The sequence below is a fragment of the Tachyglossus aculeatus genome, chromosome X4, assembly GCF_015852505.1.
Source record: "Tachyglossus aculeatus isolate mTacAcu1 chromosome X4, mTacAcu1.pri, whole genome shotgun sequence".
In the NCBI taxonomy this organism is placed as follows: Eukaryota; Metazoa; Chordata; class Mammalia; order Monotremata; family Tachyglossidae; genus Tachyglossus; species Tachyglossus aculeatus.
The window spans coordinates 18,996,237-19,140,415 of NC_052098.1; the positions used below are offsets into that span (position 1 = coordinate 18,996,237).

The window sequence follows — 144,179 nt, forward strand, 5'->3', positions numbered from 1 at the left end:
TGTGAGCACCATGTGGGACAGGGACTGTGTCCAACCTGATCTGCTTGAATCTACCCCAGTGCTGACTACAGTGCCTAGCACATAGTAAGCACTTAACAAATACCATAAAAACCCCCCAAACCGCTGGATTTCCTTCCAAAGTCCAGCTTCAAAATAGGAGCTAAGAAGAAAAGGGGCAGTGATGGGGAATGTAGACTTCATATTGGGAGACTGGGGTGGTTCTCACCCCTGCTCTCATACACCCAAAGTGATATCCCAGAACCAGAAGTAGTTTTTACCACTGCTCTGACTGCCAACTAAGCTGGGGGAAACAATTATCTCAGGTTCTTTTCCCAGCAGGCTATATGGCCATCTCTATTTCAACTGCTTCATTTCTGTGAAATAAAAACCGGGGGACGCACCCAAGATGCATGCCAGGGGAGCAGCCTGGCTAGCCATCTGGCCATGTCCCCGCTGAGCAAGTTAAACTGACCACAGAGCTCCGTTCAGAGGCGGCGGCCCAGCAGCCTTGCAAGTTGCATCAGAGAACAGAGCCTCCCATGGCTCTGTGCACAGCAGTTTGCCCAACAAGAACGTGTCCTTTTTGTATTTGGCTCCCCAGAGGCCATCAGAAATGCAGTTTGCAGCAAAGCAGCTAAGGGAAAAGAAATGAGCTAACTGGATTCCTCCAGGGCTGGAACTCCTCTTTTTTCCGATGAAGCCATCTGCTTATGACCACTCCAGTTTTTGATGACTCTAGCAGGAATGAGCAGTGGGTAGTAAAATTGAAATCAACTTCACTTCATTTTAGTAACCCTGATACAAAATCAAGCTGGAGGGAGAGGGTTGAAATTACTGGCTAAAGCAGATGTTTGGATTACGGTATTCTGATTTCAATTTTCCACATTCTACCTGTTGCTCATTACCACTGGGCCTCGCTGCAGTCAAAGCTATGGGGAACGGTAAAGCTCCCAGATGTGTGGGGCTTCATTCATTCATTCATTCATTCATTCGTATTTATTGAGCGCTTACTCTGTGCCAAGCACTGGTCCAAGCGCTTGGGAAAGTACGCTATAACAATAAACAGACACATTCCCTGCCCACAACGAGCTGAGATCTACAAACACAGAGGGCGCATGCAGTTTAATCAACTCTCAGGCTCTTCCTCAACATAAGGAAGGCAGAGGAAATGCCACAGGATTTCACGGATGCTTCCATTACCGCCATCTTCAAGAAGGAAGTGGGGAGAAAGAGGTGACTGCAGAAAGTATCGTGGCTTCACCTAGTGGGCAAAGAGCCCTCTTGGACCGATTATTTAAGAACATATTAACCAGTTTCAGAATTGCAAAGCCGCAACAGGCCACAATGGGGCACAATACACCCAGAAGAAAGACATCGATGACCATCAAGACTTTTTCCAAAGGATGTGTTGCTTTCAGTAGACCTGGCCTCTCTGGTGACTACTGAAAAAGTCTGACTGCCCTAAAAAGTTTATCTAGATCTCAGATCTATTCCAGACTGTTATGTCTGGCCAAGTCCAAATTGTAGCAGCTCTATCAGTTCCTTGCCCCAAGACCAGTGGATAATAACAATAATAATAATAATTGTATTTGTTAAGCACTTACTATGGGCCAGCCACTTTTCTAAGCACTGGGGTAGATGCAAGGTAATCAGGTTGGACACAGTCCCTGTCCCGCATGGGGCTCACAGTCTTAATCCCCATTTTACAGATGAGGTAACTGAGACCCAGAGAAGTTAAGTGACTTCCTTAAGGTCTAAATAGCAGACAAGAGGCAAAGCCAAGATTAAAGGAGGGTTGTGTTCGGAATCTGATCCTAACTTTCTTTTATGGTCAATCCATCAATCAATGGTATTTATTGAGTGCTTACTATGTGCAGAGCACTGTTGTAAGCACTTGGGAGAGTACAATTCAAGAGAATTAGCAGATGCGTTCCCTGTCCATAATGAGTTTACAGTCTAGAGGGGGAGACAGACTTTAGTATGAATATTTGTTAAGCACTCACTATATGTCAGGCACTGTTGTAAGCACTGAGGTAGGTTCAAATTTATCAGGTTCGACACAGTCCCTGTCCCACAGAAGGTTCACAATCTAAGTAATAGTTCTATCTGTTCTATCAATCAAGCATAGTCTAATGAAAAGCAGGGTGGCTAGTGGATTCTAATGGTAGATTAGTGAGTTCTAATCCCCGTTCTGTCTGTTGCCTGCTGTGTGAACTTGGGCAAATCACTTAACTTCTCTGGGCCTTGGTTGTCTTATCTGTAAAATTCAATATCTGTTTTAATAATGATGGTATTTGCTAAGTGCTTACTATGTGCCAAGCACTGTTCTAAGTGCTGGGGGGGGGGGATACAAGGTGATCAGGTTGTCCCACGTGGGGCTCACAGTCTTAATCCCCATTTACAGATGAGGTAACTGAGGCACAGAGAAGTTAAATGACTTGCCCAAATTCACACAGCTGACAAGTGGCGGAGCCGGGACTAGAACCATGACCTCTGACTCCTAAACCCAGGCTCTTTTCACTGAGCCACTTGCACATTAATACAAGCACATATCCTATCCCACCTTAATTACTGTATCAGCCTCCTTGCTGACCTCCCTGACTCTTGTCTCTCCCCACTCCAGTCTATACTCCACTCTGCTGCCCTGATCATTTTCCTTCAAAAACATTCAGACCGTGTTTCCCCACTCCTCAAGAAACTCCAGTGGTTGCCCATTTACTTCTGCATCAAACAAAAACTCCTCACCAATGGCTTTAAATCACTCAATCACATTGTCCCCTCCTACCTCACCTCGTTACTCTTCTAATACACCCTAGCCCACACTGTTCCTCTAATGCTTACCTTCTCTCTGTACCTCAGTCTTGTCTATCTCACCATCAACCTCTCACCCACATCCTATCTCTGGCCTGGATTGCCCTCACTCCTCATATGAGACAGACAATTGCTCTCCCTAACTTCAAAGCCTTATTGAAGGCACATCTCCTCCAAGAAGCCTTCCCTGATTAAGCCTTCCTTTCCTCTTTTGCCACTCCCTTCTGCATTGCCTTGACTTGCTCCTTCAATGAAGCAGCTCCCTCCCAGCCCCACAGCACATACATAAATATCTGCCCACCCCCATGGACTGTGAGCCCCATGTGGGATAGTTACTGAGTCAGATTTGATTATATTGTTATCTACCCCAGCCCTGAGCACAGTGCTTGACACACAGTAAGCACTTAACAAATACCACTATTATCATTATTATAATTGTCATTATTATTCTTGGAGAAGCAACAGGAAGTCTGAAAGCTGGCATCAAAATATGATTCTAATCCTCTGGAAAACATTTAACTCAACAGGCTGAGAGAATCATCTAGAATCTTTGGGGTGCCCTTACATACTCAAAATCAGCTACCAAACTATAAACCACCTCAACTGATTTCAAACAACATGCAAAATAACCCATTTTCAATTTAGTCACAATGTTTTTTACACTTCTTTACAACCTCTTGTAAAGTTGGAAAATCCATGTTTAATGTGAATTTCATCGATAAAATACAGTGATTCTGATGCAAAAGTGGTAACTGGATTATTCTTCTGTGCTCTGAAATCTATTTATCTAAGTTGGACACCGGTGATGCAAACAAAACTTTCTAAAAGGTTTATGGCTTTCTTCCAATATGCTTCTATTCTAGCTAGATAAGCAATAGGTAACTTTTCCAGGAAATCTATTTTTACTCGGTAATGGGGACACTACAGAAATACCCAGTAGGGAATCATGAAAACCACAGACTGTCTATTTAGTCCAAGATCCGATTCAAGCATCTGACAACTATTTTTAAGGCCGTCAGCAGTGTGGGAAGCAGCATGGCCTGGTGGAAAGAGCATGGGCCCAGGAGTCAGAGGACCTGGGTTCTGATCCTGGCTCTGCCATGTACCTGCTGTGTGACCTTGGGCAAATCACTTCACTTCCCTGTGCTTCAGGTAGCCTGTCTATAAACTGGGGATTGAGACTGTGAGCCCTATGTGGGACAAGGATTCTGTACAACCTGATTACCTTGCATCTACCCAGCACTTAATACAGTCCCTGGCACATAGTAGGCACTTAGCAGATACCATTAAAAAAATACATTACAAATCTCTCCCTGCCCATTCTTCCCCCTCCCTCTCCTGTTCCAGGCCATTGTTTTGTTCCCCATTCCTAGCAACTCACACTTAACTCCTTTCCCCAGTTTCCTTGGCCCCCTCACACTCCCATACTCCAGTATCTGTCCCTCCTGCTTCCGACCACGGTAGTAAGAGCTGCTGCTTCTGCCGCCGCCCCTCTCTTCTTCCTGCTCGTAGCCCCGCCTCACCACCTAGCTCAGAGGGTCAGGGATGGAGGAATGGGTGGCGGCAGAAAGGTGCTTGCTTGCAATGGGGCCATTCTGTCCCTTCCCATGCTGTAGCATACATCTGGGGGATGGCAGTGGAGAGAAATGGAGAGAAATTGCATGGCATAGTGGATAGAGCATGGACCTAAGAGTCAGAAGACCTGGGTTCTAATCCCTGCTCTGCCACATGTTTGCTGTGTGACCTTGGGCAAGTCACTTCACTGGGCCTCAGTTCCCTCATCTGGAAAATGGGCATTAAGACCATAAGCTCCATGTGGGACAGGGACTGTATCCAACCTGATTAACTTGTATCTACTCCTGCTCTTAGAACAGTGCTTGGCACATGGTAAGCACTTATCAAGTACCATTATTATTATTATTATTATCATTTAAATGTGGAGAGACTGGCGGCAGCGTGAGAGGGACCACACACTCTCCCTCTCCCCCTCCATCCTCCCAATCCCACCTGGATCTCCCCCTGCCCTAGGGCTTTGGTCAATGTGGGGAGCAGTACTATAAGTGGGAAGAGGAATGTCAGCTACTCAGGTCATGTTAGCAGCTGCTGGCCTCACCGTGATTAGTTTAGAAAAGAAAAACTAATACTGGGGTGAGCAGAGGAGGCTGGTAAGTCAGGGTTGGGAGGTGGGCAAATTCAGGGTGCTGCAGGGGGGAGGGGGAAAGTAGCTGTGAACAAGGGAGGGAACGAGAGAGGTGGGGAAAAGACAGAATGGTGGTTTATTATTATAACCATCAAGTCATTTCTGATTCATAGCGACTCCATGGATATACCTTCTCCTGAACGTCCTGTCCTCTGCCATAATCCACAACCTTTCTAATGGTTTTTCCGTTATCGTTGTAAAGGTCTCTATCCATCTAGCTCTGGTCTGCCTCCTCCACATTCTCCTTGGACTTTTCCTAGCATTAGTGTCTTCTCCAGAGAATTAGTCCTCCTGAATATGTGTCCAAAATATGCTAATGTAATCCAAGTAATTTGGCCTTCCAAAGACCACTTTGGTTTAATTTGCTCCAAAATCCATTTGTTTTTTGGAAAGTCCGTGGTGATTTACCTGCAGTAATTAGATGTGATGTTGGGCATGGGGCTTACCTATATGCCGCTTAGTACAGTGAGTTGCATTGAGTGGCTGCTAAATAAATATTACATCCGGGATAAATCAGTAAATAGTGCAGGGTGTACATCTGAGTTGCATATATTGTAGAGCAGTCATATTCTACAGTACACCTATAATGTCAAAATATGGCCAGACAATAGGGATATCATACTGAAACAACCAAAATATTATAGTAGGAAGACAGCCTAAGATAATAATAATAATAATGGTGGCATTTGTTAAGTGCTTACTATGTGCAAAGCACTGTTCTAAGAGATCACTCTACTTGCGAATCTTTTTATGCTTGTCTACCCTATTAGATTGTAAGCTCCCCATGGTCAGGGGAACATGTCACTTCTCTGTTTTAAACTTCCCAAGCGCAAGCACTGCACCCAGAGGGTGACTCAATGAATATGGTTGCTGCTAAGATTTCAATCACCCTCACTTCAATTAGCTAAATAGCTCATCTGGATAAGAAGGGGAAGTAAGACTCTCCTCTCCAGTGGCTTTAAAACACTCAACCACCTTGCCCCCTCCTACCTCAGCTCGCTAATCTCTACTACAGCCCAGCCTGCAGACTTCACCCCTCTAATGCTAACCTTCTCACTGTACTTTGATCTCATCTGTCTCGCCTCCAACCCCTCACCCACATCCTGCCTCTGGCCTGAACGCCCTCCCTCCTCAAATCTGACGGACAGTTACTCTCCCCCTTCTTCAAAGCCTTATTTAAGTCACATCTCTTCCAAGAGGCCTTCCCTGACTAAACCATCCTTTTCTCTTCTCCCTCTCCCTTCTGTATCGGCCTGACTTGCTCCCTTTATTCATCCCCCCCTCCCAAAGCATTTATGTACATATCTGTAATTTACTTATTTAATATCCGTCTATCCCTCTGGACTGTAAGCTCGCTGTGGGCAGGGAATGTGTCTTTATTGTTACATTGTACTCATTCAAGCAATTAGTACAGTGCTCTGTACATAGTAAGCACCTGCTAAATACGATTGAATGAATGAATGAATGACTCCCAGGTGGGTAAATGACTTTAGGGACAAGTAATAGGATTTAGTGAGTGTCCACTGGGAGCAATGCACCGCATTAAATGCTCTGGAAGTAAAAAAAACAACAACGAAGTTATCTATTACCTGCCCACAAGGAGCCTACACACTAACAGGGCAGATGGACATAAAAATCTTGACCAAAAGTGTAAAGGGATTCAAGGGCTGAGGAGGGATATGATGTAAGTATGGAATCGCTAGAGATGGTGATGGGTTTTATGACTTGATGTGCTGGAATTAATTGTGGAAGGCTAGGTGGGATTTCAGGAGGGCTTGGAATAATATACGGAGAGCTGCAGCCTGTTGGATTTAGGGGTAAAGGGAGTTCCAAGTCAGGGGAAGAGGGTGAGTTAAGGGGTTGGAGCCACAGTTAGAAGGTTAGCTTAGGAGGAATGAAGGGAGTGAGTCAGGGAGTAGTAAAAGACAGCAGATCCATAAGGTGTTGTGAGTTGGAGCAGAGTTTTGAAGCTGATTGCAGAGTTTTGCTTGATATGGAGGGGGACGAGGAGCCAATGGAGAGTTTTGAAGAATGGAGAGGTGTGTGTAGAAAGAAGTTTCAAGATGATCTGTGTAAAAGTATCCAGTAGATTGGAGGGGAGAGAGGCCAGAGGCAGGGAGCCCAGTGAGGGGTCCCTCTTGCACTTGGATTTGCACTCTTTATTCACCCCTCAGCACTTGTGGACATAACCATAATTTATTTATTTCTATCAATGTCTGTCTTCCCCTCTAAACTGCTTTTGTAGGCAGGGAATGTGCCTACTGACTCTGTCATATTCTAGTCTCCCAAGTGCTTAGTACAGTGCTCTGAACAAGGTAAGTATTCAATAAATATGATTGATTGATTGATTGAGGGGTCTGTTACAACAATCTAGTCAGTATAGGAGCTGCTTGGTTGTAATCCCCTTGAGGTAGGGATTGTGTCTCCTTACGCTACTCTCTCATGCGCTTAGTGCAGTGCTCCGCACACAGTTAAGCACTGAATAAGTACTATTACTACTGCTATTGATCAACGATCACAGCTCATACCAAGGCAGTAGCTGTTTGGATGGAAAAGAAAGAGGAATCCGGGACAGGTTATATAGGAAGAACACACAGGACGATGAAGTACATTGAATGTGAGAGCTGAAGGATGGCGAAGAGTCAAGGATGACACTGCGCTTGCCTGCTTCTGTGATTGTAGTAACGGCTGAGATAGGAAAGGGAGAAGGAGCATAGGAGGAAGATGGCTCCACCACTTGTTTGCTGTGTGATCTTAGGCAAGTCACTTCACTTCTCTGTGCTTCAGTTACCTCATCTCTATGGGGATTAAGACTGTAAGCCCCATGTGGGATGTGACTGTGTCCAGCCTGACTGGCTTGTATCTACCCCAGTGCTTAGTTCAGTGCCTGGCACCTAGTAAATTATTAACACCAATTTTTTAAAAAAGATGAGTAATTTAGTTTTGACATGCTAAGGCTGAGGTGTGAGTGAGACATCCAAGTGGAGATGTACTGCAGGCAAGAGAAGATGTGGGATTGCAGGTGAGATGCAGGTGCAGGGAAGTTGAGGCTAGAGGGAGAGATTTGGAAGTTGTTTGCATAGAGATGGTAGCTGAAGTCTTGTGAGCAGATGAGTGTTTGGAGAGAGTAAGTGTAAACCGAGAGGATTCGGGGATCCAGAGTTGGAGCATTCCAGGGCACCCACAGTTAAGGGATGAGAGATGGAAAATGAGTCAGCAAATGAAAACAAAGAGTGCTAAGACAGATAGGAGGAGAACCAGGCTACTACTGCGTCAGCACGACCAAGGGCTGAATGTGTTTCAGAGGGAGAGGTCAATTCAATCATATTTATTGAGCACTTACTGTGTGCAGAGCACCGTACTAAGCGCTTAAGAAGTACAAGTCAGCAACATATGGGGATGGTCCCTACCCAAGTTGAGGGAGGTAGGAAGGGGAAAGATTGGGGGAATCAAAAGAAAGTTGAGGGAAGAAGGAAGGGGAAAGAAAAGGAAGTTGAGGGAGGAAGGAAGGGGGAAAATTGAGGGAAAGGAAAGAAAGTTGAGGGAGGAAGGAAGGGGAAAGATTGAGGGAAAAAACGTTGAGGGAGGAAAGGCGGGAAAGAAAAGAAAGCTGAGGGAGGAAGAACAGGAAAGAACAGTCAATGGTGTTAAAGGGAGCCAAGAGGTCAAGGAGAAGAACTGAGTAGGGCCCATTGGATTTGGGCTTGGAGGAGATCATCGGTGACTTTAAACCACAGCCTCAGTGGAGTAAGGGGGTCAAAACCTGATCATACTGCATCAAGAAGAGTTGGTGGGTGGTGGGTGTAAACGATCCATCCCAGAAGTTCGGCTAGGAATGGCAACAGGGAGATGGGGAATTGAGAGGGCTTTTTTTTTCTAGTATGAGGGAGACTTGGATATGTCTAAAGGCAGAAGGGAAGGAGCCAGCAGAGTGTGAAAGGTTGAGGGAGAGGAGAGAAGTATAGGCGAATGCTTTTAGGAGATGACGGGGATAAGGTCAGAGGCCCAGATAGAATAGACGGATTGAGAAAATAGGCGGGAGATCTCTTGAGAAATCGCAGAGAAGCAGAAAAAAGACCAAGAGTGGGTAGGAGAGCAGTGAGAAGGTGTTGGGGAAACTCTGGAAAGTTCAGATGCTGGATTTTAGTGAGTAGTGGATAAGACCTAGGACGGGAGGTTTATATGGGAGAGTAACTCTGAAATAGTGAGCATAACCCATTCTTGCTGAGGAAGTTAAGACAAAAACAGCCCAAGATCTACATTTCGGAAGAGGAAACTATGATAAAATACAAACCCAGGCTAAGAGCAAATTGAAAGAGAAAAAAATGCCACCAAGAAGCCTAGAGACTGTTTAAAAACAATAGCAGGAGCCCAGTAAAATGAAAGCTGTAGAGCAAGTAGAAACTTTTGATGAAGATATGGCAAAGCGAAGGTCACCAAACAAAAACTATATATTTTTATAGCTAACCTGACTGAAAATAGGGAGGCCCATCCATGTGTCAGGTCAGGGGCAAAAGGAAATTAGATGTGCCAAAAAGGGGAGAGCCCCTTGCAAGGTATGAAAGAGCAAATAGATTTTTCTAATGTACTAAAGGTAGGAAGCTGCCTGGGATATCTATCATGGGGGCTACTTAATGACTGTGATATTAAAGGTGGTATGCAGGGGTAGCGCGGTCTAAGTGGAAAAGAGCATGGGCCTCGGAGAGGACCAAGGTTCTAAGCCTGGCTCTGCCTCTTGCCTGCAGTATGACCCTGAGCAAGTCCCTTAACTTCCCTGAGCTTGTTTCCTCGCCTGGAAAATGGGGATTCAGTAACTTTTCTCCCTCCCACTTGGACTGCGAGCCTCACATGAGACAGTGACTGTGTCTGACCTGATTATCTGGAATCTACTCTAGTGCTTAGTACAGTGCTTGACACTTGGTAAGTGTTTAACAAATACCAACAATTATTATCAGGTGCACTCTGAGATGCAAAGCAGATAGCCGAGAGGCTTAGTTCATTCTTCAGTTAGTTTTTCAGAGCTGGTAGGTTCAGATGTATAGGATCAACTTGTAGTAAACACACAGGATGTTTGAGGCCAAACTGAAAGACTGAAAGCACACAAAAAAAGACCGGAATGGGTGACACTGCGTCCAGAGTTCTGAAAGAACTTGGAAAGGGCGTTGAAGAACCTCTAACAAGTATGTAACCGAATGGTACCATCTCCCCTCTTTAAGGTGAATCTGGGAATTAGAGGCTGGTGAGTTACTTCTATACCCAACTTGTGCAATCTATTTTTAGGATCAATGAGCACTTGAACAACACAACTTCTTCAAACTGCCAATTTGACATTTTGAGTGTGAGGTCAAACTTGTGGGGTGGGTTTCAAGAAAAAGGAAACCAAAGCACAAGGGGCTGGGAAAGTAGGCATGCTTACACACACACTTTCTTAAATTCTAAATAGTGGCTTATATTAAATTGTAAATGCCTTGAATGCTGGGGCTGTTTCTCTTCTGCACTCTCCCAACATCCATCCGCAATGGATGGAGTCTCTTTGTCGGAAACAATGGGTGGGCCTCAGGCTTCCGGATGAAGAATCTGCATTAGAGAAACTGGCTATAGCAATAATGGCTTGTGCAGCACCACACACGACCTCTCGCCCCTGCCCGAGATGCTCTCACTGAGGCAAGGAGTGTAATGAACGAATACCCGGACAAGGGTACAGCATACTGTGGAGCACATGTGCAGTCTTCACCTACCCTAGCCAGCTACCGGCACAGGGGCTCGGTAAATCTCACTAACTGAGGTAGACACCCGTACTCCCACTTTAGGCCGGGAAGAAAATTTGTCAGCTGCTTGGAACCACAGCTGAGCAGGTCCTGGAGTTCCCGTTCCCCCTCCCAATGGCCATGGGATCAGGGTCCCCATTTCTTTCTGAGGCCAGCAACAGAGGGGAACTGCAGTCTGGAGCCCTGCAGTAGCTCCAGCTTGCGGCGGGCCCCTTATTGCGAGGGACAGCCCCCTTTGTCCCCTTGGAGTTGATGCCCCACCCCGGGAAAGGCAGTATGAAAGGGGAAATCATGCCTCTCAATATACTGCCACTTCCTGGGATGGAGAAGTGTAACTAGTGGGGCTTCTCAGGGATCGGTGCTAGAATCGGGTCAATATTTTCATAAATGACTGGAAGGTAAGAACGTGCAGTGAAATCTTCAATTTTGCAGACGAAACTAAGGGCTACCGAGGGGCAAAATGTAAGGCTGTCGGTGATAATCTACAAAAAGAATGCAAAGTAATGTGGGAGATGAGCCTCAATGTGAGCAAGTGTAAGCTCGTGTAGGGAAAACAAAATTCATAAATCTCTCTGACATGGTCAGTTATCAATCATAACTCAGAACATAGATCCTGAAGACAGGGCCCTCAAATCCCTCAGCCCAATTTTAGAGGCTGCCAAAAAGGCCAACAAAATTCTGGGCATCATCAGAAAGGGTAGTGAAAAACACATCATTTTTTCACCAAATAAAACCATGTTATGGCCATATCTGGAATGCTGTGAGAATTCAGGTTTTCGACATTTTGGACAGGACATAGTGTTAGTAGGTGCAGGTCTGAGAAGGACAAGGTCTAAGGAGGTCAGGGGATAGAGCAGCTTCTGTACAAAGAGAAGTTGAAAAAGATTAGGACCTCTTAGTTCAGAAAATCAAGATTGTTAGGGTGAATTGTTGAAATGTGGTTCACCAAATCGCTAAATGTTAGGACAAGGCTGAAGCTGTGTGACTTGACACAATCAAAAGGAAACACTTCCTCTCAACGTGTAGATGGTGAATATGAAATTTGCTACCAGAGCAAGTTTGCTGGCAGCCATCAAAAGGTTCAAGGAGGGTCAATAGGGGTTTATTAGAAAGAGAAGTCAGGGACATCAGAAGATGTCAGAAGGCAAGGAAGATTTGAATCGAATCACAGATGGCAGGTTCATGATGGGTTATACTGGAAAGATCAGTAAGGGATGTTAAGGGCTGCCCTGAAAGGAGTGCAATCACCACACCATTCTTCCAAATATCCTCAAGCACCTCTGTCAATGATGCACATTGGGTCAGGCGGACTCAATCCGGCGTTTCTCAGATGTTCATTAGGCCTATATTTTTACTTCAAACAGCCAAGATATATCCAGTTTCATCAGAATGTGTGTTTGGGTTGGAATTTTGCTGTGGAATCAGGAAACATTTGTCTGACAACATGAAACCTTTTGGATATATGGTGCTGGGGTGTCAGAACAAATGGGTCGAAAGTATGCATTCTCGTGTGCAGTCAGACACCGTGAGTGGTACTGAGCACATTTTCCTCAACATGGGGTTGTTGGGGGGGAGAGGGAGAGGAGGGATCAGGGGAGGATCTGTTATATGGGAATTAGATGTTCTTGGCCTTACGTGATAGTGGATTTCCCCATTAGATGAAAGGGCAAGTTACCGTGATGCCTGCCTGGGATGGGAAATTGGGCGTCCGTAAAGCATCCGGTCACCACTTTCAGAGGCAGGGAAAGAGTCTGATTCTGCCCGAGCCTAAGGGATCCCTTGGCCTTTCCCGGAATTCCTTTCAAGAGAAATTCAAAATGTCCAGTTGTAAATGTAAACATAAATAGTCTAACAACATTTACTATATTAACCAAGTTTTTAATACAAACCATTTAGAGGAATATCCAATATAAACATGTTTTTATAACTTCCCTACCCTCCCAAGGTTCAACACTACACATCGAAAAAGTTGGATGACAATACACTACCTACCCTGCTTCTTTCCCCTTCCACAGAAACCCTAAGGATACATCCAAAAAGAACGGTGCAAAGCACAGAGGGGGCCGAGAGGTCACTCAGTCCGCCCTCCCTTGGCTCGGGATGCTCGGCTGGGGATGCGCTTAATGCAGGCTGAGTCATCAGGGGGCTGGGTGGACCTTTCCCCTGCCTCCCGCTGCGAGAGCAATGAGGGGTGGACTGAGTTCACAGACCTCAGATCGCCTGTTCCGCGAAAGAAAGGCTCTCTGGCTCTGGGCACCATCATCTTTGTTTTCACCCAAATGCAACAGAAACGTCCCAAATCTGTGGGGTGGGAAACGAAGGGAGGTTCTCCAGTCACTCTAGTGTGCTGCAACCCAGAGCCCAGGAGCTCATGCCGGACACCAGAGTGGAATCTATTGGATTTTTTTTAAAAGTTCTCCAGAGAGCACGCGGTCTCTCAGTACCGAATTCCATTTACGTTCAGTTTTTCTACAGCATCTGCTTGCGCTGCACAGTTTGGGGAGAACACTGTTAGGGAATTACAGAACATTCTTTCTACACAGAGCATGGAAGGAGCATGGTGGGGAATCGAACCAAAACGAATCCGCAGACATAGGACAAGTATTATGAAATTTGTGAAGCATAATCTTGCACCGTGGAATAACTCAAGACTCAATTTTCTGAAGCTTAGTCCACATTAAGACTCCAATTGTCACAGATTTTCTTCCTCTGACTCCCGGGTTCTGCCAACCTCTGGTGGTATTTGCCTTCCATAACTCCCCAGGTACACATCTTTAAAACATTAATAATAAAAAAAGCAATACAGCAACTTGGTTTATTACATGCAGATCCATCTGCATTGTTGCTAAACAGTACACTGGTCCAAAATTACTAAAATACTTAAAAAACTATACATTATGTAAACAAAACATAAATAAAACAGCATAATTCTTTGTACATATAGTTTAGTACAGATTGTTAGAGATTCAGAAATATGTACAATTTTACACCATGGACTGCATCGTCACAATGCATAAATATTTTTTTACAGAAACAAAAATAAGATTTCACAAATGAAAAGACACATTCTACTGGTATTGTAGACACGGTACAATAGTCCAAATTTAGGAGGAAACAAGTTAATGAAAATGTGCAAAAGGCTAGATTAAGCTAAACTAGTCAAACTTGAACTTCTTGTATCGTTAACAGATTGGTCATTCTTGACCGCTATCACACAAACAACTCTTGGAAACATACCTTTATCTGTAAATGAAAGTGAATTATTTTCCTCTTCCCAAGGATACAAAATCCAGCTTCAATGTAATGAGAAGATGAAGGGGGAAAAAAGAAAAAAAAACCCTACGGCTTTCAGTGGTATGATAAAACTGAAAATCCATTTTGGGACTCAAAACAATGCCCAGTATTGAAGACTATTTCTTTCAGTCTCAACTCAAGAGGCAGCTTTATCAGGCTTTTGTAAGCCCGATGACTGAAAAGCAGGGAAGACAGTGGCAGGATTTGGGCTAGTGGATATTATAATTTCAGAACAGGGTGAAGAATTGGGAGGGACCTGAGGTGAATTTATGGCATTCAAAATGGCTCCCTCTGGGCTAACCAACAATTTTTTGGCTGGCATATCTAAATTAAGTACTGGAGTACTACTCGGCTGAGGGTCACCATCAGGGGTGGCTGCTGCCAAAGGAGCTTTAGTTACGAGTGGAGGTGGGGGTGGCCTTATCGCTGAAGATTGCGTCATCACTGGTACCCGGGTTAGGGCAGACGCTTCAGCCGCAGAGGGTTGGGTACAGGCATTTCCAGGAGAATTCACAATTTTTGTAGCGCTCTGTGGGGGCTGATTTTCAGGCTCCTGACTTAATGCATTGCTTGGGATCAGGGCCACCTTCTGAGCAGGATTCTCAAAAGATGCCGCTGGAAACACCGGGCCACTGCTAAAAATGAAAGGATTAGTAGTTATTAGGAGGACATGGCTGCCTACTCCCAGACCCTGGGGCGGGACCACAAAGTGGCTTCCGTTAATCATAATCTGAGTCCCAGGTGCCAGAGGTGTATTGGTGTTAATAACTATCTTCTGCTGAATGCAAGAGTCATTCAACTGACCCCCTACCAGACTGGTTATGCCTGTAGGCCCTGGAGAAGTCTGAAGGGCAGAGGCAACTGGAATACAACTGTAACTGTGTGCTGGTTTTACTAAGTTGAGAGGCATGTGCTGGCTTGGCAGAGGAGCGAAGTTGGCAAAATGAAACGTTTTCCCGGCATTCAGTGAAGCAGACGGGACCAGAGTCGGCGGATAATTCACGTTCGCGTTTGCTGGCACTGGAGCTGACACCCCTGGTGTCTGAAACTGAACCAAAGTCTGTGGCAGCCTCTTCGAAAGGGCTAAAGAATGCGCAGCCCCTGGAACTGCTGCCAGAGGCGAGACGGTGTTGATGATCTTCGGGGAGACAGCGGCAGGTGCGGGCAAGGCAACCGTCACTGGGATCTGCAGAGCCGATGGCAAACACTGAGGAGACACGGTGGGCTGGGAAGTCGAAATCAGCACGGATGACGCCAGATGCCCTGTTTTCACAGTTGAGATAGCCATGGAGTTTCCGAGAGCGGGTGTACACAGGCTATTGGCTAAAACTGACACGATTCTTGAAGAGGTATCATTTCCACCAACCAAAACAGTGGGGCGTGCTCCAGAGGTACAATTTGAGGCTACTGAAATAGAGCTTAGGGACGTACTGGCCGTCGTTACTACAAACATGTTGGCCGCTCTCGTGGAAGGAACCGGTTCACTGAGGGATGGAAGGGTCTGACTGACGAGACTGGAATTCACTGAAACTGAGCTGCCGCTCGTCGACAAAGGCAAAACGAAGCCTTTGCTGTTTTGTTCTTCCGATCCCGCCAGAGATGCATTCTGTACGAGGCTGATCGACGGTACATTCTGTACACTGCCTGGAGTATTTACAATGGCTTGACCTATGTTCAGCCCAATTTTGACATCTTTTATCTGAGACACTGTGGGTGACGGATTGATTTTGATGGGGTTTGCTACGGTAGGAATCAGGACGATCTGAGGTTGCTCGGTGTTTTTGACATATGCGTTGCTTAGGGAGGGAGGGAGGGTTTGCTTTAAGGACTCCGCAATTAGGGTTGAGGTGGAAGTGCCGCTGGGAATTGGAGCGTTAATGAAAACTAGTTTCGGGGCAACGCCTGTGGATACTGGAGTCGGCACCACATTAACTGCTTTGCTGCAGGAGGAAATAATCGACGGAGCTGTGACCAACACAAGTTTAGGGGCGGCAGGGCCGCCGGCCAGTTCCCCGTTTGTGGGGAGAGTTATTTCGGGGCGTGTGACGGGAGACTTCTTGGGGTGAAAGTCAACTTGCGGCTGCGCTAGTGGCGAACGGATACGGTTTGGGTTGGGTTTTCCCGAATTTCCTGTCGAAACGCCAATGACACTAACCGGACTGCTCGATGTCAACGGTACCGATGAGCCGGTTGAAACGGAGGATGGAGAAGACGAAGTTACCTGTACGGTTTTATCCATCACCTGCCCCGGGTTACCGCTGAAGGTGGACTGAGCTGATGCAGGTTTGAGGTCCTTCCCCGCTGGCTGCTTGACGCCAGCAGGGATGGCTGGAATGGAAACAGAAGAGGATGATGGAACAGCCCCAGAAATAGACCCCTGGCCAAAAGGAGGGAGGTAAGATGTCGTCGCTGCTCCTGAAACTGCTGAAAGTGGTGTGGATTTGGGCACCAGAATTGTCTGAAGCTGAGGGGCGTACGTGAAAACTGAACTTGGGGTGAAGCTGTTGGGAGAAATCTGATCTGGATTGGTCTGTACTTTCACAACGCCTGTGTTCCCACCTCGTGTCCTGACAAGGATGGACTGCGAATCTCTTATGCAAACCGTTTTAAGTTCTTGTTTGGCTTCAGGCGAGTCAATTGCTTGCTCTGGGGCTAGACTGTTGACCAAACTCTTAGGATTTGGAGAGCGACTTAGTGTTACAGGCGGAGCGGTCACGGAAATGGTGGGGGAAGCAACGGGCCGAGGGAATGTGACTGGTGAAAGGGTATTTTGGACTTTTCCAGGCTCGCTTTGGCTAGGTTTAACTGCTGATGCGAAAAAATGACTGGTTGAAGTTTCGGAGGGCAGGGGCTGGGGTCTAGAACTATTCACATTTGTTACTGGCATAAAATTACTGTTGAAAATCATACTAGGTAGTTGTGTAGAAATATCTGCAGGAGGGTTAACCAGACCTGGTGCTAAAGAAGAGCTTACATCTGCTGTCGGTGGGCAAGAGGAACGCTGTTTCTCCTTAACCTTCTCTGGGAAAGACTGGATTTCTTTCAAAACAGCTTTTCCTTCCTTGTGCTCAATGAGAAAATTTTTGGGCAAAATAAGAATTTGCTTCATGACTTTTTCACCAGTTGTAGGATCAGTCACAGATTGCCTCTGAATCGTCACAGAATTGTTTTGAAGATCTACCGGCCCACATGGACCACAGGGAATTTTGCAAACCATTTGTAAAGGCCCGTTTGAATTGGTGTGGCAGGTCACTTCTGAGTTTATTGGGCCGGATTCTAAAGGCAAAATAACTGGCTTTTCCAAGGAAATCACATTCCTGTTTTCGGAAGGTGGCAGCTGATTTGTTAAGGTCACTTTGTTCCCAATATTCTTGGCAAGCAAGGCCTGAATAGGTTTGGTCCCTTTCAGGAAACTGGAACCGGACATTGTAGATTCCACTGGGGCAACCATTTCTGGAGACGCCGGTTTGGTTTGTTTGGACTCTCTCAGAGAACAGTCAGTGTCCACCCCGCTTTCTAAACTCAAAACTGTAGCCTCACTTGTGCTTAATTTGGCTTTCTTCCTTGGTGAAAGCTCCTTTGTGCTATTATCCAGATAACTGTTTTGCTTGTACTGACGTTTAAGTGTTTTAGGCAGTGTCTTCTGTACATCTTTAGAAGAAAACTCTTTCTTTAATAGCCTGCTTTTGCCTATGGAAAAATCTATTTCTGACCGTTTCAGAGCATCTGAAAAATGTAAAAACAAGTGAATTATACTTATTACATGCCCACCACTGAAGATGCTGTTAAAAAAACCCACATTTAATAATAACATGTAAAAAATAGTAGCATAACAATTCTACACCAAGACGTTGGGTCGACAGTACCTGAATAAGGTGCCTGGAAAAAGTCAAAATAACTGTGCCCAACTTATGTCAACTACATGGTAAATAAAACATTCGTCTCATCAAATACGTCAACAGAAAATCGGCCTCCCAAACTCACCAAATAAAATATAATTGGGGGAGGGGTGTAAATCTTATGTATTATTAAGTTAACTTATGCCTATGGCCCTGTGGTTTCAAAAGTAAGAGTAAGATACAGTCCTTGCTTTCCAGAAGCTAAAAGGAGATAATACCAACATGAATACATATAAGGCATAGGACACACTTAAACATTTATAAATAAAAATATGCAGAAACGTGACATAAGGGTAAAAATAAAAGTTAAATATTTTATGTATTTGACATCTGTGGTGCTTTGGGGGGTATAGCACTGGGATTGACAACTTGGAGTGAATTTAGATGAGGATCTTTGGGCGGGAGGGGTGTTCAGGGGTGAGAAGCAGCATGGCTCAGTGGAAAGAGCATGGGCTTTGGAGTCAGAGGTCATGGGTTCAAATCCCAGCTCCACCAATTGCCAGCTGTGTGACTTTGGGCAAGTCACTTAACTTCTCTGTGCCTCAGTTACCTCATCTGTAAAATGGGGATTAAGACTGTGAGCCCCCGTGGGACAACCTGATCACCTTGTAACCTCCCCAGCACCTAGAACAGTGCTTTGCACATGGTAAGTGCGTAATAAATGCTATTATTATTATTATTATTATTATTATTATTATTATTATTATTCAGGGTCTGTAGTTTCATGGGGTGTCCCATAAGGTGTCCCCTTAAGCAAGAGGGGCTCAAAAAGCTCTCCCCAGAGTTTGGTGTGGGAAAGCAAATCTGCCGGTCTTGGGAGCTTATAAGGCCTCAACCAGTACCGGAGACCATAGAGCTGGGCTTGGGAGCCTACCAAAGCCTAACGGAATCTCTGGCCCAATACTGGAGTGGGATAGGGTAGGATCTATGTGAGTGGGGCCACAGTGGAATAGAATGGGAACGGGAACAAAGACAAGGAAAAGTGGAAAGGGGAAATGAGCAACAGGAGAGAAGGGAAGGACAAATGTGAAAGGGGGGAAAAAAAGTGGGGGGAATGGAAGAGGGGACTGTCCCTCTACTAGTCCCACCATCTCTGCCTTCTACCACTGCTGGGCTCAGCCAAATGGCTGTGGCTATTATGCCCAGCCTGGGCATCATTCCCCTCTAGACTGTAGACTGCAGGGAATGTGTCTATCAACTCTGTTATACTGTACTCTCTCAAGCACTTAGTACAGTGCTCTGAAAATGGGAAGCGCTCAATAAATACTACGGTTGATTGACTGATTGGGAAAAAATTGCTGCTTCTTGGGTGGCAAGGCCAGAGCCTGGTGGCCCTGCCTCTTCGAGCTGGGACCAGACCTCAAGAACCATATGGTAATTCTGCCATAGCGAGTTATACATCTACCTTGCCTCAGACCACCTCCCAGGACGCCTGGCTGGAGGTGAACTGAACTTCTGGCTTGGTCAACAAGGGGGCAAAAAGGGGGCTCTACTTCTGCCTCCCATCTGACTCCAATGGTTAGGCTGGGCTAGGCTACATCTGTTCACCCTGCTCAAAAAGCTGATGGGGCAAAGCTAATAGTTTTACCCATATAATACCAATCACATGAGGGCCGGGGGAGGGGGGGTGGGGTGGTCCCCTTTGTCCCCTCAGAGTCACTACACCTGTTGTGCACAAGTTGGTCTTTTTAATTAGGAGAATATAGGATCGTCACTTCAATTTCACTCTTCTAGAAACCTTTCCTACTGAAGAGGATTTCATAAGGACCTCAAAAAAGGGGTGGGGAAGTATTTGGGGTGTTCGGAGATCAAGAGTATTTCAAGAGTAGGGTGCAGCCTAAAGGAATGGGAGTGGAGAATTTGCTTTCTTCACCTCTTCAATAAGCACCACAGAAACTTGAGTTTCCTGGAATCGATTCTTTCCTAAGGATAAATATTTACCAAAAAGTTTGTCAAAAGTATGACCAGCTGCTGGGTTCTATCTGATTCTCACTAGCTAGGTAGCCAGCAGTAGGGAATCAGGAGAGACACACAGCCAAGGCCTCCCCTTGCCCCAGCTCTGCCTGAAGCCTGATTCCTGGTAAGCTTGTTGTGGGCAGGGAACACATCTACCAACTCTTTTATACAGTACTCTTCCAAATGTTTAGTATAGTGCTCTGCACACAGTAAATGCTCAGTAGATACAACTGACTGACTGATTAAGATGCTGCTGCTGGTGGGAGTGACTGATCTCCAGGGTTCTGGAAGGGAGCACAAGAGGGCACACTGCAGGCAGCCTTCTTGCACTGGACAGCAGCACTCTTAGGCATCAATAACAGCAGCAGTATAGACACCTCCTGTCTGGAGCAGGAGCAGTGAGGCAGGTAGTCAACAGAGGTGAAGGCAGAGTGGGCTTGGTCTTCTCTCCTGCTGATGCCTGTCCGTGTGTGCAAGGGGGAAGCGGGGGGGGGGGGGGGGGGGGGGGCAGAGAGAGAGAGAGAGAGAGAGAGACAGAGAGAGAAATAGGTAGACAAGAGAGAGAGAGAATCGCTTTCTGGGTGACGAGTTTTTTATTCTAACACTCTCTGTCTCTCTCTCCATCACCCTCTCTCCCTTTGTCACTGTTTCCCCCTTTACCTTTCCTGCATTTTTCTCCCCCTCATCTTGAGCCACACTGTTCCTGTCCCCACAGAAGCTATGCCCGCTAACACTGTATCTGCCAGAAATGAATAATCACTATTCACCAATTTCGTTTCCTTTTACATTATTTAATAATAATTTATTAGGTTGGTATTTTCTTTTACAAATAATAATTTGCATCTTTTATAAAGGGCAGCCCACGTACGAATGTACTACCGTTATAATTGGCCCACCCACAGGAAAGAGTTTGTCATGCTCGACTGACAGTCCATGTCACTGTGACTACAGCAATGAGACCGACATTTTAAAGCCTGCTTCAAACCTTACTTTAAGCATCATTATTCTGAAAATAATGCACAGAGAAAATAAAATAAATTACAGGAGGACAGTAATCAATGTTCAAAACGTGCAAGAGCCATTTCCATCATATCCTCTGGAAGAAAGAATGTGCATTGTGGGCTAGCTTCTAAATAAACTGTAAATTTTCCTTTGAAGACTATGGGTCCAACCTGTGGCTTAGAAGTAAAAAAAAAAAAAAAAAGCAGCTCTACAAGTGGGGCAGACACAGCTCCCTAGATGCTGTGAGGTGTTCCTTGAATCCGATGGCAGGACCACTTATGCTCCACCATCCATCAAGCCAGTGACCACTTATGCTCCCCAAGCTGGCTCCCTGGGAGGTAAAAGAAGGGGTCCCATTCCTTCTGCAGTAACACAAACCACTTGTTTGCTCTGCCTTGCCTTTTTTTCAGGTCAGAATGGCTCAGAGAGTAAGAATGGACAAATCCCCAGTGCCCTCCAGCTCTGTGGAGTAGGATTACAGATGAGCTTTCATAACTCCAAGTAAAAGAAAAAAGCCTCCTTGAACCATAGCAAGAGGCACCTAGCCACACGGTGAGCTTTCTCACATAAGCGGCCTGTTATTATTACTACTATTATTATTATTATTACGGTGCTTGTTAAGCGCTTACTATGTGTCAAGCACTGTTCTAAGCGCTGGGATAGATACCAGTTAATCAGGATGGACACAGTCCTGGTCCCATATGGAGCTTGCAGCCTGGCCAGTTTTCAATAGGAGCCAATTTTGTTTGTCCTCATGTCTTTCCAGCTGCGGAGATGAAGAAGCCATTATTTTCTCCCCCACCACTTTGGGGCTGGACTCAAGCCTTGATCGTCCCAGTCACTGACGAGCCCTCAGAGCTCCCAAGGAGGGTTGAAAACACCTAAGAATTTTCAGCACAACTGAAAAGGCCCCAAATTGGGTCTTTTGGAACTTTAACTTTCTGAAGTTATCTTGACTGTTTCAAACCAAGTTCTACTTTCTCTCTGCCTCTCTTTCATACCCCACACTCAAAATGGAAAGGTGGCACCCATGGATGTCACCAAATTTCCCCAAATTCTTCCTTTTTTTTCTTTATAAAAGGTACAACTTTTTAAGCACTTACTCTGTGTCAACCACTTTACCAAGCACTTGCCAAATTACCCCATCCTCTTATACAAGTCCTAAATGAGCTCAAATTTGCCTCTCTTCCTCCAAAGGGTGAATCAGAATGAGCTTGATGCCTACCTGAACCACGACGCTCAGTCTCAAAAATATCCAGATGTTCTATATATTCTATAGGTTTTTTGACTTCTACCCTGGCAGACTCTTTTACGGAATCTACTTCAGCTCTTTCCCTAGCCCACGATTCTCGGGAAAATATATCATGGTCTGGCTGTTTTATGAATTCATCATAGTCCTTCTTCAGTCGACTCCTGAAATGGAAAGCCAAAATTATATTTTGTATATGTTTCAAGCTCATGATAAAATAATTTCAACATAGGGAACGTGTCTACCAACTCTGTTGTGCTGTACTCTCCCAAGCGCTTAGTACAGTGCTCTGCACATAGTAAGTGCTCAATAGATACTACTGATGATGATGATACCCAACCCTTTAATATTATAACTGATAATGCATTAATTAATCCCAAAGGTCTCTAGACTGTAAGCTTGTGGGCAGAGAATGTGTCTACCAACTCAGTTGTATTGTACTCTCCCAAGTGCCTAGTACAGTGCTCTGCACATAAGAAGCACTCAATAAATACCACTGATAGATTGACTTCCCACTATCTGGTCAGTTTAGCAGATGACAACTCAACTCTTCTGAGAATAAGAGTTTCCTCCCTGCCATTTTGGCACTTGAAGAATTAAGTCAAGTGTTTCTGGGATGTGCTGCTCTACCCAACCATCTACTGGGTCTTTCTTCCTCCTTCCTTCATACTATTTCAAGGTGATAAGTGAGAGTTGGGTGGGTTCTGGATTGGTTTCTAGGTGAATCTCAACTTTTGTCAGCCATATTTTTCAAATCACTTTTTAATACTGTCAAAACAAAACACAGATTATCTTTATTCTTTGCAGTACCTTTACAACATAAACAAGTTAATCGACCAATCAATGGAGTTTATGGAGTTAGGATTTAAAACCAAAAAATACAAGCAACTCTATCACTACTATCCGCGTTTTCTGTTGTTACTATATTTTGTGACGCATTGGAAAACGCTTTACACTGACAAGCGCAAGGCCAGTTTGTCGAGGTGGCGACCTGCCTGTTTTCTGATTTCACTAAAGGAGGTCCTAGAGAAAATAAATTGCAGCCCAAGAGATTTAGATGACACTCTACAAACACCTGCTTGACTATGAGGATTCAGAGATACTGGAACTGGATCTCATGGATTATTTGAGGATTTTTTTTTCCTTAGAGAATTGTATGATCCTCATGAAAATGTGAAAACATTTCTCTAGGAGGTTTCGTGGAACAGGTTAGGTGAAAACCAATGGCCCTTTGGGGCCTAAATTTAAAAACAAAAGTAATCAGTTTTAAAAGATTGATAAACTTGACGTTACCTGTTTCTTTGAAAAGCCTTCACTAGCTTTGGTTCCCATGGCAGCAATTCATTTAGAAGGCGCATCAATGTACTGTGTAGTTCCTTTACAGCTTGCCTCCGATGATTCCATTTTCCCTGTAAATGAACATGAGATTTTTTTTTAGGACACTGTACCTGCAGCAAATGAATACATTAATTCACTAAAATGCCATCCAGCTCTTCTATGGGTGGATTAAAAGAAAAGCAAACAATCTTTTGAAAATCTGGTAAAATGATTTTTTTTTACAGTATTTGTTAAGGGCTTACTATGTGCCAGCCAGTGCACTAAAGTGCTGGGGTAGATACAAGATAATCGGGCTGGACACAGTCCCTGTCTCACATAGGGCTCATATTCTTAATTGCCATTTTACAGATGAGGTAACTGAGGCCCAGGGAAGTTAAGTGACTAGCCCAAGGTTACACAGCAGACAAATGGTGGAGCTGGAATTAGAATCCAGGTCCTCTAACTCTAAGGCCTGTGCCCTTGCCACTAGCCCACACTGCTTTTCAACCTGGTAAGATTGCTTCCAGAAACTGCATCACATACCTTGACATTTTAAATCACACTTATGTGTAGGCAAGATAGCTTCACTCTGACTTTTATCCCTGCACCTTTCCCAAGAAGTCTGAATAGAAAATTGGTTGAAATTTCTAGTTTACTGTTAGGCCAACAGTTAGGACTTGGGGCAAACATACTCTCATTTCAAAATTTTTCAAAGCAATATTTTTTTTAGTTAAAGTAAAAAGTATTTTATCCTTTTCAACTCCAAGCTTGATTTTCCCAGATTTTAATAGATGTATGAATTAAGGGTTACTAGGTTATGAGTAGACAAAGATATTATTTTAAACTCTGGATAATTTACATGTATACAGAACACATTTTCCCCATGCATTTTCACAGAAGTGAAGCTACACCCTTATAAATATTGGAGAAAAAGGACGAAATTATAGAAATTCACAGTTGACTTGTATAATACGAGGAAACATATACTATGCAAAATTAGTAAAGAACAGTTGGAAAACCAAAGAATCTTTAAGTTACTATGCATAGTCATATTAAAATAAATACCCACTAAAGAAGTGTGCACCCACTCAATTCTCAAAAATTGCACATTACCCACCATTGCTACTTCTTCCAAAACAAAAACACACAAAACTATGTTACTACCAATTAAGATGAATATTAAAATGCTTAGAAGAGAGAAATCTCCTTCACCATACCTGTTGAGTATGTCAGGTTGCACATATACATAACATTAAAGCAGGGATATTTTAGATATGTGGAATATAAATATCACCAAGCAAAATTATGATCAATTTTCTTGCCTGTATTTGAAAAATCTCAACTATCTGCCAAATAAATTTAGTTTCCTATATTTAATACCTTTCTAGCATTGAATATTCTAATTTAAATAAAGAAAAAATTTATTTTTGTGTTTTTAAATAATCAAAACGAAGAGCCCTGAACCACTTCCGAGAAGCAGCGTGGCCTAGTCGAAAGAGCAGGGGGCCTCCAAGTCAGAAGGAGCTGGGTTCTAATCCCAGCTCTGCCACATGTCTGCTGTGTGACCTAGGGCAAGTCACTTAACTTCTCTGTGCCTCGGTCACCTCATCTGTAAAATGGGGAATAAGACTGTGAGCCCCATATGGTACAGGGATTGTGTCCAACCCAATTTGCTTGTACCCTCCCTAGCACTTAGTACAGTGCCTGGCACATAGTAAGCACTTAACAAATACCATAATTATTATTATTATTCTGGCTCTCACCACCCCAAAAGTTGGGGGTGGGAGCAGTCTGAGAATAATGAGAGAAAGGGGGGGTGGAGAGGGGATGAGTAGAGAGGGAGAGAGAGGACAGGGGAGAGAGAGGAGAGAGGAAGATGAAGAGGGAGAGGGAGAGAGTACATGCGTACACATATATGGGCATGGCAGCTAAGCTACAGAAACCTTGCTCTTATCCCCAGAAGGTCACAAAGACTGCAGAGGGTCTGGGAAAGCACTAGAGAGAAGACATATGGTCCATTCAATCATGTGTCTTTCTATGTTCACTACAGAACAAAAGCACAATACCACTTAAAAAGAGGTTCAAGATGGCTTTTTTCCACATAACATAGTAATCCATCCATGCTCACAAAAATACACACGTACAGTATTCAGCTGGTCTCAACGGAAGCGGTAAGTTAAACAATGGAAGTAATACTAATACCCAATCAATCAGTGGTACTTATGGAGAGTTTACTATATGCAGAGGACTTGTAAGCACTTGGGAGAGTACAGTACAACAAAACTAGCTGACACAGTCCCCTAAAATTCATTGCCATTTTATCTTCTTAAATCCTTCCAGTTTGCTTATCTTGTGAAATGTTTTTGTCATCTGACTTTTTTTTGCATGTGCTCTGATTCTTTTCTGTTATTCCCTACTTTCCTGAATGGTCTTTGCGTAAACCTACTTGAGGTTATTCAGAGACAACCATTTTGAACATTTATTAGTAATAAATACCACTACAATATGGAACACTCACATCACTCCCCTTGCCTTCATCATCAATGGCTAAGCAAATTCATCAAAAACTTGATTAGGGCCCAAGTTTAAGAGGTTCACAATCCACAGTAGGCTAAAATTGCAACAATTTCCCTAGAAATTACTCTCTCAAGAAACGATATTCAATAAGATGGCTGGTGTTTTCCTGATTTGAGTCCAGCATGGGTGGGGAGTAACAGCCTACTTTTATTGGGTACGCTCATCAAGCCTTGAATTATGATGCATGCTAGAAGCTAACGAAAGCAAAAGCTTCAAAGGCTAGGGATATTTTCCGTCTCTAAGATGTATATGTTATGTAGGACAACAACAAAGAGCAGCCATCGCATTTCTTCTAGTTTTAGGAGAAATAATAAGTTTTCAAGATTCCATTTCCTACGGAAATTTAAGGATAATGGTTGAAATTGCAAGAGCAATTCTTTAAAGTGGGTCAGATTTTCAGCAACAGAAAGTAGCATGGGATTTGCTTTTCTCCAAGCTTTTCTGCAATACTGAAACAAGGGGAGACAATAAAATGTTAACTTTACCCTAAAATTCCCAGATTTCTGTTTAGTTGTCACTAGTGATAGGCTTAAATATGATTTAAAATTCCAAACCAAAAAAGCAGAGAAACAAAGAAGCAAGGTTTCCGTTCTTCCAACAGAACTGGAGGATACAAATGGGAGGAAAAGAATGACTGCAACAAAGTGTGAAATGTCCTTATACTTTTAATCTATCTGGGTCAACAAAAATTTCACCCTAACTAAAGGGGATGGATTGTACTAAGGCTTTTGATGGAACAATGATCTGAAATTGTGTTTTAAGTAAAACAGTGAAAAAATCTATTTTATAAGCTTTACATGCTTAAATGTACGCCACAGCAATTTTCCACTAACGGTGGAGGTGAAGGAGCAGTTTCCTGAAAAACTGCCCCAGTGTTGTTTTCTTGGATGGAAGAGTAAAAATTCACCGAGTCTGCCTCGAAAGATGGCAAACTTGTGACTTCCAAACAATTTCACCACAGAAAAGTGAATGAACCAAGAATGTCGAGACAGGCAGCATTCATCAGAGCACCAGAGGCATCCAAAACAATCTAAATTGGAAGCTTACCTACTATTCCTTTCTTATTCAATGTCCATAGCAGCTGCAGATTGCCAGCTCCCTCTCCATGTGAAGCCCCAGCCTGCACTATACTGGAGGCGTTACAATCACCACGGGAGCCCACTGTAGAATGGAGCTTGGTCTACAGTGATAAGGTAAATCCTTTTTTAAGAAAAAAACAATATTATGCAGTTTCATAAGTTGGTTTTTTCCGATTTTATACCCTATAGGATATAGATTACAAAAATACTAAAATAAACTTACAAAACCACACAATATTGTAAAAGTGAAAGACGTGTATAGAGGTAAACGCTCGGTTCTGCCTAAACGTGCACTTTCACTACGTGTTTCGGCTAGAACCCGACGGCAGAAAAGAGGGCCGGGGTGGGGGTGTTCTTCCGACAACGTGTGTCTGTTTGGCTACAGTACGATGCGATGTCGGAAGAAATGGTTGTGCGCATGCACGTGGCATCGGACTCGGGGTGAGTTTTCCTTAACGTGGGGCTCTGCAAGAATGCAGTCCCCACGTTATAAGAGAACTGGGGATATTTGGGAGCGGAATGGCAGGGGAGAAGGGAAACTTACCTCAACACTAAAGGACAGCTCCCTTCTGCTGCAGAATTCTGAGATGGGTACGACAGCACCAGCATAATGCATGCTGGACTGTCACAAGGAGAGGGAGCTGGCAATCTACAGAGGCTAGGGACATTGGACACCTAAAAGAAAGAAAGATGAAAATAAGTAAGTTGGTGGGTCAGGAGGGATTCAATAACTCTTACCACACTGCTCTTTGGGTGTATTCTGACATTTGAAAGGCTTTCTATTTGGGTCAAACTGAGTTGCGGGGGAGAACTGGCCTGATCCGGCCTAACACATCTAACACTGAGCAGATTTGCTTGCTCACAGCTCCAAACGAGCAAAGGAGCTGCTCAGAGCCAGTTAGGAACAGGGTGGATGGAGACACAAGATAGAGGAGTCTGTATTCCTCAAACCCTCCCTTCTCACCCCTCACACGCTCAGGCCAAAATTTCCGGGTAACGATTTCAGAGCCAGTATGGTCCTGGAGAAAGATGTCACATTTAATACCCTGAGTGAACTGAATGGCCTACATTTTAGCTCCTGAGGCTATTTGTGGAGAAAACAGATATCAATAGTCCTAAGAAGTTTGAGTGAAAATTAATAATGGTATAAATCTTTCAAACACTTGTTGAGCTGCTTTTCAAGTAACTGAGTCCTTTTTAGATGCATAATTGCAGATTCTTCTGCCTAACATGGAAAGAAGAGAGGAAAAACTGGAAAGTACAGTCCTTCCTTTGAAGTTTGACTTTTTTAGTGGGAGTGGAGTAAAAAAGAAACACAATCCAAGTTTAATTTTTGACGACTTTCGAAAGAAGTATGAAAAGGTTTTGCCACCAGGAAAACTAGCAATATGTGAATAGCTGTGACACATACCACACTGTGCAAAACACCTACATCAAAACTACCTGTGTATTTTGGGAGCATATAGGAGATCAACCGCAACTCCAGCTACTCCCTCGATTGCTACGAATGACTCAAAGGCAAGCGAATGAAAAGTAATTGTTGATTCTCCCATAATGCAGTCATTGAGCCCCTGAAGAACCTTACATTATGGGAAAATTGCATTGCCTTGACTGACGCCAGGCACCTGCACACAAGTTTTTCTTACACCACACTTACTTACACCGTGGACTGTGCTGTATTCGGGCAGACACATCTTGTGGAAAGAACATTCCCGAATTCTTCAATAGCCTTCCATCCAACTGTGCAATGAAAATGCATGTTCTAGGAGAACTGACTGTATGACTTCTCACGTTCTTTTCGGTCTTCAGGACATCTCTAATTGGATGCCCTGCCTCTTTTTTCCCCTCAAACATTCTCTCCGAACTCTCTGATCAGGGTCAGCACCACCACAGCCCTCCTGTTCTTCAATGTTAGCAATCCTGGGATCATCTTGACATCTCTTTCACTCACTAACTTATGTCCAGTCTGTTCACAATAACAATCTGTTCACAATAATCTGTTCATAATAATCATCTATTCAATCCATCGATTCTTCTGTAGCAGCATTCCATAAGTCCACTCTTACAGTCAGAGTAGATCTCAGTCGTGGGCCAGGTTTAGCCAGAGGGTCCCCCGATACCCAATCTGAATGCCAGTCAACTGGCAGATTTTGCTTCCTCTTTCTACTGCTACCTCCTTGTGTACCACTGCCAGATCACGCAGTAGAGGAATGGGAGATTAAGGGGACTCTGCCCACTTATTTTTTGTTTTTTGTCGGGGTGGGAGGGTTGATTTTGTCCTGCTCAGCTGAGCTCAGGAAGATAAAATCAAAACAAAGTATGCTGTGCTTGCTTTCACCGATGTCACCCTGGAGGAATCATGTTGCGCACACAGCCAGGGCCACAATGACCACGTAAAGGGTCTTCACCCCCCTTTTAATACATAAGCCCTGTGCTCGGGCAAATCTTTCAAAATCTGGGGGTTTGGGAAGGGCTGTTCTGACCCTGACAAATCTCTGCCTGGGTAGGGCTTGTTCAAAAGGCATTATTAGCATGGTTAAGTGGAAAGAGCACAGGCTTTGGAGTTAGAGGTCATGGGTTCGAATCCCGGCTCCACCAATTGTCAGCTGTGTGACTTTGGGCAAGTCACTTCATTTTTCTGGGCCTCAGTTACCTCATCTGTAAAATGGGGATTAAGACTGTGAGCCCCTCGTGGGACAACATGATCACCTTGTAACCTCCCCAGTGCTTAGAACAGTGCTTTGCACATAGTAAGTACTTAATAAATGCCATTATTATTGTTATCATTATTATTAAAAATTAGCCACGGTTTCTTCAAAGCCCTTCTAAAAATGAATCTCTTTCCTCCAAAAGGCACTCCCCAATTAAGTCTCCCCACCTTTCCAGTCATACCTTTCCCCCAGCCCTCTTATAACTTGGAATGAAGTTTCATGCCCCATTGTAGTCACACTCCACCTTGCAGTTTTCCTTAGGTCATAGTGGCCTTTTTGCTTCTGTTTTCTACCTCTTCATCTATCCATTTATTGCTGGGACAGTATACTGCCTTTGTAGCAGAATTCTGTGGCTTCTTTCGGTTCCATGCTGCCAATTAAAATCTTTGGTCATGTGTAAGGTGAAGGCTGGTAAATGACTTCCATTTTCTTCAGATTTATTGCCAGTGCAGAGAGCCATGACTCAATCATTTATGTCTTTTTTTAAAAAAAAATGGTATGTGTTAAGCGCTCATTCTGGGCCAGGCACCGTACTAAGCCCCGGGGTCGACAGAATCTAATCAGGTTGGACACAGTCCCGGTCAATCAATCAATCAATCAATCATAATTATTGAGCACTTACTGTGTGCAGAGCACTGTACGAAGCGCTTGGGAAGTACAAGTTGGCAACATATAGAGACAGTCCCTACCCAACAGTGGGCTCACAGTCTAGAAGGGGGAGACAGAGAACAAAACCAAACATATTAACAAAATAAAATAAATAGAATAGATATGTACAAGTAAAATAAATAAATAAATAAATAGAGTAATAAATATGTACAAACATATACACATATATACAGGTGCTGTGGGGAAGGGAAGGAGGTAAGACGGGGGGGATGGAAAAGGGGACGAGGGGGAGAGGAAGGAGGGGGCTCAGTCTGGGAAGGCCTCCTGGAGGAGGTGAGCTCTCAGTAGGGTCTTGAAGGGAGGAAGAGAGCTAGCTTGGCGGATGTTGGGAGGGAGGGCATTCCAGGCCAGGGGGATGACGTGGGCCGGGGGTCGACGGCGGGACAGGCGAGAACGAGGCACGGTGAGAAGATTAGCGGCAGAGGAGCGGAGGGCGCGGGCTGGGCTGTAGAAGGAGAGAAGGGAGGTGAGGTAGGAGGGGGCGAGGTGATGGACAGCCTTGAAGTCCAGGGTGAGGAGTTTCTGCCTGATGCGCAGATTGATTGGTAGCCACTGGAGATTTTTGAGGAGGGGAGTAACATGCCCAGAGCGTTTCTGGACAAAGACAATCCGGGCAGCAGCATGAAGTATGGATTGAAGTGGGTCCCACAGGAAGCTCACGGTCTTAATCCCCATTTTACAGATGACGTAACTGAGGCCCAGAGAAGTTAAGTGACTTGCCCAAGGTCACACAGCAGACAATCTGCAGAGCCGGGATTAGAACTCGGGTCCTTCTGACTCCCAGGCCCATGCTTGTGTCTTGTGTTCGTGCCTCTAGATCCCAAATCCTGAACTACTTATTCAAAAACTTTTGATGATGCTCATATTCTGTTGAAAGAGGCTCCTAGTTGATCAGAAGCATATTATAACTCCAGCTTGCAGCTGTTTCATTGCACCCTCTAACGCGGCAGCCTAACATAGGTCAGATATGACCAGATCTACCATACAGTCCTGTTTCGCTCTGACAGTCCTTCAATTCTAACTTGACCACACATCATCATAGAGTAGCTCGTGAGCCCTGGTGAACTCCTCAGGACACCTGAGCTTGCTTAGCAGTTTGCAGAGCCCTGGTCTGTTAAATGTGTCAAATTCTTTTGTAAAGTCCAAAACTACAGTTTAAAAGTTTAGGTGTTGCTCTCTGTGCTTTCTAATCTGTCACATTGTGAAGATTCTATCAGCTGTGCCTGAGTTCTTCTGAGTCCATGCTGCGATTCAGGTAGCATACAAGTGACTATGCCCTTCAGTAATTTCTTCTAAAGGCCCGTGGCTATGGCCTAGGCCCAATCTCCTCCCAGTTTCCTCAAAATAAGGGTTTGGCTTTAATTCCTAGCAGGTCCAGATTACCCCAAGCCACCATGAGTGGTCATGACCTTAACCACATTTAGGTGACTTATTTTACGAAGGCAATTTCACAGACAGATTACTGCCATAGGGTGATTGTGTAGCTCCTGTGAGTTCATCTCCCATCAGTCAGTGGGCAATCACTGGAGAATAGTATTGTTAGACCCATTTGTAAACAAAGCCAAATCAACTGGAAAAAGAGAAAGGTAGCTACAGAACCAGAAGCCCACAAAACAATTACAAGGAGTTCTCAGGTATAATGGTGGGTTTGTGACGGAGAACCTCGTGTTATAGGAAAATCATGTCACAGTGACCATTGATTCAACGGGAATTAATGGGGTTAGAGCCTAGATGGTTCAAAAGCATCACCGTGACTGACTTTTTAAATTAGAAATTCCTATATTATTGTTATGTCTTCCACCAGCTGAATGTCTTAAACCACTGCCACTCTCTGTTGCTTCACTGTATTAAATACAAAACACAAAGTACTGCATGGTGCATTATGAGAAGGCTGAGAAGTGCAGCAGCATCTGACCTGGACTGATTCATTCACTGGTATTTATACTGTGTGAAGAGCACTCTATTAAGTGTTTGGCAGGGTATAAAATAATAGAGTTAAATGTGATCCCTGCCCTCAAGGGGCTTACAGTCTAGTGATAGGAAAGTTAGGTGGAGCAGAGGACACGGAAGGAAATGAATTAAACACTTTTCAGCCTGGAAGAAGATGAGCACTCATGAGAAGTCTGAATTAAAATTAGTTGTTACTGAACTACCAACACCTATGCTATTATTATTACTATTAACAGCTCTACATAATGAATATTCCCGTCTACAGTGACAAAACAAGAAACAGAAAAGGCTTATGGAATGTGGAGCAAATGGCAAGACGACTGCACCAACTGAGATCACAGGAGGGAAAGAAAAGGCATCGAAGAGAGGAGAAAGGCCCTCTCCACCCCAGTGCCCCCACACCCTATACTAAGTCCTAGCACATGCCGCCCAAGTTTCCCCTGGTGTAATCACAGGGACTCAAATTAGAAGCTAAAAGATAGAGCTACACCTGGGGCCCAAACCGGGCTATGGTTCCTGTGGAGAGGATGCCTCAAAAGATTCAAGTGGGCTACATCAGATGCGGGGCCAGAAGAAATGGTATATGCTTAAAGCTGCCTACCTATGAGACCCACAAAATCACAGCTTTGCCCCATAAATGGGTACCGGTAGTCCTCGACTTAGAGACGGACTGCACTTACAACAATTCTAAATGTACACCCCGTGTCTGCTTGACAATACATCCGTTTCAACTTTACAACGCTTGCCTCCTTTGTGGCAGCAGCTCCTGGGGTGGGGGTGATGAGGACAGAAGCCACGGGGAAATAGAGGAACGATTTTAAAAGCGGTTATGAGGGAATGGGGTGGTTTCAAGGGGTCAGGGGTGGTTACCTGATCGCCAGGCAGAGTCACCAGAGACGGTCGACATGTCCATTTTACTTCCGATGAAGTAAAAGTCGGCTACCCTATCGTGGAACCTTTCTGACTCAATATAAATATATTAATGTAGCTATAATACTCCTCTATAAACTAATTCAATAAATAATTACCAGTCATTTGGGTAAAAATAGGGTTTGCATTGTTCCTATGAGAAAACTGGCTCCAACTTACAACATTTCTAATAACTAATGATAATAATTGTGATATTTCTTAAGCGCTTACAATGCGTCAGGCACCGTACCATGCGCTGGGGTAGATACAAGCAAATTGGGTTAGACGCAGTCCCTGTCCCACATGGGGCTCACAGTCTTAATCCCCATTTTCCAGTTGAGATAACTGAGGATCAGAGAAGTTAAGCAACTTGCCCAAGGTCACACAGTAGACCAGTGAGGGAGCCAGGATTAGAACCCAGGCCTGTGCTCTATCCACTAGATACTTAGTATGCAATTTTCAGGAACCAACTGCGTGGTAAGTCCAAGGACAGTCTGCATTCCCAGGATGTGCAGGAACAACTACCTTGATTTTGAAATCCTCTTGCTGAGAAAACAAATATTGAATCGATGCAAAATGGTAAAAGAGACTCACTGTGGCATGGGTTCCTCCTACTGATAGGCACACTAACCCAAAACGCACCTATGGCCGAAAGCAACCTCTCTTCCAAGTCTAAGACCCCTGAGAACTGGTGTCCTCGATCCCGAGACCTGGCTCCTACTCTCCTCCTCCCCATCCACCACCAATAAGGATATTCAGCACTTAGAACAGTGCTTTGCACATAGTAAGTGCTTAATAAATGCCATTATTATTATTATTATTATTACCTTACTACCCAGAGAATGAGAACTTGCCCACCACTGCTGATGCTCCATAGGCGTGCAAGTCTACAGGAGCCCTCCTTATCACTGGGCAAGCCGCTGGGGGCCATTAGGGACAGGAGCAGCCTAGAGAATTCCAGGGAACTCTAAGAGAGCAAGTGGATGAGATAAAGACAGTTGAGATGGAGAGACAGATCGAGAGGGAAGAGAGGGGAAAAAGTAGGGAGATGGTATGCACAGAGAGAAGTTGTGAAAAGAAAAGGGCAAGAAGAAGATGGTCGGAAAAGAGGGACATTCAGAGAGGCCGAGAGGGGGGTGGGGATGAATCAGGCACATGAGGGAAGGGGTAGAAAAAGGGAGCTACACCGTAAGTAAATGGCAAGAACTGGAGAGGAGAGGGCCCCAGAAGGGGACAAAGGACCCAGGAATGGGGAAGGAAAAAGAGGAATCAACAGTATTTATTGAATGCCCCTGTGCAGAGCACCTGTATTCAGAGCTTGGGGAAAGAAAATAAATACGCTCAAGGAACCTACAATCTAAAGGCGAAGACAGATGACAATTTATTCACAAATAAGAGCAGTGGGCAAGAGAACAAAGCTACAACTAGAATAAAAGGAGTATGGAAAGATTAGATGAGTAAAATGAAAAACAAGTAGTGTAAGTAATTCAAATCACAGAAAAGTGCCAGGGATTGCTTGGACAAGAACTGGGGAGGTGGCTGCTAATCAGGAATGCTTCCTGGAAGAGGTGAGTTTTCAGGAGGGTTTTGAAGATGGGAAAGAATGTGGTCTGGCCAATTTGATGGGGAAGGGGTTCCAGGCAGGGGGAGGGCATTAGTGTCCGACTGGATGTGGGAGAGCAAAGACAAGGTCATCTTGGGAGAAGTGAAGAGTGCAAGCTGGGGTATAGCAGGAAAAAAGAGCAGATATACAAGAGAGAGTGCTGGTGCAGAGCCTTGAAACCACTGGTCAGGAAACTTCCATCTTATGTGGAGGGTAATAAAAAGCCATTAGAGGATTTTTCAAGTGGTGTTGGTTATTCCAAACAATATTTGAGAAAGATGATCTGGGCCAAAGAGCCAAGAGGGGAGAGGGTAGTAGAAGGAAGTCCAGGGAGGAGGCTGATAGTTACCTACTTGAGAGAAGGTGAGAGCTTGTAACAGGGTGGAGGGCTGGAGAGGAAGCTAGCAGACCTGGGAAATATTGCAGAGGACCAACCAGCAGGATTTAGAGATGGACTGAATGTGAGAGTTAAAAGATAGGGAGTCAAAGATGACACCAAGATTGGAATATCTTAGAACAGTAGGAAGGTGTTGACTGGGATGGGAAAGTTAGGAGGAGTGGATTTAGGAGTGAAAATGAAGCCTTTGGTTTAGCAAGTAGAGTTGGAGTTGGTAGCGGAACTGTCTTGGAGAGAGAAAAATCAAATAACTAAGGAAAGGGTTCAAAGGAAAAGGGAAAAGAGGAGAGGCAGCCTGAGGAATCAGGAGGGATAGTGAACATATCATCATCAATCGTATTTATTGAGCGCTTACTGTGTGCAGAGCACTGTACTAAGCACTTGGGAAGTACAAGTTGGCAACATATAGAGACAGTCCCTACCCAACAGTGGGCTCACAGTCTAAAAGAACATATGGACAGCTACTGAGAGACAAATAAGTACAGAGAAAGGTAAGTGAGGAGGAAGAGCCAAACAGACCAACAAGGAAGCTGAGGAACATAAAGAAAAAGGAGGGAGAGTATTAGGGGTAAAGGAAAAGGTGGGAGAATATTAGGGGGAAAGGAAAAGAAAAGAAAAGGAAAATGAAAAGGGGGGTGGGAGGAAGCATATACAGCGTCTAAGCCAGGCAGAGATGGGTTATTTCAGATAGCTAGTGCTAAGTATCAAGAGTACACATACATGCCAGGGTCACTAAACTTCCCATTAATAATTTTAACCTTTCTTTAGCCAGATATCTCAATGGATAAAAATATATTAGAGAGAACTATGGTAAAAATTAATTATGGATTTTTCACACTCACAGTGAAAACTTGGAAAAAATGTTAGTAATGCAGATGTTTCTCATCACAATTTAGTGAGAAACAAACTTATTAGTGTGTTATAGCAAACTCCAAAACTTAAACGGAACAAACCAGAAAACAAAAGTATGCCATTAACACGAGGTCAGTATTTAAAATAAAAACTTAAATACAGAATATAAAAAAAGGTTTCCAGCTATTTTCTATGATTAGCTTTCACCCAATCACGTATGACCAAGATATAACTGTGTATTATTAAAAAGAGTGCAGAAGGTAGCAAGCACATTTTACTGGAAATATGATTAACATAAATTTCCAATAACACTTACCGTTTTTTTTCTATGGTTTTCCAGATCTTTGAGTTCACTCTCGATTTTCGTGATTAATTCCCTGAGTTCATCAAGATTAGTGCAAATAAGCTAAAAAAACAAACAAACCACAATTTCAAAACATATAATACTTAAAACCAAAACTGAGTTAAATGTACACTACATTTTATGTGTTTTCTTTGTAGGAACATATGACCAAGAGAAAACAAACAAACCTGCAGAGTTTACAAAAAGGTTCTTATTTGCCAAAGTTCAGGAACTTTGGGCATTTAATTGGCAGTGATATTCTGCTATGGTACATCTGAAATTCTAATATAGCATCCCATCTGTCAAGAGTGCTTGAGACACTCAAGAGTGTCTCTCGCTCCGTCCCTTCTCCCCTCCTTAACTTCCATCTTCAACTGCTCACCCTCCACTGGTTCCTTCCCCGCTGCCTTCAAACATGCCCATGTCTCTCCCATCCTAAAAAAACCCTCTCTTGACCCCACCTCACCTTCTAGTTATCGCCCCATCTCCCTCCTACCATTCCTTTCCAAACTCCTTGAACGAGTCGTCTACACGCGCTGCCTCGAATTCCTCAACACCAACTCTCTCCTCGACCCCCTCCAGTCTGGCTTCCGTCCCCTACATTCCACGGAAACTGCCCTCTCAAAGGTCACCAATGACCTCCTGCTTGCCAAATCCAACGGCTCATACTCTATCCTAATCCTCCTCGACCTCTCAGCTGCCTTCGACACTGAGGACCACCCCCTTCTCCTCAACACGCTACCCAACCTTGGCTTCACAGACTCCGTCCTCTCCTGGTTCTCCTCTTATCTCTCCGGCCGTTCATTCTCTCTTTTGCGGGCTCCTCCTCCCCCTCCCATCCCCTTACTGTGGGGTTCCTCAAGGTTCAGTTCTTGGTCCCCTTCTGTTCTCGATCTACACTCACTCCCTTGGTTACCTCATTCGCTCCCACGGCTTCAACTATCGTCTCTACGCTGATGACACCCAAATCTACATCTCTGCCCCTGCTCTCTCCCCCTCCCTCCAAGCTCACATCTCCTCCTGCCTTCAGGACATCTCCATCTGGATGTCTGCCCGCCACCTAAAACTCAACATGTCCAAGACTGAACTCCTTGTCTTCCCTCCCAAACCCTGCCCTCTCCCTGACTTTCCCATCACTGTTGATGGCACTACCATCCTTCCTGTCCCACAAGCCCGCAACCTTGGTGTCATCCTCGACTCCGCTCTCTCGTTCACCCCTCACAACCAAGCCGTCACCAAAACCTGCCGGTCTCAGCTCTGCAACATTGCCAAGATCTGCCCTTTCCTCTCCATCCAAACCGCTACCCTGCTCATTCAAGCTCTCATCCTATCCCGTCTGGACTACTGTATCAGCCTCCTCTCCGATCTCCCATCCTCTTGTCTCTCCCCACTTAAATCCATACTTCACGCCGCTGCCCGGATTGTCTTTGTCCAGAAACGCTCTGGGCATGTTACTACCCTCCTCAAAAATCTCCAGTGGCTACCAATCAACCTACGCATCAGGCAGAAACTCCTCACTCTCGGCTTCAAGGCTCTCCATCACCTCACCCCCTCCTACCTCACCTCCCTTCTCTCCTTCTACAGCCCAGCCTGCACCCTCCGCTCCTCTGCTGCTAATCTCCTCACCGTGCCTCGTTCTCGCCTGTCCCGCCGTCAACCCCTGGCCTACGTCACCCCCCTGGCCTGGAATGCCCTCCCTCCCCACATCCGCCAAGCTAGCTCTCTTCCTTCCTTCAAGGCCCTACTGAGAGCTCACCTCCTCCAGGAGGCCTTCCCAGACTGAGCTCCCTCCTTCCTCTCCCCCTCCTCACCCTCTCCATCCCCCCGGCCTTACCTCCTTCCCTACCCCACAGCACCTGTATATATTTATATGTTTGTATGTATTTATTACTCTATTTATTTTACTTGTACATATGTATTCTATTTATTTTATTTTGTTAATATGTTTGGTTTTGTTCTCTGTCTCCCCCTTCTAGACTGCGAGCCCACTGTTGGGTAGGGACCATCTCTATGTGTTGCCAACTTGTACTTCCCAAGCGCTTAGTACAGTGCTCTGCACACAGTAAGTGCTCAATAAATATGATTGATTGATTGATTGATTGATTGACTGATTGAGTGTACTTGGTAATCTAGGAATTTTCTAAACAAGCCAACTCAACACAGAATGACAGAAAGCTGGAAGTGTGTTTTAGTTTTTAATGGATCACTGAACTAGCTTCAAAAAACATCACATCAAACAGCAGTTTACCTCACGAACCAAAGTGTAGGGAAACATCACTGCCCCAGGACTCTATTTAGCCTTTGTTTGGGTTTGCTAAGAGAATGATGTGTAAATATCTACTACTTAGTCTCAAGAACGGCAGGGAATACAGGTATAAAGTGTTTGGCAGACATTCGGATAATTAAATCACTCAAGTACTCATATAAACTATACTCTGAACAAAAATAATCTACACAAATTGTGATTTTCTTATGATTTCCTTTTAGAGTGATTCATTAGATTTTCATATATGGATTTGCATAATGTAAGTCTGCAAGAAACTGAAACGAGTCATTTCAATTAGTCTATGGTACCTTCCATTACAAAAGCTATAACTTACTAAATAAGAGCTAAGTTTTTAAATCCACTGAAGTGTCAGCAAGAGGAGAGGCAAAAATGATTGGGAAAGGCAGCATTACCTAGTAAAAAGGGCAGGGGATTGGGAGTCAGGAAACCCCAGTTTTAAACTTAACTTTGCTCCCAGCCTACTGGGCGACCTCGGGCAAATCACAACTTCCCTGTGCCTCAGTGCCTCATCTGTAAAATGGGGATAAAATATCTATTCCTCCTTTTAGACTGTGAGCCCATCTGGGACAGGGACTGTGTTGTATCTACTTCAACATTTAGCACACTTCCTGGCATGAATAAATATTTAATATCATTATCACCATCAGGAATTACACAACATGTGAAGTTCGCTCCGCATGAGTTTGTCAAGGTAATTCAAATAAGTTTTTTTATCATATTCTGAAAAAGTTATGCCCATTTTCAAAATATTATGCTATGATTAATGAGAGATGGAAGATTTAAAATGACACAGGACAATAAAATGTAGTGGCAAAGTTTTGGAGAGATGAAGCTATTGTACAGTCTTGTTGCAATACCCAACATTTATGATGAAGTAGAATTTAAAATCCAGACCACTGCACGGGTCTTTGATTCAATTATTTATAACCTCTTCCCACAATGCAATTTCCACTACAAAATGAAGTTAGAGTCACTTCCTTATTTATGAAAACCAATGATTACCTGCCAAAAGGGAATTTTTTGGTAAAAAGGTTTGAATGTGAAATATAGGAACTATGCTTTTAAAAAAAAATTGGAAAAAGGAAAATCTGTTCAGGGCATGCTGTGGAGTATCCTTTACCTACCCATACGGTGAGTACACCATCCTCTAAAATACTACCATATTTCAATAGCTGCCTCCACTTGCATAATTCCTCCTGCCCAATTTTGGAGGAAATAAGATTATCTTTTGCACCACACAATTGTAAGCAGTAATAATGGTATGCACCGGAATAGTAAGAGAAGGTTCAGAATGAGATAATGGCAGAGATTGACTAGCAGTCAGTTAGGGAGAGGGAGCTCAGGGGAGGAGAGTTAATTCAATACTCCCTCTGCATGCAATACTTGGGATACAGCAATAGAAATAAGAAACTCAGTCTCAAGTTCCCTCATCAATCAACCATAATTTATTAAGCTCTTACTTTGCGTAAAACACTGTACTGAGAGCTTGGAAGAGTACATTACAACAGAGTTGGCTGACATGTTCCTTGCCCACAACAAGCTTACAGTCTAGAGGAGGAAACAAACATGAAGATATGTATATTATAATAATGCTAATAATGATAACTGTGTTATTTGTTAAGTGCTTACTATGTACCAGGTATTGTACTAAGCACTGGGGTGAGTTGGGGTGGGGGGGGAAACACAAGTAAATCAGGTTAGACACAGTCCCTATCCCACATCAGGCTCACAGTCTTGATCTGTAAGATGGAGATCTCCATCTTACAGATGAGGTAACCGAGGCACAAAGAAGTGACTTGCGTAAGCTCACAGAGCAGACAAATGGCAGAGCCGGGACTAGAACCCATGACCTTCCAACACCCAGGCCCTTTGCTCTATTCACGAGACCAAAGTGCTGTGGAGCTGAGGGTGGGATGAATAAAGGGTATTAATCCAAATTCAAGGATGATACAGAAGGGAGAGGGAATAGGGGAAATGAGGGCTTAGTTGGGGAAAGCCTCTGGGAGGAGATGTGATTTTAACAAAGCTTTGACGGTGGGGAGAATGGTGGTTGGTGGGGAGAATGGTGGTCTGTCAGATATGAAAGGGAAGGAGTTCCAGGCCAGAGGCAGGACATGGGCGAGGGGTTGGTGGCAAGATGAAAGAGGGTGAAGCATGTGAGCAGGTGGACATCAGAAGCGCAAAGTAAGTGTGTTGGGTTGTAGTAGGAAAGCAGTAAGATGAGGTAAGAGGGGGCAAGGTGATTGAGTGCTTTAAAGATGCCAGTAAGGAGTTTCTGTTTGAGGTGGAGGTGGATGGGCAACCTCTGGAGGTTCTTGAGGAGTGGAGAAATGTGGACTGAATATTTTTTTTAAAGTGATTTGGGCAGCAGAATTAAGTATGCTGTTATCTTTCTCCTCCCCCATTTTTTCTTCTTTTTTCTCTGGCTCCCCTTATTGCAAGATTTAATTAGCAGACCCCATGAAATAGACCCACCCCTGTTTAAAAATGGGGTCACTGACTCTAAATGGTGTTGATTTTAAAAGTACATTGTGTATAGTTATCCAATTTTCATACTGCATAACCCAATTTACGGTGTTGGGGTAAAAATATAACAGTCCACAAAACACCACAAGATGATTTTGTTCCTTACTATAGTAGTGTACTATGTGTGTCAATAAAATAACCTACAAGAATCTCCACTCAAGTTATACTATGTTTACATAATACTGATACATAACCCATCCAAGCAAGAAACACGTAATTTTGAAATGATGTTTTCAGTTTAGTTTCTGATGACTTTGGATTGGCAAACACCCTTAACGGAGAACTAAATTACATGAGATCAAAACTATTATTTTAATGCCTGTCTCCCTCCCTCCCTCTAGTGTGTAAACTCCTTGTGGGCAGCGAACATGTCTACCAAAAAATATTAATAATACCAGTGGCATTTGTAAAGTTCAGACTATGTGCTGAACACAGTCCCTATTCCACAGGGCATTCAAAGTATAAGTTGGGGGGAACTGGTATTTCCACAGGGCATTCAAAGTATAAGTTGGAGGGAACTGATATTAAATCCCCAATTTACAGATGCTGAAACAGGCCTAGAGAAGTTAAGTGATTTGCCCAGGGTCACAGTGGCAGAGCTGGAATTACAACCCAGCCCCGACCAGTGCTCTTTCCATCAGGCCATGCTGCTATACTCTCCCAAGAGCTTAGTACCGTTTTCTACACACAGAAAGTGCTCAATAAAAAGCACTGATGGGTTGAAGATAAATGGGCCAGATTTACCAATGTCTGAATATTCTACTAACAATACCCTTAAAGTTAGATTTCCCACAGGTGAATGACCAATTAAACAAATGAATGAAAATGTAAAAATTATTTTGTAATGGAGCTAAAAGCAGAGCAGTGATTCAACTTACATACTGCTAAGTGTCCAAAATAGATGACTCAAACGGCAAAACTGCATCTCCTCTCTTTAGGAAAATCACATGGTCTGCATATGAGGCCAAGAACTTCTAAATTTTAACCTCAGATATGACTGACTTGTAGTAAACTTAATGTGACAAAGCTTTCTCATATTTCTGTTTCCCCATCTGTTAAAGAGAGAAATACAATTCACCTCCCAGATGTGTATGGATTCATGAATGAATGTTGGCTCTTCTTAGAGAGTTGTAGAAATAGTAAATATTAAGATACCATGTCAGCTGGCTATTGATCTCCTTCCAAGTTGGGAGAAACCACACCTCATACAAAAGCAGGCATGCAATGCACGACAGTTTGGGGTAACTGGTAATAAAGTAGACATGTGCTCTTTAATACTGTTCAAGTGAATTTACAAATCACTTATCTTGCAGTTGGATTTTAAACATTTAGACATAGTGCTACCCATTATCTCTTATGGTTCCTCTATCCTAAGGAAGAATTCTTGTAATTTATTTTAAATTAACTGAGAAACAGCATGGCCTAGTGGAAAGATCACTGGGGGCGCTGAGTAGATCATCAGGTTGGACACTGTGCCTGTCCCACATTGAGCTCATGGCCTAAGTAGGCTACTGGATCCCCATTTTACAGATGAGGAAACTGGGGCACTGAGGAGTTAAGCAACTTTTCTAAGGTGATACAGAAAGCAAGAGAAGCAGTGTGTCCTAGTGGAAAAGACCAAGGGCCTAGGAGTCAGAGAACCAGGGTTCTAATCATGGCTCTGCCATTTGTCTGCTATGTGTGTGGGCAAATCAGCTACCTTCTCTGTGCCTCATTTACCTTATCTGTAAAACAGGGATTAAGACTGGGAGCCCCATGTGGGACAGGGACTATGCCCAAACCAATTGGCCTGCATCTACCCTACTGCTTAGTACAGTGTCTGGCACTTGGTAAGTGCTTAACAAATTCCATAAAATAATAAACTCCAAGAAAAATATATTGAATAATGGGTAATAAAAGCAAATGTAAATGGATACTATTCATTTGGATGAGAAAACAATTGTGCACTTTAGATCCTGTTATAAACGTTTTCGAGTCATTATAAAAAATGCAGTCAAATAGCTTTAAATCGTTTTTACTGAAATGCAAAAATATATTTGACTACTTTCCACTGTTCTAACAATCAACAGCATTTATTGACCATAAACCTCCAGAGACTTGCAAATTGTTAAATTGTAATTGGATCTAGAACCAAGTTTCCACAATGATCAAATTAGGATGGGTCAATATATACTAACTCGAAGGGTTGCCTCACTTTTCAAATTTGTAAAGGAATGAGGCATCCATCATGAAAGCAGCGTAAAACAGCTAAGTAATTCACCTGCCAGCAGATAATATTCATTCATTCATTCAATCGTATTGATTGAGCGCTTACTGTGTGCAGAGCACTGTACTAAGTGCTTGGGAAGTACAAGTTGGCAACATATAGAGATGGTCCCTACCCAACAGCGGGCTCACAGTCTAGAAGGGGGAGACAGACAACAAAACAAAACATATTAACAAAATAAAATAAATAGAATAGTAAATATGTACAAGTAAAATAAATAGAGTAATAAATCTGTACAAACATATATACAGGTGCTGTGGGGAGGGGAAGGAGGTAGGGTGGGGGGATGGGGAGGGGGAGAGGAATGGGGGGGCTCAGTCTGGGAAGGCCTCCTGGAGGAGGTAAGCTCTCAGTAGGGCTTTGAAGGGAGGAAGGGAGCTAGCTTGGCAGTTGTGCGGAGGGAGGGCACATAGAACTTGGTATCTGGTCCAGGAGTGAAAGAAATGGGGACAGAGGGCTCTAAATGTTAAATTTGCACAATTTTAGTCTGAGTTGGTCCAATGACTGAATAATAGCCCCACGAAACAAAGTTCTCTACACAGCCTCCATCAAGGATTCTCACCACAACAAACTGGGGAACTCCACTTATCAATTAGATGGTCTTGGGTGCTTCCTGTGTGCACAGCACTTTATTAAGCGCTTAGGGAAATGTAATCATTTTACTATAGACCTGGAGGTATACCCATTGTTTATGTTATGCACCATATCAATCATTTATTGAGCACTTACTGAGTGCAGAGGACTGTACTGTTTGGGAGAGTATAATGATAATGGTGTTGTGACTCAGTGGAAAAAACACGGGCTTTGGAGTCAGAGGTCATGGGTTCAAAACCCAGCTCTGCCACTTGTCAGCTGTGTGACTTTGGGCAAGTCATTTAACTTCCCTGTGCCTCAGTTACCTCATCTGCAAAATGGGGATTAAGACTGTGAGCCCCCCGTGGGACAACCTGATCACTCTGTAACCTCCCCAGCACTTAGAACAGTGCTTTGCACATAGTAAGTGCTTAATAAATGCCATTATCATTATTATTACTTGTTAAGAGCTTACTATGTGCCAGGCAATATAACAGAGTTGGTAGACACAGTCTCTGCCCACAATGACCTTACAGTCTAGAGGGGGAGACCATATTTACCGGATGCCTTTCTAAGCTTTTAAATCTTTTATGTTGGAAAAAAAAAAAACATACATCAACTGATTTGGGAGGCAAAATGAAAACAAGGACTGGGAATTCACAAACTTTTTCTAAAAACCGACTTTATATCTGAAATGAGAATGACGGCTTATAAAATATCCTTCAATATTCATAGTAAAATGAATAAATGCACTTAATTTATAAATTGTTTTTAGGTCCTAGAGCTAAAGATTTTGACTTTAGCACGGTTTACACTACAGAAGTAGTGTTGTGATACTTGTTAAGCATTTACCATGTGCCAAGCACAGTTCTAAGCATTGGCATAGATATACATTAATCAGGTTGGACACAGTCCCTGTTCCACATAGGGCTCACGCTCTTATCCCCATTTTACAGGTGCGGTAACTGAGGCACAGAGAAGTGAAGTGACTTGCCCAAGGATCCCACAGCAGACAAGTGGTGGAGCCGGGATTAGAACCCAGGTCCTTCTGACTCCCAGGCTCTATCCACTAAGCCATGCTGCTTCTTCAAAGGAACAGTTGGTTTCCCGTGACTAATAATGTGACATACCTAACTGGAGTAGCAGGGGGAATATTAAGCTACCCCGCTGTGGAAGCATGGAGAGCACCTTCCTCTCCCCCTCCCCATCCCCTCCGCCTTACCTCCTTCCCCTCCCCACAGCACCTGTATATATGTATATGTTTGTACGTATTTATTACTCTTTTATTTGTACATATTTATTCTATTTATTTTATTTTGTTAATATGTTTTGTTTTGTTGTCTGTCTCCCACTTCTAGACTGTAAGCCTGCTGTTGGGTAGGGACCATCTCTATAGGTTTCCAACTTGTACTTCCCAAGCACTTAGTACAGTGCTCTGCATACAGTAAGCGCTCAATAAATATGATTGAATGAATGAATGAATGAATAATATATATATGACATATTATATAGGCTATAATGTAGCATATATAGTATATATAGGATAGTATTTATGAAGAGCTCCAACACAATACTTTTACAAATGACTCAATGAGAAAAATGAGAAAAAATCCTGAAGATTAAACACGTAACTTACAAATACTGACACTGCTTACCAGAAGCAAGCAATCTCTTTCAAGGAGCATAATAGTAGTAGTAGTAGTAGTAGTAGTAGTAGTAGTACTAGTAGTAGTAGTAGTAGTATTTCTTAAGTGCTTGCCTTGTGCCAAGCACTGTACTTGGGGTAGATACAGGATAATCAGGTTGGAACCATTCTGACCCCACATGGGGTTCACAGTCTAAGTAGGAGGGAGAACAGGTATTGCATCCCCATTTTACAGATGAGCAAACTGAGAAGTTAAACGGCTTGCCCGAGGTCACATGGCAGCAAGTGGTGGAGCCAGGATTAGAATCCAGGTCCTCTGACTCCCAGGCCGGTACTCTATCCCACTGGACCATGCTGCTTGCTGCTCTCTGTGATTAACTGATTATTATGATTACTTTGAAAGAGAGCAAATAAGGTCTGTACTCCATTTCTCCATCTCAGAATTATGACCACTGCTATTAATAATGAGTCAACTCAGCGCTTCCATATCACCGGTGTCAAATTAGCTACCCTCTTGGTCCAAACTTAAAAACAGATTTTTTTGGAGTATTTAATCTTCAGGATATCAAAATGTGAGAGGCAGCCGTAGAGAGAGTCCTGGTTTTTAAAAGGCATCATTTAAACCACTAAACCTAAAGATATGATCAATGAAGGTGTGGGCAAAATGCAGTCTGCAGGTGTCAATGGCCTTTATTTATGGCCATGGTGATACAATGATGCTTTCATCAACATCTCAGGTTTTACCCCTTTACTTTTTATTTTATTTTTTATTTTATCAATATTTGCTAACCCCTATGGATTTCCTGCAGAGATAGTGGGTAGTGTGTATAAGGACAAGCAGTGGTTTGGGGGAGTCCTATTGTGATAAGTAAATAATTAACAAGCTCCCTACATGGCAGGGGGGAGGGGAGTATAAGCAAGAAACTTGTGCTATATTCCTTTCCAGCTCATCATGAGATTTGCACTAGGAAACTCAAATACTAGACACTGACTTCTAATATTAGTAGAAGCATTACCAAAAACAGATTTTCCATACAGGAACAGATCACTACTACAAAGCAATTAGATATCTGTACTGAATTCATCGAGTGAGCAGGAATATGATTTTTCCAAACTAAAAAAAAATGCTTTAAAAGGGATCCTATCTAAAGTAGCACGCAATACCTTTTCATTCTCGATGTCAGAATTCATAGAATCAAAATGGTAGACTAAAATGCATGGGAGTAAACCTACAAATCCAAATTTTAAATTAAAGGAAAGGCTGGGAGACTGCTATAATTGGCTTTTACTTTGTATTCTCAGTCTAAGGTTCACCTACAGATAAGAGTCACCTATTTTAGTCAGAAACTTGTGAAAAATCGATGGCTTTAATAGCACAGGGAAAATATGCCACCTTATTAGGCACGCCAACTTTTACTAGACTGAATACTCTGCATAACTGATTTTTCTATTTCCATTAGATTTATTCATATAACATAATTTATAACACAAAGACCATAATACGAGATCCTTGCTAACCAACAGATAAAATGGCAATTAGTAAATAACCAAAGACTTTAAGTATTATGAGCTTACAGATGTGCAAGGGTTTTTATCTGAATGGGGAAAATGGGTACACGTAACTGATGACCCACGCTGTTTCAGTAAAAGTTAGCATGCCTTATTTCCAGGATCTTAGCCAACTTATTCCTGAAATGCAAACCCCCCAAAAATTAGATTGCAAAATTTTGAGCTGATTTAGGATGCTTACCTGAAACTCCGGTACAGTAGGTGACTTCCTGACAGCTTTCCTTTTCTTTATGATTGCATTTTTAGATATGGATTTTTTCCCTTGCAAGATTAAAAGAGGATAAACTTCACAATACTGTTTATGATACTTCATTAATAAAACCAAATTGCATTCAGCGTTGAAAGATACATTTTAACATATGGTTGCTGGTGAGTCACATGAACATGATGAATCAAAGCAGAATCGGTCAAAGCAAACACTGAATGCAATGACCTGTGCAAAGCTGGCATATTTGATAATGTTATCCTCCTAATAATAATAGTAATAATAATAATTATGGTATTTATTAAGTGCTTACTATGTGCCAAACACTGTTCTAAGCACTGGGGTACATACAGGATAATCAAGTTGTTCCATGTTGGGCTCACACTTTTAATCCCCATTTTGCAGATGAGGTAACTGAGGCACAGAGAAGCCAAGTGACTTGCCCAAGGTCACACAGCAGACAAGTGACAGAGCTGGGATTAGAACCCATGTCCTCTGACTCCCAAGCCCGTGCTCTTGCCACTGAGCCACACTGCTTCTCTATATCAAAAGCAACTCTGTTCCCAACTAAATGGTGTGTAATTATCAAATTTTTCTACAGCAACATTTGGAAAAAAGCTTCATACTTTCACTGCTAATGATGGAAACATAAAACTGAGGAACATAAAGGAATAGTAACACTTACCTGTAGTACTGGTTTCTTTGATGAATATTTCCCATTTTCTCAAAGTTCGATACCTTGCTAGGAATCCCTGTTACTTACCTACCTTAGAACCCAATGTTAGTCTAGTCACATTGATCTACCTCAGCTAGGGTTCTGACTTTGGGATCAGTCAATGCCTGGTGCTCTAGAAACAGGTAAACATCTTCCTTCTTTCAAAACACAGCTAGTCAATTTGCAATGTGTGTGCATAAGAAAAAAGTCCACATTAATACTGAGGAACATCAATATGGTTCTTAAAAAATACTACACATTGTAGCTTCTTAAATCTATCTGCTACCATATCTCAAAAGAAAATACCCTGTTCTCATTGATGAAGAACGGCACTGTCATTTTTATATCCAACTGGGATGTCTTCTGATTTCAGATTTATAATACAGGTTAAAATGAAAATCAGCAAGAAGCCTTTATTTCACTCCAGCTATTTTTAAATTCACAAAATCAGCTTCTCATATTTTCCCTCTTGTATGAGAAAAACACAAGTCTTTATAATGCCTTCACTGAGTAGCACGGAGCCTAAAAATCTGGAGCTCTTAATTTTTTCTCCTTCGGATATGATCTTTTGGAGAAAAGGCAGCCAAACCAAACATATCATTTCACCTGCAGAAAGGCCACCAATCTATAACATCAGGCTCACACCACCCATATTATGTTTTAAGTTTCACCTAAGCATGCTGCATTATTAGCCCACCTGGCCTAATCAGATATTTCCTTAAAATTACGTTCCCAAAGTGCACTGTTTTTCTTTCCACTAAACTTAATTTGCTGCTGTGCAAGCTGACTGTCATCTAAACAGAAGGAGCAGGAGGAGCTGTGTGGCCTAGTGGAAAGAGCTCAGGCCTAGGAGTCAAGAGGACCTGGGATCCTTAATCCCGGCTCTGCCACTGACCTACTGTGTACCCTGGGCAAGTCACTGGGCCTCAGTTTCCCCATCTATATAAAGGGGAGAAGATACCTGCCCCTCCTCCCTCATAGATTATGGGAAAGGAACTGATTCCAAACTAATTATCCTATATTGACAACCATGCTTAGGACATAGTAAGCATTTAATAAATGCCATTACTATGAGCAAATCCTGAAGTTAAAAAAATGGTTCTCAGCGAAAACAGGGAACGTGTCTACTAACTCTGTCATACTGTACTCTCCCAAGCACTTAATACAGTGCTCTGCACGCAGTGAGTGCTCAATAAATACAAGTGATTGATTAATTGAAAAAATAGTTCAAAGGGACATAACTGCTGTTTCTGGACTAAGATCTCCACTGGCCAATGGGAGGGCAGGCTTCCTCACTGCCTAAACCCTCCTAGGTTTGGGGGAGGCTTCAGCTGGGCACATCCCTGCCTCTATTAGCTGAATCAGCAGCAAAATGACTGCAAATGCTAATGAGGATGGGGGAGAGAGGGTGCTGAGATAAAATGGATAACTGGGATAAACATCACTCAAACCTCATTAAACCTCCTTTCATTTCATAATGCCAACTTTGTCTATTTTAGCAGCGCTCACAAAGAAACAGGCTTGAGTTTCACCTCCTGTTTTTGCCCCTGCCCAATTTAGTGCTAAAAAGCAGTACAGTGACCAGAGGGAAAGTGGAAGCAATGGAAATCCTGGATCAACAAAAAGGGATGTCAGGCCCTAAATAATCGGGGGTGCGCATTCTTTGTAAATTGCATCATCCAATCACATTTTGGTCAGAGATGCTTTTACAGTGCTCTGCTTATCACTAATAGATATCTCTTTTTTTCAAATTCTAAACTATGCTTGAACCCCTCTAGGACATATTTAAGCAAATGGCATGGATACATTTGCTTTTTGATTTACAGATCTTACGGATAATATGACTGCTTTCAACGTGAACAGGACCAAAAATTGTGCACACTCTGTACAGAGGTTTCCACAAGACCCACCCAAAAAGAAACTTTTTGAAATACCCTACACTGAAACTCCCACTAAACATGGGAAGCTTACCGGATTTGTGCTTCTTGTGCTTTGCTTTCTTTTTGATGATAAATAACTTATTGTGGATCTCAGGTTTGTAAGACTTGAATACGAGAGAATGAAAACCTTCGCGTTTTCTCTTCATGGTTTCACTCAAGACATCTTTCAATTTCCTTTTCTTCTTTTTCTTCTTTGCCCGCATTTTCGTAAGTTGGAGCTTTTGATTGTTCCGGAGTGAATGATCTACGGTGATGTCCCTCGTAAACTGGTGGCAGTTCAGGTCCGGATTGTCACTGTGGCTTCCATTCACATGTAGCTGGCAAATTCTAACGGCATTCTCCTTCAATGGACTGGGTGCAGATTTTCCTCCAGAAGCCTCACCCTCTTTTGCCCTGTTTTCTAAGGCTTCCATTTCAGCAAGGTTGAGAGGCTCCCCAAAGCCAATAACTTCGCATTGACTAACTGGCTTCCCAAACTTTCCTCTAGAGCCCACAGCTTTCGATTCACAGGCACAGTGAGTTTGGATTTCCCACTCGGTTTGGGCTGCTTCTTCCCTGGTGATGCTCGGAGTAGCCAAGTAGGTCTTGGCCAGGCTGCAAACCGAGTCAAGGCGGATTTCCTGCTCTTTCTTGGGGGTGGAGGCCAACTCTCCTTTACTTGCAGACCTAACTTCTCCATTGCTCTTGCTCACATACTCTGACTTCAATTTCTCCGGTTTCACCCGAGACACCCTTTGTATTTTAATAAGCGGGATGGGATATTCGGGGGCTTGAAAGGGTTTCTGTTTGTAAATTCGTACATCGGCCCCACAGAACTGTGGAAAATGGACATAAGCATTTTCCAGGTAATCGTAGCCGAGAATCACTTCTCTGCATTCATGGATGGGCTGTCCCAGCACAGCATCCTGAACTTCTTTTTGGGTCTCATACACAAAATCGCACAGGCCCTTCAGCAGCCACACTCTTTGGTAAAAGGGGAGTTGGTGAAATGGTTTCTCTTCCAGCGGGCTAACTTCTCCGATGACTTTAAAGAACTGAGGACACAGGCCGAGTTTCTCGGCACAGCTGTCGGGGCTCTCCGTCTGCCTGACGACGGCATACCACTGCTGTACCTTCTGCCTGAGGGCCGCTTCCCACATCTTGTAAGGCAGGGTGGGTCTTCTGTGTAAGGTGGCCCGGCGGTGAGGAGGGCTCAACAGAGACGTCATTATTTTAGACAAGAAAGCATTACACTGAGGCATCAGGAGGCAGCGCTCCAATTCATAAAAGACTATTTCGGGCAGGTTGAGGATCTGTTGGGCTAAACAAAGGAAGTGGCCAATAGCTGGAATTTCCCACAAATGCTCCATGGAGGTGGGTGCTGCTTGAGCTAAAAGCTTTCTTTCCCATTCTTCGATTTCCCTTTGACTGGCTTCTTCTGCTTCTTTCCTTTCTTGCTCCCGTAATCTAGTGGAAGACAGATTAAGAGCAATGGATTTTATTGACAAAGTTTCTTTAAATGAACGATCCCAAACAAAATTCTGTCATTAAGAAATAACGATAACAATCGTGGCCTTGGTTAAGCCTTTTCGATGTGCCAAGCAATAGGGTAGAAAGGAAGCAATCAGGTCGCACACAGTCCCTGTCCCACGTGGGACTTACAGTCGAAGGGAGAGGGAGAACCGGGGGAACGGTCTAAGGGGGAGGCAGTGGGGGCTAGCGGATGGGCCGCAGCCCTGGAAGTCTGGCGTCCCGGGTTCTACTCTCCACTCTGCCATCTGTCTAGTGCGTGGCCTTGGGCAAGTCACTGAACCTCCTCGTGTCTCATTTTCACCATCTGTAAAATGGGGATAATAATACCTAACCGGGGTGTTGTGAGGGATAAATTAAAGAAAGCATGAGAAGCAGGGTGGCCTAGTGGAAAGAAAATGGGCCTGGGAGTCACAGGAGCTGGGTTCTAATCCTGGCTCCGCCTCTTATTTGCTGTGTGAACTTGGGCAAGTCACTTAACTTCTTTGTGCCTCAGTTCCCTCAAATGCACAATGGGGTTTCAATACCTGCTCTCCCTCTTACTTAGACTGTCAGCCCCATGTGGGTCCTGATTAACTTGTATCTACCCCAGCACTTAGGACAGTACTTATTTATGGTACTTGTTAAGCACGTACTATGTGCCAAGCACTGTTCTAAATACTGGGGTAGACACAAGTTAAGTTGGATACAGTCCCTGTTCCACATGGGGTTCTCAGTCTTAATCCCCATTGCAGATGAGGTAGCTGTGGCACAGAGAAGTGACTTGCCCAAGGCCACACAGCAGGCAAGTGGCAGAGCTGGGATTAGTACCCAGGTCCTTCTGATTCCCAGGCCCATGCTCTATCAACTAGGCCACGCTGCTTGACACAATAAGTGCTTAACAAATGTGTCAGTTATTATTATTACCATTATTATATCATTAACAGGTACTACTGCATCTCCATTTTCCAGATGAGGAAAGTGAGGCACATAAAATTTAAATGACTTGCCCAAGGTCACCCAGCAGGCAACAGCCGAGCCAGGATTAGAATAATACTAATGCTACTAATAATTATTATGGTATTTGTTAAGCACTTACTCTGCATCAAACTCTGCTCTAAGCTCTGGGGTAGATACAAGTTAAGCAGGTAGGACAATCCCTGTCACACATGGGGCTCACAGTCTAAGCAGAAGGGAGAATAGGCATTGAATTCCCATTTTAGAGTTGAGGGAATTGAGACACTTGCCCAAGATAACAGAGCAGGCAACTGGCAGTGCCAGGTTTAGAACCCTAGTCTACTGACTCCTAGCCTGGGCCCTTTCTGGTAGACCCTACTGTTTTCTGACACACAACTACTTCAATGACCACTATAGAAAAACTAGAGTTAATTGCTATCTCTCTTCAATTCCCAAGGCATTAACAACTTTCCCCTAAACTTCCACTGTATGCTCACTGGTGCAATTTAACACTATTACTACTACTACTACTGACCTATTATTAACACAGTAACAGTAATAAATAAAGGTTTTTCAATTAGTTCCTTTACCCAGCTCTCTGAAACAGGTCAGAATTTTTTTGGTTAGATATTTGCTACATGGATAAGCACACCAGCTGGGCTAAACATGGTGGCTTCTGAAACTCTGGATTCAAATTTTGGCTCTATTGTACAGCCCTGGACAACAGTAAAGGACTTTACAAAGATCAAGTATCACATGGATAAAGAAAGTATTAATAAGAGCACTTGATATTCACCCCATGCTCAGTACATATATACATATTCTTAATATATTTTAATGCCCGTCTCCCCATCTAGACTATAAACTCCTGGTGGGAACGTGTCACCCAACTTACTCTCCCAAGCACTTGAAAAACTGCTCTGCACACAATAAGGGCTCAATAGGGTTTTTTTTTTTTTCCTTTTTAGTGGTATTTGTCAAGCACTTACTATGGGCCAGGCACTGAACTATTCACTGGAGTAGATACAACCTGATCAGGCTGGACACAGTCCATGTCCCACATAGGGTTCCCAGTCTTAAATCCCCATTTTATAGATACTGAGGCACAGAGAAATGATTTGTTGCCCAAGGTCACACAGCAGACAAGTGGAGGAGCCAGGATTCAAATCCAGGTCCTCCGTCCCCCAGACCCAGACTCTTTCCACTAGGCCTCCCTGCTTCTCTGTCCCTGTCTGTGAACTGGTGCCGTCCTTACCAAACCTCACCCGGGGGGGGGGGGGGGGGGGGGGTGTCAGTCAATATTCTGTACATTGGAAGTAAGAGTGAAGGTTGCCCATAGCATCAAACTGCATCAAGCAATGAGGTTATTACCCACTTCCCTTTCTGTGTTTCCTTCCACTAGACGGACCCAAAAAGGTCCGCCCTCTGTTTCTGGCTTCCTGGGTGCACAGAATATATGTTGAACTTCTTCTACCCTGCTCCTTTCCCTACCCCTGAGCGCCCCTTCCAAATTCCGAGCAATCGGGACGCTGTGTGCCAAGAATAGGCGACCAGAAAAATACTCATTGCTTACAGACCGGCCGGGTGTGGAATTGATGGCATGGTGCCAGATGAGGCCGCACAGTGTGATGAAGGGTGGTTCACAGAGATGGGATTGGGAAGAACCTCATCCCTTGTCCATGCAGCAGCTGACAGGGGGGTGCGGGGATGTTTTTGTGGTCAGATACCTGCTGACACTGGGCCCTTAAATCGTCTCAGAGATAGAATCGCACGAGGCTGCTCTGCCCGCTGCCTCTATGTGGCCTGTTCTGATGCACCTGCTGTTTCCCAGCTCTGGTCTGTCTAGTTGCACGACAGACAACTGGGTATTCTTTTTGTTATTGCTGTTGTTCTTTGCGGGCTGATTTTTGAAAAAAAAAATATCGGTTTTCCCTTGGCTTTGTTGCAGCATAGCAGTGTGGCTTAATGGAAAGAGCACAGGCCTGGGAGATAGGAGACCAGGGTTCTAATCCCAACTCTTCCACTTACCCGCTGTGTGACCTGAGGTGAATCACTTAACTTCTCTTTGCCTCAGTTGCCTCAACTGTAAACATTAGGATTCAATACCTGTTCTCCCCCGAACTTACATGGTTGAACCCCATTTCGGATGGGGACTGAGTCTGACCTGATTAACTTGTATCTACCCCAGTGCTTAGAAGTGTTTGACACAAGACAGGAAACACTATCTGCCTGTCATTTGACCAAGTCATTTAACTTCTCTGGGCCTCAGTTTCCTTATCTGCAAAATGGGGATTCAATATACGTTCTCTGTGTACCCTCCCAAGCCCTTAGTATGGTGACCTGCACAAACTAAGTGCTCAATGAATATCGTTGATTGATTTAAGTCCCTCATGGATGGTTTCTGATCTGATTATCCTGCATCTACACTAGCGCTTAGTAAAGTGCTTGGCACATAGTAAGTGCTTAAATACCACAATTATGTCTAAATAAGTATTTTAGATCTAGAAATGCACCCACAAACAATATTCCTGCCAGTAGCAAACCAATGATAAACCTGTAGGTAAAAACAAGAAAAACACATCTAATATTTAAAACAAACCCTTAAGAGATTTCCATGTGCAACAAAAACTGAAACAGCTCTGCTGTCTTCAGTTTACTAGACTTAGAATTTTGGTAGAAATAAAAGGATTTTGAACTCCAACACATAGTAAGTGCTTAAGAAATATAATACTACTACTACTAATTCAGCATTTTAGTACTTCTTACATTAAGGATCTGGATATAAGAGCAAAATTCCTTATAATTAATTGATGAAAAAACCTTAATGCAGAAATACAAACTAGCTTATGGTCTGAAGCCAGAAAATAATCAGGTAGCAGGATTCAAAGGGATGTAATAAACTCTGCCTGTTATACTGCTTTATTCTTAGGTTGTTCATGGGAATCTGTACCTTCAGTTGAAGTCTGAATATATTTAGATTCAGAATACACAAGTGTTTCCTTGGTCTTGCATAATGGAATCCAAGGAGACAATGCGCGTGTCTAGAATGCAGCAGCATTTTCAATTTTATCCCACAAACACTGCTAAAACAAACTTCATTTAAAATCAAAATTAAGTCAACCATAATCATTAATTACACAAAATGCTAATATCCCTGGGAAATACTCTGCACGTCTTCTATGGAAATTAGAAAATACTTTGTTTTTGCATTGAACTGCCAAAATTATCAGTTAATATAAAAGAACTATCATTCCTCCTATGTTTATGAAGAATTTCAAGTTTGAAAGAGTGATTAAACCCTTCAAACTCAATTTATGACTGTAAAAATAGCAATAAGATATGGGCTATTTACTGTTTGAGTCACGCAAGCAGCTCCTGCTAATGTTAACAAAAATTCCTCAGATTATACCAATACCAATTTCCATGTTAGAATTATAATTTAGAAACTTTGAGAACATCCTGAACTTTCTTTTCCATATCAGGTCCCTCCTTTCCGGTTATGAAACTGAGGAACCCGAATGTTTTGGACCTTTGCATTCTTTTCTTTCTAAGTAATTTTGGATATGGTCATTTTCAAGTTCATCTTCCAAGAAAAAGAATACATTTTGGTGTGAAAGTATTTGAAAGACTTTGGTTCAAAAGTGAACTTTCAAGCAGGACTAGCATTACAATGTAGAAGTTACACATCTGTTTCCTAAAGGAGGTCTGAAAAATTGAATATATAACTACAGCAGCATGACTTAGCACGAGCCTGGGAGTAAGAAGGACCTGGGTTCTAATCCAGACTCCACCATTTGTTTGCTGTGTGGCCTTGGGCAAATCATTTGTCTCATCTCTACCTTGGTTCCCTCATCTGTAAAATGGGAATAAAGACTATGAGCCCCATGTGGGACATGGTCTGTGTCCAACTGGATTACCTGTATCTGCCCCAGCACTTAGTACAGTGCCTGACAAATAGTAAGCACTTAACAAATGCCATTAAAAAAAGAATAATGTATTTTTTTCTGTTTCTTTTTACCTTTTCTCTTCTTTGGCTCTCAGTTGTTCTTCATGTCTCAGAATTTGAACGATTATAGACTCAAAAGCTCCACTCGTCAGACCCGTCAAACCACGAGACATCGAACGACGTCTTGTTGAAGTAAACGGTGTGCCTCTTTCATCCTCCAAACCATAACAGCCTTTGGATGTAACTGCTATGGATGTCTTTTCTCTCAAGTGCCTTTGGAAAGAAAATCTTGTCAGTTCATCCAAAAGGCATTTTAGTGAATGGCAATATCCCACGTTAATGCAATTTCAACTCTTATCCATGGACCAGAGTCTCATCTTCCTCATGGGAAATTTTCTATTTTCACCAAATCTGGTCACAATGTACGAGGATTTAAGGCCATACTTCTAATTTTTAAAAAAATTATGCACTCACTTGTTAAAGAACACATTAACGTCAGGCATTCTGTAAACAAATATTCATAAAAATTGTATGTCCTACACCATTGGCATAGAACTATAAAACAACTCTCATAAAACTCAAATCCCTCACTCCCCAATCCCTCCAGCAGGACTTTGCTATTCACACCTCCACTCCCAGCTCCATAGCACTCTTCCCCTTGCCATAACTTCAACTGATGCCTGTCTTCCCAACTAGACCAGCAGCTCCTTGGGAGCAGGCACTGTGTCTACTGACTGCTATATCGTGCTTTCCCAAGCGCTTAGAAGAGTGTTCCGTAACAAGTAGGCACTCAAAGGTCACTGGTCGATAGAAGGTAGATGCAACTTAGCTCCATAAGGATGTGAAATTCAGAATTTTAGTACACACATAGAAACCATCTGTTGATCAATCAATCAATGGTACTTATTGAGTACTTACTATGTGCAGAACACTGTTCTAAGCGCTTGGGCTAGTACAATACAGCAGAATTAGCAGACGTGCTCCCTGCCCATAATGAGTTTACAGTCTAGAGATGATCTTACGGTCTCAACTACAAAGCCAATCAACGGTATTTATTGAGAACCTAACCTGTGCAGAGCACTGTACTAGGCACTTGGGAGAGTACAAGAGAGGTAGAAACACAATCTCTGCCCACATGGAGCTTACAGTCTAGCGGAGGCATACCGCCATCAAATCCTAAATCAGTTCCCTCGGTAAACTTAAGTTCCCAACTTAAGTTCCAGCCAGGTTTACCATCCTACTGTTCCTTGCTCTGTGATCTCCCTCTCCTGCCCCTAGCCTTTGCCCAGATTGTTCCAAATACACAGAACTGTTTCCTCCTGCAAACCTAAGCACATACCTCTGTGCTTTAAAATCAATGTTCTAAGACTCATACACTCCAGTGATCTTCTCCTGATTTTGTTTACCTATTTTTCACACCCCTCTGGACTGAAAGCTCCTTGTGGGCCACCAACACTATTGCACTATACTCTCTTCCAAGTGCTTGGCATAGTGCTCTGGTGACCACTTAATAAATACAACTGATTAATTGACTGCTGGCACAAGTCAAGAACGTACTTTCTCACTAATATTCTTGCACTGGAGTTACCTGACCTTATGATGATTATACATTTGTCTCATCTCCCCCCTCTCAGGGTAAAGTCCTCAAGGGAGAGGGATGGGTCCAAATATTAATATGTACAGGCACTAATCAAACCTATGGAGAATCAATAAATACTTGTTATATGACTGATTACCAATAACGGCCCTCTCAAAGGTCACCAATGACCTCCTGCTTGCCAAATCCAATGGCTCATACTCTATCCTAATCCTCCTCGACCTCTCAGCTGCCTTCGACACTGTGGACCACCTCCTTCTCCTCAACACGCTATCCAACCTTGGCTTCACAGACTCCGTCCTCTCCTGGTTCTCCTCTTATCTCTCCGGTCGTTCATTCTCAGTCTCTTTTGTGGGCTCCTCCTCCCCCTCCCATCCCCTTACTGTGGGGGTTCCTCAAGGTTCAGTGCTTGGTCCCCTTCTGTTCTCGATCTACACTCACTCCCTTGGTGACCTCATTCACTCCCATGGCTTCAACTATCATCTCTACACTGATGACACCCAAATCTACATCTCTGCCCCTGCCCTCTCCCCGTCCCTCCAGGCTCACATCTCCTCCTGCCTTCAGGACATCTCCATCTGGATGTCTGCCTGCCACCTAAAACTCAACATGTCCAAGACAACTCCTTGTCTTCCCTCCCAAACCCTGCCCCCTCCCTGACTTTCCCATCTCTGTTGACGGCACTACCATCCTTCCCGTCTCACAAGCCCGCAAACTTGGTGTCATCCTCGACTCCACTCTCTCGTTCACCCCTCATATCCAAGCCGTCACCAAAACCTGCCGGTCTCAGCTCTGCAACACTGCCAAGATCCGCCATTTCCTCTCCATCCAAACCGCTACCCTGCTCGTTCAAGCTCTCATCCTATCCCGTCTGGACTACTGTATCAGCCTCCTCTCCGATCTCCCATCTTCTTGTCTCTCCCCACTTCAATCCATACTTCACACCGCTGCCCAGATTGTCTTTGTCCAGAAATGCTCTGGGCATGTTACTCCCCTCCTCAAAAATCTCCAGTGGCTACCAATCAACCTACGCATCAGGCAGAAACTCCTCACCCTCAGCTTCAAGGCTGTCCATCACCTCGCCCCCTCCTACCTCACCTCCCTTCTCTCCTTCTACACCCCAGCCCGCACCCTCCACTCCTCTGCCGCTAATCTTACCGTGCCTCGTTCTCGCCTGTCCCGCCATCGACCCCCGGCCCACGTCATCCCCCTGGCCTGGAATGCCCTCCCTCTGCACATCCGCCAAGCTAGCTCTCTTCCTCCCTTCAAGGTCCTACTGAGAGCTCACCTCCTCCAGGAGGCCTTCCCAGACTGAGTCCCCTCCTTCCTCTCCCCCTCCTCCCCCTCTCCATCGCCCCCACCTTACCTCCTTCCTTTCCCCACAGCACCTGCATATATGTTTGTGCATATTTATTACTCTATTTATTTTACTTGTACATATCTATTCTTTTTATTTTATTTTGTTAATATGTTTTGTTTTGTTCTCTGTCTCCCCCTTCTAGACTGTGAGCCCACTGTTGGGTAGGGATCGTCTCTATATGTTGCCTACTTGTATCTCCCAAGCGCTTACTACAGTGCTCTGCACACAGTATGCGCTCAATAAATATGATTGATTGATTGACCTTCCTTTGCACACATTAAGCACATAATAAATAGGATTACTAGTACTGCTGCACTGGCAGTCTAGGATAAAGGAGCAGCATGGCTCAGTGGAAAGAGCACGGGCTTTGGAGGTTTTGGTCATGGGTTCGAATTCCGACTCCAGCACGTCTGCTGTGTGACCTTGGGCAAGTCACTTAACTTCTCTGAGCCTCAGTTACCTCATCTGTAAAATGGGGATTAAGACTGTGAGCCCCACGTGGGACAACTTGATCACCTTGTAACACCCACTCCAGCGCTTAGAACAGTGCTCTGCACATAGTAAGCACTTAACAAATGCTATTATTATTATTATTATAAAAACAGCTTCACATGTTCACTAGACTCCTTATTAAACAATTAAGAACTAAATATGATTTTACTCAGGGGGTCAACAAATGCACTAATCTATTTGTCAGTGACAAGGAAAAAACCAAGATGAAAAAGTAAGAAATCCTATGTGTAATGCTCCAATGTAAGATCACTATGGGCAGGGAACATGTCTGCTAATTCAGTTTTATTGTACTCTCCCAAGCACTTAGTACGGTGCTCTGCACGTAATAAGCATTCGATAAATACGCTTGGTTGACTGATTTCCTCTGGGATAGTGACAAGAGTTTGATAACAAAGGGGCATCTAGCGTCCTACAAAATGAAGCTCTACATGATGTGGTATGACTGGAAGTTTTTAACCTACCCCAGAAGGTGTATCCACTTCTCCAAACAGTTTCATCAGCTTCCCCTGGAAGCCATACTCAAATTCAGATGGCAATATTGGCTCACTGACAATGAGTTATTGAAACAAAGGCAGCTCACTGGCAAAGAGGTAAAGCTCACTGCCAGATAACATTGCTAGACTATAAGCTCATCATTGACAGGGAATGTGTCTGCTAATTCTTTTGTACAGTACTCTCCCAAGCACTTAGTACAGTGCTCTGCTCATAGTAAGCCCTCAATAAATACCACGGATTGATTAGTTAGCCAAGCTTATTGCCACATAACATTGCTAAGCAAAATACATGAGAAGAATGAACAAGAGCCAGAGATATATAAAGGTTCCACGACTGGATGGAGCATTTTTCGCTATGTCACATTATGTAAAGTAATTGTGGGCAGGAAACAGGTCTACCAGCTCTGTTATATTGTACTCTCCACATGGTAACCTCACAATAAATACCACTGATTGAATGATTCAGGCACAATCCTTCAGAATGATATAGCGAATGGCAGTCTTAAATGTCTGCGGAGCAACCTGTCTCACAGTTTGTATTCCTAGGTCACCCGATCGGGTGAGTAAGGGGACGAGCCAGAGACGAGGGAGGCTGGACTTTCCGTGAAGCTGGGGAAGAAGGAACCTGGTTATGATTGTGGGAGCGTGTGCAGTTTCCTCTGAAACCGAAGCATGTGTGGGTGAACCTGGAGCTGACCCCGGCTTCGTGGAGGGGCCCAGTCCGGACCGCCACAGCCAGGGATCGCCTGTCTGGTCACGGAGAGAAGCTTCTTCTGCCACTGCTGCTCTCGGGGCTGTAGGAGGGAAGAGGAGGGAGCCAGAAAGCTGCCATTAGTGTTGCCCTAAATAAGAAATAAATCCCCCGGCACTGGGGCTCCCAGATCTGTGGCTATGACTGGCAGGGGCGGGCAGTGCCGGGGATTCCTTTTATTTAAAAATAAAAAAATAAATCCTCTGGTGTTGGGGCTGTCCAGTCTGTGGATAGGATTGGCCAGGACAGGCATTCCCATGGGGCATGGGCATTCTTTTTATTTAAAAATAAATGAAAAATAAATCCCCTGGGACTGGTGAGCCTGTCTTCCACCCGTCTCCCCCGCCTACCTCCTCTCTGTCTCCCTACATGGCTCTGCCCCCCGAGATATCAGGGTGGCTGCGGGCATGGAGGAGCGGTAGCCCCGGCTCCAAACCCCTGCTGTGGCAAGGGCAGTGCTGGGGCCAGGAAAGGAGACCCATTTTGATTTATCAGAAACATTCTCTCCGTCTCTCGGAGGTGGTTTTAATAAAGTTTCAGATCCTGTCGGCAGGAATAAGAACAGGCCACTCATGTCAGCAGGAACCAATCAGAGGACGCAGCTCATAATCATGCCATAAATGAACCCTTTCAACCGAAGGAAGGAAGATCCGGTAGAGGTACCCAGGACGGCCATAATCCGATCGATTGTGAAGCAGAGTGGCCTAGGGGAAAGAGCACGGGCCTGGGCGTTAGAGGACCCGGGGTTTTAATCCCGGCTCTGCCACTTGCCTGCTATGTGACCTTGGGTAAGCCGCTTCACTTATCTGCACCTCAGTTTCCTGACCTGTAAAATGGGGATTAAAACCAACTTCCTCTATTTAGACTATGTGCCCCAAGTGGGACAGGGACTGTGTCCAAACTGAATATCTTGTATCTACCCCAGTGCTTAGAACACTACTTGGCACATAGTAAGCACTTCCTGTACTCAAGGGGCTTCCAACAAGAGAGGCAGATACTAAAATTACAGGTAGAGGGAAGCAATGGAGTAAAATGACATGTATAAATGTGGCATGGTGAGGGGAGTAGAGTGGAAGAGGAGTTTGGCTATAGAGGGGAGTTTACTGAGTGCCTCAAAGCCTAGCCTGGAGTTTCTGCTTGACAGGGAAAGGAATGTGCAAACCGTTGGAGCCGTTGGAGGTTTTTGAGGAGTGGGGAGACGTGCACAGTTTGTTGTGGGCGGGGAACTGGTATTCTCCCAAGCGCTTAGTACAGTACCCTGCATACAGTAAGCACTCAATAAATACCACTGATTGATGTGCAGAACAAAATGATCTGGGCAGAAGAGTGCTGTATGGACTGGAGATGGGAGAGATTGGAGGGAAGGAGGTCTAATAAGGAAGCTGATGCAGTAGACGAGTCAGGATTTGGCAAAGTGCTTTGACCAGCATGGTGGCATTTTGAATGGGGAGGCAGTGGGAAGACGGGTGTGAGTGTTCTGGAGATGGTGACGGACTGAATTGGTATCTGGCACTATTTTTCCATTCTTGCTTCACAAATATGGAAGAAAAAATAGTATCACATTGGATAGGATTATATAAATTTGGAAACATTATATTCAGATGGCATCTTGCTTGCTCAATAAATAAATCTTTGAAAATATCTATATCAACTTACAATCTTCTCATAATAAAAGCTTAAAAAGCTGCCAAAATAAAATTGCATCAGTTACTGGAAGTACAAAAAACACATTAGAAAGTGTCTCTAACTGAAGACCTTGGAGACCATTTTGAAACTTTCAAGGCATAATTTATTTAAGTCGGCAAACTGCAGCTAAAGTAATGATGCAATACTCCAAAGAGTAATTCTCAAGACTGTCACATGTCACAACTAATTACTGAAAAGGAAAATATTTCAATCTGACGATTTCCATTTCTTGAGTAAGTGTTTCAGGTTTGAAAAGGGATTTAAAAACATCTATCCTCTCAAAATTAGGTTTGGCAAGTGCCAAACTCTCCTTGGCTGGCCTGTTAATTCTGTTGCACCATACTCTACCAAGAGTTAGTACAGCACTCCGCATATAGTAAGCTCTCGATAATACCACTGATCATATGAACCAACCAGGAATGCATAACTAAACCCTATGCCACACTTCAGTCACTCCTTAGACCACCCAACGGTGGTGCCAGGGGCGCCCAGCAGTTTGGGTGGGCAAGGGGGCTGTGTCTGATCCATCAGAGGCTACCTGGGATCCAGCAAAGATCCTATTTACTTTTATTAAAGCTCCAGGAAGCCCTTGGGGATTGTGGCTTCTCATTTTGGACCACCTCACCTGCAGCCCAGGCCAGAACCCGGGGCTTGCTGCAACTCAAGAGACTTTGTAGAAAAAAGGGAGGGCTGTAGTAGCCTGTGGAGAGCTACTGCCTAATGCCCCAGGCCTGAGCCCTGATCCCCACTGACTGACCAACTGACTGGGCAGCAATTGGCCTCAGGGCTGACAAAGATGGCAATGGGAGTGACACTGAAATCCCTCCCTCATCCCTGCCTAGCAACCTCAGAGCCCCTTGAGAGAAGGCAGAGGACCAAACCCCTCTGAAAGAAACAATTCTCCCAACTCTGGTCCCCACCATGCCAAACCACACCACACCACACCACTCTTTCCTTGGGAATGTGGCTTCCGGAGACAGACTCCCCTCACCATTTCCCTTTTGCCCCTTATCTCCCTTGCTCTCTCCCCGAGGTTCTGGCACTGGCCAGGGTCTTTTCATACCCCGATGAGGTTCCGGGGTTGGGCACGGTGGGACTTTCCCACCCTGCCAGCAGGTTTCAGGGCCACTGTGGCTTAGGCACAGGGAGTGGAGGGTGGTGACCCCGGCCTCGGAAGGAGCCCTGCAGTTCGACAGACCGGCCCCACGGGCTGAGACTGAGGGCGGGGGCTCCTGACCCTGGACACTAGCTTTGGTCCTGGATCATTTGCCAGGCTGTCTGGCTTGGGTGAGAGACATACTGGCTCACCTCCGCTAGGATTCAGAACTGGGGAATGAGAGGAACCTCATGTCCATTCTCAGAAGGAACAGGAGGACCCCCAACTGAGTTTTGGGGCTCCACTTCCAGCACCTTCCAAGTTCCAAGAGGCAGGTTGGACTAGTTATCACTTCTCACCCTGTCCCCCAAATTTGGGGGGAGGAGGGAGAAGAGGGTTAGAATGACACATTTCATCTTCACAGCAACCCTGTGACAGAGATGAATGTAAGTATTATCCCCATTTTCTAGATGAGGAAACTGAGGCCCAGAAAGGTTAAATGGCAGAGCTGGAACCAGAAGCCAGGTCTCTCGACTCTGTCCGATGCTCTTTCCATTGGATCACACAGTCTCGTTTCCTGAGTCCTATTTCCGGCACACTGCATTCGCATGGGGCTGTTCGCTATTTTCCTTTTACAGGCTATTGTTCAAACATTCATATCCAAAGCTCAACTAGTCAGTTTGACCCCTAATTCTCTGCCAAAATAATGTCCAGACAGGGTTTTCTTTGGTATGGACAAACACTACCATAATAGTATATATTTCCTATACACTGATCCATTCTGCTATCACTCGGTTGAATCTGGCTCAGAAACCCCCATCTCTTCCAGAACTACTCCCTCCCCCTTCACCGCCGACAGTCCACCACTCTTCCCACCTTCAAAACCCTCTTAAAACCACAACTCCACCAAGAGGCCTTCCCTCACTAACCCCCTTTGTTTCCCCTATCCGTCCTCCCCTCTGGGTCAACTGCGCACTTGGCTGCGTAAGCATCAAGCACTTCGATACTCACCCCAGCCTCACAATACTTATGCAGATATTCTTATTACTCTCCCATTTCCCTGTCCCTAATCTATTTTAATATCTGTCTCCCCTGTAGACTGTAAACTTTGTCGTACTGTACTTTCCCAAGCACTTAGTACAGTAGTCGGCACAAAGTAAGCACTCAATAAATACTACTGATTGATTGTCTAAGAAGAATGGGCTTGTTGTGCAAGTGACTTATAAGTTAAGTTTCTTTAACTCCCCAACTGTCCATATCTTCATTCAACAAATGGTAAAGTGACTATATTCACCCTTTATCTTCTTCCCAGTAACAACTTAGTATAGGTCGTGTGATTCTGCCTGATAACTAAAAATATGACCCTGCACTTGGACATGTGTAAGCTATAAACCTGCTATTTGTCTCATCTTTTTATTTTTGGTGTGTCAGCTGACCACGTACAGACTCAGTATTAGGTTGGCGCAATGCTTCTCCAAAGTTAGTATCAAAATGAATTTAGTTTAAGTCTAGTCAGCCCTAACATATATAAACAGGACAAGCGTGGGAATAGTGAACCTAGAAATAGAAGTACAGATGTGATTTAAGAGACAGAAAAGAGACAGCAATGTCAAAACACATTTGGAAAAGAAAACCAAAATGAGAGCGGATTTTAAAAACACCCTCGAAAACATGAGACAGAGGAAAAGGAAACACAGACTGGGTTCCTGCTGCTACAGACTGTTGAAAAGTACAGGTTCTGGAAAATGCTGGTTGATCTTGGACCCCCATTAAAAAAAATGGTGATTGCCAATCTAGACAAGGGAGAGAAGCAAAAAGTCTGTGGGAAGTCTCAGACCCTTGAGGTTCAGAAGTCTGGTCAAATAAAGCCCTATACTATAAATAGGCTTTTACCTTCAATCTTCCTGTTTCCACTGAGGTCCAGCCAGAGCCCCAGTTACTACCTGAAGAAATGAGAAGGAAGAGGAGGGGGCAACAAAGAATAGTCCCCTCTCCCCTGCCCACCCAAACACACACACACACACACACACACACAAAGGTGAAACAAACAAAAAAAAAGAAGTAAATGCAAGGATGGTTCCCCGCATTCTCTTCACTCCTCTCCTATCCAGACTCAGCATGCTCTTGGGCTGCACTTAGCAAGGTGGGGCAGACAAGATTACTGGTGTTTCCTAACAAACTCACTAGAGAGGGAGCCTGACAATGCAAACCTAATCTTAAAATCTACTGACATTTTCATTATTATTTATTACATTTGTTAAGTGCTCACTTGGTGTAAGGTACTGTTCTTAGCTAGGGAAAGGTACAAGGATCATTTTTGGACTCTGAGAATTTAGAAGTAGCAAGGTCCAACTATATTATGCAAACTGCTTCTTTCCATGAAAGGACTTGAGTAGGTGGGTTCCTTATTTCTATTCCCTTCATCAATCAGTCAGTGGTGTCTATTGAGCACTTACTGTAGTACTAAGCATTTGGGAGAGTACAATCTAACAGAGTTGGTAGACAAGTTCACTGCCCACAAGGAGCTTATGGTCTAGAGGGGGAGATGTGCAAACACTTGAGAGAATGGAAAAGTGGCTGAGAAGCAGAGTTGCCTAATGGATAGAGCATTGGCCTGGGAGTCAGAAGGACCTGGGTTCTAATCCTGGCCCTGCCACTCATCTGTTGTGTGACTTTGGGCAAGTCACTGAACTTCTCTGGGCCTCAGTTACCTCACCTGTAAAATGGGGATTAAGACTGTGAGCCTCACATGGGACAGGGACTGTGTCCAACCTAATTAGCTTCTATTCCAGCATTTAGTACAATGCTTGACACACAGTAGGTACTTAACAAAAACCATTATTATTGTTATGAATTATTTTTGGAAGGGAAAAATGCCAACAGAATAGGGTGGCCATCTCCCTGGAGTCCGTTCCCTGCCTCACCAGGGAATAATGCACAAGCATCACTGACAACCCTGGACACTGGGGTCATTAGCCTTGTGGCTGAAGCATCAGTGGTTTAGGATTCTCTTCTTTGAAGTGTTTTTTACTGGGCTAGTTCTTAGCCTCTGGAGATGCAGAAGGCGGCAAGAGAAGTGGAATGGGGATAAAGTTTGAAGGCCCTACTGAGAGCTCACCTCCTCCAGGAGGCCTTCCCAGACTGAGCCCCCTCCTTCCTCTCCCCCTCCTCCCCCTCTCCATCCCCCCGCCTTACCTCCTTCCCTTCCCCACAGCACCTGTATGTATGTATATATGCTTGTACGTATTAATTACTCTTATTTATTTATTTTACTTGTACATATCTATTCTATTTATTTTATTTTGTTAATATGTTTTGTTTTGTTCTCTGTCTCCCCCTTCTAGACTGTGAGCCCACTGTTGGGTAGAGACCATCTCTATATGTTGCCAACTTGTACTTCCCAAGTGCTTAGTACAGTGCTCTGCACACAATAAGCGCTCAATAAATACTATTGATGGAAAAAAGTCACCTCCTGCGGTTGGAGGAAGCAGAAGTAGAATGCAGGGGGAGGGGGTGTCTGATGGCAGTGGCAGAGAAGTCCCCCAAAAGCTCAAGAAACGAGGAAACATCAAGGGCCAAATTGGGGCAGAAAAAAAATGAAACTTATGGGGAAAATTTTGAAATGAGCACCTGTGCCAGTTCCATGGGGCGGATATTATAGAAGAGACTAAATGAAATTCTGACACTCTGAATGAGATGAAAGGGAAGGGGGAGAAGCAGAAGGAGAAGCAGAATGGCCTAGCAGATAGAGCACGGGCCTAGGAAGCAGGAGGACCTGGGTTCTGATCCCGGCTCCACCACCATTTGTCTGCTATGTGACCTTGGGCAAGTCACTTCACTGCTCTGGGCCTCAGTTACTTCATCTGTAAAATAGGGATTAAGACTGTGGGCCCCACATGGGACAGGAACTGTATCCAGCCTTATCAGCCTGTATCTACCCCAGTGCTTAGTGCAGTGCCTGCCACATAGTAAGTGCTTAAATACCATTAAAAATAAAGAAAGGAGGGGGGAGCAGGAGATAGAAAGACTGTGATATGGCTGGAGACAAACAATAAACTAGGAGTTAAAAGGGGGAGACAGTGATAAGTCATGCCTGAGGAAAAGCTGCAAATCAATCTATCAATGGTTTTTGATGAGCACTTACTGGATGCAGAGCACTGTACTAAGCACTTGGGAGATGTGATCCCTGCCCACAAGAAGCTTACAGTCTACAGGGGGAAGGCAAGCATTAAAGTAGATTAGGGATAGGGGAAAGAATACAGCATAAGAATATTTATATAAAGCGATAAACATAAGAACAATTTTTATTCAAATATCAAGCGGCAAAAGACTGCTGGTGAGCTTGGGCCAAGGAACTGGAGAACCCAGAATTGGCGGGGATGGGGTGCCATATCAAGGCAAGAGTCATTAAACAGTGCTTTGCACATAGTAAGCACTTAATAAATGCCATTATTATAATTAATGGTTTTAATTTCCATTAAAAATCGCTCTGGGGAGTAATATTTTCTGGGAGAGCCATAATGAAGTGTGGAGAGGCAGATCCAAGGCAAAGATGGTGATGAAGTGAAGAGGGCAAAAGAAATCAGGAAAAGTAAGGGAGTGTTGTCCACTTTAAAAGTTTTTCATTTAGCTGTTTGTAGGAACTATTTTTAATGGAAAAGTTTAGTAGTACCAAATGAAGAAAAATTTACCTCACCTGTATATCTCCCTCCTGAGGATTACCAGGCCACCTAAACACTTAGGTACTCACACCCACCAGTACTGCATGTGTACACATATTTATACTTTAGTGTTTCTTCCTACATGCAATTTATTTTCATGTCTGTCTCCCTGGCTAGACTGTAAACTCGACTAGGGCAGGAAACATGTCTTCTGACCCTCCTGTACTCTCCCAAGCGCTTCCTACAGTGCCCGGCACAGAGTAAGTGCTCAATAAATTTGCTGCTTGATGGATTCTCATTTGACTTCCTAAAGACGTGAGCAGTGTGGGGAGCTAAGTCCAAAAAGAGGGAGCAGCCGGCAGGAGCAGGTGAGAATAGAAGCCAGCCCTTGCTACCACTGGCGCCTGCTTTCAGTTGCAATAGTCAAAACACCACAGTGGCAGGCAGAGGCTCGTTTCTAATCTAACCGACTCCAGCTGCAGCTGCTCTGTTCTGCCACAAGGAACTTCAGTTCAGCTCCAATAAATATTTATCTGGGTATCTGGCTGTGTGTGTCTGTGTATGATGTCGAGTGAATGATAATTATGGTTTTTGTTAAGCGCTTATTATGGGTCAAGCACTGTTCTAAGCACTGGGTTAGATACAAGATAATCAGGTTGGACACAGTCCCTGTCCAACATGGGGCTCACAATCTCAAGCCCCATTTTACAGATGAGATAACTGAGGCCCGGAGAAGGGAAGTGACTTGCCCAAGGTCACAGAGCAGACAAGCGGCACAGCCGGGATTAGAACCCACGACCTTCTGACTCCCAGGTCTGTGCTCTATCCACTAGGCACACTGTTTTTTAGCGACGATCATATATTTTAGTCATCAGTACTAGGCCACGCTGCTTCTCAGTGGATCGCTGATGTGAGGGAAATTATAGCAAGGGCTGGATGAATCATTTCAGTACCTGGCACACTGGTAAAATACCCTCTAGACTGTAATCTCACTGTGGACAGGGAATGTGTCTACCAACTCTGTTATATTCTACTCTCCCAAGCGCTCAGTACAGTGCTCTGCACACAGTATGCACTCAACTGATTCAACTATAATCAGATTTAGTACCACTGCACACTGAACAGCCAATTCTGCTGGGGGAAAGCAGGATTTCAGTCATCAGCTAAATCCTGAGCTAGACCATTTTATTTTTAATAGGATTTAAGCACTTACTACGTGCCAGGCACTGTACTAAGTGCTAGGGTAGAAACAAGATAATTGGGTTGAGCACAGTTCCTGTCCCACATAGAGCTCCCAGTCTTAAACCCCATTTTACTGATGAGGTAACTGAGGCACAGAGAAGTGAAGTAACGTGCCCAAGGCCACATAGCAGACAAGTGGAAAAGCCAGGATTAGAACCCAGATCCTCTGACCCCCAGGCCCATGCTCTATCCACTAGACAAACTGCTTTTCAGCGAATACCATATATTTTAGTCATCACTGCTGAATTTCCCAAAGTCTGCAAAATGAGGTTTTGTAACAGCCTATGAAGAGATCAGTCAAGTTTTTTCTCTCCCATCATTGTGTTCAAACTCTGCTTTCTTTGTTCCGCAGGGTTAGGGTTAGGATATGAATGTTTTTCTTGCCAGGTGCTGCCTGTTTAGAGTGGCGTTAGCCTGTTTTGCTTGGAGCCATCTCAGGAATGAGATCAGAAATAAGAGGGACAAAAAGAGAGACAAAGAGTGCAGTTAGTCTTATATATGTTTTGGTCTTTTTCTAAATAGGTTTAACAGGATGGAAGGCAATTCCTGAAGTCTGGGAAGTTTAATTTTATCAAGAGACTACTGGAATTCAGGAGCAATTTAGAAGCAACTGAGAAGCAGCTTGGCCTAGTGGAAAGAGCCTGGACTAAAACTGTTTAGCTCAGGGTTTACTTGATGAGGGGTTCCAATCCTGATTTTGCCACTCGTCTGCTGTGTGACCTCAGGTAAATCACTTCCCTTCTCTGTGCCTCAGTTACCTCATCTGTAAAATGGGGGTTAAGAATATAAGCCCCATGTGGGACATGGACCGTGTCCAACCTGATTAACTTGAATCTACCCCAGCACTTGGTACAGTGTCTGGTAAATAGTAAGCACTTAACAAATGTCATTAAAAAGAGGAGGGAAAGAGGAGGTTCTGAAACACAGTGCCGAGAGTACAGAGATTGGAGATACTGAGGTGCCACACTGAGTATTTAGAGAAGCTATATAAACTATAGGCTGTCTTAATTTTGGTAAAGGGAGATCCTAATTAGCTATCCAAAGTTATAGGAGCCAAAGTGATTGCATTTTTTGAAAATCCTTTCTGGCTTCTGGAAAACAGGAGAGCCTGAAAATGCAAAGCAGAATCTGGCTTCTGATGCTTCAGTGATAACAAGGGTGCAAAGTAACTATGAATCCAAAGACCAAGCTATCTCTTCACAGTTCCCCTAAAATGGAATTGATTTATAAGGCTTACAAATATTCTCCCTGACTCTACCTTCCCTCAAATAAAAAAACAGACAGCTACTATCCTGTCCCAATCCACCTTCTGGCAGATGTTACATTCTAACAATATATCAACATCCTTAATTAAATTCACATTTGTTATTCCATGCAAGGCTAGAATTTGATAAAAAGCCTCCTGAAATTACAGTCAATTCCCTGGCAGGTCTGATTGGTTTAATGTCTTATCTCACCTCTATCTGAGAGTTAGGTGGAGGTGTGAGTTTAGGAGGAAAGATGAGACACGTTGGGGCATGTTGAGTGTAAGGTGCCAGCTGGACATCAAAGTGGTGATGTCCGGGAGGCGACAGGAATTGTGGAATTGTTGGGGGGATGAGAAGGGGTTGATTTACCCAAGTTCACACATAACAGGCCAGGCAGAGATGGGATTAGAACCCAGGTCTTCCCAATTCCCAGTTCCATGCGCTTCTTTCCACTAAGATATGCTGTCTCCTACTTCCACTAGAAGTCTACATTTTTCCCCCTCCATCAGCAACCTGGTATTCTTTTCTCATGCTCTAGATTCTCTGTTATCTTACATGATTCTGATCCATCATTCAATCTTACCTTCCATTTGTTCGGTACACTTATTAAAGTTGGTATTTTCAAATCGAACAAAGAGATGTATGATGACAATATCCTAGTGTAATAGTCTTATGTACAAGGAACACACAGAGTGTTTCAGCAATGTCGTCACATTTTTTCTTCGAAAAAGAACGCTGCAGCAAGTAGATGGCAAATAGAAAACGGAGGCACAAAAAAGTTCAGCGACTTTCCCTGAGAGTCAGAGCTAGAAAGTGATAGAGCCACAGAGAAGAGAACTCCAGCCCTTCGGCATCACTACAAAACCAAGGAAAAGAAAGTTTCATTTATTAGGACGATGCATGCTGAAACCTAAGAAAATGTGTATATCACTATGATTAGATTTATTGTAAAAACAATCAACGGTATTTACTGAGCACTTACATTGGGCACGGCCCTGTACTAAGAGCTTGAGAGAATACAACAGAGTTAGTGTACACTAACCCCTGTTCACAAGGAGGTTACAAAGTGATCATTCAACAGAATTTTGCATTGCTTACAGCTTTCTCCTCTACAAACTGGGCAGGGTGTCACTAGTCCTAATATATGGATCACAGATATTAGCTACTTGCGTGTAAAACCTCAGATTTTTGTTCACTGAGTGAAGGATTCTCTGCCAACTAACCTTCTAGAACTATACAGGGTGTCCAAAATGAAAACAGCACATGGAAAAGTTTACTAAAAATTACCCAAAACTATCACTACTTCTTGCATGCATTGGGACTGCAGACTATCAAAAACTGGAGGTGATGGGATGTAATAATAATAATAATAATAATAATAATAATAATAATAATGGTATTTGTTGAGGGCTTACTATGTGCCATATACTGTTCTAAACACTGGGGTACATACAAAGTAATCAGCTTGGACACAGTCCCTGTCCCATGTGGGGCTCACATCGCCATTTTACAGATGAAGTAACAGGCACGGAAAAGTGAAATGACTTGCCCGAGGTCACACAGCATATATCAATCAATCAATCGTATTTATGTGGTGGAGCCAGGATTAGAACCTATGACTTTCAGGCCCATGCTCTTTCCACCAGGCCACACCACTTCCCGTACATTATAAAACAATCTTCATATTCATTCATTCATTCAATCGTATTTATTGAGCGCTTACTGTGTGCAGAGCATGAATGAATATGAAGATTGTTCATATGCTTGCCAAACCTCCCTGCACCCTTTCAGATTATTTGGAATATTTGGAATATTCGGGGGGTGGAAGGGAGAAGGGACAGGACTGGCTTTGGGTCAACAAGGTGGAAAGCTCCACCCTCACTCCTCCTACCGCCCATCCCCTGGAGCAGATAGAGTGGGGAATGAGTAAGAGAAGCTCAGTCTTTTGAAGTGAGCTAAATATGGGGCAGCAGGCCTGATTCCTGTTCACAAAGACTCAGCCAAAACCACTGAATTTGGTTAATGATTTCTTTATTATTATTATTATTATAGTATTTATTAAGCATTTACTGTGTGCCAAGCACTGGGTAGATACAAGGTAATCAGGTTGTACCACGTGGGGCTCACAGTCAATCCCCATTTTCCAGATGAGGTAACTGAGGCACAGAGAAGTTAAGTGACTTGCCCAAGGTCACAAAGCAGACAAGTGGTAGAGCCTGGATTAGAACCCAGGTCCTTCTGACTCCCAGGCCCTTGCTCTACTCACTAAGCCACGCTGCTTCTCAAGCTTATCTTCAGGAGCCACAGAAACTTACCTTGCAAACCTCTCCTTCAGAATTCTGGGTTGTGCTCCTTCTTTTTGCATTACTAATTGTAATTAGTACAATAAACAATAAACTGAGGAGCAACTGAGAAGCAGCATAAACTGACTGTTTATCCTGCCTGTTCAGAGCTGCCCTTAGATCATAGCCCCTGAGGCCCAATGCAGCCACTGGTGGCTGGTGGACCCCATGTGTCAATCAATCAATCAATCAATTGTATTTATTGAGCGCTTACTGTGTGCAGAGCAGTGTCCTGGGTGATATTGGATTTGAGGTGGTCAGCAACTTTGGTCCTAGATGGAATATAGCAAAACATTCCTGAATTCACTCTGGAGGGGAAATTTCCCCTTTGGATCCTAACAGTAAGCCTGAAGAAAGCCATTAAATGCTGGGTCTCTTTGGTGATTACGCTTCATAGGACACAAAGACAAGTCTCTCAAATCAAGTGTATTTATTGAGCGCTTACTGTGTGCAGAGCACTCTACAAGAGCTTGCAAGAGTACAATAAAACAGAGTTGGCAGACACGTTCCTTGCCCATAACAGGCTTACAAGAACTTTCTAGCAGGGTATTTTTTCAATGTGAAACATGCCCTCTAATATTAAGTCATTAAAATAAGTTCATTTCCAATTCCTCCAGCAATCTCAACCAAACAATTTTAAGCAAAATTACCCTTGGTTTTTTATTTTACTGAGCACCACAGGATGCCTACCACTGCAGCAGGCACTCTGGAAGAAACACTAGAATTTCCCTTTTTCTTATTAAATCAGGACTTGAACAATCAAATTCAATTTAAGGGAAAACAGGAGAAGAAAAAAGTAACATTGGCTTTCTTCTATCCATGAGAAATTTCATCTGTCCCAAGGGTATCGAGCAAAGTAAAACTTTTAGTGACAGTTCATGATGTCCTCCCAAAAGGATGAATTCTCCCTCCTGTCGACTTTCTCATCGCCTTTGTTAGTATTCTGTAACTTTCAGTCCAGCAAAACTGTGTCGAACATTAAAGCTGTGTTCTTGAAAAATATCAGGTTAAGCAAAACGAGGCACTGAGTGAATGAAAATTAAAGGGTTGGGACGCAGTCTTGGAATTTCCATAATTTTTTAAAAATGATTGTTCAAGAATATTTACATTATTTAAACTTTTATAAAAACACACTGTTCAAACCAACATTTAAAAACAGAATAAAAATAAGGCACTTTATTAACAACTTTAATAACTAACTTAACTTTCTTAACATTTGAACACTGTCTAGGAACTATGCTAGAGGAGAGCAGCCTTCACCTTGAGAAGCAGCGGAGGCTAGTGATAGAGCATGGGCCTGGGATTCAGATGACCTGAGTTCTAATCCCAGCTCTGCCACTTGGCCTGCTGGGTGACCTTGGGCAAGTCACAGCTGCTCTGCGCCTCAAGCTTTCTTATCTGCAAAATGGGGATTCGCTGTTCTTCCCTCTCTCAGACTGGGAGCCTGATTTTTTTTTTATATAGTTTTTTAATGGTATATGTTAACCACTCACTCTGTGCCCGGCACTGTACTAAGCGCTGGGGTAGATATAAGATAATCAGGTTGGACACAGTCTCTGTCCCACATGGGGCTCACAGTCTTAATCCCCATTTTACAGAGGAGGTCACTGAGGCACAGAGAAGTTAAGTGACTTCCCCAAGGTCACACACAGCAGACTTGTGGTAAAGGTGGAATTAGACCCAGGTCCTCTCACTTCCAGGCCCGTGCTCTTTCCACTAGGCTAAGCTGCTTCTCTTGTATCTACCCCAGTGCTCACATAGTACACAATTACCAAGTACCACTGTTACCATTATTATTATCTCCTCTTCTACACGGCTCAGCTCAGTTCTGCTTAATATACAGACCAGTACTGTATTATACTGAAAAGGCTGTTCCACTCAATGCCTATAGACCTGTTCCTGCATTCCATAGTCATCGGCTGCTGCCTAGGTCCCCTGAAACTTCTACAACACCATCTGGCACCAAAACAGGTCAGTCAGTGAAGGCAGAGAACTGTTAGAGGACGGGTAGGCCAAAAACTATTCATATACTTAGGTCTCCGATGCTATCTTTAGCCTCAGAGACAGTACTCAACAAAGGCATCTCCCTCTCTAGACCGCAAACTCACTGTGTGCAAGGAATGCGTCTACCGGCTCTGCTGTAGTGTAGTCTCCCAAAGCGCTTAGTACAGTGCTCTGCACACAGTAAGCACTCAATAAATACAGGGACAGGGAGAGGGAAGAATCAATCGATCAATTGTATTGATTGAGCCCTTACTGTGTGCAGAGCACTTGGGAGAGTACAATATAACAGAGTTGGTAGAAATGTCCCCTGCCCTCAACGAGCTTACAGTCTAGAGGGGGAAACAGACATGTATATAAACAAATACATGACATCACGCCATACAAGGGTCATGGGGCGGAGGTGGGGGTGAATAAACGGAGCGAATCAAAGTGCCAGGATGACACAGAAGGGAATGGGAGAAGAGGAAATGAGGGCTTAATCAGGGAAGGAGATCTCTTGGAGGAGATGTGCCTTCAGTAAGGCTTTGAAGGCTCGGGAGCCACGTAACTAGAAGGAGAAAAAGGGAGAAAAAGATTGAAGGGGTAGGAAAAAGTGAAAGAAATAGAGAAGAGGGAAGGAGAGAGGGAAAAGGTAAAAAGGGAGTGAAAAAGAGGTGTGGGGGTGGGAAGGAGGGAGACACAGTAGCTCTAAAGCTGCAACTCATATCTCTAGGACGTCTACACTAACCTTGTGGCTTTCCCCCTTCTCACCTACGGAAAGCCTTCACTCATTACCTTCTCCCTCTTCAGACTGCTTCTTTCACCATCAAGTCTGCTTCAATCTCCTATATCTAAAGCTATCACTTGATTTTTCTGACCCTTCTAGGAACTGCCTCATCTCACTCCTTCTCTTCACTTCTCAGCTATCGGGGAAAAAATCAAATGTACTCACTGCCTCCATCTCCTCCCAATCAACTCTCACTTCACTACTCTCCAAATCAAATTCATCCCCTGGATTCCACTAAAACAGTTTCCAACACAGTGTCCAATGACTACTTCACTGTTAAAGCTAATAGCCGCAACCCTATTCTTATCCTCCTTGACCTTTCCACTGACAGTCACAGTTGATTCTACTATGCTTCTCTACATTCAGCTTCCAAGCAACTGACTTGACCGATGTGTTTTTTATTACTTCCTCCCTCCATGGTCCACAGAGAGCAGAGATACCCCCGGGGCTCAGTACTGAGTCACCTACTTTTCCCTATTTACATCCAATTTCTCAATTCCTCCATTCCTACAACTTGCTACACCGGTACAGAGATATATTCCAGCTCCGTATAGAGATATATTCCAGCTCCACTTATCCTCTGCAGACGTCTTCTTACAATACTTCTAAACCTCACTGCTTTCAGACCACCTCCAGTGAATTCATTCTTGACCCCAATACCTACACCTAATGAACTCTATGATAATGCCATCATCTTAACAGTGCTTGGCACATAGTAAGCACTTAACAAATGCCATCATTCTTTATTTATTTATTTAACCCTATTATTTTTGAATCTGCTGTTCAATGCCCCATAGCATATCACTTTCTTTGCTGCTGGGCTGTACTCTCTTCGTACAATGCTCTGCACAAACCATTGATTGATTGATTTCAAAACAACCAACTGCTTGAAATTATCTGGTTGTGGATTCTCCCTCAAAAATGATCACTGAAATGAACAATGAAAAAAAAATGTTTCATAGCTGCCCCTAAAAAGGCTCCCATGGGTCTCAAGTAATGCCCTGGTCAGATCTTTTAACTGTCCAATTTTTTTAATGGTATTTGTTAAGTGCTTACTATGTGTCAAACACTGTTCTAAGCACTGGGATAGGTACAAGCTAATTAGGCCAGATAATAATGATGGCATTTATTAAGTGCTTACTATGTGGAAAGCACTGTTCTAAGCGCTGGGGAGGTTACAAGGAGATCAGGTTGTCCCACGGGGGGCTCACAGTCTTAATCCCCATTTTACAGATGAGGGAACTGAGGCACAAAGAAGTTAAGTGACTTGCTCAGTCACACAGCTGACAATTGGCAGAGCCGGGATTCAAACCCATGACCCCTGACTCCAAAGCCCGTGCTCTTTCCACTGAACCACGCTGCTTCTACAGCCTCTGCCCTGCATGGCGCTCACAGTCTAAGTAGGAGAGAGAACAGATATCCCCATTTTACAGTTGTCTGACTGTTAATAGCCCCATCACAGAAATCTGTTCCTAGGCACACAGCAGACACTTAGATTCAGATGACAGTGCTACTTCTTTCTTCATTAGATCACTCTTATCTACCCCTTGCTCTAATAAAATTCCCATCCTCCCACCTGGCACACCATGCACGCCATCCACCGTGCCCCCCTTCCCCCACCCCATCCCTGTCCTCTTTTCCCAGCACCGCCCCTCATCTCCCTCCCAACACAGCGCACACCGGCCGTCAGTTAACTCCCATCCAACCGTCAGTTAACTCCCAACCAACCGTCAGTTAACTCCCATCCAACCGTTCCTAACGTTCATGCCGTCCCCTCCCCCGACTCCCAGCACCAAAACCTCAGCCAAGTGTGGCCTCTGAAAGCCCGACTAAATCTCTTCCTTGACCTGTTCCTGACCCAATCACAGCTCCTCCTCGCCATCACTGAAACCTGGCTCTCCCCAGATGCCACTGTCTCCCCTGCAGCTCTTTCGCAAGGGGAACCCCATCTTCTCCCACTCCCCAAGATTCACTAGGAAAGGGGGAGGAGTTGCTCTCCTTGCCCTACAACCTTGCTTTTGTACAACCCCATGACCACCCCCCCCATGCCTCTCTTTCTCTTGCTTTGAGGCCAACGCCATCTGCCACTACCACCCCCTCCAATTACTCCTTGCCACCTCTAACTTTCAGGAACCATTATGATTCCTTTCTCACTTTCCTTCTCTTCCTCCATTCTAGAGTTGATCCTTGGGACTTCAACATCCACATGAATGTTCTTGATGACCTTTCCACTGGCCATTTTTTCCTCACTCCTCAATTCCACTGACCGCTTACTCCACCCCACCTCTCCCACTCACCAACTTGGACACTCACTCGATCTCTTCTCTACTCGTTGTATGGTCTCTATCCTCACCAACTTTGAAATCCCAATCCCTGACCACAATCTCTCAACCTGCCTTCTTTTCCACACTCCCTTTCCCCATAAATCTGTCTGCAAGACTGCGGAGTACCTGCTAGTGGAAATCCAGACATGAATCCGACCTCGTCCATCTCAAGCTCATCTTCACCTGCTTTAAATTCTGTCCTCTTTTCCACTCAATCAATCAATCGTATTTATTGAGCGCTTACTGTGAGCAGAGCACTGTACTAAGCGCTTGGGAAGCACAAGTTGGCAACATACAGAGACAGTCCTTACCCAACAGTGGGCTCACAGTCTAGAAGGGGGAGACAGAGAACAAAACCAAACATATTAACAAAATAAAATAAATAGAATAGATACGTACAAGTAAAATAAATAGAGTAATAAATATGTACAAACATATATACATATATACAGGTGCTGTGGGGAAGGGAAGGAGGTAAGATGTGGGGGGATGGGGAGGGGGAGGAGGAGGGGCTCACTCTGGGAAGGCCTCCTGGAGGAGGTGAGCTCTCAGTAGAGCCTTGAAGGGAGGAAGAGAGCTAGCTTGGCGGATGGGCAAAGGGAGGACATTCCAGGCCAGGGGGATGACGTGGGCCGGGGGTCGACGGCGGGACAGGCGAGAACGAGGCACGGTGAGGAGATTAGCGGCAGAGGAGCGGAGGGTGCGGGCTGGGCTGTAGAAGGAGAGAACGGAGATGAAGTAGGAGGAGGCGAGGTGATGGAGAGTCTTGAAGCCGAGGGTGAGGATTTTCTGCCTGATGCGCAGATTGATTGGTAACCACTGGAGATTTTTGAGGAGGGGAGCAACATGCCCAGAGCGTTTCTGGACAAAGACAATCCGGGCAGCACTATGAAGTATGGATTGAAGTGGGGAGAGACACGAGGGTGGGAGATCAGAGAGAAGGCTGATGCAGTAGTACAGAAAAGCTTCATCCTGGAAATTCTGTCAGCAAGTTTAATTGAGGAATTTACTATCTCACGCACTGGGCAAATAACCAACCCTAAGTGAAATCTTGAGCTATTTAACTTTGCATCTGAACAGTGATTCTTGATAAGCACAAACAGCCTCCTATAACCCCGCCAATAAATACCAAATAATGAAAAAAGAACTACATGCTTAAATTGACCAGGAAAGAAATATCATTCATGTTGGGTCTTTTCCTAAATCCATTTTAACTATAGTCTCGAATTACAGTTTTTCCATCAAGAACACTGTTTGGAAAACAGGTAATACTAGAGATAATTAGAGGGCATTTTCAAGATTAAAACACAATTAATTTTCAAACTGCTTTTTAGGTCTTCTGTTCCTGGGGTGGAAGCCTATGATAAATTGTGTTCTTTTAATTACGTTAAAACAGTTCCAAACATACAATCAGTAAATGTCAGTAGTGCTTTAAAGTAATAGCTAAATGGTCTTTCAGGATCATAAATTTGCCTTTCATTAAGAAATCCTGCACCTGGACCTGATATAGAGCCAAGTTCCCCAAATAAGGAGAGGTGGCCTGCTTATGCACCTGCATAGGCAGAGTCTCACTCAGCATATTGAACACAGACAAAATGTCACACATTTCAAAAACATTGCCAGTAGTACCATCTTCAAAAAGGAAGGTGCTTTCCATTGCAAACACCATCTCAACCGGAGTCCTCTGGACATGTTATGAAGAATTTTCTGAAATCTCAATGTGCTTTTGTACCATACGCTGTAAATTGGACACAGTAAAAGTGCAGGGAACATCCTCAAAACTTCTCCACAGTGTTCATCGACCTCACTCAACACCAGAAACCATTAATCAACCCAGGTTCTGGTGCCTAGCGTGACTGCTCTGAAAACTTTATTAAGAGCCGGTTACTTCACCATGATATGACTGGTTGTTTCAGGACTGGTGGTGCCATTTCAAATGCTTTCCTCATCAGTAGAGGAATAAAGGAATATTGGAATATTTTATTTCATATATTTTATGCTGCTATACTCAAGGATGCAAGGAATCTGGAAGCCAGTGAGAGAACTGGCTTCCAATTTTCTGGGAAATTCTTCTCACTCAACATCTTGTCTTCCACAACCTATCTGAATTTCACCGAATGTGAACAATGTACCATTCCAATTGCTTTTTTTTTTAATGGTGTTTGTTAAATGCTTACTATGTGCCAGGCACTGTACTAAGAGCTGGGGTAGATATAAGCTAATCAGGTTGGACACAGTCCATGTCCCATGTGGGACTCACAGTCTTAATCCCCATTTTACAGATGCAGTAACTGAAGCACAGTGAAGTTAAGTGACTTGCCCCAGGTCACTCAGCAGACAAGTGATGGGGCCGGAATTAGAACCCAAATCCTTCTGACTCCCAGGCCTGAGTTCTTTCCACAAGGCCATGCTGCTTCTCCTATCTCAAAAGGGCTTTGAAGACTGGCTAGCAGTAAAATGCCAGAACAAAGGGAAAGGGAATTCCAGGCAGAAGGATAGATATTGGGGGGGGGGGGGGGGGGGAGAGAGAAGACAAGAAGGAGATGTGGTAATAATAATTATGGTATTCGTTAAGCACTTACTATGTGCCAGGAACTGAGTAGGTTTGACTTGAGAGGAATAAAGCGTGCAAACTGGTTGTAGTGGGAGAAGAGTAGAGAGAGGTAAAGGGAGACAGAGCTGACTGAATGCCTTCAAGCTGATCATCCAATCGATTGTATTTATCTCAGAGCGCCGCCACAGACGCCCGGGACTCCGTCCCCGAGAGGCCCGCCCGCTCGCCATCACACCGCGCGGCCTTGCTGCTCTCGGAAGGATCCTCTTCTCAGAGAGCCGCCATAGACGCCCGGGACTCCGTTCCCGTGAGGCCCGCCCGCCCTCACAGTGCCCCCACGGCCGCCCCCCCTGCTTCCTCCTCTCCCCCCACTTAGGAGGCCTTCCTTAAAGTGCCCCTCATCCCCCCCCCCTTCCCGGTCCGGTCCTGACTGACTCTCCCCCCGCCCCCAGGTAAAAAGCCCTTGTTAGCACCATGTTACATTAACGGCAACCTCATTCGCACCTCCTCAGCCCTCCCATGCTAGTTGACTGTTCGCTCTTCTCCCCAGGTATCTCTGCTCCCTGACCCCCCTTAACAGACCCACCCTACTCCAGCACTTAATAGTTTGTATCTGCTCTCTGTGACATCATTATCTGCCAATTTTATTATTGCCATAGCCTATTGATTGTTTAACTACACCCTGTGATGCCATCGCCTACTTATATCATTGCTACTGTTTTATTGCTTCTGCATCTCAATTGTTAACCTCCCGCCGTACTGTCACTCGCCCTGCTGACCTCACCATGAACTTTCAGTTCCCTTGCTCCCAACTGCCATTCCCATTCCTCACCTTCCCCTTCCCCTCTCCCACCCAGCTTTTTCCCTCCCTCTCCCCCACCAAGACCACTCCCCCTCACCCCCTACCAAGGATTCCTCTGTACCAGCACCAGTCCTCCGCTCCTCCCTCCCGGCCCCCTCCCTCCCCTTCTCCCCTCCCCCACCCCATCCCAGTTCTCCTTTCCCATCGCCACCCCCCTTCCCACTCTCCCCGCCCAGGCCCCCCGCAAACTCATCCCAATCCAAACCCTCCCCACCCCTCGCACCCTTCCCCCTCCCTCCCCTCGACAGCTGCTTCCAAGTGTGGTCTCTGGAACCCCCGCTCCGTTTTAAGTAAGATCCCTTTCATCCTGGACCTTTTCCTTTCCAGCTCTCTACTCCTCCTCGCCCTAACTGAAACATGGCTGTCTCCAGACGACATGGTCTCTTCTGCTGCTCTCTGCAGTGCAGGCCTCTTCTTCTCCCACTCCCCCAGACTCACCGGAAAAGGAGGAGGTGTCGGTTTCCTTCTCGCCCCCCAATGTCGCTTTCGCACTATCCCTCCTCCCCCTTCCCTTTCCTTCCCTTCCTTTGAAGCCCACATTATTCGCCTCTACCACCCCCTCCAGATTCTTGTAGCTGTCATCTACCGCCCTCCCGGCCCCACTTCCAACTTCTTTAACGACTTTGACCCCTTCCTCACCTTCCTTCTCTCCTTCTCCATGCCCACTCTGATCCTCGGAGACTTCAACATCCACATTGATATCCCTAACGACTCCTCTGCCGCCCGCCTTCTATCTCTCCTTGACGCTGCCAACCTCTTGCTCCACCCCACCTCACCCACTCACCAACTTGGTCATACCCTCGACCTCATCTCCTACCGCTGCACTGTGTCCACCCTCAACAACTCTGAAATCCCTCTCTCTGATCATAATCTTCTCACCTGCCTCCTCACTCACACTCCTTTCCCCTGTAAATCCGTATTACTCCCTCACAGAGATCTCCGCTCTCTGGACCCCACCCATCTTTCGGGAGCGCCTCACACCCCACCTCGCCGCCCTCTCCTCTCTACCCAGTCTTGATGATCAGATTACTGCTCTCAACTCTACCCTTTCTACTCAGCTAGACTCACTCGCTCTCCTTTCCCTTCGCCGCTCTCGCACCACTAACCCACAGCCCTGGATCACTGCCACTGTCCGCCTCCTTCGCTCTTATGCTCGAGCTGCCGAACGCTGCTGGCGAAAGTCTAAACACCATGCCAACCTCGTTCACTTCAAGTTTATCCTTTCCTGCCTTAACTCAGCCCTCTCTTCTGCCAGACAAAACTATTTCTCCTCCCTTATTGACACCCATGCCCATCACCCCCGCCAGCTCTTCCGTACGTTCAACTCCCTTCTCAGGCCCCCGGTTCCTCCCCCTCCTCCTTCCCTCACCCCCAACGATCTGGCCTCCTACTTCATTAACAAAATTAAATCCATCAGGTCCGACCTCCCCAAGGTCTCTTCCCCCCCTTCTCCAACCCCCCGGCTCTCAACACTCTCTGCTACTCTCCCATCCTTCCCAGCAGTAACCTCAGAGGAGCTCTCCTCCCTCCTCTCAAATGCTACTCTGGCCACCTGTGCTTCTGACCCTATTCCCTCTCATCTCATGAAATCTCTCGCTCCATCCGTCTCCCCTCCTTGACTTCCATCTTCAACCGCTCACTCTCCACTGGTTCCTTCCCCTCTGCCTTCAAACATGCCCATGTCTCTCCCATCCTAAAAAAACCCTCTCTTGACCCCACCTCACCTTCTAGTTATCGTCCCATATCCCTCCTACCTTTCCTTTCCAAACTCCTTGAACGAGTTGTCTACACGCGCTGCCCAGAATTCCTCAGCACCAACTCTCTCCTCGACCCCCGCCAGTCTGGCTTCCGTCCCCTACATTCCACAGAAACTGCCCTCTCAAAGGTCACCAATGACCTCCTGCTTGCCAAATCCAACGGCTCCTACTCTGTCCTAATCCTCCTCGACCTCTCAGCTGCCTTTGACACTGTGGACCACGCCCTTCTCCTCAACACGCTATCTGACCTTGGCTTCACAGACTCCGTCCTCTCCTGGTTCTCCTCTTATCTCTCCGGTCGTTCTTTCTCAGTCTCTTTTGCAGGCTCCTCCTCCCCCTCCTCCCCCTCCCATCCTCTTACTGTGGGGGTTCCCCAAGGTTCAATGCTTGGTCCCCTTCTGTTCTCAATCTACTCGCACTCCCTTGGTGACCTCATTCACTCCCACGGCTTCAACTATCATCTCTACGCTGATGACACCCAGATCTACATCTCTGCCCCTGCTCTCTCCCCCTCTCTCCAGGCTCGCATCTCCTCCTGCCTTCAGGACAACTCCATCTGGATGTCTGCCCGCCACCTAAAGCTCAACATGTCGAAGACTGAACTCCTTGTCTTCCCTCCCAAACCTTATCCTCCCTTTCCCATCTCTGTTGATGGCACTACCATCCTTCCCGTCTCACAAGCCCGCAACCTTGGTGTCATCCTCGACTCTGCTCTCTCATTCACCCCTCACATCCAAGCCGTCACCAAAACCTGCCAGTCTCAGCTCCGCAACATTGCCAAGATCCGCCCTTTCCTCTCCATCCCAACCGCTACCCTGCTCATTCAAGCTCTCATCCTATCCCGTCTGGACTACTGCATCAGCCTTCTCTCTGATCTCCCATCCTCGTGTCCCTCTCCACTTCAATCCATACTTCATGCTGCTGCCCGGATTATCTTTGTCCAGAAACACTCTGGGCATATTACTCCCCTCCTCAAAAAGCTCCAGTGGCTACCAATCAATCTGCGCATCAGGCAGAAACTCCTCACCCTGGGCTTCAAGGCTCTCCATCACCTTGCCCCCTCCTACCTCACCTCCCTTCTCTCCTTCTACAGCCCAGCCCGCACCCTCCGCTCCTCCGCTGCTAATCTCCTCACCGTATCTCGTTCTCGCCTGTCCCGCCATCGACCCCCGGCCCACGTCATCCCCCGGGCCTGGAATGCCCTCCCTCTGCCCATCCGCCAAGCTAGCTCTCTTCTTCCCTTCAAGGCCCTGCTGAGAGCTCACCTCCTCCAGGAGGCCTTCCCAGACTGAGCCCCTTCCTTCCTCTCCCCCTCGTCCCCCCTCCATCCCCCCATCTTACCTCCTTCCCTTCCCCACAGCACCTGTATATATGTATATATGGTTGTACATATTTATTACTCTATTGATTTATTTATTTTACTTGTACATATCTATTCTATTTATTTTATTTTGTTAGTATGTTTGGTTTTGTTCTCTGTCTCCCCCTTTCAGACTGTGAGCCCACTGTTGGGTAGGGACTGTCTCTATATGTTGCCAATTTGTACTTCCCAAGCGCTTAGTACAGTGCTCTGCACATAGTAAGCGCTCAATAAATACGATTGATGACGATGATGATGATGATGATGATTGAGCATTTACTGTGTGCAGAGCACTGTACTAAGCGCTTAGGACAGTACAACATAACTGGGTTGGTAAACATGTTCCCTGACTGCAAGGAGCTTACAGCCTAGAGGTACTTGCTCCTCAAGACTCCTCCAGGAGGGCAAGTTATTTTACATAACATAGCAACCACTCTAGCCCGTTGTTTGGTAGGGACCTTTTCTGTATGTTGCCGACCTGTGCTTCCCAAGCGCTTAGTACAGTGCTCTGCACACAGTAAGTGCTCAATAAATACGACAATGAATGAATGAAACCACTCACCTAATGTTCCGAGCTGGAGCTCAGCCCAACTCCAGAGACAAGTGCTAGAATGTGTTATAAAAGCCCCAGAACTAAGAAGGGTTTGTCAGCAACAGGCTGGAAGCCGACAGGTCAAATAGTCAGGGGCTGGAAGGAAGGGGAAGAGAGCTTGCCCTGCTTCTGCAAGGGGTAGAGGTTACCAGCTGGTTTAGCCACAGGACAGACCCATCTGTGGACAAGGGGACTAGAGAAGAAACTGCTCAGTAGCATTTAAGGGGGTAGGACCCCAGAAACTGCTATTGGCTTCAAAGCTCTCCATCACCTCGCCCCCCTCCTACCTCATCTCCCTTCTCACCTTCTACAGCCCAGCTCGCAGACTCCGCTCCTCTGCCACTAACCTCCTCACTTTGCCTCGTTCTCGCCTGTCCCGCCGTCTACCCCTGGCCCATGTTCTTCCCCTGGCCTGGAATGCCCTCCCTCCTCACATCCGCCAAATTAGCACACTTCCCCACTTCAAAGCCCTACTGAAAGCTCACCTCCTTCAGAAGGCCTTCCCAGACTGAGTCCCCTTTTCCTCTGCTCCTCCTCCCTTCCCCATCGCCCCTACTCCCTCCCTCTGCTCTCCACCCCACCGCCCTACAGCACTTGTGCACAGAGAAGCAGCGTGGCTCAGTGGAAAGCGCACGGGCTTTGGAGTCAGAGGTCATGGGTTCAAATCCCGGCTCTGCCAATTGCCAGCTGTGTGACTGGGCAAGTCACTTGACACCTCTGTGCTTCAGTTACCTCACCTGTAAAATGGGGATTGAGACTGTGAGCCCCCCCCGTAGGACAACCTGATCACCTTCTAACCTCCCCAGCGCTTAGAACAGTGCTTTGCACACAGTAAGTGCTTAATCAATGCTATTATTATTATTATTATTATTGTTATATATGCACCTATTTATTTTATTAATAATGTGTATATATCTATAATTCTATTTATTTATATTGATGCCTGTCCAGTTGTTTTGTTTGGTTGTCTGTCTCCCCCCTTCTAGACTGTGAGCCTGCTGGGTAGGGATTGTCTCTGTTGCTGAATTGTACTTTCCAAGAGCTTAGTACAGTGCTCTGTACACAGTAAGCGCTCAATAAATACGATTGAATGAATGAATATCAGACTAGGGTAAGTCAACGTTTATTCAGGGAGCTGGCCAAGGCACCTTTATTGTTGACGACGACACGTAAATTCCGGTAATGGGTTCCTAACCCGACAGAATGCCTATGCATTCTGAACGTCGTGAGTTCGTCCCTCTGGAGAGCCGTGCCATCGTAGGGAGGGAATTGGGCATTAGGCAGTCCCTCCCAACTGCCGCTGGCAGCCCCACAGGGGGCAGGGCCAATTAGCTAAACTCCCAATGCTTCGGGCAACAGTGGTAGGGATCTTAATCGGGTGGGTGGGTGGGTAAGGCAGCAAACTCGCAGGGTATTCTTAGGATGCACTGGGTAGGAGCCTCCAGAGGGTCCCTGCAATGGCTGTAAATAGCTAAGTACAAATAGTAAGTGAGAGTGGAGCCTCACAGGTAGACCTCTAACACGTCCAAATATGGAGAAATGTAAAGTGAAAGGACTTCTGCCAGTTACCTCTGACTGTGGCACCTCAGAAATAGATTGAGAATCATCTAGGGTAAGCTAATAATTACCTTTAAATGGAGAAGGTCTGCGAGACCCTATCTTTCCCTTTCAGAGACTGAAAGGAGCTGATGATTAAGAATTTCTTCTGCTTGATTTGGGGAGGAGTGGGTGACCCCTGAAAGGTTTTAAGAAGTGGGGAGGGAGATGTGCGCAAAACAATGATTTAGAAAAATTATCAAGGCAGCAGAGTGAAATATGGGCTGGACAGGGGAGAGAATGGAGGCAGGGAGGTCTGTAAGGAGGAGGAGGAGGATGTAGCAGTCTAGTCAGGAAAAGACAAGTGCTTCAACCAGCATGGTGGCAGCTTGGATGATAATAATAATAATAATGATTGCATTATCAGTTAAGAGCTTACTATGTGCCAGGCACTGTTTTAAGTGCTGGGGTAGATACAAGGTAATTGGGTTGGACAGTTCCTGTCCCACATTGAGCTCACAGTCTTAATCCCTATTTTATAGATAAGGGAACCGAGGCACAGACAAGCAAAGTGACTTGCCCAAGGTTGCACAGCAGACAAGTGGTGGAGTCGGGATTAGAACCCAGGTCCTTCTGACTCCCAGGCCTGTGCTCTATCCACTACACCATGCTGCTTCTCTAAATGCTGCTTAAGGGGCAGAGTCTAGAGGTGCTGAAAAGAAGCAGCGTGACTCAATGGAAAGAGCACGGGCTTTGGAGTCAGAGGTCATGGGTTTGAATTCCGACTCCACCACGTCTGCTGTGTGACCTTGGGCAAGTCACTTAACTTCTCTGAGCCTGTTACCTCATCTGTAAAATGGGGATTAAGACTGTGAGCCCCACTTGGGACAACTTAATCACCTTGTATCCCTCCCAGCGCTTAGAACAGTGCTCTGCACATAGTAAGTGCTTAACAAATGCCATCATTATTATTATTATTATTATTATTATTAAAGAACCGACGGGATTTGGTAATCGACTGAATTATGCTGGCTGAGAGAGAGCAAGGTGTTGAGGATAATGCCAAGGTTACTGTTTAGCGTGATAAAGAGGATAGTATCGCTGTTAACTCTGAGGGCAAGTTAAGTGGACAAGATGATTTGGTAGGGAAGATGAGGAGTTCAGTTTTGGACATGCTGAAGCCTAAAGTTTTGGGGGTGGGGGCGGGGGAGTGTGAGGAAAGGGGAGTGATCCTTCACAATTGTTGTGGATTGTGGAGGCGGGAGGTGAGGCAAGACTGCAGGGAAGGAGAGGGGTCACGAGGTCAGGGCTAGCAAAGTAGACTTGGGAGTCAGACACAGAGGTAGCAGTTGAAGCCAGGGGAACAGATAAACTCCCCAAGGGAGCGGGGATAAATTGAGAAGAGAAAGAGGACTACGACTGAGCCATGAGGGTCAGCAAGTTAAGGAGTGGGAGGCAGAGAAAGCAACCAAGGAGGATCGGCCAGCAAGGTAGGAGGAAAACAAGAAAAGGAATGTGTCAGAGAAACCGAGGTTGGTGTCTCCAGGAGAAAGGGGTCAGCCGCAGTGTCAAAGGTAGCAGAGAGATTAAGGTGGATTGGGACAGACTCTGTTAGATTTGGCAAGGTGATCTCGGAGCAGTCTAGGGAGAGCAGCAGAAACTGAATTGTACAGGGTCCAGGAGGGAGTTGGGGGAGAGTAAGGGGAGACAGTGAGAGTGTGAATCCTTAAGCAAATAATGTAATCTGTATTTCTCAGATTACCTATCTTTTGTAAGGCATAAAGGATCAACTTTCAAATTGACAAGCCACTCTGTCATTACCACTTAATGTGCAAACATCAATCTCATATAGGTATTTTTAAAGATTGCAGCTTTCAATTACCTTCTATGCTAATTGCTGAATATCACTTAGGTGTTTATCAGTGTTATTTTGAGGCACCCATATTTACAGCTCACTTTCAATTATTTACCTAATAACAATAATAACTACTGTGGCATTTAAGCACTTACTCTGCACCCAGAACTGTACTAAGCACTAGGGTAGACACAAGTAAATCAAGGCAGACACACTCCCTGTTCCACATTGAGCTCATGATCTCAGTAGCAGGGAGAATATCCCCACTTCCCAGATGAGGAAGCTGAGGCCCAGAGAAGTTAAATGACTTGCCCCAAGACACAAAAAAGGCAAAAGCCAGGATGAGAACCCAGGTCCTCTGATTTCCAGACCTGTATTCTTTCCAGTAGTCCACGCTGCTTCTCTGATATGTCACATCTATACCTATTTAGGCTCTGACATGTATCACTGTCACTATAAAAAAAAGTCAACATTTCTAATGATCTAAGCGCTTAACAAATGCCATCATTATTATTATTATTATCTGTCCATTTCATTGACAACTTGTATGTTTGGCCCAATATCCTCTAGCTTTTTGCTTTTTCTGAGCACACATGAGCTTCAGAGGCAAAATATTTGTGACTTTAAAACCTTGAACACTGGCGTGACAGAGTAAGTATAATCATTTTCTGCCTTCAAAGCCAATAGTGGAGTTAGGGTTTGCCTCCTATATCCTTAGATAGCATAGAAACGCAATCTGTTTTAAATAATAATAATAATAATAATTATGGCATTCGTTAAGCGCTTACTATGTGCAGAGCACTGTTCTATGCGCTGGGGGGATACAAGGTGATCAAGTTGTCCCACGTGGGGCTCACAGTCTTAATCCCCATTTTACAGATGAGGTAACAGGCTCAGAGAAGTTAAGTGACTTGCCCAAGGTCACACAGCAGACCTGTGGTGGAGCCAGGATTCAAACCCATGACCTCTGACTCCAAAGCCCGTGCTCTTTCCACTGAGCCACGGTGCTTCTCTCAAATCTCAAAGAGCTATACAAATTGGTGTAAAACTATTGAATGTGGCCACTCAAATCAAGCAAATAATCCAAATAGTAATGTAGTATGACATTCTGTGCATATAACATTCTAAGGACAATTGTTGAGAAGCAGCATGGCCTAGCGGATAGAGCATGGGCCCGGGAGTCAGAAGGACCTGGGTTCTAATCCCAGCTCTGCCACTTGTCTGCTGTGTAATCTTGAGCAAGTTACTTAACTTCTCTGGGCCTCAGTTACCCCATCTGTAAAATGGGGATTAAAACTGTGAGCCCCATGTGGGACACGGACTGTGTCCATCTCGATAAGCCTGTATCTATCCCAGCGCTTACTTCGGTGCCTGGCACGTACTAAACACTTAAATACTATTTTTAAAAAAATCAGTTCAAATTTGACATTTAATCATCTGTAAAATAGTACTACTTCTCCTGTCCCCTAACTCGTACCTAAAGGGGATACTGTGGGGACGAAAGAGAAAGCATACACTCTCTAACCTCCCTGGAAGAAAAAGGTGTCTTTCCAAATATAAAGTGTTGAACCCGATTCTCCCAGTTTTTAAATACACTCTGTGGTAGGAAAGTAGGAGTGACAAACACAACAATGAACTAAGTAATCCCCTACTGGTTGGAAATGAATCATGTGTCTCCCAAAGTGCCTAATCCACTACCACAAGTGCCGGGGGTGGGGGGGTGGGGTGTGTGTGTGTGTGTGTGTGTGTGTGTGTTTGTTATGTTTTGAAGGACCTCACCTTCAATAGCGGAAGGTGTGTCCAGGAGGCTTATTGAAAGGTTGTTTCCATTCTCCCCTCTGGGCTAGAAGCTCATTGTAGGCAGGGAATGTGTCTACCAACTGCTATATCACACTCGCCCAAGCAGTTAGTACAGTGCTCTGCACACGGTAAGTGCTCAGCAGCGTGGCTCAGTGGAAAGAGCACAGGCTTTGGAGTCAGCGGTCATGGGTTCGAATCCCAACTCCGCCACATGTCTGTTGTGTGACTTTGGGCAAGTCACTTAACTTCTCTGAGCCTCAGTTACCTCATCTGTAAAACTGAGCCCCACGTGGGACAACTTGATCACCTTGTATGCCCCCAGCGCTTAGAACAGTGCTCTGCACATTGTAAGCGCTTAACAAATGCCATCATTATTATTATTATTATTATTATTATTACCACTGATGATGGTCTACGCAGGATTCCCTCTTTGCTGAGGTTAGAGCCATCTTGACTTTTCAGAGATGCTGTGATGGCATCTAGGATGTTTTTCTTGTGTCTGTGATCGCAAGATGGAGTTTGGAACATTCGCTCAGCAAAAGGAGACCAACGCCACGGAGTTTGCCTATCCCTACAGGCCGAGGCCAGGCACCTCAGCCCTCCCCAGCTCGGGCTCACGCAGACAGGAGCACCTCCTAAAAGGGCTGGAGCAGTAGCACACAAAGGGGTGCTGCCACAGAAAAAACCATGTCAGGAAGTATACGTTTTACCTAGCGTTTCATCACGAGCTGCCCGACAAGTGACAAGAAGCCACAGTTTGTCCACCCTGGTCTAAATCTTCAGAGAAATGAATTTTTCTTCATCGCAGTTCATCACTGTAGGGACAGATACACCAAAGCGATTTGATTTCAGGGACCGGCAAGGCATCGCCAGACTGTCACTTATACCTCTTGGCAGTTTTCAAAGGACCCCATATTAGTGATTGCCCGATTGCAAATCCAACCCTGGATGGTGATTGCCGTTCTGAAGAGGGAAAGACTCTCCGGAGGAAAGTGTATCTAGCACCTATCTCTGTTCTTTGCCCGGTAGGATAATCTCGCTTTTAAGTACTGCAATACCGACTTTGTACCTGGCCAAATTCAATATAATCTGATCAAACAGAGCCCCATCTAGCTCAGGGCACACGATCTAATGGGGGAAGACAAACACAGTACAAATTCAACAGCCCATAGGGGATTCCATTCCTGATAAACTCTGTGTTAAGGAAAACTTGGACTAGAGTACTGGTTCCCTCTAGACTGGAAGTTTGTTGTGGGCCGCGAATGTGTCTATCATTACATTGTTACAGTGTACGCTTTCAAGCACTCACTACAGTGCCCTGCACACAGAAAGCGCTCAATAAATATGACGATGAATGAAAGTTCCTCAACCAGCCCCTCACGCGCACACACAACCATCTCTTCCAGCATCACAACGCCAGAATGGACATATGTTGTCGAAAGAACGTTCCTTAATTCTTTACCAGTAGCCTAACCAAAATACGTAGTAAAGACACTCGTTACAGCTGAAGTGTGTGTCCTTGGAGGGCACTGTGCCCAGACCCTTCACCACTCCAAGCAACAGCCTTTGAACGACTTACCTCAGCCTCCTCGGCATTCCCGACATTCGGTATTCAATCTGCTTATAGCACATCAACTCCAGTCACTGCTTTGTATAGTGCTCGGTGCATAGTACACATTTAACAAATCCCACGATTATTATTACTACAAAGAAAGAACTCTCCTGCAGGTTGGGCAGGAGTCGTGGAAGCTGGCCCAGAGGCTGGCTGGAGCCCACCATGGATCCCAGAGCCCCAGTGGCATGGGGACTGTGGCTTCATTTGTAATGAATCAATGTACTTCATTTAATTTTTATTTGTTTTGAGATATACCCACACACCTGTCTAATAATTACTTACGGTACTTGTTAAGCCACTTACTACATGCCAAGCTCTGCACTAAGCACTGGGGTAAATACAAGATCATCGAGCCCCACATGGGGCTCACAGTTTACGAAGGAGAGAGAACAGCTATTGAATCCCCATTCTGCAGATGACGGAACTGAGGCACAGAGAAGTTCAGGGATTTGCCAAAGGGCACAAAGCAGGTGTAAAGAGAAGCTGCAATTAGAACCCAGATCTCCCGCTTCCCGTGATCTTTCCACATTGTCTGTTCCCACTTAAATGATCTTGTATCCACCCCAGAGCTTGGCACACAGTAAGTGCTTAACAAATTCCACAGTTATTATTACTACTAGATTGACTGACCTTTGTGAAACAGGGTCTGTGCCTGATGTAACTATCCTTTATTTACCCCAACACCCAGCACAGCGCTTAGCTTGCAGAAGGCTCTTAAAACTACTAACTTCACATCTTAACAGCATATTTGTTCTTTAAATTTGACCTTACTGGTTTTGATATTATCCTCTCGAGAAGAATCGTGCAAAGGGTATTCGTGACCGACTCTGAATTCTGGTAGACAGCTGAGTGAAATAAGTTTTGGCTGCAAACGAAAATGTTGAAGTTAAACTAATACCCTGCACCGGCACAGACCCCTATTCGCTTTCGATTGCATTACTTAATTTCCTTCCACTTAACATTTCCTTGAGTAACGGTGCCAATGCCATCAGGACTCTGTGGGGGTCCTGCTGCTTCCAAGAGAGTTCATTCTTTCATTTGATCATATTTATTGAGCGCTGTGTGCAGAGCACTACACTAAGCACTTGGGAAGGACAATTCGGCAACAGTGACAATCCATATCCAACAACGGGCTCACAGTCTGAGTGGAGGGTGGCAAAAGGTTTGGGGCCCAAGGCCTCATACCACTGGGACTCCAACGTCTGTGGTATGGGGTGAGGTCTGCCCAGTGCCGAGGCCAGCCTCCAAGTTTCCACAAACCATCCAGAATGTTGGGAAGGTAGGAACCTGAGCAATGCCCTGTTTGAACACCCCTTAGCGACTTAATTCCTTTCACACTAGCCCGTTGAGTTGGTTCTGACTGCTGCTAATCATCCCGTGACCGTTCCTTGAATCCGTCTGCCGCTGGAGCCCCTTGTGGGACAGGGACCATGTCCGATCCGAGTAGTTTGTATATTTTATCCCAGCGCACACGGTGCTTACCACAACCACACTAATGGCGATGAGACGCTAAGAGGGCACCCTATTCCTTTTCAATGTCAATAGCCAACTCCTACTACTTCCGAATAGTTCCAGCTCGCGGCCCTAACGTAGGGGATTCTCTTTTGTCCAGACCACTTTGGGATTATCGTCCATGTTGGCAAAATGTACTTTCCAGTTGCAGGCTTTAGTGCTGCCTCTCCCATTAGACTTTCAGCCTGTTTCGGTGCCCTTTCTTCCCTCGTGCCCCCGCGTTCACATCGTTTACCGGAATACCCTCCTTCTGTAGGGACGGGACTCGAGGAGCTTTGGTTTGGGGGGGGGGGAGGGGTGTTTCCCCTCTTTCCCCCGCGCTGCTCCCCCGTTTCCCCCCCCCGCCCCCAGGGGCGGACATGCCTGTTAGAAAACGCCCCACTCTCGGCCCAGCCGGTTCTCGATCGGTCAGTCCAGGGTGGTTGCACTCACCGAGAGAGCAGCGCCAGCTTCTGCTCCAGCATCATCTCCAACTTCTGGCCCTGCTTGGAGATCCAGTGGTCCACCCCGTGCAGCCGGTAGCAGGTCTCCAACATCAACCTGAAATCGGCCACGAACTCTGTTATGCTCCCGTACTGGCCCCTGGAGAACTTCTCCTCCATCTTCAGCAGGCACATATTGAGCCCCGACTGCAGGAGTTCGCCGCCGCCGCCGCCGCCGGCCGGCCCAAAGGGCAGCTCCTCGCCGGGACGGCAGTTGCCGTGGCCGTTGCCCTCGCCCCTCTTGGCTTGCAAAAAGGGGGCGGTGAGCCCTCGGTGTTTCTCCATCAGAAACTCGCTGAGGATGCGATAGCCCTGCTGCAGCTCGTAGCTCAGCTCCTCTTTGCCCGCCGCCTTCTGCTGGTGTTGCTCGGGGGGAGCGCTGCACGGTCTGGCCGGCCCCGGGGCCCAAGCCTCCGGCCGCTTGCCCTCCTCCTTCCCGAGGGCCGCGGTTGGCTCCATCCCTCCCTGGGCCTCCGACACGTCCATGCCCCCTCGCGAGCCCGACTCTGCGGCCGGGGAAAGGGCGAGGGGCCAAACGGCCGAAACCGGGGCTGGGGGGGCGGCGGGGAGGGGGCGCCGGCACGGCGCTCTCAAGCCCCCGCCGGGCAGGACCCCCTCTTCATTAGCTCTCTCCAACCCGGCCGGTGAGGGGGGCGGAGTGGGGGGGGGGGGAGGGGGTCTCCAACTCCCCACAGGGAGGTCCTACATAGCTCGCGGGGCTACGGAGGACCTCCCCTCGCCCCCAGCCCGGAGCGCGGACCTCTCCGTCGTAGAGGATCGCTCCCTCCTGCTGCTTCTTCCAGCCTAACGTACCGCCGGGGCCTGGGGGGGCTCTCGGGCTCGCCTTCCCGGCGGGGCCAGGCCAGCCGGGCTGGGCCGCGGCTCCTCCTCCGTGCGACCCCTCCCTCTTTCTCTTCTTCCTCCTCCTCCTCCTCCGGCCGCTCCTCCTCCTTGTCGTCCCCCTCCCTCCTCCTCTACCCTTCTACCTGCGGGAGGGGGGAGGGACACCCCGGACAGGAGGAGGAGGAGGCGCGAGAGGGCCGGCCAACAACTGTCAGAGAGAAGCCCGGGTTGGGGGGAAGGGAGGAAGGGGCAGCGGCCGGGGCCTTTCGGCTGGCTCTTGAAAGGGGCAGAGAAAGGAGCGGGGCCGCCATCCAAGCACGCATGCGTACTGAATCCACTTGCCCCCCCTCCTCCTCCTTCTAGCTTGTCGTCGTCGCCGCCGCCGCCGCCCCGACTCCCCTACGGTTTGGGCTGCGCAGACCAATGATGTCAACGCATTTCGGGAGGCTCGGTCGAAGGGGAAGGCAGCACGCATGCGTAGAGCGGGTCGCTCCGCCGGACCGAGGGCTGGCCGAAGGGGAGTTTCTCCAGCGGCCGGCAGGCCCGGCCGAGGGAAGGAGCCAAACCTGGGCTGGCTTTCCGGAGGATCAGGCTGACACCCACCTTTTGGAACGCACCAGGAGCCCACTGGGCATTTATCTGCCGACATGAGGAAAAGCAAAACTGCCCACCCTATGTACAGCACTCATTTCACCCCCCACGATTCCCCAAGCCTGGAAAACCAGCATACACCATCGAAGATTCTTTTTATGGCAACTGCTAAAAGTATCATCATCATCAATCGTATTTACTGAGCGCTTACTATGTGCAGAGCACTGTACTAAGCGCTTGGGAAGTACAAATTGGCAACATATAGAGACAGTCCCTACCCAACAGTGGGCTCATCGTGAAGAACAATAATGACTATGGTATCCGTTAAGCCCTTACTATGCGCCAGGCACGGCACTAAGTCCCGGGGTGGATACGAGCAAATAATAATAATGATGGCATTTGTTAAGCACTTACTATGTGCAGAGCACTGTTCTAAGCGCTGGGGGGGGGAATACAAGGTGATCAAGTTGTCCCACGTGGGGCTCACAGTCTTAATCCCCATTTTACAGATGAGGGAACTGGGGCTCCGAGAAGTTAAGTGACTTGCCCAAGGTCACACAGCAGACAAGTGGTGGAGCCTGGATTCGAACCCATGACCCCTGACTCCAAAGCCCGGGCTCTTTCCAATGAGCCGTTGGACACAGTCCCCGTCCCGCGTGGGGCTCACGGTCTCAATGCTCATTTTGCAGATGAGGTGACTGAGGCCCAGAGAAGTGAAGTGACTCGCCCAAGGTCACCCAGCAGACAAGTGAAGCAGCGTGGCTCAGTGGAAAGAGCCGGGGCTTTGGAGTCTGAGGTCATGGGTTCAAATCCCGGCTCTGCCAATTGTCAGCTGTGTGACTTTGGGCAAGTCCCTTCACTTCTCTGTGCCTCAGTTCCCTCATCTGTAAAAAGGGGATGAAGACTGTGAGCCCCCCGTGGGATAACCTGATCACCTTGTAACCTCCCCAGTGCTTAGAACAGTGCTTTGCACATAGTAAGCGATTAATAAATGCCATTATTATTATTATTATTAAATGGCGGAGTCGGGATTATAACCCACGACCTTCATACTCCCAGGCCCGTGCTCTATCCACTACCCCAGAATATGCTATTGCACGTCAGGATTGGTATTTACTGAGCACTTCCTATGTGCAGAGTGTTGTACTGAGCTCTTGGAAGAGTACAATACAACGTTCATTCAATCACATTTATCGTGCACTTACTCGGGGCAGAGCACTGTACTAAGCGCTTGGAAGCATACAACAGACACATCCCCTGCCCATGACAGAATCAGCAGGCACGTTCCCTGCCCACAATAAGCTTACAGTCAAGGGTGGGGGGGACGACGACAGGCATTAAAATGAATAAATAATTTATAATAAATAACTTAAAGATATGTACATGAGTGCTGTGGGGTTGGGGGTGGGGCGAATATCAAATGTCCGAAGGTCATGGATTGAAGTGAGCAGACGACACAGAAGGGAGAGTGAGATGGGGAAAGAGGGCTTAATCCTGGAAGGCCTCTTGGAGGAGATGTGACCTTAATAATGCTTTGAAGCTGGAGAGAGTGGTGGTCTGGCTTACATGGAGGGGGAGAGCCAGGTTAGGGGGAGGACTTGGGAAAGGGGTCAGTGGTGAGATAGACAAGATCAGGGCACAGTGAGTAAGCGGGTGCTAGAGGAGCAGAGTGTGCAGGCTGAGCTGTAGTAGGCGATCAGTAAGGTGAAGCAGGTTGGGGTGACCTGATATTGAGTGCTTTAAAGCCAATGGTAAGGAGTTTCTGTTTGATGAGGAAGTGGTGGGCAGCCATTGGAGGTTCTTGAAGAGTGGGGAGACATGGACTGAACGTTTTTGTTGTTAAATGATCAGTGCGGCAGAGTGGAGCACGGACTGGAGTAGGGCGAGACAGGAGGCCGAGAGGTCAGCAAGGAGGTAGATGCAGTCGTCAAAGTGGGATAGGAAAATCCAAACTGGTAGCAGTTTGGATGGAGAGGAAAAGGTGGATTTTAGCAGTGTTGTGAAGGCAGACTGAAAGGATCTGGTGACAGATCGAATATGGGGGTGGAGTGAGAGAGATGAGACAAATACAACGCCAAGGTTATGGGCTTGTGAGATCGTGAGGCTAGTGGTGTTGTCTACAGTGATGGGGAAGATGGAGAGGGCTGAGTTTGGGTGGGAAGATAAGGAGTTCAGTTTTGGGCATGTTTAATTTGAGGTAGGTATGTCCTTGAAGACAGGAGGAATTGCAAGATTCCAGGGAAAGAGAGAGGTCAGAGCTGGAGATGTAGATTTGGGAATTACCTGCATAGAGATGGTGATTGAAGCCATGGGAGTAAATGAGTTCGCCAAGGGAATGGGTGTAGATGGAAAATAGAAGGACCTCGAACTGAGCCTTGAGGGATCCCTACTGTCAGAGGGTGGGAGGCAGAGGAAGAGCCAGCAAAGGAGACGGAGAAGGAGCAGTCAGAGAGATAGGAGAATCAAGAGAGGACCGCATCAGTGAATCCAAGGTTGGATAAAATTTCAAGAAGTGTCAAAGTCTTCTGAGAGGTCTAGGAGGATTAGGATAGAGTAGAGGCCATCAGATTTGGTGAGAAGAAGGTCCTTGGTTACCTTAGAAAGGGTCTTTGTCTACCTTAGAGAGGGCTATTTCTGTGGACAGAAGGTGGTGGAAGCCAGATTGGAGGGGATCTAGGAGAGAATTGGAGGAGAGGAATTGGAGACAGCAGGTGTAAACAACTCACTCAAGAAGTTTGGAGAGAGATGGTAGGAAGGAGATGGCACAATAACTGGAGGGAGCCATGGGGTCAAGGGAGGGTTTTTTTTTTAGGATGAGGTCCCAGAAAAGTATTCAAATCTCTGACTCAATATGCCATAGTTTTAATTTTGTGCTTACATTGTGTTTAAGCCACTCAGAGTGCCTCTATCTCGTCCATCTCACCTCCGACTCCTTGGCCACATCCTCCCTTTGGCCTGGAACTCCACTTCATATCCGACAGACTCTCCCCACCCTCAAAACCTGCCTAAAATCACATCTCTTCCAGGAGGACTTCCTTATCTAAGCGCTTTATTTGCCCTATCTGTCCTCCCTTCTGTGTCACCTGTGTGTTTGGATCTGTAACCCTTAAGCACATGATATTCACCCCAACCTCAGACCCACAACACGGATGTACATGTACTCTGCCATTTGCCTTCTCTGTAATTTATTTTAATGTCTGTCTCCTCCACTAGACTCTTAAGTTCTTTGTGGGCAGGATTTGTGTCTACCAATTGGAGTGTATTGTACTTTCCCAAGCACTTAGAACAATGCTCTACATGCAGTAAGCAGTCAATAAATACCATTGATTGATTGCTTAACAGTGCTAATGGTAGGTATGGACACCTCCCCACCCAACCAGGTGCAAGGCGCTGAGCAGTTAGGAAAGTACAACAGAAACACAAGGCACATTCCCAGCCCACAATGAGTTTACACCCTATCAGGAGAGAGAAACATGAAAATATTTACAAACTGAAAATTCAAAATAAAATACTAACTGCATATATAATATATACATAAGTAAGGAGGAAGTGTTGGGTTGATAATAATAATAATAATGATGGCATTTATTAAGCACTTACTGTGTGCGAAGCACTGTTCTAAGCGCTGGGGAGGTTACAAGATGATCAGGTTATCCCACAGGGGCTCAGAGTCTTAATCCCCATTTTACAGATGAGGTAACTGACGCCCAGAAAAGTGACTTGCCCAAAGTCACAACAGCTGACAATTGGTGGAGCCGGGATTTGAACCCATGACCTCTGACTCCAAAGCCCGTGCTCTTTCCACTGAGCCATGCTGCTTCTCCAGAGAGAAAATGAGACTCGGTGTGTTGGGAGTTGCTAATCCCAATTTCTCACTTCATGTACAATCATGTATTTCCTTCTTATTCATTCATTCATTCAATCATATTTATTGAGCGCTTACTGTGTGCAGAGCAGAAAGTACAATTCAGCAACAGAGAGAGACAATCCCTGCCCACATTTGACTGCAGCACCCCATGGTCCAGTGCTGGGGATATGGGACGACTGTTGCACTGGCCTACCTTCTGGGTTAGCTCGTGGGTTTCCTTCTCCAAGTCTGGAGAAGTAGGAGCCTAAATATGGTTAAAGAAACAACCATGGCTCCACTCATGTGAACTGCCAATTGGCATGTTGGAGAGTTCAAGGCTTGCCCTATCAAAAGGGTGACCATCTTATCTCCAAACCATATCTAATTGACACCTCACTTAACTTTCTCATCACAGTTGACAACATACCACCATCCTCCAGATCTCATGAAGCCTGAAAACTTTGCATTAGCCTCGATTTTTCTCTCACTTTCAACTCTCCTATTCAGTCTGTCCCTAAATTCTGTCAGTTTTTCCTCCATAACATTTCCAACATTTCCCGTCCTCACCAACCAAAAGGCCACCAGCCGGGTCCAGGTACTTGACTTCTGCATCAGCCGCCCAGTAGTAACAATAATAATGATGATGATTAGAATAATAGTACTTTTTTAAGCACTTGCTATGTGCGAAACATGGTATTAAGTGCTGGGGTAGACAGAAGTTAATCAGCTGCCCGCAGACCCCAGCTCACATGGGACTCTCAATCTAAATCAAGCCTCATTGGGCCTCCAGGTTCTGTCCTCCCTTCTTCACACTGCTGTCCCCGTCATTTGTCTAAATTGCCATTCTTCGCTCATCTCCCCTCTTTTCAAAAACCTTCGATCAATGGTATTTCCACCAGGAGCTTACTGTGGGCAGAGAACTGCATTAAGCATTTGGGAAGGTACTAATCCCTGCCCACAAGGATCGGACGGTCTCTTGGAGAGTGGTCAGTCTCGTTGGAATTTCTTGCCCTCTAAGATCGTTTTCTTCTTCCCTTTAAGCCAAACCCAGAGTGAAAGGTCCTAAAGGAGAGAGGGGAGCAAGGACTGAAATATCAACAAGTTGGAGAAGAAACTGGAAGCAAGGTGGTGTCAAAGTAATTGCAATCTGGAGACTTCCCTCCCCAGGGTTGGAGGGTGAAAAATATTTCTGTATGGCAGCAGAAAAGCAGGGGTTTTGTTTTGGCAGGGAAAAGAGAAGGAGCAGCCCAGGGGTGTAAGGAAGGGAAAGGTCTTGTCTTATCCCGTCAAGTCGTTTCCAACCCATAGTGACACCAAGGACACATCTCTCCCAGAACACTTTGCTCACCATCTACACCATGGTAGTGTATCCACAGAGTTTTCTTGGTAAAAATACGGAAGTGGTTTACACCCTTGACTCTCTCCCATGCCACTGCTGCCCAGCACGGGTGAGTTTTGACTTGTAGCAGATGGCCTTCCTCTTGCTAGCCACTGCCCAAGCTAGGAATGGAATAGGTATGCCTCTGCGTGACTCTCCCTCCTGTAGCCGAGACTGGTAGAGTACTGGAAACTCTCCAGGTGTGACCCTGAGAGGGGATGGGAAAAGTAGAGCCGTGCAAAGGCAGGAAACATGGGGCCCAGCTCAACCCCAACGAGAAGCAGCATGGCTTAGTGGATAGAGCACGGGCCTGGGAGACAGAAGGACCTGGGTTCTAATCCCAGCCAATTGTCTGCTGTGTGACCTTGGGCAAGTCACTTCATTTCTCTGTGCCTCAGTTACCTCACCTCTAAGACTGTGGGACATGGACTGTGTCCAACTTGATTAGCTCTCACCTGCCCCAGCGCTTAGTACAGTGCCTGGCACGTGGTAAGTGATTAACAAACACCATAAAAAACCCACCCCAGTCCATCTCCAACCTTCAAGTGAGCCCAGGCCCAACCAAAATGGGTTCTTCACGTGCACAGTTGCTACTCCCAAGATAGCTGGGAATTCAATCCTACTGATTGTTCAATTGTATTTATTGAGCACTTACTAAGCACTTGGATGAGTACACTATAACAATAAACAGACACAGTCCCTGCCCACAACGAGTTTACAGTCCAGAGGGGAGTTGTATCCTCATTTGCCTAGAGGGCAGCTACCTAAGTGAAATTACTCTCCCTGCATGGTAACATCCCAGTCACTGCACTATAGATCCAAAACTCTCAAAATATTAGGGGGCAGGGAGACGGCTGTGGGAGAGTAAGGTGGTTGGGGGAGGGAAAAGTTAGGTAAGCACATTTTCCAAACTCAACAGAGCTTAACTCGATACCAGCCCAACCTGGTCCGAGACCCATACATCAGACCCTCCAGCTTTTCAGGCTTCTAAGGGGACAGAAGAGCGGGTATTATCCACAGCAGGAATTGGGGGTGGGGGGGACGAGGAATGAGAAAGTTGATTGACAAAGAGATTGTAGCAAATGCTAAGCCAGGAATGCTTTCTTCACCCTACTGATAAGTACAGAGAAATGAGAAACACAGTCAGCTAATTCTTGAGGCATAAAGGAGGTAGAAGAGGCAGTCATTCTTGGCCATTACTTGAAGTACATTTGTGGAGTCTCAGGGCTTAGAGGTTTATTCTGGATCTCCAGATAGCTCACAGAGAAAAGGGCCTTTTTAAACATTAAAATAAAAGAAAGGTTCTCCTTCAATCTAACCCAGCAGTCTTCAACGGAACTAATTTCTTCCCCCTCCCCACCTGGTTTCCTCAGAAGACTTCTGTTTGTCTCTCTGCTCCTTCCCAAACTTAACACATTATTCTTCAGCTGAGGATTGTGATTGATGTCAGATGCTACAGGAGAAGATTTTTCTAAGGCTATCCCAGTAAAAAGCCTCAACGTCAGTCCTGAAGAGGGAATGGCTTGAGCGCTCACAGACTAGAGGGGAGCTTTTACATCATTTAGATTGTAAACTCCTTGTGGGCAGGGAACATGTCTATCAATTCTGTTTTGTACTCTTCTGAGTGCTCAGTACAGTGCTCTGCACACAGTCAATGCTCAATAAATACCATTAATGGATTGACTGATTGATTGATTGATCATCAGCTCATCTGCTTTTACACAAGGGAACATGACTCCCTGCCTCAGTTAATAACCCATTTACCAGGCTATGAAAATATTCCATCAAGAAGTTTACTAAACATATCCTCAATAACTGAAGTTAAGTGAGCTTTGGGAATCAGCAGTTATGTATTATTCAAGAAAACTACTCACATAATTGCTTAAGAGCCTACATTCATGAGGCCCAAATCCTTCTCTCAAACCCCCAAATAAAAATCTTGGCTATTACATATTTTTTCTGACACAAATTCCAGTCTGGTTGCAGATCTCCTCTTGTCACCTAACCCAGAGCAATCAGAAAATCTCTTACTGGCTGATTTTCTGAACAAGACCTCCCAAGAAAGTAAGCAAAGGGGGTCTGGAGCTGGGAAGGGCCCCTGTCATTTTCCCAGCCACACCTTCTTGCCCCCCATTTCAAGCTTGAGTGATTGGATCCACAAACACAGTACTACTAGTACTGTACTAGTACTGTAGTACTACTAGTGCCTAGTACTAGTAATAATACTACTACTACTAGTAGTAGTATTTATTAAGTGACTACGGTGTGCAAAGCACTGTTCCAAATGACGGGAAAAAATATTCGGATGAGAATCAGACAGTGTCGTTGACGCTCAAAGGGCTCACAATCTAAGAATAAGGTGGGGAGAGAGGGGATTCATGACAGACAAACAGAAAGAAGAATACAGAAGATCACTTTCAGGATTCTTACAATTCAGAGTCCAATGGTCACAACAGGCACAGCCACAACCACTGCCATGGGCTTCCCAATATTCTAAAAGTTGAGAAGGAATAATAATAATAACTGTGGTATTTGTTAAGTGCTTACTATGTGCCAGGCACTATTCTCGGCACTGGGGTAGATACAAGCTAATCGGGTTGGACACAATCCCTGTCCCACATAAGGTTCACAGTCTTCATCCTGTTTTACAGGTGAGGGAACTGAGGCACAGAGAAGTGTCCAGGGTCACACAGCAGAAAAGTGGCAGAGAGGAGGAAGGTCTCATGCTGCTGGAGTCTCTTCACTCTCCCAACTGGAGAAGAAGTTGGGAGATGGAAGACGGCATGAAGTTGGGTAGCTTCTCTACTACACAGCAGGCATCGACCGGCTAGAGAAAAAGGAGCCAATATTAAGTCGTCTTCATTATAATAGTCCCAATTTGGGATCTCTCCCCTAGAAGGGAGTTTACATCTAATTCACCTCTGCATATCCATCTCCTCACTCTATCCATTTACACCCAGCACTCCTTATCTTTCCCAGCCTCCTGCTCAAATTCTAGCCTGAAGATGAAAAGCAGCGTGGTTTAGTGGAAGGAGCATGGGCTTGGGAGTTAGAGGTCATGGGTTCTAATCCCGGCTCCACTACTTGTCAGCTGTGTGACTTTGGGAAAGTCACTTAACTTCTCTGTGCCTCAGTTACCCCATCTGTAAAATGAGGATTAAGACTGTGAGCCCCACGTGGACAACCTAATTACCCTGTATCTACCCCAGTGCTTAGAACAGTGCTTGGCACATAGTAAGCGCTTAACAAATACCACCATTATCATCATCATCATCATAGAGGGATTTTGGTGGGCTCAGCTCCTGAGGGGCTGCTCTCAGAAAATTTCTAATCCAATTTTACCTCAAAAATAAGAGCAAGAATACCCACCCAATCTGAATATGACTTCAGGCTCCGCTCGATCTGTAGCCCAAACTTACCAGCCACACGTCTCTCTCTCCCAGCTAAATTACAATCAGAGAAAACTCTTCCACTCCCTGAGCACATCCTTCTTGAGTGCTTCCCTTTTACCCTGGACCCTCCAGGCCTAACCCTCTGCCTTCTAGTCCCTCTTCAAATGACCAGAGTAAAAGGGCTAAAGATAGGGCAGGTATCCACTAGGGAAGCAAATCTGAAGGAAGGGAATTTTTTATGGTATTTGTTAAGGTATTTTTCATGGTACTTCGTCTATCTCGATGCTGACCTCTCACCCACGCCCTGCTTCTGGCCCTCCCTCCTAAAATCCAACAGACAGTAACTCTCCCTGGTTTCAAAGCCTTATTGAAGACAAATAACCCCCAAGAGGCCTTCCCTGACTGCACCCTCCTTTCCTCTTCTCCCACTACCTTCTGCGTCGCTCTGACTTGCTCCCTTTATTCATCACCCCTGCCAGCCCCACAGCACTTATGTAAATACCTGTCATTTATTTATTTATTTATTTATTTATTTATTTATTTATATTAATGACTGTTTCCCCCTCTAGACTGTAAGCTCATTGTCAGCGGGGAAGGTGTCTGTTTATTGTTATATTGTACTCTCCCAAGCACTTTGTACAGTGCTCTGCACACATTAAGTGTTCAAATAAATACGAATGAATGAATGAATGAATGAATGAATGAAGCACCTACAATGTGACAAACACTGTTCTCAGCACTGGGGTAGATACAAGCGAATTAGGTTGGACACAGTCCCTGTCCTGCACGGGGCTCACAGTCTAAGTAGGAGGGAGAACAGGAGAACTAAGGCACAGAGAAGTTAAGTGACTTGCCCAAGGCCACACAGCAAGCATTTGGCAGATCCAGGATTAGAACTCAGTTCCCCTGACTTCCAGGCCATACCGCTTCCCATGGAAGACTTCTGGAGGTTCTCTTTCTCTTGGAGTTTAATATTAGTCAAGAGGGGCGGTGTCACTAAGGAGAGAGTAGGTGAGCAGGTCCTGGAAAACCATGTTCTAGTTTATACACACACCGTGGCCAGCTTGTCACCAGGGGATCAGAATCTGAAACGAACACCTCCCTTCCAGGAAGATCCAACCAGCTCACTGAACTGGAGCCTCCGGGAATGGGTTGGGTTGGTATTATTATTAATATTAATTAATATTAATGAATACGATTGATTGATTGATTATTACTACTACTACTACTAATAATAATAATAATATTGGTTAAGCATTTACCTTGTACCAAGCACTGTACTATATGCTGGGGTAGATTCAAGATAATCAGGTTGGATACAGTCCTTGTGCCACTCTTACAGTGCGAGCCTAAGGGTTCCCCTCTAGACTGTAAGCTTGTTTTGGCCAGGGAACATGTTTTTTGTAGTGTACTCTCCCAAGTGCTTAGTGAAGTGCTTTGCACACAGTAAGAAGTGATCAATAAATAACACTGATTGATCGATAAGATGGAGGGAGAACTGGTATTTTATCTTCATTTCACTGATGAGGTAACTGAGGCACGGGGAAGTTTGTTTTGTATTGTTTTGCTTTTTAATGGTATTTGTTAAAGTGCTTACTATGTGCCAGGCACTGTTCTAAGTGCTGGGGTAGATACAAGCTAAACAGGCTGGGCACAATCCCTGTCCTACATGGGGCTCACAGACTTAATCCCCATTTTACAGATGAGGTAACTGAGGCCCAGAGAAGTGAAGTGACTTGCCCAAGGTCACACCGCAGACAAGTGGAAGAGCTGGAATTAGATCTCAGGACCTTCTGGCTCCGAGGCCCATGCTCTATCCACTAGGCCATGCTGCTTCAAGTTAAGTGACTTGCCCAAGGCCACAGTGCAGGCAAGTGGCAGAGCTGGGACTAAAACCCAGGTCCCCTGACTCCCAACCTGTGGTCTTTCCACTAGGCCACACTCCTTCCCATAAAGCCATCCCAGCTGAGGTCAGGTTGGGTTCAGGTGAGCTTTCAGCATCCGACAAATCCTTGTTTCTGATGGGTGCCACCAAACAAATAATCTCATAACAATGGAACCAGAAATGGATGCATAGTCTTGAGATGTGAGACTCTAGACTGTGAGCCCGTTGTTGAGTAGGGACCATCTCTATATGCTGCCAACTTGTACTTCCCAAGCGCTTAGTACAGTGCTCTGTCCACAGTAAGCGCTCAATGAATATGACTGAATGAATGAATGAGATGGTTGCCTCCAGAATCACACCCTGGATCATCTCTGGTTCTGGTTCTGCTTTCTACTATTGGACTAGGCCAGGACTGGCAGGATGTCCATTCAATGAGGGTAATGGCCCCTCAGCTTTATGGGCTGGACTCCCAGTCTTGCTCATCCCTGGCTCCTGACAAGATGGGAGAGTTTTTAATCAGGGTTGAAAAGACCCAAAATGGTAGCTTTCTGACCTGTTGGTTCTTTGATGTCTCTTCCCTCCCAGTCCCCATCCCCGCTAAAATCCTTGCCCCGTTTTCGCTCCCACATTCAAAATGAAAAATTGGCACTTAAGGCTAGTAGTAGGCCATAGAATTGTACACAGGTTGGTTTTTCAGGGCCCAGTTAGATTTGGTCCTGAATTTGGGGTTTGCTTTCTGTTTGACCTGGGGCAAGTCATTTCACTTCACAGAAGGCAAGTGTCAGAGTCGGGATTAGAACCGAGGTCCTCTGACTCTCAGGCCTGTGCTCTTTCCACTTGCCCACAGTGTTTCAGGGCTCTGACAAGGGGACAAGCTTTCTTAGTCCAGATGGAGCTCTCCAGTCCCTCCCTCCTCCTGCCCCTTCGACTCTCCCACTTTTCCCAGTAGTATCTCAAGAGATCTCCCACCCCCTCTCAAAATCCACTCCTTCACCTGCACCTCCGACCCCATCCCTGCATTCCTTATCAAAGCACTTGCCCCCTCCTGTCTTCCCTCCCTGACCACCATCTTGAACTGTTCGCTCTCCAATGGCTTGTTCCCTGCTTCTTTCAAACATGCCCAGGTCTCCCCATCCTGAAAAAACCCTCACTTGACCCCACTACTCCCTCCAATTGTCAGCCCATCTCTCTCCTACCATTCCTCTCCAAACTCTTTGAGCGAGCTGTCTATACCGGCTGCTGCTTCTACTTTCTCACCTCCAATTCTCTCCTTGACGCCCTCCAATATGGAATCCACCCACTTCATTCCACAGAAACTCCCCTCTCTAAGGTCACCAGTGATCTCAACCAATCAATCATATTTATTGAGTGCCTATTATGTGCTGAGCACCGTACTAAGTGCTTGGGAGAATACACCATAACAATATAATAGACACATTCCCTGCCCACAGTGAGTTGACAGTCTAGATGGGGTCTCCTTTGTGCCAAATCTGATGGCGTTTACTCCATCCTAATCCTCCTTGACCTCTGAGCTGCCTTCAACACTGTTGACCACTCCCTTCTCCTGAAAACAATATCCAACCTTAGCTTCAGTGACACTGTCCTCTCCTGGTTCTCCTCCTACCTCTCTGGCCGCTCATACTCAGTCTCTTTCGGGGGCTCCTCCTCTGCCTCCCACCCCCTAACTGTGGGACAACATCAAGGCTCAGTTCTGAGGCCCCTTCTATTCTCCATCTACACCCACTCCCTTGGGGAACTCATTCTCTTCAATGGCTTCAACTACCATTTCAAAGCGGATGATTCCCAAATCTCCATTTCCAACCCTGATCTTTCTCCTTCTCTTCAGTCTCATATTTCCTTCTGCTTTCAGTACATCTCTACTTGCATATCTTGCCAACACCTTAAACTTAATTATGTCCAAAACAGAACTCCTCATCTTCCCATTCAAACCCTGTCCTCCCCATGACTTTCCCATCACGTTCCCGAGAGACCCGCCCGCCATCACACCGTGCGGCCTTGCTGCTCCCAGAAGGATCCTCTCCTCAGAGCGCGCCGCCACAGACGCCCGGGACTCCGTTCCCGAGAGGCCCGCCCGCCCATCCGCCATCACACCGCGTGTCCCCCGCCGCTCCAGGAAGGATCCTCTCCTCAGAGCACCGCCATAGACGCCCGGGTCTCCGTTCCCACCCGCCCGCCATCACACTGCGCGGCCTTGCTGCTCCCGAAAGGCTCCTCTCCTCAGAGCGCCGCCATAGACGCCCGGGACTCCGTTCCCGAGAGGCCCGCCCACCCGCCATCACACCGCGTGGCCCCCGCTGCTCCTGGAAGGATCCTCTCCTCAGAGTGCCAGAGAGGCCCGCCATGGACGCCCGGGACTCCGTTCCCAAGAGGCCCGCCCGCCATCACACCGCGTGGCCCCCGCTGCTCCCGGAAGGTTCCTCTCCTCAGGGCGCCGCCATAGACGCCCGGGACTCCGTTCCCGAAAGGCCCGCCCGCCATCATACCGCGCGGCCTTGCTGCCCCGGGAAGGCTCCTCTCCTCAGAGCGTCCCCATAAACGCCCGGGACTCCGTTCCCGAGAGGCCCGACCGCCCGCCCGCCATCATACCGCGCGGCCTTGCTGCTCCTGAAAGGCTCCTCTCCTCAGAGCGCCGCCATAGACGCCCGGGACTCCGTTCCCGATTGGCCCGCCCTCCCGCCCGCCTTCACACCGCGTGGTCCCCGCTGCTCCCAGAAGGCTCCTCTCCTCTGGGCGCGGCCATAGACGCCCCCTGCTTCCAACCCCACCCGCTTCAGCGACCTTCCTTCTAGTGATCCCCAACCCCGCTTCCCGGTCCGGTCCTGACTGACTCTCCACCCCGGGAAAAAGGCCCTTGTTATCACCAAGTTACATTAACGACAACCTCATTCGCACCTACTCAGCCTTCATGTCCCGCCATCGACCCCCGGCCCACGTCCTCCCCCGGGCCTGGAATGGCCTCCCTCCGCCCATCTGCCAAGCTAGCTCTCTTCCTCCCTTCAAGGCCCTACTGAGAGCTCACCTCCTCCAGGAGGCCTTCCCAGACTGAGCCCCTTCCTTCCTCTCCCCCTCGTCGCCCACTCCATCCCCCGCATCTTACCTCCTTCCCTTCCCCACAGCACCTGTATATATATACATGCTTGTACATATTTATTACTCTGTTTATTTATTTTACTTGTAAATATCTATTCTATTTATTTGATTTTGTTAGTATGTTTGGTTTTGTTCTGTGTCTCCCCCTTCTAGACTGTGAGCCCACTGTTGGGTAGGAACTGTCTCTATATGTTGCCAGCTTGTACTTCCCAAGCGCTTAGTACAGTGCTCTGCACACAGTAAGCGCTCAATACGATTGATTGATTGATTGATTGATCACTTAGTACCACCATCCTCCCTGTCTCACAAGCCCATAACCTTGGCATTATCCTCAAGTCATCTCTCTCATTCAACCTACATATTCAATCTGTCCCCAAATCCTATCAGTTCTACCTTCACGTTACTAAAATTCATCCTTTCCTCTCCATCCAAACTGCTACCACGTTAATCCAAACTCTTATCCTATCCCACCTTGATTACTGCCTCAGCTCCTTTCTGACCTCCCTGCCTTCCATCTCTCCCCACTTCAGTCCATACTTCGCTCTGCTGCCCGGATCATTTTTCTACAAAATCACTCAGTTCATGTCCACCCCTCAAGAACCTCCAATCTTTGCCCATCCACTTCTGCATCAAACAGAAACTCCTTACCATTGTCTTTAAAACTTTCAATCACCTTGCCTCCTCCTACCTTACCTCCCCGATTTCCTACTACAAATCCAGCCCGTACACTTTGCTCCTCTAATGCCAATTTGCTTCTCTAATGCCAACCTACTCACTCTACCTTGATCTTGTCTATCCTGCCACCAATCCCTCGCCCACATCCTGCCTCTTTCCTGGACCTCTCTCCCCATTCATGTATCTGACAGACCATCACTCTCCCTACCTTTAAAGCCTTCTTAAAATCACACCTCCGCCAAGAGGCATTCTGCGACTGAGCGCCAGTGCTTAGAACAGTGCTTGGCGCATAGTAAGCGCTTAACTAATACCATCATTTCCTCTTCTCCCACTCCCTTCTGCATCGCTTTTGCACCCTTTACTCACCCCACCCTCAGCCCCACAGCACTTATGGACATACCTGTAATTGATTCATTTATATTCATGTCTACCCCTCTAGACTGTAAGCTCCTATCAGTCAATCAATGGTATTTATTGACCACTTACTATGTGTAGAGCACTGTACTAAGTGCTTGGTAGAGTACAATACAACAGAATTAGTGGATATGTTCCCTGCCCATAATGAGCTTACAGTCCAGAGGGACTCATAGTGGGCAGGGAATGTGTCTTCCAACTCTGTTATACCGTGTTCTCCCAAGTGCTTAGTGTACACTGTAAACACTCAGTAAAAATGATTGATTGATTGATTGATTGATAGCATGAAAGAAAAGCATTTCCATTTCATCTTTATTCATATTTTACCTGATGAGAATTCAATAAAATATAAAGCCAAACCAAAGAACCAATCAATAGTACTTATTGAGCACTTACTGTGTGCAGAGCACAGTACTAAGTGCTTGGAAGAGTACAGTACAATATAAAGAAGCAGTTTAAATCAATCAATCAATCAATCGTATTTATTGAGCGCTTACTGTGTGCGGAGCACTGTACTAAGCGCTTGGGAAGCACAAATTGGCAACACATAGAGATGGTCCCTACCCAACAGTGGGCTCACAGTCTAGAAGGGGGAGACAGAGAACAAAACCAAACATATTAACAAAATAAAATAAATAGAATAGATATGTACAAGTAAAATAAATAAATAGAGTAATAAATATGTACAAACATATATACAGGTGCTGTGGGGAAGGAAAGGAGGTAAGGCAGGGGGGATGGAGAGGGGGAGGAGGGAGAGAGGAAGGAGGGGGCTCAGTCTGGGAAGGCCTCCTGGAGGAGGTGAGCTCTCAGTAGGGCCTTGAAGGGAGGAAGAGAGCTAGCTTGGTGGATGGGCAAAGGGAGGGCATTCCAGGCCAGGGGGATGACGTGGGCCGGGGGTCGACGGCAGGACAGGCGAGAACGAGGCACGGTGAGGAGATTAGTGGCAGAGGAGTGGAGGGTGCAGGCTGGGCTGTAGAAGGAGAGAAGGGAGGTGAGGTAGGAGGGGGCAAATGTGTATGCAGGAATTCTCTGGCTAGCTCTCTTAATTGGTTCCATGAAAATAAAATGTTAAGCAAAAGCATAGTAGATGGTGTATCATTTTCCATAGGAAAAATATAATAATGCACCAGTATGTGCCCAAGACAAAAAATGACCCCAAAAATGTGATAAGAAAGCACAAAAGACAGAGTTCCAGGTTGAGATGGCAATGTAAATATGTACAAGATAATAAAGTACTTTGAATTCGTTCTTTTTGTATACCTATGTCATTAATTTTCAAAGTGCTATCTTTCACATCCTATTCAGCTGACAGACACCCTTGTGCTAACACACTAGAGGTCCATCTTTAACCTCATGCTGAACAAGAACAATGGGTGTTGAAACGGGCTTTTAATCTCTTTAGCCAAATCCAAATACTTCAAAGGTTGCCGGGCAGGGGAAGGAAACTGTACATTTCCCCCTCCAGACTTCAAGTTCCTTGTGGGCAGGGAAGGTGTCAACCAACTTTAGTGTATTGTACGCTCCCAAGCACTTAGTAGAGTCCTCTGCACACAGTAAGTGCTCAATAAATACGACTGATTGGTTGATTGAGAGAGAGTGTGAAAGGAAGGTGGTATTAAAGCCAAGGTAAATTTTCCATCAATCAATCAATGGTATTTATTGAGCATTTACTGTGTGTAGAACATTGTACTGAGTGCTGGGGAGAGTACAATATACTGACACAATGAGCTTGCAGTCTAGAGCACTAGGGTCCAACATTCATTTATTAACATTCATTTGTGTTTGAAAAATGTAGAAGCGGGAATCACTGGACCTCCCTCTTCTCCTTGCTGCTTGGTAAAATGGCCAGGCAGCAAGAGAAGGGGGAGCCCATTCCTAATAATAATAATAACAAGTAATCTTTAAGCACATACTATGTGTGAAGCATTATGCTAAGCACTGGGGTAGACGGAGCTAATCAGGTCATACACGGTCCCTTTCCCAAAGCATAGTGGTGAGGGAGAACAGATACTTCCTTTTATTTCTGGCCTGGCAGGGATCAGCTCTTTGTCAGCCTGTTTTTTCCTGGTCTTGTGCAGGTGGGGCCTGGCCTGTGCAAAGCTCTACTGGTCCAGGCCAAAACGGTGTTTCTGGGCAACTATCATTGGGTAGACTCTGTCCCACTTAGGGTTCTACCTTTGGGAACTTCAAGGACTTCCTGGTGGCAACGGTGCTGTAAGACAGCGGAAAAGTGCTCTTTACTTTTTTCCCTTATTGCTATTCGTTAAGCACTTACTATGCTTACTATGTTGAGCACCTAAATCTCAACATGTCGAAGACTGAACTCCTTGTCTTCCCTCCCAAACCTTGCCCTCTCCCTGACTTTCCCATCTCTGTTGACGGCACTACCATCCTTCCCGTCTCACAAGCCCGCAACCTTGGTGTCATCCTCGACTCCGCTCTCTCATTCACCCCTCACATCCAAGCCGTCACCAAAACCTGCGGGTCTCTGCTCCGCAACATTGCCAAGATCCGCCCTTTCCTCTCCATCCATACTGCTACCCTGCTCATTCAAGCTCTCATCCTATCCCATCTAGACTACTGCATCAGCCTTCTCTCTGATCTCCCATCCTCGTGTCTCTCTCCACTTCAATCCATACTTCATGCTGCTGCCCGGATTATCTTTGTCCAGAAACGCTCTGGGCATATTACTTCCCTCCTCAAAAATCTCCAGTGGCTACCAATCAATCTGCGCATCAGGCAGAAACTCCTCACCCTGGGCTTCAAGGCTCTTCATCACCTCGCCCCCTCCTACCTCACCTCCCTTCTCTCCTTCTACAGCCCACCCTGCACCCTCCACTTCTCCGCCGCTAATCTCCTCACCGTACCTCGTTCTCGCCTGTCCCGCCATCGACCCCCGGCCCACATCATCCCCCGGGCCTGGAATGCCCTCCCTCTGCCCATCCGCCAAGCTAGCTCTCTTCCTCCCTTCAAGGCCCTGCTGAGAGCTCACCTCCTCCAGGAGGCCTTCCCAGACTGAGCCTCTTCCTTCCTCTCCCCCTCGTCCCTCGCTCCATCCCCCCATCTTACCTCCTTCCCTTCCCCACATCACCTGTATATATGTATATATGTTTGTACATATTTATTACTCTATTTATTTATTTATTTATTTTACTTGTACATATCTATTCTATTTATTTTATTTTGTTAGTATGTTTGGTTTTGTTCTCTGTCTCCCCCTTTTAGACTGTGAGCCCACTGTTGGGTAGGGACTGTCTCTATATGTTGCCAATTTGTACTTCCCAAGCGCTTAGTACAGTGCTCTGCACATAGTAAGCACTCAATAAATACGATTGATGATGATGTGTCAACCTCCATTCTAAACTCTGGCTTAGATACAAGCTAATCAGGTTGGAAACAGTCCCTGTTCCACATGGGGCTCACATTCTAAGTACTGGATCCCCATTTTACAGTTGAGGAAATCGAGGCACAGATAAGTTAAATGACTTGCCTAAGGACACCCAACAGGCAAGTGGCAGAGGCGAGATTAGAAACCAGGTCCCTGAAAGGAGTCTGAGGTCCTGAATCCCGGGTCCCTTCTTTAGCCAATATTCTCATCAAATCCTGTTTCTCTCTTTCCCCTCCCCCTGAGCAATAAGGCTAGGCATCTCTACCCGAAATGGTAAACTGGAATGTGGGACAGAAAGGGGGAATTTCTTTGCTCAGAAGAATTCATTAGAAATTTTAATTGTTCTGCAGGAGGAAGTCAATGGTGAGAACCTGTGGTGGTTTTAAGTGACTTGAATCATTCTCAAAAGTCCCAAAGACTTTCATCTTTCTCTTGGCTCTGTGTCAAATTAGCTAACAAGTCCGTATTCCCCGCAACATATAATCACTAATGCACGCCCTCTATCTTCAGTGGAGCACAATTTTAAAGGCTTCTTAGACATTATGGATCTGTTAACCCTAATCTAGCTCTTTCCAGTAAGAGCTGAAAAGATCCAAAATTGTAGATTTCTGACTTTTTGGCTCACTGATGTGTGCCCCTGCCTGTCCCCATCCCCGACCCTAAAACTTTTGTACTTTAAATTACAAATGGGCAAATGTCCCTGGGAATAAAAGATTGTGGTGTTTTCTCACTGTAGAATTGGTTACATTTCCTTCCTCAGAAATTATCTGAGTTTGATACTGCCCAGCTAAGTGTACAAAATGTGTATTGAAAGTCTTTTTGCAATGGCAACTTAATTAACTTGGAGCTAAGCTTTTCAACTGCAGGAGTCTCCCAAACATGAGATCAGTGTGTTCTGAGAGGAAGGCAGGAAGCTACCTTTCAGTCAAAGACAGATCTTCAAATGTAAACTCCAAATTGTTAGGCATGATTGACTGACATGGCCCAGAAGGACACCTTGACACTGTTTGTTCTGTGTCTCTGCAGGTTCTGGTCAGGCATCTCTTTCATTAGCATTTCTGGCCTGCGAGTTCTTACTCAGCAGTTGGGGTTTGGATCTTCTCAACCGTGAGGCTTGTGTCTCATCGGGGAAGAGATCCAAGTTTGTTGAAACTACCCGGGGGATGTCCTGCTGCTGTTATGGGGTATGGTTTTGGGGTGCAGCCCTTCGATGTGCTGATCCGAGCCCTTGGGAGCAGTATCTTCTAAAAAAAAATGGTATTTGTTAAGCACTTACTATGTATCAGGCACTGTTCTAAGCACTGGGGTAGAGACAAGGTTATCAGACTGGATACAGCCCCTTTACCACATGGGGCTCACAGTCTAAATAGGAAGCAGTAGGATTTAATCCCCATTTTATAGTTGAGGAACCTGAGGCACAGAGAAGTGAAGTGACTCACCCAAGGTCACACAGCAAGAAATTGGCAGAGCCAGAATTATAACTCAGTTCCCCTGACTCCCAGGCCCCTTGTCTTTCTATGAGATGATGCTGCTTCTCTACTAGACCGCCAAATGCAATCGAATAATAATAATGATAACAACAATGATGGCATTTGCTAAGTGCCCACTATGTATCAACCACTGTTCTAAACACTGGGGTAGATACAAGTTAATCAGTTCAGACACAAGTCCCTGTTCCCCATGGGGTTCAGAGTCTCAGTAGGAGGGAGATCAGGTATTGAATCCCCATTTTACAGATGAGGAAATTGAGGCCCAAGGTCACAGCAGGCAGCAGCAGGCAAGAGGTGAAGTAGGGATTAGTACCCATGTCCTCTGACTCCCAGGCATAGATACTTAATAGGAGACATTGGTTGATTGATTGATAATGAGACCTAGTAGAAGGAGCATGGGACTAGGGTTCTATTCCATCTCTGCCACTGGCCTGCTGTGTGACCTTGGAGTAGTCACTCAAGTTCCCTGTCCTCAATTTTCTCATCTATAAAATGGGGATAAAATAGCTACCTGCTCTCTCTACCTCTTAGATTGTGTACCCTGTGGGTGGGACGGGGACTGTGTCTAATCTGATCTGGGAAACAGCATGGCTTAGTGGAAAGAGCATGGGCTTGGGAATCAGAGGTCATGGATTCTAATCCTGGCTCCACCACTTGTCAGCTGTGTGGCTTTGGGCAAGTCACTTAACCTCTCTGTGCATCAGTTACCTCATCTGTAAAATGGGGATGAAGGCTGTGAGCCCCATGTGGGACAACCTGATTACCTTGTATCTACCCCAGCACTTAGAACAGTGCTTGGCACATAGTAAGCACTTAACGATTACCATCATTATTATTAATTTAATTCGCTCAATCATAATAATAATTATAATTATTAATCATGATGATAATGGTATTTGTTAAGCACTTAATATGTGCCAAGCATTGTTCTAAGTGCTGGGGTGGATAAGAGGTAATCAGGTTGTCCCATGCGGGGCTCACAGTCTGAATCCCTATTTTACAGATGAGGTAACTGAGGCACAGAGAAGTGAAGTGACTTGCCCAAGGTTACACAGCAGACAAGTGGCGGAGCCGGGATTAGGACCCATGTCCTCTGACTCCTAAGCCCGTACTCTTTCCACTAAGCCATGCTGCTGAACACTTACTGTGTGCAGAGCACTGTACTAAGTGCTTGGGAGAGTACAATATAGCAATAAACAGACACATTTCCTACCCACAATGAGTTTACAGTCTAGAGGGGGAGACAGACATTAATATAAATAAATTACAAATATGCACAAAAGTGCCATGGAGCTGGGATGGGGGATGAATAAAGGGAGCAAGTCAGGGTGAAGCAGAAGGGAGTGGGAGAAGAGGAAAGGGGGGCCTAGTCAGGGAAGGCCTCTGGGAAGAGACATACCTTCAAAAAATCTCTGAAGGGGAGGAACCGTCTGTGGGATTTGAGGAGGGAGGGCACTCCAGGCCGGAGGGAGGATGTGGGCGAGCGGTTGCAGTGAGATAGACAAGATGAAGGGACAGTGAGAAGGTTGGCATTAGAGGAGCAAAGTGTGCAGGCTGGGTTGTGGTAGGAGAGTAGTGAGGTGAGGTAGGAAGGGGCAAGATGATTGAATGCTTTAAAACCAATGGTGAGGAAGGGAAAACACTGTAGTTTCTTGAGGAGTGGGGAAACATGTCCTGAATGTTTTAGTAGAAAATGATCCAGTCAGCAGTGTGAAGTATGGACTGGAGTGGGGAGGGACAGGAGGCTAGGAGGTCAGCAAGGAAGCTGATACAGTAATCAAGGCGGGAGAGGATAAGCGACTGCATTAATGTGGCAGCATTTTGGGTGGAGAGGAAAGGGAGGGTTTTAGCGAGGTTGCGGAGGAGAAACTGACAGGATTTGGTGATGGGCTGAATATGTGGGTTGAATGAGAGAGAGGAGTCAAGGATAACGCCAAGGTTACAGGCTTGTGATACAGGAAGGATCGCAATGCCATCTACAATGATGGGAAAATCAGGGGAGCACAGGGTTTGGGAGGGACAGGGTTTGGGGGGGAAGATAAAGAGTTCTGTTTTGGACATGTTAAGCTTGAGGTGACAGGAGGACATCCAAGTAGAAATATCTTGAAAGCAGGAGAAAATGTGAGACTGCAGAGAGGGAGAGAGAGCAGGACGGGGGATTAGATTTGGGTGTCATCCACATAGAGGTGGTAGGTGAAGGCATGGGAGTGAATGCGATCTCTAAGGGAGTGGGTGTAGATAAAGAATAGAAGGGGAATCAGAAGTGAACCTCGAGGGACCCCCACGATTAAGGGGTGGGAGGCAGAGGAGGAGCCCGTGAAGGAGACTGAGAATGAGCCACCAGACAGATAAGAGGAGAACCAGGAGAGGAAAGTGTCAGGGAAGGCAAGGTTGGATAATGTTCTCAGGAGAAGGGGGTGGTCGATAGTGTTGAAGGCAGCTGAGAGGTCACGGAGGATTAGGATGGAGTAGAGGCTGTTGGATTTGGCAAGAAGGAGATCACTGGGGACCTTTGAGAGGGTGGTTTCTGTAGAGTGAAGGGGACGGAAGCTAGATCGGAGGGGGTCAAGGAGAGGAATTTGAGACAGCAGGTGTAGACAACTCGCTAAAGGAGTTTGGAGAGGAATGGTAGGAGGAAGATGGGGCGATAAGTGGAGGGAGCCATGGGAAGCCTTGATTAGGTAGAAGTAAAGCAACTGAACAGCACAGTGAGTAAAATTAGGAATGTGACGCTCAGATTCAACAACCCAAGAAGCCAAGAACTAGCACTTTGTTGGTGCTTGGAAGGGTAAAATTGAGAATTTTGCTGTACTGGCATATTCGATAGAGTAGCAAACTATAAACACATATAACATAAATGTTACTGGCCAACCTATGTTCTGCCTTTGACAGCGGCAACAGGATTCTTGGAAGAAGCCTGTGATGGTTGCATTCCCTGACATCCACACTAACATTTAGGAAGGTACAGTGGATAGCACCTCTCAGGGTTGCACCTGGAGAGTTTCCAGTACTCTACCAGTTTCGACTATGGGAGGGAGAGTCAAGCAGAGGCAAATCCACTTCATTCCTAGCTTGGGCAGTGGCTAGCGAGTGGAAGGCAATCTGCTACAAGTCAAAACTCACCTGTGCTGGACAGCAGCGTCATGGGAGAGAATCAAGGGTGGAAACTCAAGTTTACTGCTCGGAAGGAAGCAATGGTAAACCGCTTCCGTATTTTTACCAAAAAACCTCTACGGATACACTACCAGAATGATTGCAGATGGAGATGGGGCATTCTGGGAGAGATGTGTCCATGGCGTCACTATGGGTCGGACACAACTCACCAGCATAAGACAACAACAACAAAAGTGGATAGAGCACAGACCTGGGAGTCAGAAGATCGTGAGTTCTAATCCCAGCTCTGCCACTTGTCTGTTGTGTGACCTTGGGTAAGTCACTTCACTTCTCTGGGCCTCAGTTACCTCTTCTATAAAACGGGGATCGAGACTGTGAGCCCCATGTGGGGCAGGGACTGTATCCAACCTGATTTGCTTGTATCCACCCAGCGCTTAGTACAGTACCTGGCACACAGTAAGCACTTAACAAATGCCACAATCATTGTTATCATTATCTAATATTGGTAAAGTTTCCTTCTACATTTCCAACTTTAGTTCCTCCCGTAACCCACTACAGACCACCTGTCCATGAATTTATCCAAACCTCTCTTTGAACTTACTAATCAATCAATCAATCATATTTACTGAGCGCTTACTGTGTGCAGAGCACTGTACTAAGCGCTGGGAAGTACAAGTTGGGAACACATAGAGAAAGTCCCTACCCAACAGTGGGCTCACAGTCTAGAAGGGGGAGACAGAGAACAAAACCAAACATATTAACAAAATAAAATAAATAGAATAGATATGTACAAGTAAAATAAATAAATAAATAGAGTAATAAATATGTACAAACATATATACATATATACAGGTGCTGTGGGGAAGGGAAGGAGGTAAGATGAGGGGATGAAGAGGGGAACGAGGGGGGGAGGAAGGGGGGCTCAGTCTGGGAAGGCCTCCTGGAGGAGGTGAGCTCTCAGTAGGGCCTTTAAGGGAGGAAGAGAGCTAGCTTGGCGGATGTTGGGAGGGAGGACATTGCCTGCTCGACTTCATCCAGTAACAAAATCCAGATGCTTACCTTCCACTGGGTGAAGAAGTGTTTCCTTTGTTTGGAACCTTATCAGCTTCAAAAGCCAGTGGGTGTCCCTTCATCCTGGTCCCAAGGAATTTAGTGAAAAACAAATTACCTGTTCACCCAATCCACACTATTCATGATTCTGTGGACTTTAATCATGCCCCTTTCAGCCTGCATCTTTCTAAATCAAAGAATTCCAATCTTTTCAGTCTGTCCTTATAAGGAAACTTCCACTAGACTGTAAACTCCTTGAGGACAGGGATGGTGTCTACCAACTCTATAGTACTGTACTCTCCCAAGTGCTTAGTACTCTGCACAGAGTAAGTGCTCAATAAATACCACTGATGGATCGATTCCCCATTCTCCTGATCATCTTGACTGCCGCTCTCTGGTGGTCCCTTCTCCAGTACTACGATCTCTCTAATTGCACACAGTATTCTGTCAGAAGGATCTGGGTTCTAATCCCGACTCTGCCACTTGTCTGCTGTGTGACCTCAGGCAATTCGCTTCACTTTTCTGTGCCTCAGATCCCTCATCTGTAAAATGGGGATTAAGACTGAGAGTCCTACGTGGGACAGGGACTGTGTCCAACCTGATTATCTTGTATTTACTCCAGCACTTAGAACAGTGCCTGGCACATAGTAAGAGTTTAACAAATACAATAATTATTGCAATTATTATTATTAGGCAAGTATACCATGGCCCAATTCTGCCTTTTATTTTGTTTTTTATCCCCTCCCTTAATGATTCCTAGCCTTCTGTTGGCTTATTTAGCCACTGTCACATGCTGGATCTCTGATTTAAAGGAAAAGTCAACAGTGACTCTGAGAATACTTTTCTGAGTCATGAATGAACCCTCCAAATCAATCATCATGCAGTTCATTCATTCATTAATTCATTCATTCAATCATATTTATTGAGCACTTACTGTGTGCAGAGCACTGTACTAGACACTTGGGAAGTACAAGTTGGCAACATATAGAGGTGGTCCCTACCCAACAACGGGCTCACAGTCTAGAAAAGGGAGACAGACAACAAAACAAAACATATGGACAGGTGTCAAGTCATCAGAATAAATAGAAGTAAAGCTAGACGCACATCATTAACAAAATAAATAGAACAGTAAATATGTACAAGTAAAATAAATAGAGTAATAAATCTGTACAAACATATATACAGGTGCTGTGGGGAGGGGAAGGAGGTAGGGTGGGGGGATGGGGAGGGGGAGAGGAAAGAGGGGGCTCAGTCTGGGAAGGCCTCCTGGAGGACGTGAGCTCTCAATAGGGCTTTGAAGGGAGGAAGAGAGATAGCTTGGCGGATGTGTGGAGGGAAGGCATTCCAGGCCAGAGGGAGGACGTGGGCCGGGGGTCGATGGCAGGACAGGCAAGAATGGGGCACAGTGAGGAGGTTAGTGGCAGAGGAGTGGAGGGTGCGGGCTGGGCTGTAGAAGGAAAGAAGGGAGGTGAGGTAGGAGGGGGTGAGGTGATGGAGAGCCTTGAAGCCAAGAGTGAGGAGTTTTTACCTGATGCATAGGTTGACTGGTAGCCACTGGAGATTTTTGAGGAGAGGAGTAGCATGCCCAGAGCGTTTCTGCACAAAGATGATCCGGGCAGCAAAGTGAAGTATAGACTGAAGTGGGGAGAGACAGGATGTAGTTGTAATCTGGATGATTTTTCCCTGCAAGCATTACCTTATACTAGCTCACATTAAAATACATCTACCATTTGTCAGCCCACTCATTGATTTTTCTGAGGTCTTTCTGCAGCTTGCCTTCATCTACCTGTCGATTTGCTCCCCTGAAGAGTTTGACTTCACCTGCCGACCTGGAGATTGCACTACACCCTGCCAACCCAAAAGCAGGTAAATAAAATTATATCTTAATCTGCTGGACACCGTAATACTGCAAATGCAACCTATTTTCATTATTGGAAAAACTGTCCTGCCTGGAGCTATTACACTTCAGCAGTTTGGGACAATACAGAAAAGCTTCTGTAGTAGAAGAAGTAACTTCCCTTGGGACCCAGATCCAGGTAACAGAAGGGCAATAAGCAAAGTAAGCCATACCCACCTTGATGTTTGTGCTTCTCTTGGACATTCATGTTACTCATCTGGCTTCCCCCAGGGAAAGAGGATCTGTGGGAAAACAGGGTTGGAGACTCTCACCACCGACCTCTCACCCAGGTTCTGTCTCTGGCCTGGAACTCACCCCTCCATATCTGATAGACCTTTCTTTCCAAGCCTTATTAAAATCACATCTCCTCCAAGAGACTTTTCCTAAGCCCTCATTTCCCCTACACCCCTCCATTCTGCTTTCACACCTGCAGTTGGACCTGTTCCCTTTAATCACCTGATATTCACCCCACCCTCAGCCCCACAGCACTTATGTCCATATCCATAACTTAATTTTAATGTCTGTCTTCCCCTCTAGATTTTAAGTCCTTATCATAATCATCATCACCATCATCATCAATGGTGTTTACTGAGCACTTACTATGTGCAGAGCCCTGTACTAAGCACTGTACTAAGAGTACAATACAACAGAGTGAACAGATCCACTCCCTGCCCACAACAATCTTACAGTCTAGTGGGGGAGAGAGACATTAAATAGATATTTCATATATATATATATATATATATATATATTACTTAATGATATATAAATCTGTCCTGGGAGGGTTGAAGGTTGAGAGGGGGAGCAAATATCAAATGCCCAAAGGTCACAGCTCCAAGTATACACAGCACAGAAGGGAGGGGAAGCCGGGGAAAAATGGGCTTAATCGGGGAAGGTTTCTTGAATAATGCTTTAGAGGCAGGGAGACTGGTGGTCTGGTGTATATGGAAGGGGAGGGAGTTCCAGGCTAGGGGGAGGATGTGGGAAATGGGTTGGCAGTGAGATAGATGAGATTGAGGGATTCTGAGTAGGTTGGCTTTAGAGGAGTGAAGTGTGCTGTGCTGGCTTGTAGTAGGAAATCTATGAGGTAAATTAGGACGGGGTAAAGTAACTGCGTGCTTTAAAGCTAATCGTAAGAGGTTTCTTTTCGATGTGGAGGGCCTCTAGACAGCCAAGATGGCTAAATGTTATGCACTTGGAGAATGAAGACATCCTTAAGGAGCTCTGAAGCAATACTCCAACAGTCTGGTTGGAACAAGAAACCCCAACAACAATTTCCAACATATATAACAAATGGGCACTTCTCTGTGATACTGCCTACCAGGAAGCCATTAAGACACTTGGACATAGGTAGGCAAAGTTACCCAGAATGGTTTGATGCATAATGACTCCGAGATAAACAGTCTACTTGCAGTGAAAAAGGAGCGCATTTACTTGCAAGATTTCATAAATCAGACGAAAGTGAAGCTTCCAGAAATGGGTATCACAACATGCAATTCGAGTTAGGGACTATGCGAGACATGGGATGCCAAAGCCGAACAGCTCTAAGGCTTAGCAGATCACCAACAAACCAAGACTGCCTCACCTGCTTTAATTCTGCCCTCTCCTCTTCCTGGCAACATTATTTCTCCATCCTTATTGACTCCATGTGCATTGCTTTCTCCAGCCATTTCAGATGTTTAACTCCCTCCTCGAACGCCCTGACCTCCCTCCTGCCCCCATCCCTTGCCCCTAATGACCTGGTCACAAACTTTTTGATAAAATTGAAGCCACCAGGCATGATCTCCCTAAACTCTCCCCTGCTCCTCTCCAGTCCCTCCCTCCTCCTGCCTCTGCTTGGATTCTCACATCTTTCCCAGAAGTATTACAAGAGAGATTTTCTGCCTCGTCTCAAAATCTCCCCCTCCCACCTGCGCCTCCAACCGCATCCCTTCACACCTTATCAAAACATTTGCCCCCTCCCTTCTTCCCTCCCTGACCTCCATCTTCAACTGTTTACTCTCCAATGACTTCTTCCCCATCGCTTTCAAACGTGCTCATCTATCCCCTCTCCTAAAAAAAAAACCTCTCTTCTTACCCCACGGTTCCCTCCAGTTATTGCCCCATCTCCCTCCTACCATTCCTCTCCAAACTTCTTGTGCAAGTTTTCTGCATCAGCTGCCTCCACTTTCTCTCCTCCAATTCTTTCCTTGACAGAACACCACTCTCTCCACTTTCAAAGTTTTTTAAAAAATCACTTCACCTCCAAGAGGACTTTCGTGACTATGACCTCATTTCCCCTACTCCCTCTCCCTCCTGCATCACTCTTCCACTCGGATCACTACCATTTAAGCATTTGATATTCATCCCACCTTTAGCCACACAGCATTTATATATATATAAAGACGTAATTTATTTTAATGTCTTTCTCCCCCTCTAGACTGTTAGGTCCTTTAGGACAGGAAACATGTCTGCCAATTCTGTTATTTTTTACTCTCCCAAGTGCTCAGTACAGTGCTCTGCTCACAGAAAGTGCTCAATCAATACCACCAATTGATTGATTGTTGGCCCTCTACATGCTATCCCAGAAGGTTGAAGATTGAAGATCATTCCCACCTCATTACAGCCAGGAGGGAATCCTGAAGAAACAGCCACAGCATTTTAATGACTACACAATAAGAAGAAGAAGAAGAATTATAGTACTTGTTAAGCGCTTTCTATGTGCCAACCACTGTTCTGAACTCTGGGATAAATACAAGTTAATCAGATTGGACACAGTCCCTGTCCCACATAGGACTCACACTCTTAATCCCCACTGAACAGATGAGTTCAATGAGGCCCAGAGAAGTTAAGTGATTCACCCAAGGTCACACAGCAGACACGTGGCGGAGCAGGGATTAGAACCCAGGTTCTTCTGACTCCCGGGGCCCATGCTCTATCCATTAAGCCACAATACTTCTCCAAAGAGGGGACTTCAAACAGAGGACTGACTCCTACCCCTACCAGCCCATTTGAAGAACCGGACCCTTTACTATTCAGATGAGGCTTTGTCAAACATAGAAAGCCTTCCAACGTGCAAATATGTGGCCCTTCAATCAGTAGTATTTAGGGTAAGCTCGCTGTGGGCAGGGAATGCATCTGTTTATTGTTGTATTGTACTCTCCCAAACAGTGCTCTCCACATAGTAAGTGTTCAATAAATATGACTGAACAAATGAATGAATGAATGGAGTGATTACTGTGTGCAGATCACTTACACAACTCAAATCTCTCACCTATAATGAACTCCTTCCTCCACTCCATCAAATCTCAACTTTTCCCTTCAACGTGCCACTAAAAACCTATCTTCTGCCTGAATCCTTTCCTGATTACCCCACTATCCAATCAACACTGACTAGTATAGTAAGTGTCTGGGAAAGTACAATAGAGTTAATAGCCACAAACCTGGACATCAAGGAGGAGCTTACAGTCTAGTAGGGAGACAGATACTAAAATAAATAATAATAATAATGATGGCATTTGTTAAGCGCTTACTATGTGTAAAGCACTGTTCTAAGTGCTGGGGAGGATACAAGGTGATCTGGTTGTCCCACGTAGGGCTCACAGTCTTAATCCCCATTTTGCAGATGAGGTAACTGAGGCACAGAGAAGTTAAGTGACTTGCCCAAAGTCACACAGCTGACAATTGGTGGAGCCAGGATATGAACCCATGACCTCTGACTCCCAAGCCCATGATCTATCCACTGAGCCACGCTGCTTCAAAAGACAATAATCTCTAATCCCCATTCTTAGTTTGGGTCCATTCTGGGGTTAGGAGATCTGATTCCCCCACATCTTTGGGTCTGAGAATAACCAGGGCCAACCTAAACCCCATTATCACCTTACTCATTTTTCAGCTTTGGGAAAAATCAATTAACTCTGCCTTGATTTCTCACATAAATAAGAACACTCTCTATAAAATGCGTACTCATCCATCACAGAGAGGCATTAGGATGACAGTTGCAAAGTACCTTGAAAATAGAGGGCGCTGAGGAATTATAATTGCACGAGGGCTGGGTAATTTGTTAATTGTGTGGATGAAAGGAAAGAGCTGCAACCAAATTAAACATTTCCATAATTCCACTCTTATTAAAGACATTAGAATCTGCTTCTAAGAGGTAATATAAAATTTTCCCATCTTACCACATGGCAGTGCTATTGCTTTATAACAATAAAGGGCTCTCATTTTTTAAAAAAATATTAGCTCAGAGAAACTTGAGAAATAGGGTAATATTTCATTTCTCTATATAATGGAAAGGTAAAATGTTTGCTGTTTAAAAATACAAATGAAAAAGCAGCATGACATAGTGGATAGAGCATGGGCCTGGGAATCAGAAGGTCATGGGTTCTAATCCCAGCTCCACCACGTGCCTGCTGTGTGACCTTGGGCAAGTCACTTCACTTTTCTGTGCCTCAGTTACCTCATCTATAAAATGGGGATTGAGACTGTGACCCCTACGTGGACAGGGACTGTGTCCAACTCAGGGCTTAGTACAGTGCCTAATACATAGTAAGTGCTTAATACCACAATTATTATATCACAATTATTAAAGGTCACAAACAGTAAATGGGTAAAATATAACTCTGTTAGGACTCATGGCCCAAATCATCTGTAATTTAAGCCCTTATGCTCCTTGACTTGGTTTGAAGTAAGATTTTTAACTACAGTGTGCTAACTTTGGGGAATATTGCTGAAAAATATTTCCTAAGTAGTTATACCTCAGTGGTCAAAGGTGTTGAGCACAGAGTGTCAATTGACTTTTAATATAAAAAATCACAACATCACAACATGATGGCTATTTGGTAAAAGTAGTCATTTTTCTTGGTGGTGTACTTCTCTAAATTATGATTCACAAGGGTGCAAAGAACATCTTTGAATGAGTTTTTTATAAATCCCTAATGGGGCCATGCTAATTCAATTGCGTTTGCTAACCAAAATTTCTGGGAGAAGTCTGAGGGAGAGATATTACTTGAAATGACAACTGAGCATCAATCAATCAATGAATCAATTAATGGTATTTATTGAGAGTGTGCAGAGCATTGCACTGAGGGTGTGCAGAGGGAGTAGGGGAAATGAGTGCTTAGACAGGGAAGACCTGGAGGAGATGTAATTTTAATAAGGCTTTGAAGGTGAGGAGAGTCATGGTCTGTAGGGGAGGGACTTCCAGGCCAGGGGCAGGAAGTGGATAAGGGGTCAGCAACGAGACAGATGAGACTGCTACAGTGACTAGGATGGCATTAGAGAAGTGAAACATGTAGATTGAATCGTAGTAGGAAATCAGCAAGGTAAGGGAGGAGGGGATGAATTGATTGAGTAGTTTAAAGATGATGGCAAGGAGTTTTTGTTTTATGTGGTGCTGGATGGACAATCATTGGAGGATTTTGAGGAGTGGGGAGATGTCAGTTGAACATTTTATTAGAAAAATGATGCAGACCAGAGTGAAGCAAGGACTTGAGTGGGGAGCGACAAGAGGCAGGGAGGTCAGCAAGGAGCCTGATGCAGTAATCAAGGTGGGATAGGTTAAGTGCTTGGATCAGCATAGTAGGCTTGGAACATGTCTATCTACTCTGCATTACACTCTCCAAGCATTTAGTACAGTGCTCTGCACACAGTAAGCACTTAATAAATACCACTGATTGATTGATTAGCAGAGAGAAAAGGGTGCATATTAGTGATGGTGTGAATGTAGAACGGACAGGATTTCTTGACAGACTGAATACGTCTGCTGAATGAGAGAAATGAGTCAAGGATAATTGCAAGGATACAGACTTGTGATTGTCTTACAGCAATTGGAAAGATGGGGGAGGTCAAGGTTTGGGTGGGGAGATGAGGGTTTCTGTTTTGGACATGTTAAGTTTGAGGTGTTGGTGTAATGTCCACACATGCGATGGTGTGAAGGCATATCTCCTCCAAGAAGCGTTCCCTGACTAAGCTCTCCTTTCATCTTCTCCCATTCCCTTCTGTACTGCTCTTACTTGCTCCTTCATTCATCCTCCCTCCCAACCCCACAGCACATATGTGTATATATATATATATATATATATATATATATATATATATATATATATATATATTTATTTATTTATATTGATGTTTGTCTCCCCCTCTAGACTGTGAACTCATTGTGCGCAGGAATGTGTCTATTAGTTGTTATATTGTACTCTCCCAAGTGCTTAATACAGTGCTTTGCACACAGTAAGCACTCAATACGATTGAATGTCCAAGTAGAAGTGTTCTGAAGGCAGGATAAAATGCAAGACTGCAAAGAAGGAGAGAGACTGGGGCTGGAAATGTAGCTTTGGGAATCATCCTTGAGGTACTATGAGTTCATATCTAATCAATCATATTTATTGAGCACTTGTGTGCAGAGCACTGTACTAAGCACTTGGGAGAGCACACTTTGAAAGAGTTGGTAGACATGTTCCCTGTCCACAATGAACTTAGAGTCTCGAGGGTGGAACAGACATTAATATGAAAAAATCAATTATGGATATGTATGTAAGTGCTATGGGGATGACGGAGGAGTGAATAAAGGGAGCAAATCCAAGTGCAAGGGTGACGCAGAGGGAAGTGGGAAAAGAAGAAATGAGGGCTTAATCAGGGAAGGCCTCTTGGGGGAGATGTGTCTTCAAAAAGGCTTTGAAGGTGGGGAGAGTGATTGTCTATTGGACATAAAGAGAGAGGGAGTTCTAGGCCAGAGGCAGGATGGGGGTGAGAGATCAGTGGCAAGATAGATGAGACTGAGGTACAGTGAGGAGGTTGGCATTAGGGGAGCAAAGTGTGTGGGCTGGGTTAGAGTAGGAGAGCAGTAAGGTAAGGTAGGAGGGAGAAAGGTGGTATTCCTGAGTATCACAAGAATGCTGGATGCAGGGCTGTTTTAAAGACTTGGGGAAAGGAACATCAGATCCCTGAAAATTTGGCCCTTGGATGGAAGCAACCTGCACTTAGTTGCACCCTGCTGATGGTTCAGTGAAAAGATCACTGCTCTGAGAATTAGGAGATCTGGATGCCAGGGCCAGCTATGCAAGCAGGGAGAGGCCTGCTTGGGCTGTGCAAGAGTGGGGAGGGAGGCCTGCTGGGGCTGCACTTTTGGTGGTGAAGGTCTCTGACTGAAGAGCCACCTAGAGCAGTCCAAGAGGTCAAAAGATGCAGCGGGAATCCTGAAAAATAGCTGGCAAACGTGGGTGTTACTGAAGCAACTCTCTGCTGGGTTATGGTGCTAGTTTACAGCCTCGGTACTATGCTGTGGACACACTGGGGGTCAATGGGTCCTGCACATACAAAAAATCTTCAGTCTGAGGATCAAAGCTCATCCATTGCTCTTGACAGGTTACTCAATCGTACTCATCTTCAGAGGCTTGACTTGTTGGTATACTGAGAGAAGCTTCACAAACATTTTTCTGGGTGAACCACTACTTGGGGGAAAATCCCTGAGAAGCAACTCAAAATTTTCAAAAGAACTAGGGCTTCCCCAATTTCACAGATGCCCAGGGACATCTAGCTCCCTTTCCCCTTCACTCTCCCATCTCCAAGGCCCTTCTACAAAGCAAATTTCCTCTAGGAAGTCTTCCCTGTTTAATCTCTCATCTCCCTACTTTCTCCCTCTACCCCGTAAGCTCACTGTGGGTAGAGAAATCGTCTGTTATATCGACTCTCCCACGTGCGTAGTACAGTGCTGCACACACAGTAAGTGCTCAATAAATACGATGGACTATTTCTACCCCCTTCTGCCATTTCAGCACTTCTGCTTCACCTAAGACCTTGAATACTCATTCCCTCCCCCACTGCACTTGTGTATATACCTTTATTCTCTGTTGCTTCCCTCTACCTGTAATTTATTTGAGTGTCCCTCTCCCCCACTTCGTCTTAAATTCTTTGAGGGCAGGGAACATGTATCCTAACTCTACTGTACTCTCACAAGTGCTTAGTGCAGTGCTCTGCACAGAGTACGTGCTAAATGCATATTATTGATTGATTGATTGAAAATGCATGCACGAAGGTAGCTGCACAAGGTGTACTTGAGAAGCAGCATGGCCTAGTGGAAAGAGCACAGGCCTGGGAGTCAGAGGACCTGGGTTCTAATCTTGACTCTGCCATGAGTCTGCCGTGTGTCTCCGGGCAAGTCACAACTTCTCTGTGTCTCAGTTACCTCATCTGTAAAATGGGGATTTGATCCTACTCCCTCCTACTTAGACTGTGAGCCCCATGTGGGACAGAGACTATGTCTGACCTGATTAACTTGTATCTACACCAGTGCTTAGTACAGTGCTTGACACATAGGAAGTGCTTACCAAGTATTATGATAATAATAATGATAATCAGAGGAAGAGAGGAAAGACAAACTTTGGCCATGGGGGCTTATCTGATGGATTCTGCTGCCTAGGGCCCACCAGAGCCTTAAACTCCCCATGGTTGATTTTTAAAAGTCTAAAATGAATTTTGAGAACTGGTTTTCCATTGGTGGCAGATCTTAAACCTAACAGGCTTTAATACAGGAAAAGTGTTTTCACATCCGTACTTGCTAGCAAAAATTGTGAAATGCGAAATTCCAATGTCATGAAGCATTTCTCACAAAAGACAGTCAGATCTGGCCTATCTAGCCTCAGAAAATGGGATCTTCAGTTTATGCTCTGCACACAGTAAGTGCTCAATAAATACGATTGAATGAATGAATTTCTGGTGCTGGAGCTACTAGAAATCTCAATGCTGGAAGTGAACTTAGACTTCCTACCTTCCCATAGGGTGTGCTTAGAGTTTCACATGTTCATGTTCAGTAATTGCTGAATTTAATATAACAGCTTTCCAAGGAAAGAAAAATAAAGTTGTGACAGTGAAGGAGAAATTAGGAATCTTTCTTTCAATAGAATGACAGACTGCTAGGACCTCCAGGCAGGCAAATAACTACACTCCCCAGATTGGCTGGCTATCTATTCTTAATGATCTTCAGGAATGGAGAGTCCTGTTCTAGTGTTTTATCTCTGATTGACAAGATGTTCTTTTTAATTTCCAAACAAAGTCTCTCCTTCTTTAACTTGATGCAATTCCCTCTATATGATCATCAATAGGATTGGAAAACTAGTTGGTCAGCACTCTCTCCATAAAATGAAATCATAAAATCCCCTTCACACACTGAAAACCATCTTGAAGCCACCTTTCCGCCTCAAAAAACCCCTCCCAACTCCTTTGTTTTCCTCATAGACCTATTTTCCAATCCTTCAATCATTTCTATAACATCTTTCTTGCTTTGTATAGTTCCTTTTTTAAAATGTGCAGTGACCCAAACAGAACTCCACACTTTAATAAGGGTTTGACCAGAACAAAAATTGGAACAGTTATTTCCCACTTTCATTTGTTGCATTTCATCTTCCTGTTGATGTATCCCAGGACCCTGATGGTTTTTAATAAAAGCACCACATTGCTGACTTATTCAGTAACTGAAGAACTGTGGCCCTCAAGTCTTTTTCTGCTTCATTTCTACCTATTTACTCTGCCCATCCTGTATTTTTGCTATTTTGGGGGGTTGGGGTTTTTTTTGTTCCCAAGGGCTCTGCTGCTTATAATGTGCCTGATACAGGTCACCCTGTTTTTGGAGAACCACTTATCCAATTTGCCTAAGTCCCTTTGAAGTCTGTCTTCTCAAGTGTTACTGACTCCCTCAATTTAGTATCATCTACAACTTGATGAGCATGCTCTTGACTCATCCATCCAACTCAGTAATAAAGTTACTGATTAGAGAGTATAGCCTAGTAGAGAGCACATGTGACTAGGAGTCAAAATCCTATTGACGACATCATCTGAACCCTCACAGCCTCCACCGTTGTTTCCAGAGCCCTATGGCAACTCTAAGCTGGGGTAGAACAGGAAAAGCAAGAAGAGAGGTAAAAGGTAGCAGGGCAGCTAATAGAGAGCCTTGAAGCTGATGGTGAGAAGTAGTAGAACTCTTTGGAGATTTTTAAGGACAGGTATAATATGCTCAGAGTGGGGAAAGAGCCTGAAGAGGGATAGTGGCTCTAATTCCAGATAACTTGGATTTCTCCCCAAATCCCCATGAGGAGTAGGATAAATCAGGAAGAGGGTAAGAAAGGGCCCATCAGGTTTAATAACCAGACTCATTGGATACAACTCTCTCCTTCCCAGCTTCTGCTCTAAATTGATAGCTGTAACACAGAAACTGAGCATGAACTAAAAGACACTCTTTGCCAAAGTTTAAATTGATTTGAGAAAAATCTAGTGAGACCTGAATAATGCTCATCTTCAAAGGCCTTTGACACTGTGGACCACCCCCTTCTATAACCTTGGCTTCACCGACACTGTCCTCTCCTGGTTCTCCTCATCTCTCTGGCCACTCATTCTCAGTCTCCTTCGCAGGTCCCTCCTCTGCCTCCCACCCCCTAACTGTGGTGGTCCCTCAAAGTTCAGTTCTGGTTCCCCTTCTATTCTCCATCTACACACACTCCCTTAGAAAACATATTCATTCCCAGGGCTTCAACTACCATGTCTACGTGGATGATTCCCAAATCTACCTCTCTTGTATCCGCCCCAGTGCTTACTACAGGGCTTGGCACATAGTAAGTGCTTAACAAATACCATTATTATTATTATTACTGCCTCAGCCTCCTTGCTGACCTCCCTGCCTCCTGTCTCTCCCCACTTCAGTCCATACTTCATTCTGCTGCCTGGATCATTTTTCTGCAAAACCATTCAGTCTAAGTCTCTCCAATCCTCAAGAACCTCCAGTGGTTTGCCTATCCACCCCCTCAAACAGAAACTCCTTACCATTGGCTTTAAAGCTAACCTCCTCCTACCTTACCTCTCTGATTTCCTAGTACAACGCAGCCTGCACACTTGGCTCCTCTAACGCCAACCTTGTCACTCTACCTCAATCTCATCTACCTTGCCACCAACTCCTTGTCCCCATATAACCTCTGGCCTTCATATATGACAGACCACTACTCTCTCCCACTTCATATGACAGACCACCACTCTCCCCACTTTCAAAGCCTTATTAAAATCACATCTCCCTCAAGAAGTCTTTCCCCACTAACCCCTCATTCCCCCTACTCCCTCTCCCTTCTGCGTCATCCTTGAATTTGCATCTGTTTCCTTTAAGCATTTGATATTCACTCCAATCTCAGCCCACGACACTTATGTGCCTATCCATGATTGACTTTAATGCCTGTCTCCCCCTCTAGTCTGTAAGCTTCTGGTGGGCAAGGAAGGCATCTACCAACTCTGTTTAGAGTGCATTCTTCCAAGCACTTAATACAGTGCTCTGCACAGAATAACTCGGTAAATACTATCGATTGACTGATTGATTGACTGATTCAGTCAGAGAACAGTTTGTGGCAGTCTACATTTGAGAAATTCCTTCGGCTTATTTCCTTGACAGGTGTGTCTCTTGTATTAACAAGTCAAAACTTGAAGAGCGTATCAACACAAAACCTACCCAGTCTTTGAAATCTTGAACGTGAGAGGCCTTTTTCTTTGCCTGGGGATTTGCTCCCAATCCCCAGGGGAGGAGGTGGGAGGAACCTGGATTTCCATGGAATGTTCATAGTCTTCGCTGGGTTTTGGCTTCCAGGCTACCATCTGGTCAGCAGGGAGGAGCCCAGTCTTCTCCATGGGTACATGATGTCACTGTGGTTCGATGTGAAGTTAGTGCAATGCCACCGGGAGAGTGAGTTCTGAATTGGTGCTGAACATTCTGTATTTGTTCTTAGACTTGATACTGTGCTGATCAAGGTTGGATAAATATCCTCCTCCATATGATTATGTTCAGTTCTCCCCGATTTTGAAAGATGAGGAGGCTCAGCTCAGTGATTCCTTAGGACAAAGGTGAGAAAAACTCAGAGCAGTTTAGTGTTAGTTCATACTACCTTTGCCCTGCACAAACCATGAAGCTGATCTTATCTGCCTTTTGAAAAATGGTAAAATCAGGCTCATTATTATATAGCAACATCCAAGGGAAACACTTAAGTCCTTGGGTCCTACCACTCACCCCCTTCCTCCAAAGCATTTATGTTCACCTCTTTGTACTCTATTACTTCTTCTTCTTCTTGCTGTTAAGCTGAGAAGCAGCATGGCTTAGTGGCAAGAGCACGGTCTTGGGAGTCAGAGGATGTGGGTTCTAATCCCGGCTCCACCTCTTGTCTGCTGTTTTACCTTGGGCAAGCCACTTTACTTTTCTGTGCCTCAGTTTCCTCATCTGTAAAATGGGGATTAAGACTGTAAGCCCCACATGGGACAACCTGATTATCTTGTGTCTACCCCAGCGCTTAGAACAGAGCTTGGCACACAGTAAGCGCTTAACAAATACCATCATTAATTCTTCTTCTTCTGTCTTATTCTGTCAAGTTGTGTCTGACCCATAGCGATGTCATGGACACTTCTCTCCCAGAACACCCCACCTCCATCTGCAATCGTTCTTTTAGTGTATCCATAGAGTTTTCTTGGTAAAAATACGGAAGCAGTTTACCATTTCCTCCTTCGGTGCAGTAAACTTGAGTCTCCGCCTTCAACTCTCTCCCACACCACTGCTGCCCGGCACAGGTGAGTTTTGACTTGTAGCAGATTGCCTTCCACTCGCTAGCCACTGCTCAAGCTAGGAATGGAATGACTATGCCTCTGCTTGACTTTCCCTCCGGTAGTCAGGACTGGTAGAGTACTGGAAACTCTCCAAGTGTGACCCTAAGAGGGGTACTTCTTCTTACCTGTACTTTATTTTAGCATCTGTCTCCCCTCCTTATATTGTAAACTCCTTGAGGGCTTACGAGGAGTCATGTCTGCTAACTCTACCGTATCCTGTGGCACAGAGTGGCTCACTAAATACTATTGATCGACTGATTGATCGATAGGTCGATTAGGAAACAATACTGACCTCTCAGCTTACACTTCCCACTACATTAAAACCCTTTTTGAAAGCCCACTCCGGCCCCCATCCCAACCCTCTAAGAGCACAGTTGTGCACAACCCCATCCTGATTGCTAACCCCAGGGGTCTCTGACCTGGAGAACAGAAAGGAGCCAGACAAAATGGTCTGGCTCACTGAATGTGCAGATGGAAAGAAAGAGATAAGTGCTCTGCACTTAGTGAGCACTCAATAAATACCACTGACTGACTGATTAAATAATCATCCCCATGTCTCTTTATCTTTATTTTGCACCCTTTATTCACACCACCCTCAGCCCCACTGCACTCATGTAGTTGTCTGTAATTTATTTATTCATATTAATGTCTGTCTCCCCCTCTAGACTTTACAGTCTCATTGTGGGCCAGGAACGTGTCTACTATCTGTTACATTGTACTCTCCCAAATGCTTAGTACAATGCTCTGCACACAGTAAGCACTCAATACCATTGATTGATTTGATTTACTATTCCAAGTTAACATCCTCTTCAATCAATCAATCAATCAATCAATCGTATTTATTGAGCACTTACTATGTGCAGAGCACTGTACTAAGCGCTTGGGAAGTACAAATTGGCATCACATAGAGACAGTCCCTACCCGATAGTGGGCTCACAGTCTAAAAGGGGGAGACAGAGAACAGAACCAAACATACCAACAAAATAACATAAGTAGGATAGAAATGTACAAGTAAAATAAATAAATAAATAAATAAACAGAGTAATAAATATGTACAACCATATATACATATATACAGGTGCTGTGGGGAGGGGAAGGCGGTAAGGTGGGGGGATGGAGGGGGGAGAGGGAGAGGAAGGAGGGGCTCAGTCTGGGAAAGCCTCCTGGAGGAGGTGAGCTCTCAGCAGGGCCTTGAAGGGAGGAAGAGAGCTAGCTTGGCGGATGGGCAGAGGGAGGGCATTCCAGGCCCGGGGGATGACGTGGGCCGGGGGTCGATGGCGGGACAGGCGAGAGCGAGGTACAGTGAGGAGATTAGTGGTGGAGGAGCGGAGGGTGCGGGCTGGGCAGTAGAAGGAGAGAAGGGAGGTGAGGTAGGAGGGGGCGAGGTGATGGAGAGCCTTGAAGCCCAGGGTGAGGAGTTTCTGCCTGATGCGCAGATTGATCGGTAGCCATTGGAGGTTTTTGAGGAGGGGAGTGATATGTCCAGAGCGTTTCTGGACAAAGATAATCCGGGCAGCAGCATGAAGTATGGATTGAAGTGGAGAGAGACACGAGGATGGGAGATCAGAGAGAAGGCTAGTGCAGTAGTCCAGACGGGATAGGATGAGAGCTTGAATTAGCAGGGTAGCGGTTTGGATGGAGAGGAAAGGGCGGATCTTGGCAATGTTGCGGAGCTGAGACCGGCAGGTTTTGGTGACGGCTTGGATGTGAGGGGTGAATGAGAGAGCGGAGTCGAGGATGACACCAAGGTTGCGGGCTTGTGAGACGGGAAGGATGGTAGTGCCGTCAACAGAGATGGGAAAGTCAGGGAGAGGACAAGGTTTGGGAGGGAAGACAAGGAGCTCAGTCTTCGACATGTTGAGCTTTAGGTGGCGGGCGGACATCCAGATGGAGATGTCCTGAAGGCAGGAGGAGATGCGAGCCTGGAGGGAGGGGGAGAGAGCAGGGGCAGAGATGTAGATCTGGGTGTCATCAGCGTAGAGGTGATAGTTGAAGCCGTCTTCACTAAACATGTTCTTCAATGTCCCCTTCCTGTAATTTTAAGATGAAGCAGAGGAAAGCAGAGCTATGTTTGTGATTGAGGTAGACTTATAGAGGTATTCTGTTCCATAGCTACAGATCACACCCTTAACCTCAATCAACTTTCTGGCAAACGAGACCTGTATGTAGGCATGAGAGTTGAGCACTGTACTAAGCAGATCCTAATCTGGTTGGACACAGTCTCTGTCCCACAGGAGGTCACACTCTAAGGGAGGTGGACAAAAGGGATTGACTCCCCATTTTATAGAGGAGGAAGCTGAGGCCCAGAGAAGTTAAGGGTTCACTGTATGCAAAGCACTGTGCTAAGCACTGAGGGAGACACGAGACAATCAGGTTGTACACAGTCCCTGACCCACATGGGGATCACATTCTAAGGGAGAGGGAGAGCAGGGATTGAATCTTCATTTTACAAATGGGGAAACTGAGGCACAGAGAATTTAAGGGCTTACTGTGTGCCAAACACTGTGCCAAGTCCTGGGGTAGACACAGGGCAACCAGATCAGGCAAAGTCACTGCCCTACATGGGGCTCCCAGTCTGAGGGAGAGCATCCTCATTTTACAGTGGGGGAAACAGACACAGGGAGGTTAAGCATCTACTACGTGTCAAGCTCTGTGCTAAGCACTGGAGCAGACACAGAATAATCAGGTCAGACACAGTCTCTGCCCATACGGGGCTCCCAGTCTAAGGGGAAGGAGAGCAGGAATTGAATCCCCACTTTACAGTGGGTAAAACTGAGGCCCAGAGAGGTTCAGTGACTTGGCCAAGGTCACACAGCAGGCCACTGGCAGAGCTGGAATCAGAACCCTGATCCCCTGGCTCCCAGCCCCTGATGCCCCTCAATAGGCCATCTTGCCTGTCAAGGGTTGTCTAGTGAAACACAGATAGAATCAGAAGGGGGGGACCTCGGGCAGCGGGGAGGGAGAGAGGGTCTCCCGGGTCTCCCCGGTTCCTGATAGGGGGGTGGCTCCTCGGCTCCTCACACAGCACCCCTTCCTGGCAGGAGGACACATTCACACTGTTTGGTCACTGGTGAGAATTGACTTTTGACATCTCTCTGCCTCTTTATCTCTCCATCTATCTCTTTCCTTCTATATCTGTCTCTTTCTTCATCTCTCTCTGTTTCTCTAACTCCCTGTCTCTTTCTATCTTGACCCTTTCTTTGTGTCTCTAATCCCAGTTCCACCACCTTGTCTGCTGTGTGACCTCGGGCAAGTCACTTAACTTCTCTGTGCCTCATCTGTAAAAAATGGGGATTAAGAGTGTGAGCCCAATGTGGGACAGGGACTGTGTCCAACCGTTTTAACTTGGATCTACTCCAGTGTTTAGAACAGTGATTGAGTGTCGCAAGCCCCTGGACCGGGGGAGCCTTGATGACGCGTAGTAGAGTTCAAACCACACCTCTGCTCGTCAAGGTTACTATGAAAAGTTTTTTTACTTAGCTTTACCAACGTGCAAGGGAGTGACACATACAAACACTCACTCACTCCACCACCCGAGGGTCCAGTACCAATCTGTGGTCAAAGGAGCCCACTCTGCCAATGTTTCACAGTCATTGATTGGTCCAGGTCTGCTGCTGGGTAGAACAGGGAGAGAAAGCCCTGCCTCCCTCTGAGCTCCACCCCCATAGGCCCACAATCACCTGTCCCAGGTAGAGTCCATCACTGCCTTCGCAAAGTCTCTCCCTTGTCCTTCACGGGACCACAAACAGTCATTAAAAAGGCAGCTTGTCATGGGTTTTGCACAACTGACACATAGTAAGCACTTAACAAGTACCATAATTATTATTGTTATTATCATCAGTATCCCTATCTCTGTCTCTTTCTGCATCTCTGTTTATCACTGTCTCTGTCTGTCTCTCAATCTCTCTTTGACTCCTTTTCTATTTGTTTCTGTTTATCTCTGTCTCTTTTTGTCTCTTTGTGTTTATCTCTGCCTCTGTCTTTCTGTCTCTCTGCTTCGGTGTCTCTTCCCATTTCCTTATCTCTCTGTTCATCTCACTCTGTTTTTGTTTCTGTTCATCTCCCTTCATCTGCCTTTCTGTCTAGTATTGTCTCTATCTGTTTTTGTCTCTCTGTTCATCTCTCTGCCTCTATCTTTCTGTCTCTGTCCCTCGGTCTATTTCCTGGTCTTTCTCTGTCTTTGTCTCTTCATTTTTAATATCTCAGTTTCAGTCTTTAAACAGTCGATAAATCTGATTGATTGATTTCTCTTTGTCTCTCTCTCTTTCCCTGTCTCTCTATCTCTCTGTCTTCATCTATCTCTCTGCCTCTTTGTCTTTGTGTCTCTTTGTCTTTCTCTGTTTTTCTATATCTCTGTCTCAAGTGTCTGCCCTGCTGAGAGCAGAATACTTGCAAACCTATCCAGAACACTGGTCCTTTGCTTGCTGAAGAGGCGAGAAAAGCACTTATTGAAAAATACATTGCTAAGAAAAGATGACCTACAAATTGCCCAAATCATTCACTCATCTCGTGCGCTTTAATTTTGAAAACTTGCAGAGGCAACAGAAAACTACCCTGATGTTCAGACAAATTAGCAGCAAACAGTTAAATGATGAACAGGCAACTCTGCGATACGAACACTGATGGTGGCCATTTTGTTGGGTGTGGCCCAAATCCCAGCTGAAGACACTGATTGTCAAGAGAAGCCAAATGAATTTGAAGTGAAAATCAGAATTTCACAGCAATGCTCAGAGGCTGCTGGTTGGAGGAAAGTGGAGAAGAAAGTATAGAATATTCTACAGCCTGAAACAAGCCGAACTTCACTGACTCACGGGCTACTGAGTCTGTGAACTCTAATTAACCTCATGGTCTATAGCAGGTGTATGTCCCAGGGGGTTGGGGGGATTAGAGCAGAGGCAGAAGAGCTTTTCCATTGGTGGGAACTTGCGGGGTTGAGAGGGATTTGTTGCTAATAAAAAAGTGTGATTTTTGCTGTGTATTGCTTCTGCCTCGTGGATTATTGTCAGGACAGTGAACTCTGGCATGGTGGGATGTTTCAATAGGGACGGACCTGGGGAAGGGGTTTAAAGGAACAGTAACACAAAGAAAGTAGATTGTAAACTTGTTGTGGGCAGGAATGTGTGTATTATATTGCTGTGTTGTACTCTCCCAAATGCTTAGTACGGTGCTTTGCACATGGTAAGCCCTCAATAAATACATTTGACTGATTGAAGGTGACTATTGCTTTATGCAATACGAGGATGCTATTTGGTGAGCGCAGCAGATGTTTAAGGAAGATGGTCAGATACGGAGTTGTTATCATGGCACTGAGTGAAACCCCAGACTATGTAACTAAGGATGGCTCATGGAGAAAGGTTCTGGATGCACCTACTCCTGGAGGTGGGAGGAGACAGAGAGGCGCTTAGTACAGTATTCTGCACACAGTAAGCACTTGATAAAGACGATTGAGTGAATGACTGAATGAGCGAGAGAGAGAGAGAGCCCCATGTGAGATAGGGACTGTATCCAATTTGATTAGCTTATATCTAACCCATCTACTCCAATCACTTAATATAATGCCTGGCACATAGTAAGTGGCTTAACAAATACCATAAAAAAGATGTTTGGAGAGGTAGAAGAAAAGCCCATTTAATACCATGTCAGCAGAACCAAGGCCTGAGGGCATTTCAAACAGTAGAATGTGATCTACCATGTCAAAAGAGGCAGACAGGGCAACGAGAAGCAGGACAGAGTTAAAGGCCATTGTACTTGGCTTTAAGTACCTGCTCTCCCTCCTACTTGATTGCGAGCCTCATGTGGGACAGGCCAGTATCTGGTTTGAATAATTTCCATTTAACCCAGCATTTAGAACAGTGCTTGCCACATAGTAAGCGCCTAACAAATACCCTAAAAAAGTAGGTCATCAGTGACCTTGCAAAGTCCAATTTTGGTGGAGTGAAGGAGTCAATACCTGATTGAAGCAAGTCAAAAGGAGAGTTGGTGGAAAGGAAATAAAGGTGATGGGTGTATTTGTCCTGATACAAGAGTTTGGATAGGAATGGAAGCAGGGATGGGGCAGTAGCTAGAGGGGGCAGTGGAACTGAGAGAGAACTTTTTTAGTATGAGGGAGACTTGAGTGTGCTTGAAGGCAGTAGGGAAAGGGGTCTCAGAGAGTGAGAGATTGAAGATTTACACTGAGGGAGGGAGCTAATGATTTTAGGAGGTGAGAGAAAGTAAGGTCAGGGACCCAAGCCAAGAGAATAAACAGGAAAGAGACCTTCTCTTGTGAAACAACAGGGAATCAGGAGAAAGACTAGAAGATTCAAGAAAGAGGAATTCAAGCCATCCAGGTGAGATGCAGCTTGGCTTAGTGGAAAGAGCACGGGCCTGGGAGTCAGAGGACCTGGGTTCTAAACCCAGCTCTGCCAATTGATTGCAGTGTGACCTTGAGCAAGTCACTTAACTTCTCTGTGCCTCAGTTACCTCATCTGTAAAATGGGGATTAAGACTGTGAGCCCCCCATGGGATAACCTAATCACCTTGTAACCTCCCCAGCGCTTAGAACAGTGCTTTGCATATAGTAAGCACTTAATAAATGCCATCATTATTATTATTATTATTAAGTAGTAGAAGTGGGAATAAATTCCTTGAGAGCAGGGACAGTATGTATTTTATTGTACTCTCAGGTGCTTCGTACAGTGCTCTACACATAGTAAGTGTTCAATAAATACCATCGATTGATTGATAGTAATAGAAGTACTAATGGTATTTATTGAGTGCCAACTGGGTGCAATGCACTTTACTGTAGGCTTTAAAACAATCAGCTCGTCCCTTCCTAACTCACCTCACTAATCTCCTACTACAGCCCAGCCTGCACCCTCTGCCCCGCTAATGCCAACTTATTCATTGTGCCCCGACCTTGTCTATCTCTCCACCGACCCCTTTCCCGCGTCCTCTCCCTAGCCTGGAACTCCCTCCCCCTCTACATACCCCTGACCACCACTCTCTCCCCCTTTAAAGCACCATTAAGGTCACATCTCCTTCAAGAGGCATTCCCTGATTAAACACTGTTTTTCCCACCATGCTCTCCATCCTGTGTCATCTATGACCTGGAACTCCCTCCCCCTTCATATCTGACAGACCACCACACTCCCCACCTCCAATACCTTATTTAAATCACATTGCCTCCTCTAGGCCTTCCTAGACGAAGCTTCATTTCCCCTACTCCCTCTCTCCCTTCTGCCTCACTTCTGCTAAGCCCCTCCTTTCCTCTTCTTCCACTCCCTTCTGACTTGCTCCCTTTGTTTTTCCCCCTCCCAGCCCTACAGCACTTATGTACATATGTGTAATTTATTTGTATTGATGTCTGTCTCCCCCACAGACTGTAAGCTTGTTGTGGGCAGGTAATGTGTCTATTGTTGTATCATACTCTCCCAAGTACTTAGTACAGTGCTCTGCACTCGGTAAGCGCTCAGTAATACCATTTATTTATTAATTGAGGCAATTATGTGGTAGAGGCCATTAATTGCATAAATACAGTGTCTGCTATTATTCTTCCCTTTCTTCTGCTGAGCGACTATACTCATGTCCAGTGGCCCCACCAACTATTCCAGACCTTTAAACTCTTTCCCAAAGCCTCCACTGCCCTTATCACCCCTGCTCTCTCTGACCCCTGATAACTTGTTAACTTGTTTGTTGACAAAATTGAAACTGTCAGGCCTGAGCTCCCCGAAATCACCACCTCACCTCCGCAGCTCCCTCCCACCCTATATCCTCTTTCTGTAATCCAATCAAGAGGCTATCTCCTGCCTGCTTTCAAAATCTTCCCCTCCCACCTGCACCTCTGACCCCTTCCCTTCCATCTTCAAAAAACACTGATGCCATTCTTCTTTGCTGTCTGACTGCCATCTTCAATTGCTTGCTCTCAGATGGTTCATTCCCCTCTACCTCTGAACATATCCATGCCTCCCCTATCCTAAAAAGAAATACTAAAAAGTTCTCTAGGCCCCACTGCACCTTCCAGCTATCGCCCCATCTCTCTCCTTCCATGCCTGTCCAAGAGAAGCAGCGTGGCCCAGTGGATAGAGCATGGACCTGGGAGTCAAAAAGATCTGAGTTCTAATCCAGGCTCTGCCGCTTGTCTGCTGTGTGACCTTGGGTAAGTTACTTAACTGCAGTTACCTCATCTATAAAAATGGGGTAAATTGGGTACCTCACTAAGACTGTGAGCCCCATGTGGGACATGGGCTGTGTCCAACCTGATAACCTTGGATCTACCCCAGTGTCTGGCACAGAGTAAGTGCTTAAAAAAAAAATAACAAAAAAACCCATAAATATGTTGTATACACCCCTACCTCCATTTTCTCTCTTCAAGTTCCCTTCTTGATACAGTTTGTCCTCTTCATGCTGCTGAGACTACTTTCTCCAAGGTCACTGATGACCTCCTTCTGCCATATCTGACTCTATCCTAAGCATCCTCATCCTCATCTTTGATAGTGGGGACCACTCCCTTCTCCCGGAAACACTATCTAACCTTGGAATTTCTGACACAGTCTATCTTAGTTTTCTTCTTACCTCCCTGGCTGATCCTTCTCAATCTCTTTCACCAGCTCCTCTTCTACTTCCTGACTACCCTCCTTCTTTGCAATCTCAAATTTCCTTCTGTCTTTAGGTCAGAGAAGTAGCATGGCCTCGTGGATAGAGTGTGGGCCTGGGAGTCAGTAGGACCTGGGTTCTAATCCCGGCTCTGCCACTTGTCTGCTGTGTGAACTTTGGCAAGTCACTTTACTTCTCTGTGCCTCAGTTACCACATCAGAAAATTGGGGATGAGACTGTGAGCCCCACGTGGTACAGGGATGGTGTCCAACCTGATTAGCTTGTATCTACCCTAGCGTTCAGAACAGTGCTGACACATAGTAATTAAGCACTTAACAAATACCAATTTTTAAAAAAGCATCACTATGTGAATTTCCCACCGCCACTTCAAGGTCAACATGTCCAAAACTGCACTTCTCATCTTCCCTCCCAAATCTTCTCCTCCACCAAATTTTCTATCACAATTAACCACAGCACCACCCTCCCTGACTCTCAGGCCCTTAACCTTGACATTGTTCTGGACTCTTTTCTCTCTTTCAGCCCCCATATTCAATCAGTCAGCAAATCCTGTTGATTTTTTTAAATTTGTAACATTTCTAGCACTCAGCCCTTCCTCTCCATCCAAACAGCCACCACACTGGCCATGGCACTTATCGTAACCAGAGTTGACTACTGCGTCACACTGCCGCCTGTACTTATCTGTCCACTCCTCAAAAACCTTCAATTGTTACGTATTCCTCTCTGCATCAGCAGAAATGCCTGATTATTGGCTTTAAGGTACTCAATCGGCTCTCTCCATACTTTTCCACTTCTTCCGCTACACCCCACATTCGTTCAATAGTATTTATTGAGCACTTACTGTGTGCAAAAGCGGTTGGGAGAGTACAATATAACAATAAACAGACAGTCCTCGCCCACAACGAGCTTACAGTCTAGAGCTCGCTCTTCGTTCATCTCGAGCTAACCCATTTTCTGTGCCTCGTTTTTTGTCTCTCCTGCCACTGACATTTAGCTCCTCTCGTCCCCTGGAATTCCCTCGCCCTTCATTTTAGAGAATCCACAGTTCTTCCCATCTAAAGCTCTATCCCCAGGAGGCCTTAGTCCTTATTAATTACTAATCTCCCTTGCTTATAGCGCCCTCTACTGCCTGTTCAGCACTAATGCGCCACCTAACCACTTAGGTACTCTCAGCCCCCCTTGGCACTTTGGTCCG

At 45.4% G+C, this 144,179-nt stretch overlaps 1 protein-coding gene and 3 non-coding genes across 4 annotated transcripts; 1 reads left to right on the forward strand and 3 right to left on the reverse strand.

The window, feature by feature from the left end:
- Positions 1 to 12,656: 12,656 nt before the first annotated feature.
- KIAA2026 (KIAA2026 ortholog) lies at positions 12,657 to 95,877 on the reverse strand. The gene is made up of 9 exons (XM_038769517.1): positions 95,698 to 95,877; positions 94,662 to 95,341; positions 56,776 to 56,976; positions 50,344 to 51,758; positions 47,634 to 47,713; positions 36,560 to 36,649; positions 23,473 to 23,588; positions 22,156 to 22,343; positions 12,657 to 17,799 (listed from the first exon to the last, which is right to left on the reverse strand). The coding sequence occupies exons 1-9, from the start codon at positions 95,875 to 95,877 to the stop codon at positions 14,210 to 14,212; spliced, it is 6,540 nt and encodes a 2,179-aa protein (XP_038625445.1). The 3' UTR covers positions 12,657 to 14,209.
- A 5,573-nt stretch (positions 95,878 to 101,450) lies between these two features.
- LOC119948376 lies at positions 101,451 to 101,588 on the reverse strand. The gene has a single exon (XR_005456776.1). It is a non-coding gene; the product is annotated as a small nucleolar RNA SNORA7 (small nucleolar RNA).
- Positions 101,589 to 118,703: 17,115 nt separating this feature from the next.
- On the forward strand, positions 118,704 to 118,841 carry LOC119948235. The gene has a single exon (XR_005456646.1). It is a non-coding gene; the product is annotated as a small nucleolar RNA SNORA7 (small nucleolar RNA).
- Positions 118,842 to 134,366: 15,525 nt separating this feature from the next.
- LOC119948268 lies at positions 134,367 to 134,504 on the reverse strand. The gene has a single exon (XR_005456676.1). It is a non-coding gene; the product is annotated as a small nucleolar RNA SNORA7 (small nucleolar RNA).
- Between the last annotated feature and the right edge of the window lie 9,675 nt (positions 134,505 to 144,179).

Coding starts and splice junctions, on each gene's coding strand:
- KIAA2026 (XM_038769517.1), bottom strand. CDS start 95,877: ATGCGTGCTTGGATGGCGGCCCCGCTCCTTTCTCTGCCCCTTTCAAGA. Junction 51,759..56,775: donor AGAGCCAAAGAAGAGAAAAG/GTAAAAAGAAAC, acceptor GTCTTCCACTAG/ATTACGGGAGCAAGAAAGGA. Junction 47,714..50,343: donor GCACAAGAAGCACAAATCCG/GTAAGCTTCCCA, acceptor TAATCTTGCAAG/GGAAAAAATCCATATCTAAA.